Genomic DNA, 138009 nt, shown 5'->3' with positions numbered 1-138009 from the left:
TGGCATTAGCTCATGTCAGGGTCATACAGTTAAGTGTTTGTCGTGATTTCCTAGCGGCACGTGTACTGAACCGAGTTTTCGCTGCCAACTCGCTGTCTCTTGCGGGACTGAAGTGAGTCAAAAAAGTTCCGTATGTCTTCTTCTTTCACCACCTGATAACAAACAACAACAACAAATGGTAAAATGGCGTTATATTTAGATTTTGGTTAGCCTTAAACTTGATTGTTATTTTATAGGTGAAATATTGAAGAGAAATTGATTTAACGTTCACTCGTTTCTCTACGGGTAGTTCTTTGGCCTCTTTTGAGGGGAGTAAAAAAAATGTAAATGTTGTTTAGAGCGGTCATGCCGACTAAGCGTCATATCCCTAACCTATAAATATCTGTAACCTATAAATAATATCTGTAATAAATATGTGTAACCTTCGCATCTGTAACCTATATATACAACTCCAAATTGTATCTGCTGTAACCTAAACAACTCCAGTAAGTCAAAAACAACAGTCCTTTAGGACTACCCACATCTAAACATTAAGCAAGGCGTTTGCCAGTGTCTTTTTAAAGTGACAGGGTTTTTTTTCAAATTAATTATACCAATTCTACATCCACAGTTTGGAACTTACCTTTCCTTGAGCGGCAAATTCTCTAAGATACTCTGTCAGTTCACTTTTCATGTCATTGTATTCTGTAAAAACAAAATAAAAACAAAATGCATAACTTTCTTTGAAGACTACGTTGGTGATAAAATGACCAAGAGAATTAAGTAAGAAAGTTCTTGCATTAGCTTACCATGCATGACTTCCACTTGTGGTATGCGGCCCATGTTCTGAAGTGCTTGCATGCCACTCTCATACGATGAAGCGCTGGGTCTCTTCTCTCTACCCCTCTGTTCATAAGCAACCATTGTGTCTGAGTCATCAGTTAAATACAACACATCCAGGGACTTGTACAAAGACTGCAGTAAAAAAAAAAAACAAGCATTCAGTTTAAACAAGTCAGGCAAGCTTACCTGTACTTTGTAGGTATGGAACAATTACCTGTATGTACAATTGAAAAATCATCCCCTTAATGTGTGGCAGTGGTAAGCTTTTCAATTTTTGTTTTTGATTCTCTTCCAGTTTTACTTTTCATTTTTCATAGAACTCTCAAATTCATTTTCAGGGGGTGCATTTATGTGATACCTTACCATACACTTCTCACACTTGCACAAGTTAGACCGCCACCCAGTATGCCAGTATGAAGCTTTATTGTCAATTGTTGTCACACTTGCTTGGAGTTGATCAAACTTGCATTCTGATGAACTGTTTTCAGGTTTTACTCCATTACTCGTTGTTCCAGTGGCATGTTCCTCTTTATTGGTAGATTTAACAGTCTCTGATTGGTCAGAAGAAGTGGGCTTTTGTGAATCAGAGTGTGTGATATTGTTGGAATCCTGTAATCAAGAAAACACAAGTTTATACGATAAGAAACACCTATCCATTTCACCTATTGTTCAGTATTACATGAGCACCAAGAAGTGATCTCTTTTATATTTGATATGCACCTAAGGTTTTTTACCTTAACTGAGGAAGAGCTATAGAGACAATGAGAACATGTGAGACAAATTCTGAGAGGAGTACTACAGTGTAACACTGAACAGGGCTGTGACAAATTTGTGAAGTAAGTAGAGAAAAGTACATGTAGCAAGTGGCAGGAAAAAACTGAAAGTTGAAAAATCTGCAACAGACCCTTAGAAAGTATTTGTAATAGTATTTTTCTGCAAAATGGGAGATACAAGGAGGTCAGGGAGAGAGTGAGAAAAGTAGAGGGGGCTGTAACCATATTTGGAAAAAAGTGAATTTCCCAACTTTATATTAATTGTGTCCTGTGATAATGATGCAGAACTTTTCATTCAAACTTAGTGCCATGATAAATCTTTTCTAGAACTCTCAGAAAACGGACTTGACGTTTTGATCACTTTGTTTCAAACAGTGAAATTCTTGTTGGTTTGTTTTACTCAAAACTTGTGTTCTAGCTTACAAGATAGCAGAGGTCCTCTTGTAAGCATCTAAGTGAGGAGACCGAAATCTGCCACAGGAAAAGCACAACAGGATCACAAATGTAGGCTTACCGCTTGAGTTTTATTTTGCTGTTCGCTTTCTTCGACACTGCAGTTCTTACGACCATCTTCACTGTTACTTGCTTGTGAGGTGTCTTCACCTGAATCAGTTGGCTTAACAACATCAACTTTGGTTTCCTCTGTCTCCTGTTTAGAAACAGTTTGTTGACTCTGGCCAATGGAGGACTGCTGCTGTGGTACTTTATACATGAAATTTGAAATACAATAAAAACAAAACTTCAGAACATGAAAAAACCTGTAATATGTGCTCCGCAAAAAAGTGAACAAATATCAAACACTTTGAAATCACGAATGTCTTGAATAACAGGCAGGCAAAAATATATTTTAACCCCCTCTCCTCCTGCTCGGTTGTTTCACAGGGTTTTGTTTGTTTAGTTGTTTAGAAACTGAACTGTGGTACTTAAAATAGTGGAAATTTGGCCAAGTGTCTCAACAGTTTTGTCCAGGATTGTGGCCAGCAAGATAATGGGAAAACATGTTTGTTATACCGGAGTTCTGTTTCTATGTCAGTAAGGATAATTCAACTTTAAAACTTTTTTGTTAGTTTTGCTTCATTTCTATTTTTTTGGACTGGCACACTCTTGTTATCAAGTTTTTTCTCTCCGAAATAGCCTATTGAGTAACTGTTAATTTCAGTGAAAGAACAACTTTTTAACATCAGATATTTCCTGACTGTGATGGAGACTTGAACAGATGAATATAAACACTTTTAATGACATCATTTTACCTGAAAGAGAGAGATAAGCCTGAAGGAAACTGCATTTTGTCATACAGCCATCACAAATCATCTCTTGAAAGTCACCACCAGGAGGGGGAAGATTACCCAAGTGCTGCAGAACAAGAGGATAAGAAATTATAATTATCGTACATACTGCCTTCTTATACTAAATACTAAACAAATTTGATTAAGTTATGGGAGACTCACTAATGTCCTCAGTAATGAGTTATCAGTCTCACAAGCTCTTTCAATACTCAGGGGTCTAAGACACTCTCCCTCACTCCAGAAAGTTATAAAATAAAAAAATATTAACCAGCATTGCATACATGTACCTATATGTTGTATGTCATAGTTTGGCAAAAATCTGGATGCTTAAATTAAACAGAAACTAACTCTTGCTAGTGGTACACTGTACATGTCCTAATTAGTCTCATTAAGGAGGCTCGATGTAGTTTTTCTAGCCGGAGGGTGGCTGTTTTAAAAATTAAAATTTTCTAGGAAGCCAATGTTTGATTTTTGCCAAAATACACCATAATGATCAAATATGACCAAATTTTATTTTTTTACCTCTCACTTAGTCACAAAGGTTACCATAGCAACGATTGACGTTTCCTTTTGTTCTCAAACAAGCTTGATTTTCTCGAAATCTAGATTGACAATTGGTATTCATTTTTTTATATGTTAAAGTTTAGTAGATTGACTAACTGTTGACGAAATTTTAGAAAAATCTGTAAGAGCGTTTTCAAGTAAATCAAGAATGAAATTTTCAGAAAAACACCGTTTTGGTATAAAATAGTCGCTTTAAAATTGTTTCGTATTATTTGAGTACAGTTACTTTCACTTAAATATAAATACTTACACCATCAAAGACCATTAACTAAAAGCGAAAGACTTTTTGCTTTAATTTGTTAAAATATATCGACTGCCGATTGAAGGAAATTATAAGAAAATACCAAAAACTTTATTCTTGATTTACTCTAAAACGCTCTTACAGATTTTCCTAAAATTGTGTGTACAGGTAGTCAATCTACTATACTTGAACATATCAAAAAATGAATACCAAGAGTCAATCTAGATTTCGAGAAAATCAGGCTTGTTTGAGAACAAAAGAAAACGTCAATGGTTGCTATGGTAACCTTTGTGGCAAAGTGACGGGTAAAAAATTAAAAATTGGTCATAAATTATTTGATCATTATGGTGTATTTTGGCAAAAATCGAACATTGGCTTCCTAGATAATTTTAATTTTCAAAACAACCACCCTTCGGCTAAAAAAACTACATCGAGCCTCCTTAAACTATTAATTAAGGGGAAGGTTTGATGATGAAACCCAAGCTTACCCTTGAGTGGTACCAGTCCTCGCAAATAATACACTGAATCATTTCATCTTCAATCTGCAAATAATATCAGACAAATTTAACATGCAAAATTCAGTACACCATAAAATTAAGGTTTCATTTTTCCTAAGAAGATTCTGTTTGATGATTTTGGTTTCATTATTTTTGAAGCTTGTTTTGTTTGTAGGGTGTTCAACTGCACAACATGCCATGACTGCAAAAGTACAATTTTGTATTCTGTGCCTGAAAGTTGTTAAAAGTGGAAGGTACCATCCTTTTATAGCAGAATTTCTTGTTTAACATGACCTATCATCTGCCAAAAACTATGGAACTATGGAAATTTTGAATACATTTATCATGTCAAATAGCATCTACTGTCTCTTTGCCATAATATAACCTCTCTGCAAAAGTTTGTCTTTTTCAGTAAGTTTTAAATAACTGCTCTCTAACTGGTACTTGCAATGTAGAGTGTTAAGAAAACTAACACCAAGATGTCTTACAAGATTTTATCAACTTAATAGATGTAGATGTAGAAGAAGACACACATAGAACCAAAAGGATTTTATTAAAAAAAATACTAAGAAAGCTGTACCTCATCTTCCAGATCAGGGTACGGTCTGTGGCAAGTACAGTAAACTCCTCGGAAATTCTGATTGTACTTGTTCCTTGTATTTTCTGCATCTTTTTGCTACAGTGAAAATAGTTTTTAAGCTTGGATAAACAAATTATTGTGCAATGTTAAAGTGGAGGTGTATACTTGTTATCATGCAAAGACAAACTTAACATGCATGCAGAAGTGTATAAACAAATTAATTCAATAAAAATTTGAGAAGGACAGCAATAATGCATGCCAAATAAATTGAAGAGAAAGAAATAGACATAGTCATTGTACCAGTGTGTGCTTACATTATTCCAACAAGTTCTATTTGACTGAATAGACACAAGGTGTAACACGAAATTATTTAGAAGGAATACACTAACCCTTACCAAACCATCAGAAAATGACAAAGAGCATCAAACACTTACAGAGTATAACTTGCACTTCAAACTTCCAAATTTCTTGTTTCCACAGTCACAACGGAAATTTCTGAAAAAAGAATAAATTAATTGAAAGCCTTTTGGATAACCATTGCTGCCATATATAGTAGTGGTCAATGGAAAGGCCTCAAAGTAGGAGCATCAACTATGGTGATGGTGCTTTTAAGTCTGCACATAGATTAAGAAGTATTACTAAGCTTGCAACACAGAGTGAAATTAATGGAAGTTGTCGTGCATAACACTGAGAGAGATCCTTAGAAGTGGATGGCCACAGGCTATATCCTGAAATAATAACTAAACCCTGTTATGAACCATTTAACTACAAGTAGAATGATACAGAAAATAGCTTGAATTTATTAATTTAGCTTTGTATTCTGTGAAATACATAACTCCTGACATGTTTGTATTGCAGATGTTGTGAGGGACTAAACCCTACATAAAATACAAATAACATGTGCCCTCCCCTTGATGTATCTTACCACCCTAAATTACTATGTTGTAAAAACATGCAATCTTGAATAATTCTTGACAGCCCTGAGTCAAGTAATCTTTTGGGAATGAATCCAACTGCTACTCTATTGTTTTTGTGCCAACAACCTGTATGGTTTGAGAGGAAAGCAAAAATTGACTTTTTAATCCTTTATACATAGATTACAGTTACCTTTTAGTGTAAAGTTCATAGAGCTCGTGTCCTTCATGGCAAGTCAGCGTACAAGCTAAACACACTCCAGCTGGTTCTACATCTGCTGGTGAACATGTGCCGCATGCATAAAGTGCTTGGCGCTTCACATAACCCTGCAATTTATACAGTTACATGAATATTCTCGTATTCTGCAGGGTAGAGGCCAAACATGATCTGTTGTTCCCATTTTTCAGACTGAGACATACAATGCTTTCCCAGTGTGATGAACTTGATCAGTTCTACAAATTTGGTTCTTTTTACAGGAGTAATTGGGGACACTGTAAACAAGCAAACAACTAAACAAACATTAACAAATATTGTTTGACACAAATTTATCTCTCTCTGCCCCAACTTCTGAAGATTGTGTCAAAAAATTCACAGAAAACAGTTCTATGCATCCATATTAAAAATAATCCAGGATTAAGAAATAGTAATTCAATAACTGTAAGCAAAAAAGCTCGTAGAAAATTGCATTACATACATGGTGGGCCATTATTACGATAAGCATTAAGTTTTTTGTTACATATACAGAACCCCTACTGATGATGGATCATGTTTACTATAGATAGTCCTGATAGTTGGTCAACACTCGGCCAATAATCGACCAACGCAGTCGATTCTCAGCAGAGTGTCCACCAACTATCAGCCAAATCTTGACTGACTAGAGTCTGCCAATAGTTGGCTCACAGTTCGTCGACACAAACACTAAGCTGGCTCATTAGCAAGCCCAGCTGGCTTTTCTGGTCTTGGCAGCTTTAAAAGTTTACCCAAGTCTATTTTCCTGTGAAATTTTAGCCAGATTTAAGTTTGTGTTCTGCTGGTGAAAATAGCCAGCAGCCAGCCCTTAGCGACATCCCTGATAGTCTGCCAACACTTGGCTGATAATCGACCAACCCTCTAAGTTTATTTTTTTCCTTAGTGGCCATTTGGCTGCTAAAGTTTGGTCGCCAGTCACCAATTAATCTCACACTTTCAATCCTTCTTCCCAATTTAAGTTGCCAGGCTGGCGACTTTGGTTTCAATTTAGTCGCCTTAGTCAACTAAGATGGTCTTAACTTGGAGGGTTGAGTCGACCAATGTATTGCAGTGTTCCAGTTAAGTTTTTGAAGCAAGGGGTCACAGAATTTATCAGACGGGTCAACCAGCCCGGTGTATGTAACACCTTGTTAGGGGAAAGGTCGGGTGAAAAGTTTCCCTTTTTGTAGTGAGGGGTATGCCGGCACTTCACGAGAAAAATTTAAAATTGTTATGCTTCAGGGTGCTATCTGGTAGCATTTGGGCTAAAAAATGAAAATAAAGCTAACTGAGTTATTAAAATTAATAAATTATAAAATAATTAACCGGGGCCTATCAGAGAGCTCTTAAGCTCATACATATGTTTCCCCAAAGAGATAGTATGGTAAACAACTCACTGCATCTTTCCTAGGGAGGTCTGGGGGTATGCTCTCCCAGTCAATTTTTTAAAAAAATTGAAGCATTTTTTTTAAGACTGGTTTTGAATCTCAAAATTAGGTTGTAATTAGTACATGTACTTCGGTCTCAATTTTCTTAGTCAATAGTCCACATAGAATGACAAAATTTCCACAAAATTTAAAAAATAAATTTAAAATTTTGAATAAAAATTGGTTTTTATAAATAGAAAACCGCTGTCTTTTTTCCCTCTATCTTTACAAAAATTTGCTTGGCAATCTCCTTTTATAATAGACTTTTCGTGTATAAATACATACGGTAGAAGAACTGAGAAGACTTTTCGTTAACACTATACGAAGTAAAAGAAAACTTCTGTCCGTAGTAATGCAGGCACAAGTTTTATCGTACGTGCAGGACATGCTCGACACGATTGAAAATTAGAGAACGTTGTGACTTCACAAATGGATTTAAACATTCTATTTCGAACAATTTTGCCTTGTGAAATACAAAGCTACACAAGATAGCGAGGAGGGAAAAGAAATTTATTGTGTGCCTGTTTTTAGAACGAAGTTTAAGCTGAATAAGGAGGTTACCAGGCCGGACGTTTCGGTAAACTATTGCTTTTCTTGTCGCTCGAAAGCAGATGACAACAAAATGTAACAAGAGCACAGCCTTGGACAAGTAAAGTTGCTTTCAGAACTATGGTGGAAGAATTTTTGTGATTTCTTTCTTTCCCTGAATTTTATTTTTTCTAATATCTTTGTCTTTGGAAACTTGCTTCCTTGCTTTTTATTGTTACTTATAAGTGAAATATTATTTTTTCCATTTCATTTGTCGGGTCAGGTAGCCGTCTCTATCGGGTTTTTGACCCGAGACCCGTCTCTTATCTGGAACACTGTATTGACTGTCAACTGAGTGTTCACTGACTATTGGTCAACTAAAAGCTCATGTATTTACTGAAAACATATCAGACGAGACTACCCATAGTTAACACGATCCCTGATGGCTTGTACAAGATACCTTTCAGCAAATGCTTCCTAGCCTGCGTGGCCGGCGTTCAAAGGGGAAGGAGAAGGGAAGTTCGAGCGCGAGGTGCGAGGAGAGAGCGCGAGGCGCGATCGGGGAAGGGGGGAAAGAGGAAAGCTTGCCCTGACGCTATTGTTTTTGTCGTTTTTTACGTCCAGATTCTGGATGCAAAAATCGTGATTGGTCAGAATTTATAGAGTGTGAAAATTGATTGTTCTGATCAGTCAGATGTATGTCATTCAATCGATTAATTTGTTGGCTGTGGTCTGTCACCTCAACTTTCATTCAATGCAGATGATTCCAATGGCGAATGTTATAAGCGATTTCTCTGCGAAGCGGTTGATTCTTTGAAAGAAATCGGCCGTTTTAGGATTTGGTAAGATTTGCGAAGAATAACAAGTTATAGCAGCCGGTAAGCGCTACACGCCGTGAGTTATAAAGTTGTTTGGGTCACGGCTGGTTGCAACCCGACGCCATAAACTCGAACACCGGAAATGCTGCTTGATTGAAATAAACGTTCTCTCAGTCTCAGAACGGCAACTTTCGTAACAGTTGAAGGGTGCAAGGAAGATACATCTGACCTGATCCACCATAAAAAGATTTCGTTTTGCCATATTTCTGACAAGAAGACGAGAAAAAAAGAAATTAGATAGGCAATTCGAGCGGTGAAGGGTTTTATTCCCCGCGAAAATCGACACCAATCAGACTGGATAATTTTGACAGCCAGACGTAAAACAGAGGGCAAGCAGATGACACGTACTTTAGGGGCGGTATGAAAAAAAACAATAGCGTCAGGGCAGGCGTTCCCCTTCCCCCTTCTCCGACGTGCTTCGCGCTCTCTCCTCGCACCTCGCGCTCGAACTCCCCTTCCCCTTCCGCTTTGAACGCCGGCCACGCAGGCTAGATGCTTCCTGAAACATGCAATGTTAGCAGGCTAACTGTATTTATCCATAATTATTAGGAAGACTTTTTTGCATCAACCGCGCTTTAAGAGCGTATGTATCGTTATAAAAATTTTGATACAAATTATTGTACGCCTTATGTATTAATATTTTTAATGTAAGTTGAGCTTGACAAGTTCATGTCGCGACCGCATGGCTGACTCGCACCATTATTTTGAATTTAAATTCAAAATTAAGTTTTAAATAACATAAACTCAATTTGGTAGTTAATGAACCGGCTTGAAAATAAACTTGAATTATATAAACAATATTTAGGAATCATGCCAGAAACGCAGGGCAATAATAAGCTTATCTGGTCAATTTTAAAAATTGACTTACGGCGAGGTAGGTGCAATGTTGGTCATCGCTGTCTCCCAAAACAGCTCTCGCCTCCTCTTCTAGTTCATTGTCCTCATCCAAAACGTCTACCATCGACACGACTTCATCTTCAAGCACTCCAGCCTCCATTAGTTTAGCTGTTATTAGACGATTCTTTCTCAAAAACACGAGAAAAGACCACAAATGTTCACAAAAACAAAGAACAAAATGGCGGGAAAGTCAGATTCGATTGTCAAGTCACATGTTACGTCTGTTACGTCACATGTTAAAAACATTGGCTACTTGTTCCCAGGCTCTCTTGACCGCGTGTGATTCATAACCAGACCCTTCGTCCGTGTTTGATTTTAAATTTCTGGTCATCTGATCTCGAATTTTTCCGCGTTTTTGAAAAATTAGCGGAAAAATATTCTCTCGTCGGTATGAACTATCAAGGGATTTGGTAGAGTATTAAAGGAGTAGTTGTATGCTAATTTCTTCATCTTGGTGTTCTTCTCTGGAGGCGACTGAATTTTATTCGCGTTGGTAGTTAGTTTTAGTCTTCGTTGATCGTATGGGAGAACAAGAAGGAGCTAGTGCCTCTATTTCGCCGGAACTAAGTGCCATTTTAGATGCACAGAGAAATGCGATATTAACGGCAGTCAACACTCAAATTCAAAGTCTTCAGACCAATTTGCTTAAAGCACTGTCAGATTTAGCGGCCCAGATTGCGTCGGATCTGCAACCGGACAACTACGTCTTTAAGAAGAAAGGGAAAGTTGTCAAGACAAGCAATTCAGCCTTGAAAGCCCTTGAAAGTGGAAATGTTCCTAATACCAAGGAAGAGCTGAATAGAGGTATTTCTTTGATTAATACATGTAATAGACAGAAGATAATTAAATTGGCGGACAAACCTGAATTCGGTTGGGCGACAGTCCAAGAACATGTCAACGACGGATGATTTGGCTGACGGCGAGGCCGACGCCTCAGAGATTAAAAAAGAAAAAAAAAAGACCTGGTGTTAGGATTAAATCATTGCAAGAAAAGAAGAGATAAATCAGCCCAAAAGTTTCCTCTACTGCGCCTTCAACTTTTAGCGCTCCCAGATTTGGCGGTTCGTCTGGCTCTTTTCCTTCAGCTTCTAGTTATTTTCGTCCCCAAGGTCGATACTCCTTTAACTCTAGCTTTTGTGTTATCGATGCGGTAAACGTTGGTATTGATGCAATATATGTGCAACACTAAAGATAAACCTTCGTCTTCAGGAGCAAAATCTTGATTTATTGGAGCAGTCAGAATTTGATCAGGGCGTCGAAGGACCCGGCGAAGGATCCAGCTTTTCACAGGGAAAGTTGCATGCTAACTTTTCATTTTGGCGTGATTCAGTCAAGGCTTCTGACTTTGTTCTAGATTATTTTTAAGGAATCTCCTTTGCCATATTCGATTGAAAACAGATCATCAGCCCTTCGTCGGGACACCTTTGTTCGAGAAGCAATTTCAGAACTTCTGGAACGTGGTTGTATAAGAGAAGTCAGATAATACCCGCAATTTTGTAATCCGCTTCATGTTGCTGTCCAATCATCTGGGAAAGTTCGTCTTATTTTAGATTTGTCTCATCCAAATAAGTTTATTGTTAAGAAGTCCAACAAACAGAACAAATATGAAGACTTAAGAACTGTTCTTCAAATGTTTTCGCCTGGAATGTTTGTCTCCTCTTTCGATTTTAAATCTGCTTATCATCACATTGACATTTGTGAAGAGCATATGAAGTTTTCTGTCGTTCAGATGGCCTTCGATAGACGGCGTGGTGAAATTCAACGAGTTTAAGGTGTTGCCTTTTGGCCTAACTTCAGTTTCTTATATTTTTTCCTAAGTGATGCACCAGTTCAAGTTAGTTTAGTTTTGGAGGGGTTGCGGCCATTTGGCCTTGATGTATCTCGATGATGGCATCGTGGGAAATCTGTCTTTTCAAAGTGCCAAAAACATCAGTGTTCAAGTCCGCAACGATCTTTCTTCGGCTGGTTTTACACCTAATGATGATAAATCGAATTGGGAGCCCGTTCAGAAGTTAGTTTTTCTGGGTTAGTCGGTGCTAAAATTTGAAACGGGTTTGATTCTTATTCCTGAAGAGCGAATACACAAACTGAAATCTTCCATGGATGTTTGCCTTCAAAGTTGTAATATTTCAGCCAGAGGTCTTGCTTCTATATCGATGTCGTGTGCTGTTGGTAAGATTACGAGATTGTTGACCAGAAATTGTTATGCCGCCATTGAGCAAGAACCTCCTGGGATCAACCTTTGTACGTGTCCCCTGAGATTCGCAATGAACTTTTATTTTGGCAAAACAATATTGACTTTATTTATGGAAAGCGTATGTCACCTAAGTCTAGCGCTGTTGGCGTTGTTTATTCTGATGCAGTGTCACTGGTTTTGGTGGCTATTTCGTTCAATGCGGTCAGGATTTAGTTTCGGACCAGTTGTCGGGCTTGACTGTAAAATGGTTCACGGACAATTAGAACGTTCCTAGGATCATTTCATCTGGCAGCAGCAAAGGTCATTTGCAGTCCGAAGCTTTGGGCCGAATCGCACTAGCGGACAAATTTTGTAACAAATGGTAGATTTCATCATTAATGAGTCGCTTGTTGCAGAACACAAGTGCGATTACGTTTTTCGAGACCTACAACTTGTCCAACATTTTAGGAAAACAAAGAAGCAGCTGTCTTATGATTGGTCCGTGTTGCACGCGCGATAGATTTTGTCAAACAATTGCAAAAACAAGTGCGTACGACTTGTTGGACAAGGGCAAATTTTGTCAAAACGGACAAATCATCAAAGGGGCCGAAGTCCTGCCTCGAGGCAGGCCATTTCATGACAAGTCGCATTCCCATGCCCTCGTAATGCCAGATAACAATACGTTGTTGATTGGCTATTGTGTTTGGCCCAAACTGGACCTAATAACAAAACGCACACCAAAATGTTTGCGTTAATATGCACCGTGATGTGGCTCTCACTATCATTCAGCCGCAAAATCTTTCCGCGATAGGCAAGGCATGTTTATAAGCGAAGTATTTGCCCAATGTAAGAATGAGAAAAGAAAAAGTTATCTTGAGACGACTCATTATTCCACTGCATGAGAACACGCGTGCTCTAAATGCAAATTTTTTTAGAATTTTTTTACCGCGTGGTACTGCATATTAAATGTTTGCCCAAGACGGCCGTGCTGAGAAATGTACAGGGATGCCAGAAGCACGTGCAAAGCTATTGTACTAATAATTTCACCTTTTGTTCTCTTCAAGATGTCTCTGACTTGTCGCGACAATTTTGTTTTTGTCAAAAATGTCATGACATTTAAAACTTGTCCGCTAGTGCGATTCGGCCTTTTGTCTATTTTTAACATGTGCTGTTCTCGCGGTATCTCCTGTATCTCGATCGAGATGGAATGGATCCCAAGATCTCAGAATGACAAAGCTGATTTTCTCAGCCGCATTTATGATTCCGATGACTGGGGTTTTTTCGTGGAATACATTTCAAAACATTGACTTAGTTTGGGGCCCGCATTCTATCGATCGTTTTGCTAATTATTTAAATGCTAACCTTTCTAGATTTAATTCTAGGTTTTGGAATACGGGTTCAGAAGGTATTGATCCATTTGTAATGATCTCGGTGGGGGAGAACAATTCTGCGTGTCCCCCTATTTGCCTTATTCCGCGAGTGTTGCTCTATATGCGTAACTGCCAAGCGTCTGGGACACTTATTGTTCCTTTGTGGCATTCCGGCTCCATTCTGGCCGATGATTAGTGCCGGTGGGGATAATTTTTCTGATTTTGTTGTTGACTGGATGGACCTTCCAACTGCTAAGAATCGATAAAGAAGCCTTGATTCCTGGTAGATGTATTGTATGTTTGGTTATGAGAATTTGAATTTCAGAATGCTTGCTTTGAGAATTCATTTTGCCTGCTAGGTTCTTTTCCATTTAGTATTTTGTTTTGTTTTTTTGGCAGGTTTTTTGCCATCCATTTCTTTCTTTGTACTCTTGGGCCGTGCGGCCTCCAGTGAGCACACAATAGCAAATAAGTTGTGTTTATGGTTTTTTGTTTTTGTACTATTGCGCACGGGTGGATTATATTGAGTGAATTTAGACGAGAGTCGAATTTTTCCGCGTTTTTGAAAAATTAGCGGAAAAATATTCTCTCGTCGGTATGAACTATCAAGGGATTTGGTAGAGTATTAAAGGAGTAGTTGTATGCTAATTTCTTCATCTTGGTGTTCTTCTCTGGAGGCGACTGAATTTTATTTTTGTCTTCTTATGATTAGAATTTTTCCTTTTCTTTTCAGATGCGATAATTTATGATATATGACGATGTACCTTTGTTTTTTTTTTGTTTTTTTAGGAGGTTATGTTCGTCTGTGACCAATTATTTATTTATTTTCGGGGCATTTTTGCGCCCGTAAAGAATGGGACCATCTGTGCCCAAATGTTTTAGGGGCCTTTTTGTGCGCCCGCGAAGTGTGGGACCATCTGTGCCCGAATATGTTAGGGGCTTTTTTGTGCCCGAGAAGAATGGGACCATCTGTGCCCAAATATTTTAGGGCCTTTTTTGCGCCCGAGATGAATGGGACCATCTGTGCCCAAATATTGCAGGGGCTTTTTTTGTGCGCCCGAGGATTATGGAACCATCTGTGCCAAAATCTTTCAAGGGCCTTTTTTGCGCCCGTGAAGAATGAGACCATCTTTGCCCAAATATTTTAGGTGTTTTTTGTGCGCCCGTGGATTTTGGGACTATCTTTGTTCAAATGTTTAGAAAAATGAGCGGCATTTTTTCTGCCCAGAGGAGAATGGGGCCTTCTGTGCCCGACAGGGTGGCCCTAAGAAGTTCAAGACCATGATCATGTTTCCTGAAGGTAAGAGGCCTCTAGCGCCCAAGAGGTCAGAGGTATAGGACCTTCTGTGCCCGCCCGGGACGTAAGTTATATTTGCGTCTGATGAGTTTTGGACCATCTGTGCATGATATTTTTTGCGCCCAGAAAGTTGGGTTATTTTGCCTGTTTATGTTTTTTGTTCTTTTGTAACGTAGTTTGTTGTTATTCTGGTTACTTTTTGCGTGGTGTTTGATCATTTTATTAGTTTCATTTTTTGGTTGGTTGTTAGTTCTTTTATCATTTTAGATGTGTTCAAGTCGAAGATGTGGCGTGAATTCTATTTCTCAATTCCTGATTACCTGCAGCCGTTGGCTAGCCGCGTCCAGGAATCCGTGCTGGCGTCTGAAGCAGATGGTACTTACTATCTGCCACGTTACTTGGCCGGTTTCAAACGATGGAAACATTGGGCTTCGTCCAATTGTTTTATCCACATGCCAGCCAACTCTTTCCATGTTGCAGTCTACCTTCAATGCCTTATCCTCGATGCGAATTCTCCTTCGCCAGTTCTCAATACAGTTTACAGTTGGCCAGTTTGCCGGACGTCTCAGTACATCCCCTAGTTGCTTCTTTGGTCAGCGCTTCCCAAAGGATCCTGGGGAAACCGAAAACGAAGAAGGAACCCATCGCTCCGGAAATGATAAAGGCGCTTGTTAATTCCAAGATTTCAGATAAGTGTCCTTCTTTGTGGGATCTGAGAACAGGAGCTCTAAGTCTTATTGGTTATGCTGAATTTTTTCGTTTCAGTGAGCTTTACGCCATAAGAGCTTGTGACATAAAGTTCGTTCCTACTTTTGTGTCCATATTTCTAGAATCGTCCAAAACAGACGAATTCCGTGAAGAGGCTAGGATTACAATCGCGAGATCAGACCGGAAAAAACTTGTCCTGTGAAGGCCTTAGAGAAATACATCGCTGCCGCAAAAATTGATCTTTGTGAAGATTTACCCTTGTTCAGAGCCTTCTCGTCTCCTCGGTCCACTTCGAAAGTTCGGCACCAAGGCTTAAGGTCCTTAAGCTACCTTAGAGCCAGGGAGATCATTAAGGACGCTTTTAAGGACATCACTGACGTTTCCTGCATAAGTCTTCACAGTCTTAGGACCGGAGGAGCCACTACTGCCGCCAATGCAGGGATTGTTGATAGACTCTTTAAGAGACACGGTCGTTAGCAATGTGAAAATGCTAAAGATGGATACGTTAAAGATAATTTTGAATCTTTGATCTCAGTTTCGAAATCATTAAGTATTTAATAAGACCGAGCCCAGCAGGTCGGAGAGTACTATCCATAGGGCTGGGGTTTTTCCTCTGCGTTACCGCTACGGGCGCGGTGAGGTTTTTTCATCCTATGGACGCTCGTTGGTACTTTCCTAGTTCGTTTTTGTAGGTTCTTAAGATATTTGACTCCTTGTACTTCTGCAGTCAATAATAAACTGTGCGGCCTCCAGTGAGCACACAATAGCAAATAAGTTGTGTTTATGGTTTTTTGTTTTTGTACTATTGCGCACGGGTGGATTATATTGAGTGAATTTAGACGAGAGATAGTGATTTTTGATCCATGATCGATTCAAGAGGCTGCCAAGCAAGTTTGGTTATACGTTGGGTAGGTAAAGTTCAGTTCGGAGAGCAATCTTCGTATCTATCTTTTAATATCTTCCACAGATGCAATGGTCAAAGACATCGATGACGATAAGGCAATAGAAGTCTCATGGGGTCTGCAACAATGTGTTAATGTTGCAAGTAAACAAACTGTGTTGTGTTGTCATCATAATCCAATTTGATTGATTATCTACTTGAAATTAATACAGGTACTTTAATCGCCGTAGCGAAAAAAAAAGAAAATTAAAAAAACCCGACGTTTATTCGCGCGTTTACCCCGTTGGAGCAAAACTTTCACGACGGAGGGCTGACCTCACGCCCAAAGCTTCAGCTTCAGTCAATGTGGCGGTTTATTTACCTTTATCGACTTTTAATAGAAACCAATCACTTTGTTCATGATCCTATTTGGCCAATCAGAACGCAAGATTTTTTGTGATGTCACAAGAATTCGTGGGAGTTTGCTTATAGGCCTGAAAGAAAGAATACGGCTATATAAACTTGGAAAAAACACGGTAGTCTATGAAGCCGTAGGATATAATTAAAGATTCCTTTAAAGATGTGAAATGGAGCGGAAATCCAACAAACATTCTGACATGTTTGTAGATCAGAGGAGAAATAGAAGCAGCAAGGAGTAAGAGAGCGTATACTAAATCTGTTCAAAAAGCCGAGCCTGTGTGCGGAGAGAACTTTCAATCAGTGAAGCTGGCGAGAGCTTTTAAAAAGTCATCAAGTCATCGGTGCATGACTGGACTTGAAAGGTTACGACTGGAACTATTTTAAGCATATCAGTTCAATCGGTAATTATCATCAACCTTCAGTTGGGCTTGCATCGGTTCAGTCGTTTTAAAACGAGTTCATTGTGTCTCAAAAGAGCAATCGCACAAAAGTGAGAAAAGATAAACGAAACCTGAAAAGCTCTCACTCTCCCAGGGACCCTCTCTTTTTCTCAATTAAGGAAACCGCAGAACTGACTACAGCTTTGCTTTAGTTCAGGTTATTTTTTGATAACGCAAGTCGCTTGACTTGTTCAGTGGAAATCGTGTGTCTTCATTCGTCACCAGCGGTCATGATACTGTTTATTATCAAAAGGTCTTGAGAACAGCAGACACGTAAGGCACAGAGAGTTATTCAACTCTCTGTGCTTTGTAAACCATTCAACTGAAGATGACAGATGCTCTGTCGAAACATGTCTTTCAAACTTAAAACAATTGTCGTTTTTCTTAAAATCTTTACTGTTTATTATGTTTTCCTGAAGTGAGTCTGCGAAAAACAGCCGTTCTTTTTCTTGTTTTCGCCTGAAAAAGAGGAAGAAACTTTCTTTTCTTAGAAAGTGTCTTCCGTGAGGATTTTTCTGGCTTAATAAAACTTCAGTTCGGCTTGTTGCTTATAGCCATAAGTCGCCGAGTTAACCCACGCATGAGGAGATTATTAACAATGTTTTACGACGAATCAAACTCAAATAACTGGTTCTTCGTGCTTCTCGTGGCGGTAAACTGATATCAGCTTGGTTTTGCCTTTTACGCCCACATGCATGGGTCATTCTGGTTAGCTGTTCTGCTGATTTGTTGAATTTTTAACCTAATTATGGTAAGTCTCATTAGTGGAGGAAGAGGCTTTTAATTCTTATTAATTGTTAAGGTGGTTGAAAATATTGGCTGGTTCTCTTTCCTATACCTTTTGCTGTATTAAGCCGATATTCACATACACCATAAACGTGTGAAGAATGCAAATGAGGGAATTTTCTACTAAGATTGAAGCTCAGGATGCATTGTTTGAATCCTACGTGTACCCCAAATTAAGATTGTCGATAGGTTATCAGTAAAAGCTTCACAAACGATAGAAATTACTAGAGTCTCAGCTGGTGAAATGTGTGAAGCACGTAGTAATCAACGAAATCAATAAAGGCAAAAAGGGAAAATCAAGCTGTTTTCAACAAATAATTTAGAGCGCATTTCCTTTTATGTAACTTTGAGCAAATAAGTTCATCCATTTCTTACATATTAAAAATATAGCTGCCCCTAAGGCGTTAGGAAATAAAACAAAAGAAATTACAAATTCATACCCAGCCACGATGTGATTTCTGTTGTTTTGTTCTCTTATCTTCGAGCGCAGTCCTGTCGAGCGAAGTTAAGATCTAACGCATCGGAAATTGCTCATTTTTTTTGTCTACTGTTTTCATTGCTATATTCAGCTTACCATCCGGCATGAGACTCACAGTTCTTTCCGTTACCACTCAAGCAAGGTTAAAGCAACTTCCAAGTTATTGCCAGACGTTATAATTGCCGCGTAATAAGTTAGACGAGTGTATCAGGTATGTGCATGAAGGATAAGTCTTTTCCTGTCTTTTTTAATAATACCACTATACCAGGCGAAACTGAAATGGAATTTAAACTTGTTAGAATGAAATGATCATTGAAGCTAACAACGACTTGAAAAATATTTCTTACGTAACGTGACCTGATCCGTAATTTGCCACCGGGAATTCTTTAGGTCAATATGGCTATTCCTTTCATTTTGTAGTTATGACAAAATGGAATTGACCATTCGTATTTGAAAGTGGGGTAACGTACGTACACGTGTGTAATGCTGGATTTCGACTGACGCGTATTTCTTTACGTGCGTGAAAAAATTTAGAGACAATGTATGAACGACTTACGTATAAACCTGTACGTACGTCGTTCATACATTCCTTCTTATTTTTTTCACGCACGTTAATGCACGTACAAAATTTCGCGTCAGTGGAAATCCACCTTAAGAGTGTATTTGAGCCTTTGCGCGCGACCAGTTTTAAACGTTAATTGTTGCTCAAAAAACCCTTCATCGCGTTTTAGACCGGCGGTGTTTCAGTAAAGGCGTTTGTGCTTTAATGTCAATTCTCTAAAGCCATCGTTTTGCTTGTACTTGTACTAGAAGTGAATGTGACATGCACAGTTGCTGCACTTAAAGTAAACTCGATATTTTCAATTTTGTAATTGAAAATCTCAGTTGTTTTTATCGTGATAATAATTGGGAACGCCTTTTTGCGGAAAGCAAGCAGGTGGCCCTATAAACATGATAAAGCTTAACATTGAATACCTCATCAACAATGTTCGCAAATACAAGCTAGGAAAACTGAAATGTAAATATATGCTAACCCACTTGAGTCTGTCTTATGCTCCTTATAGTTGTGATCTGTGACTTGAATCGTGGTTGTACAGCATTCTATAGCGGGAATATTACCTTCGTGGAGATTTCGTCTTTCACGGCAAAAGCTGTTCTTCTTTTCAGTCAAGCATCTCAGTTGGTTACCGTGTTACACCTTTGATCGATCGAGCTAACATCAATGATTTTCTCCGGGTTTTAATTCTCGATAGCACGAGACTTGCATGCCGTTAAAATAAGTTGTATGTTGTACAGAGAATTTTTGTCTCCAGAATCGTTTTTAGCGATGTTTGACTTTTCAATTTAATGGCTTGGATGATTTGCAGTCGAATGTCATCTACGCTCAAAGAATGAAGAGAGTATTACTAATAATGATCTTCATGATTTATCAACACAAAGCAAAAATTGATGTTTACAAGTTACAAATGTGAAGATGGTCAAACACGCTAGATGTTACTCTCATACTAACAATCAGCATATTCTTTTTGATCACCCTCAAGAGAGATCTCCAGCTGTTTTCAATAATTACAATAAGCAAACTTATTTGGGCTTCAGCTGATAATACTCCACCTCAGTCAACCTTGATAAATCTGTATATCACAAAAACAAAAAACCTCACACAACAACTGTTTTGATATACATTAAACCCAAGATAATATATTCATCAGAAGTTCACGTTTACGTACTTCTCTGACTTTACAATTCAAAGATGTTTCTATTAAGGTTGTCCTACAGAAGCATAGACGCGTACGCAACAATGTCAAAAGGTATTTTGGGATACAGGGGACGCTCACATCAAATTCATTGGAGGACGAATAAAAGATAAATGTTATCAGCGAACGCGCCTTTTCTGCCATTTTGAATTTTAAATACGTGGTCTACTGGTAGGAGGTGACTGGAACCAAGAAATCTTCGGAACTATAAGGCATATACAGTGTATTAATTCTGCAATTAAAATCCACCCAATAGGCTTTAACAGCGCGCTTTGAAGTTTAACATAAACAGATAGCTACAAAATTAAGGCGCAATTAAAAGTTGAAATGTTATAATGATTCATTTTAGCTGCCAACGAGAAATGAAAACGTTCAGAAACAAAACGATAATTCTAGCCGAGAAACTGAAAAAGCACTGATTCGAATCCACAAAAACTCATATAATGCACTAAACGAGCCGCGTGTGTAGCTAAACGAATGTCATAATTAGAAACTCTCAAATAGCACTTTTATACTAATGCATAATCTCGTCGATCGTAATTTATTATTAACCACGCTGTTTACTCTAAGACGACATCTCACGCGAACTGAAAATAGCAGAGTTTTCGTATATAGTGCTCTGTTCATACAATCGTCGTTCAGAAGAGATGTTAATTTCTTCGCTGGCGTGATGTGGTGTAATTTTTCCAATTCTTACATGTTTTTCTCATGTTATTAATTTCAACCCATAAGTGCCTTACACCTATCGTGACGCACAGTTAGCTACAGACGTCAGAATGTCTCAGTCTTGACAGTTTCTTGACACATGCAATCAATATTCTACTCGCGCCATAATTACTTTCGATCACTTGCAAACACGGAACTCAACTTGTTTTACATGTCCGCGGCCTACTGGCTGCTGTGGTTTGACCTTCAGGTACGTCTTCCCTGCTAACTATAAATAATTTTCCATCCAGAGATCACTTAAAACCTTAGCACAGTTTCTGTTTTAACTTGGAATAGAAAGATTACGGGGCTTACTTTTAGCATTCTGATTATCAGGTCGATGATTATTTGCAATTCTATTGTATATACAAACACAGCAAACGTTGCGATAAACGTCCATAAACGGGGTTTCCATTTTTTATTTTTAAGTCGGATTTAAGTAATTTTACTTACTTTTTACATATGGAGTTATTCTGGGTATTCAGTTGTTTTTGCCCCATAAAAACATACTGTCAATAAGGAAACGAGCAAAAGATCTTTAAACAGAAACGAGGATAAGTTTACATGTTGGACTCTCGGGTCGTATCCACCGAAATGAATTTGGAAATAATTCTGAAAGAAAGACGCTTAAATGCTTTGTTACTGTTTTCTCAAGCAATCCGCTTAAGCATGGCCGAAGCTTTGTAGTTTGTCGCGATGACATTTTAATTCCAACATACTGGTAGCTAATCGTCTATCACTTGGTTGACCACGAACCTTCGCAAGCTTTTTTCATCGAGTTATTATACCAAGTGTATTTCGAATGGACAGTAGCCTGAATTTCAGTCGACGTCTTCTCGGGCTAAATGGACAGTTTTTCTTTTTGAATATCTTGGCTTGCGAGATGCAGAAATTTTCAAACTGGCCCAGGCCGCCTCCCTACCGTGCATTTGTCTCAACGACAATCTATTTTTTCCTACTAGTATTGTGACAAACACAACTGTCAACAAACAGATGAACGAACCAATTTTTTCTTCTTAACTATGACAAGTGTCTCTACCTCATTGTCTATACTGTGTACTGTCAAATTACTCGCCCATGTTTGATTGATTGATTGATTGACAGCTGACAGCTAAGCTAATGTGCAACTGACAGCTCTCACTTATACTTGATGTTGATTGATCAGAGTCTTATTTTCCTCTTTCAGTCCAATTCGAATCTCAAGTAAGAAACTACGCGCATTGTTGTACCGCTGATAATAACAACAATAAAGGCTGATAACTTTTGCATATGAATTGGCTCCTACTGCTTGTTACACAAGTATCAGGATTTGCTCGCGACTTACACCTTTAATTAATCGACAATGGCGTGGAATTGAGCAATCAGGAAAAAAATGAAAAAGAGCATTTCTAGGATTAAGTTCTGCATGATAAATAGAATCATCAAGGTCAGGCTTGTGCTAGCAGAGTCCTTGAGAATTCTCTATCAGTCGAAAACTTTTTCCTAGCCGTTTGTTTGGAGCCACTCGAAACTTAGATGACTTGGGAGAGTAAGTCAGCAGGTTACCAACAAATAAACATTCACCTTGGTATTGATAGTTTGTATGACCTGTGCTTTCAACAGCCGTGACTTAACGCACATCGCGCTCTGTTTCTTGGCATCGAAAGTCCAAGTCACGTGGTATCCAAGACAGGTGTAGACGAAGCTCATTTATGCACTACCATTTCAATTGATTCCACCAGCATTTGAAAACGAAATAGATTTGAAGAAAATTGTCATCTCTGGACGCTGCGACGTTTCAATTGATTATGAAGAACATGCATCAATTACAAAAAATTTTCGGCTTAAAGCTTAAGCCAAAAGAAAATGAAAACTTTGCTCCTCAATGTTTTAAAATGTCATCCAGGGATCTAGTTTTGTGACATTGCTGTCAAGCAAGTTTATCCGAGTGCACTGAATGGCATTGTACATTGTTAAAATATATGCGGAGGGAACATGACATTTAAGTCCCAATATACCAGACGAATATGCTAGACGAAACCGAACCGTATAAATTGATGAGGTGGGCTCAGGGGCAAAACCTGGTGTCACATATCAGTTCGTTGGGCAAGCTTTGAGGGAAATCTGGTTAATCTGGCAGCGTGTATTGCTCCACGACTGGTAAACTCAAAGGTAATCACACATGATAACTACGAGAAGAGTAAGTTTTGTTGTCATAAAATTTAACGCGCGTCGCATTTGCCGAGAACAAGAAAGAAATGAAAAAGGAAACAAGCCATCGGTGAAAACTTCTAATGCAGAGAGAAAGTTAATGTTCTTATTCGACTGGCAATGCAATACAAAGTTCTGACTTCCACGATGTAAGAAATTAAACGCGCTCAAAATAGGATCGGTTTTCTGTGTTCACTCTCGCATAATTGTTTAGCCAATCAGAGTATACGACATCTAATTTTATTATAATTTATACTAGTTACAAAAAGCGATCGAAGGAGAGTCTTTTGATTAGAATTGTATTAACCTTACAAAGAAAGAAAATTGCAACGATATTCTTGATCAGTGGTGATTTTTATAATTTTTGCCAGGTATTGATTCGGAAACTGCAATATGTTTTTGTAAACATAACCTCTAATAAAGTAATCACATATTGAGCGAACATGTATTTTTAAAAGGTCTTAATTCTAAGGTCATGTTAAATGATCTCATTTCCTTAAAACATTTTGTTTCTTGTCAAGAAAGTATGCCCTGTTGCCATCTAAAGAGAAAGACTTCGCACAAACGGTAGAGTGGGGAGGGTGCAACACCTTAGGGACTTCCAAATCTCACTAAAGCCTGGTTTTCACTAGCGACGCAAGCATAAGCGCAAGCACAAGCGCAAGGATAGCAGCTCTTTTTTCTCCGTGAAAAAGGCCTGGACTCAAGTAAAAGCACAAGCGCATTGTATTTGGATGCTCGTGCTTGTGCTTGCGGAAAGCACAAGCACAAGGATCAAAATTTGTCCTTTTTGCGTGATGACGCCTGTGCTTCGGCTTGTGCTTGTGTCGCTAGTGAAAACCAGGCTTAATACGTCATGTTACAAACTTTACGCTGAGATCGCGGGCTCAGATGAGGAACTTGCTGAAGTTCAACACAAAGACAGCTGCATTTTATTCATACAAACATCACTCCACAGTCCCAGAAACGGCTGTACTGTAACAATACAAGCGATGCACTACTTGAAAGTGGAGAATTAATAAGCATGAACGCGCACACCTAGTAGTTAACTTCGAGTAAATCCGATTTAAATGCTGAGATGTATTTATTTCAGGTGCTTAAAACAAAATGTCAGCGAACAGTTTCTATTTATTTTAAAAGTATTGCTCACTGTATAAATTAGCATATGACGACATCCCCGTGTTCGATTCTGTTGCTTGTAAGCAATAGAATTGTGGTTAAATGTTACATGATGTCATAACTTGTAGTTTCCTGCGCCATACGAAGGAATCATGCGTCCCGACAGATGATGCCTTCTGGCCGTGTGTGGTTATTAGGCAATTACTTTCTGTGGTATGTAGAAATTGCTTCTTAAGTTCAAGTAAAATTCATCTGGAAGTCAGACAAGAACCAAAAGTAAAACGTATCAAAAACAAAAAAACAAAACAGATCGATTCCTAAATACGTCCTTTCTCGAAAGGCAGATTGGTCGAGTTTGTTTCATTTGTTTGCTTCTTCCACAAGTATTTCACACAAAGGGAGATCTTTAATTAGTCCATTCAGAGCAAATATTTGTCGGTTTCCTCAAAACAGGGCTGAATTTAAGAGCTCCAGTCCTCATTAGTGTCATAATGTATTCATTTTTTCCCTTGAAATAACCTCGTAATTATAATTTTAATTTTCTAAATTGAAGTCATCGTTAACTGGAAGACGATACGGGTGTTAGATCTCGCTGTGAGATGTATACGATTCATACTGTTGCAAGCCAGTAAACGAAATTATCAAGTAGAGAACGCTTTTGAAGGTAAGTAATTCTCAAAACGGACCTACTTCAGCCTCATTATACCTCCATTCACTGTATTGACTTTAGAAAAAATATTGATGGCTTTCCACCGCCAGAAATTCGCGAAAGTAAAACCTTCGGCTTGTTGGCAACAGTCAATGATGGGCTTCTTAAATCTAATTTTGATATAAACATTAAAAAAATAAAAATAAAAAAAATACAGAAAATCCAAAAACTTTAATGAATGAGTTTTTCAATGTTCTTGACCACGATAAGAGAATGGAAAGAAAGACAACAAGAGAGTTTGTAAATTATAATTTGCAAGTTACCAGTTTAATAAAATGGTATTGTAAACTGAGCGCTTATCGGAAATGTAAGTTGATTTGTTAATACAAACGGCAGAAAAAGCGATCAAAACAACATGTTTCCATATATTCAGATCTTTACTGAAGAAAATAGAGCGGAAAATCAAAATATATTTCTTGGAATCGAAGATAATCCACATTCGAATAAAATTTAGTTTACAGTGCTTTTTTTCTGTATAGAGAAAAAATAAGATATTAAAATTTCTTCATGGCATAATCATATTTCATTTCACCTGCTCAGTACTGTCTAGGCATAAGCAGTTTAATTTTTCAATTGTTATTTTAATTTTGTTCTTAGCACTCTCGGAATTGATTTTCTTTACCGCAAAAAAATAGTCATTCTAGAAATACGTTACAATAATCTATGCAATTAAAATCTGTTAGGTTTTGTGCACAGCAATATCCGGCCGAATCAAGGACATTTATTTGTGTAATATTAATTACTTAAATTGAAGAAAAAGAGAACAATTTTTTCACAATTTTGAGCCACTTGTGTTGGCTTGTTTTTGTTGCTGAGGCCTTGTCCAGCCAAACAATATCTAAGCCAGTATTTGTTGTAAGGGAACACAACCATTATGTAAGTAAATGGATTTTTTAACTATAAACAAAAATTATCCAGCATGATAAAAACATTGTTAGTCGGAGGGAAAACATTTTCTTTCCTTTTGTAAAGGATGTTGTTTTCCCAAACTCAATAAACATACACACTTCTGTGAAATTGATTTTCCAATTAGTTTGCCCAGACGCACTTGGTATTGTACTGTTATACTTGATCACGCTGGACGATGGTTTTGTACATAGTTTTTTTAACGATAACTACCTTACAATGTATGTTAAAGTAAGTTATGTCAGCTCAGACTTCAATACAAAAACCAGATATTTTATTAGCTTGTTCTGGTGTGTAATATTTCGTATAATTTTCTGGCTTTGTCACTCAGTGTAGGCAGAAACAAATGAATTTAAGCCAATTATATTAAATAAACACCCGTTAAAACTAGCCTATTTATCACTGAAAAATCTTAAAATTGTGCTTTGTTATTAAAAAAGGTTGTTTAAGTTTTATACATCGCGTGGGTCAATTAAACCACCATCTCGCTGAGTCGGGGACTGAATTCGCTACACTGATTCGTTCATGTAATGGTCGATCTTGTCTCAGCAGTTAACCACTTACTCTCTAAAGCCTCGATTTTCATTCGTTTCTTATAAACATTACTTTTACGTGTAGTTTTTTTGTGGCATGCATCATCATTTATCACTATGCGATCAAATTTCACTCAGCTGTATAAAATCAGTTTTGCCCTCGGCTTTTGAAGTTGTACGCATTATTTAGAAGCGGTTGTTAATATGAATCCAAAAAGTTCCATGCGGTAATTTTCAAAATCTGTTGTTCGGAAGAAAAACATAGAAAAGGTTATAATTACAAGGGGTTGTTATGGGCGCCGGCTGTGGGTTATTAGATCTGTTTAGGTATTATATTCATAATTTTTCTCCAGTATTTTATTTGTGTTACAGTAGAATCCTGATCTCTCGAACCCTCGGTTTCTGGAACTCCGCTCACAAATTTCTCGAACCAGTTTTCGTTTCCCTTAGTAGTACTTCCCCGTAATTTTACCCCTGATTTTCGAACCAGTTTTCGTTTCCCTTAGTAGTACTTCCCTGTAATTTTACCCCTGATTTTCGAACCAGTTTTCGTTTCCCTTAGTAGTACTTCCCTGTAATTTTACCCCTGATTTTCGAACCAGTTTTCGTTTCCCTTAGTAGTACTTCCCTGTAATTTTACCCCTGATTTTCGAACCAGTTTTCGTTTCCCTTAGTAGTACTTCCCTGTAATTTTACCCCTGATTTTCGAACCAGTTTTCGTTTCCCTTAGTAGTACTTCCCTGTAATTTTACCCCTGATTTTCGAACCAGTTTTCGTTTCCCTTAGTAGTACTTCCCTGTAATTTTACCCCTGATTTTCGAACCAGTTTTCGTTTCCTTGGATAGTACTTCCCTGTAGTTTTACCCCTGATTTTCGAACCAGTTTTCGTTTCCCTTAGTAGTACTTCCCTGTAATTTTACCCCTGATTTTCGAACCAGTTTTCGTTTCCCTTAGATAGTACTTCCCTGTAATTTTACCCCTGATTTTCGAACCAGTTTTCGTTTCCCTTAGTAGTACTTCCCTGTAATTTTACCCCTGATTTTCGAACCAGTTTTTGTTTCCTTGGATAGTACTTCCCTGTAGTTTTACCCCTGATTTTCGAACCAGTTTTCGTTTCCTTGGATAGGACTTCCCTGTAATTTTACCCCTGATTTTCGAACCAGTTTTCGTTTCCCTTAGTAGTACTTCCCTGTAATTTTACCCCTGATTTTCGAACCAGTTTTCGTTTCCCTTGGATAGGACTTCCCTGTAATTTTACCCCTGATTTTCGAACCAGTTTTCGTTTCCTTGGATAGGACTTCCCTGTAATTTTACCCCTGATTTTCGAACCAGTTTTCGTTTCCCTTAGTAGTACTTCCCTGTAATTTTACCCCTGATTTTCGAACCAGTTTTCGTTTCCCTTAGTAGTACTTCCCTGTAATTTTACCCCTGATTTTCGAACCAGTTTTCGTTTCCTTGGATAGTACTTCCCTGTAATTTTACCCCTGATTTTCGAACCAGTTTTCGTTTCCTTGGATAGGACTTTCCTGTAATTTTACCCCTGATTTTCGTTTCCCATTGAGATTCGAGAAATCGGGAGTTTACTGTGAGTGCGTTGATCATTGACACTACCACGTGATCACACCGGAAGAGATTTCATTTTTGGAAAACATGCATCATATGCATGTCTATATATTTTTCAGAAATCATAGAATACAGCAACAAATAAGGGTTGGATACATCGGTGAACTTTATAAAGATTTGTAAAAGAACAGAACAGGAGCACTAACTGAACTCATCGGCCAAATTATAAAGTTCCTAAAAATCATTTGGTGAACTTTATAGGACCTTCACGAGTGTTTGGAAAAGAAGAACTTTTCGTTCAGACCTAAATACGCAAACATTTCAGTGTTCTCATGTTGTGACACTCAAACTGCTATATATTCTAAGCTTACAAATTACTTTATTATTATTTATTTATTTATTTATTTAGTGTTTAAGAAATTATTTACAGGCCAAATTCTCCCCGTCACTCCGCCTCTAGAATACTAAACATCCAAGGTGATTTGATTTCGCAATGTATATACCGTAGAATTCCGGTTATAAGCCCTGGGCTTATACAACTTCGTAAGGGGTTTTGTGTGGGCTTATAAGCAGAGGGGCTTATATCCGGGATGGCTTATAAGCGGAATAAAAAAATCGTCTCGAAACGAGCCACGGGAGTGTTGATCGAAATACGTTTTTAGGTTAAAAACACATAATAAAGCAACATTTAGCCCTGTTCAGTACCGTCATTAAGCAGAGGGGGCTTTTATCCGGGGGGGGGGGGGCTTATAACCGGATGCATTTTTTTGTTTCAAGGTAGATGGGCCTATAACCGGGGGGGCTTATAACCGGAATTTTACGGTACGTCACTTGGACATCAGTAGATATCATCTTTGTACAGACGGTATAAAACCACTTCATGTCCGTTTTGTGAACAGGTCTAAGAATATAAACCATCTTATTATTCGCCAGAGAGAACGTGATGTGGCCATGACGTCATACACTTGTCTGAACTACAAGTATTGCGACCTATTTGCATTTTTGTCAACTCTGTTCAACAAGAGACAGTTGTGTTGTTTTAAAATGCTGTTCTTTTTAAAACAACAAGGTGGGAACTTTTGAAATGGTTCTGTTTGAAAATGGCTAATTTGTCTAACCAAAAACCGTTTTAATTCTTCAAATTTAATCCTGCCTTTAAATAATTTAACCGTTTTAATCAAAATTGAAAAGTACAAGATAGCATAGAACTAAATCAGATATATTTTGTTAAAGACGCACCAGAGTGATTTTTTTAACGTTTATTATCTTGGTATTTTTTTCTCTGACAAAAAACCATAGTAATACTAAATAAAGAAAGTCAAAAATTACCTTGATTTCTTTGTTTCCTATTGAGAGTGGTTTACGCTGTGAAAATCGTGTTTATTTTATGTAGTAACTTTTACGCTGCATGCGACAATTTTACAACCAAACGTATCAATATAAAGCTGCGCACAAGCTGGAATTCTGCTAGCCGTGAAAACGTTTTTTGCTAGAGGATGCAACATGGAAATTCGTGATAGGTTCAATAGAGTTCCTGCAGATTATTCCAGAAGAAAGTTCTGGTGCGTATCTTAAAACTTAAACCGTTCGAAAATTTTATTTACTTTTGGATGTCACAACAGCGCATGGTAATTTCAGGGAACCTTTTTTCGCCTGTTGTGTTAAAATTAGGTCTTTTTATAGAGAGCAAAAAAACTTCTGTCGCTTTGTTTTGAATTAAATGTGCGCTTTCATACGGAACAATGAAACGCTTGTCATTTAAAAAATGCATTAAGTTAAAACCATTTACCTTTAAACATCACGTTTTTGTTCATGGCTGAATAATAAAACGCATCGATCACTTTTTATTGAAAATTTTCCGAAGAAGCATTCTAATAAGTGATTGGGATGTCTCGTAGCACGTCCCACAGAAACATTAACTCCTATATGTCTCCTTAATTGCTTTCATAGAATCTGATTGGTGTTCAATTTAAATTTCACAGCAAATATATCGCACGCAGCTGCTACACTTGGTGTATTTTACAAAAAGAAAATAGAATAGCAGATTTGTCCGAGAATCGGGAATTGCGACCACTGTTGAACGGTTTAACTGGGTTAAACACAGGTCAGTAAAAAAAAGTTTTGAACTATAAAGTACTATAAAAATGAAACTAGATAGACAATTAATATTTAGAAACCTCTTAATACATTTTCAATGAAACTGACTTGCAGTAACACTTAAGATTTCATGGCTAAATGAAACGCTTTCATTTCAAACTGCTATGACTGACCGCCAAATATTTTATGTCAACTAATAAGATATTTCAGCTCTTGTGGATTTTTTTAACAGGATGTTAGCCACGCGTACGATTTCAGTCGATTAAGAACGCGCCATTACAAGCCATGCTATCGACTGACAGGAAACTCGTTTTTAACTCTTTCGAATTATTTTGCTTTGTGTTCATTATATGGCACTGTAGATATCAAAGCAAATGGCATATCCATCTTATCGTGATCTTAACTTGAGTAAACTGAGGCGCCAAGAGTTTGTATCGAGATTTTTTGAGTCTGGACTAACGGCTGGGGTGCCCCCTCTAATGGCAGCTTAAGTTTCAGTTGTGACAGCAGACGTGTCCTTGATCAAACAAGGGTTTCATATTGTATTTAAGGATTTATAATTTATTTTTATTTTTGAAATTTCAGTCATGGAATATAATATCGAGTTTTGCGTGTGGAACGATGGCAAATAATTTCGACTGCAGTTTAATTCTTATAACAACATTAAAATGAAATTAAAATTCACCAGTAAGAAAACCCGTTGACCACTCCTCATAAGTTTTTTCTAGAAGCCAACCGACTTTATGTCTGCTGTTTATATTTTATGTTAGAAAAATGTTAATTTTGTATTGCAAGACAAGAATAAACTTTTAGGAAATCGGAAATACTGTATTTTCATCACCATTTCATAAAATACGCATGCAGCGAAAAAAAAAATCAATTAGAAACGCAAGTTGAACATAATGTCATATGGTCGACAATGGGTTGTGTTGCCAAACCAAGCAACTAATAACAAAAGTATGCAAAGACTTATGAGTTTTACTAATGAACATTTCAATTCGGAATGATACCAGAAATTGAAATGATTTTTGATCACACATTTTTTTAATTTAAATATTGAATTAAGACAGTCGCCTACATGCAATACCATGAACACACACAAATTCAGTTTTTCGAATAATAAAAATCCATGAACGAGTACCGCGTTTCGGTCAATTTATATCAAAGGAACATTCCGACAATTAAAAATCGAGATATAATATGAAAGTTACTCCCTTTCCGTATTAAAATACGTTGAGTATTTTAATACATTATTTTGAGTTAAGAAATTGAACACCGGAACTAAAGCGTGGTTGCTTCAAACAAATCAGTAAGTCAGCCAATGACTGATCGTCGTTTCTGCTAGATGAGGTTTTGTTTTGAAAACTATACACGACAGAACCGAGATTAAAAGCAAATTCTGAAATCTTTCAATTATATTCTTATGTGACAATGATTGTACAGTAGAAAAAACAATTGTATATTCTTAAACTACAACACAAAATAGTACATGTCCTTTGCGAATTAGACGCCTTTTTAGTATATTTTTATGTTAAATTTATTTATATGTTAAAAGCATTTTAAGCACATGTACTTTAGGTAAAATGAATCATTATTGCATGATAATTATTTCACAAATAATATCCATTAAGAGCAGGGCTCTTGGAAGCAGACAATCGCGAATCCAGGCGGTCGTTGATATATCTCTTATTTATCACAAATTACTCATGCAGTAACTTACAGATCCCAAAATTGATAGCAGATTAACATGTTTATTCGATGGTTTTAAGGTTATATTTCTTGTTTTCCTTCGATTGAATTTGTTTAGCATGAAAATATAATGCGGTCTGTTTATTTTTAAACATGTTTAACGGAAACACAATGGGATATCACAGTGATGTAGTGCATCCCTATCAGCAACTCTGGAATCGTGCTGTGATATGTTAAAATCCATATATGTACCATACCACTTAAACCAAGGTGAATTTTCTAACAAGTAAATTTAGTTCACAAGATATGAGGCAGACATTTATGGTTTCCGATAACCCATAGATCCTGAGTGTCGACTGAGTGAATCAATTAAGTTGTCCTTTATTTATAACGGCTACCTTTTTATTTGACTCAGATTAGGGTCAAGGGAAACTTACATGCGCATGCTCTAAGTAAACCAATCGGAAGCGATCATCGGAAGCGATTAACTATTGCGTAATATCTTCCCTGTTTCATCGATGCCGGTTGACTTTTTTCTTTCGCTTATAAAAGTATTGCCGGATCGAGGAAAAGAAAGGACCAGTACATAGTAAGGGTACAATGCAGCGACTTTTTGTACCTTTGTAGGTTATTTAAGTTGATTTAGAAAACATTTAAGACAGAATCCGCCAGGTCTTCGAATATTAATTATGTACCAAAATTATTTACATATTGTTGCAAACACTCTGTGTTAACAACTTATCAAAAGAAATCATTTCTAACAACACCAAACACCACGGAACTAAATCGCTTAAAAGACGATTTTGCAAAATAGCTCCACGTGAGATTTAACCTATTGTTTACATGGTTTTTTGACCTTTGAAATTCATTTTCTCAGGCTCTGATGAGAAATTTTTGTTGGTTTTATCACGGAGAATAAATTACATCTTTAGCTTTTGAAAAAAATAGAAAATAATGCAATAGGATTTGACTTATTCTGGCACTCAATTTTCGTCCAACTAAAGTTAATATTCCGTCGTGAACGCATTTAATGAATCCCTCCATCTGGGCCTCTTTGACATTAATGGTAATGTGAGCTGATCGGTTTTAGTCGTTTAACTTGTATCTAAACACAAAGCTTAACCAGTCGCAGATCAATTTAAAAGTGTTTTCTCATGTTATATACAAGTTTGCGTATAAAATGGGATTCTACATCATACGCAGAGTATTTTGTACCCAGAGATAAATTATATTTTAAGCAAGACATTTATGTCCTCGCCTTATTTGAGAATGGTAAACAATGTGACAAGTTCTGTAAAGCATTATGATGAATCAAGAAACTGAAAGAAAATAGCTATAGAGATCTACAAAATCTGGGAAAAGGGGACATTTTAAAAATTAGTGAAACAGGTTGAAAAAAGAAGTAAAAGATCAAGTTTTGATTCCTTATCGTATCATCAATACACGAGAATTGAAAAATAAGGGAAACACAGGTGCCGAGGTATTGATAGGAAAATTCTATTTGAACATGATGGGGCTTAAAGGGCTTTCATGAGCCGTATTTCCCTAACATCATTAGTATAGTAACCAAGGCATTATAGTGTTTCCAAGGAAATCTAGAATTTGATGCATGTTCCTCCATTAATTTTGTGGCTATTTTTGAGGCACCAGAACTGAACATAACAGAAGAAATTAGAATAGATTTGAGTATACATGTACACTGGGCAACCCTGGTGTGCTGTTAAATTAAAAGAAATGTTTGAAAAATGCAACACAAACAGTCTTTTATGCTTAATTTTTAGCTTGATTGTAGCAATAAACCAATCAAAGGGACTTTGAGACTTTATGATCAATAAAAACCCCAACACTGCCTTATTTACGTCCTCCAGTAACTTATTTGTTTGTTTCTTTGTTTTTAAAAGAAAATGAACAATTCCACAGCAGCAGCAGCCAATCAAACCTTGCCATCGCCTGAGACGATCACTCCATTCTCTATAATGGCTTGGAGCGTTGCCTTTGGCACGTTAGCAGTCATGGCCATATTTGGAAACTCAACCGTGATTCTGGCGTTCAGTCGAAACATTAAATTGCACACGCGAACTAACTACATCATAGTAGGTTTAGCAACCGCTGACCTGCTAGTGGGCCTGATTGCGGTTCCACTGTACCTTAGCATGACACTTTTATACAAACGACATCTTCAAATACCTGTGGTTTTGAGTGTGATTTACCATGCAGTAGACGTGTTTGGAGGTTTCGCTTCCATTTTTCACTTGATGCTAATAAGCCTGGAACGTTTCTACGCTATTGCGTTTCCGGTGAGTCATCGAAATTCATCGAAAGTGGTTTATCTTGGCGTTTTAATGATCTGCTGGGTGACTGCAGGAACTTTGTCCTTTATCCACTCAATCAGATACAGTAACTACAACATTACAAAAGCTTTCTTCATTCTCTTTTGCGTTTGTTTCACGGTGGCGTTTTTCGTCATCTGTTCTATGTATCTTGGAATATGGCAAAAGGCAAAAGCTAAGAAGTTGATGAGAAAGGGTTCAAGGAGAACACTTCAGAGAAGGGATCATGAAGTCAAGATTGCCATGTCCCTTCTTATTGTAATCATAATTTTTGCTGTAACCTGGCTGCCGTTCTTTTGTATAAACGCTGTTTACTTTTTTCAATCGGCACTAAAACGAAAAGCAATTTCGTTTGAAGTCATTCAGTTTACCAAGCTTTTACACTACAGCAACTCGGCCATTAATCCGATTATTTACTCGCTAAAAATTCCCGGATTTAAAAAAACCTTTACGAGCCTTATAAGGAGGGAGTCGACAATATCAAAGAGAACATCATTTAGCATGTCACGACGAGACTCTTCAAAGAAACCCATGGCACAGCCTGATCAGCAAGACAAGCAAGACAATTGTTAATTTTAGATGCTGAGTGGGTACTTGTACAAAAGAAAGAAATCAAAAGATTGTACGTATCTTAAACATAATGCAAAATTGTCAATGAAGAAACTGAAAGTACGTTATGCAATATCCATTGCAAAAACAAAAATAAAGGATATTTGTTCGTTTAAGTCCGCGTTCGCTAATTCTATCTTTATCCAGCGGATAAAGCAGCTCTTTATACAGCGGATTTGGCTGTTAATTATTTTTTCGCATTTTAACATTGTTTTTTTGTACGTGTTATTGTTGGACGCGGTTAGAACATCATTTTTACCCGGTATATTTATGACAGGTACGCAACAACAGGTTGAACGATTTTCTGTTTGCTTCAAGATGCTAGGGTTGGGACTTAATCAAAGTTCCGTACAAACATTTCCCAGCATGCATGTGGAAATATAATACATTCGAAATGATCTACGCACGTGGATTGGCTTAAAACTATGAGTCATCGGATAGAAAGTGTGATCTATTACTTTATTGCTCGTTATGTCTACATGATAACGCAAATAAAGAAGCGAAAGCCGTGTATAAAGGCTGGCAAAATGAGGAAACATGTTTCCAAAAAAACATGCTGGAAACATGTTTCCATAATTGTTTCCCCGTTTTGCCATGCTTCCATGCCGCGCGGAAACACGAAATGTTTCTGCCTTGTAGCAGACGCAAATTTTGCTTCTTGGAAACAAAATTGACGCTGGAAACACTGAATGCAACCTACAGGTTAAGCACCTCTGAACACCACGGGGGGTATTTTAAAATTAGTGTTTTATTTTCACAAAAACTGCAAGAATTTACTAAGCAATTTACAATACCTTTGCACCGGTCGACAATTTTTATATAGCCACTCCTAATATATACGTTAGCATTAATGATGTATTTGACATCATTTTTTTTTGCATTCTAATACTCAATTTCCTTCCCTAAGTACTGGAATATTTTATTGAACGAAATATACCTATTCCGATATTGTGCAACAAGCACATCTCTCTTCTCCCAAACACTTCCCTTCCCCGCCTCCCCCTGTTTGATTAGTTTTCTCAGTGAGTGTAATCACATAGAAATGAAACAAGTACGCCACGACTTATAAAGGTTTTTTTTGGTATTTTATCAATACCATACAACCTTTATTGAAACTGAGGAGAATGTGCTGCCTTTGTAATTACATCTGCAAATGGTTAGACATTCTAGTCTTCTCGGAAAAGGACGATAAACCGTAGGTCCCGTCTCCTGTATCTTCAGTCTTATAACAGGGGAAGTTAAAGAACCCACACACTATTCGCAAAGAGTAGGGCACGAAGTTCCCGGTGTTGTGGTCTGGCCTTTGTGTAGTAAATTACAGTATGTGTACAGCGCATTTGAACATTACATATGAAAAATGCGCTATATAAATTGATTATCATTATCATTAATATTCAGACCCCACCGCGATTACCAGACCTATAAACAGGTGTCGTTACGCGGGTATTATGACGTCTCTTGGGCAGAATTACGTTACATGGGTTAAATGGCGTCAAGAGAGTTTGGACATTATTCGTTTGATAGGAGTGCTACATTCGACGTTCCTGAAAGCGCTAAACGGAGATTAAGCCAGCGAAAGCTTACGTGCCCCAGGTTTTCGTAAGCACTCTCACTTTCGACAGTGTTCTCGACGTATTGAAGATAAACGTCAATGATTTCAAAATGGCATGGGAAGAAATCTGTGGAACGAAAGCAAAAATAGCAAGTTACAGTGCTCGACACGCAACATTGTTCGATAAGACACGCGCCTTTGTTTTCATCGTGCGATACTAACAAAAGAAAATTTTTAATTATGCGTGCCTTGTGACACGCTGCTCGGAAGCCGGCGTGTCATTTTGCACACTGCCTATTGTTTAGCGTGCCATTTTGGCGTGTCCGTGCGTTCACCTTTTTCCCTGTTTTCCCGTGGAGGGTCATTTATTTTTTTATGGCGTTTAAACAAGCACTTTTTCCCTGATCCGTACACTGTTAATATAATTCTCGGACGATGTATTCTGTGTGATGGTGACTAGACCATATGTTTGCCTCTTAGTCTCTAAACATGAATAATGGGCATAAATTACAGTTGATCAAATTATTGCTCGACTAGAAATTAAATCTTGGGATTTGCTTCTGGTTATGACGTCATCGGCGGTTGTTATGGTTATCACAGGAAGGCTGGAGCGCCTGATGACGACATCTTTCGTCGGTCGTGTTACCTTGTGGCCGTTGCCATGGACATTAACAGAACCATTAGTTAAACCTCCAAAGCTTCCCGGTGAATTTTTCACAGCGAGGCTATCCAGCTCAATAGAATCACGCGAGTGAATCATATACTTAAGTCCGAGAAGTTTGAAGAAAGTTTCTCTGTATTCTGGAATTCTTAATCCGTACACGAGTGGATTCACTGCTGAGTTACTGAAATGAAGCAGCTTAGTGAAGTAAAAGATCCTCCAGGAGATACAATAGTGCTTGCAGAAATGAAGTACTGCACGAATCACGAAAAATGGTAACCAGGCGACAACAAATAAACCAATGACAATGAATAATGTGAACGACATCTTCCAACTTGTATCCGGGGCTTTCCTAAGTCGAGTTTTGGCTTTAAACCAGATTCCAGTGTAAGTCACAAAAATGATCAACAGCGGTATCAAAAACAAAAAGTTAATAAGATAGAAACGAAAATCTATTGTTAGTTTGTTAACTGGCAGGAAAAACGAGCTTGAAACAAGAGCAGAAGTTATCCAAATTCCCACTAACAACAAATGGTATATACGTTGTGTGGCTCTTCGATGTCTCCACGGGTAAACTGTTAGAAAGAAACGCTCAATACTTATCGCAGTCAAATGAAAAATAGAGTTTAACGCGGCAAAAACATCCAGGGCGTCATAAGCTATGGTCATCTGAGCATTTCCTGAAGCACTGTTATCTTTCCAAGCCAAAACCAATATGTATATCCACATTGGAATAGAGATCAGCCCCACCAATACATCGGCAACAGCTAAGCCAGCCACAAAGAAAATCACATGGTGACGGAGATTCGAAGACATAAAGAACGAAGCAAGCACCGATGCATTACCAAATATGGCAACAATGGCAACAAAGCCACAGGGTAGGCACCAGGCCACAAGTTCACCCACGGACAGCTCGGTCAGCCAGGGATCTGAGGAAGGGCTTTCAGTCTGATTCATCATGGTGGGATACATGGTTCCTCTGGCTTAAATTCTGTAATTTAGAAAAGGATAGTAATCTACTTAGATAACATTTATATATAGCTGTTCCTATCTGCTTCGTTACAAAGATGGATCAAGGGTTCACACTCTACAAAACCTTTCTCTGCCTCGGCGAGCATGAGAAAAGTCTTTAGTTTTTTACCATCCAGGGGTTGGTGTGGTGAAGACTGCCTTTCTTTATCAGTCCTCTTTTTTCAATAATCGCCCTACGGGCTCGCCAAAATACTACAAGACTCGTACAAATATATAGGTAAAAGGTAAGGTAAAGTCTGCGTTCGAGCCTAGTGCCCCATCAAGGCGGAGCTTATTTCGGTTTTCGCAGCATTAAGCGACTAGGAGTATTACTACTCTTCCCTGAAAAACTGGATTCTATTCCCAACCCCATCCCTGGATGACCCATCAGCGTTACCTTCACTTTGCGCGGCTATTTATTGCTTCTTGTTGGTAGTTCTTAATCCACAAGTTATGTTTTGAAAGAGTAGAAAACTAATACTAAAGATTTCCATTTTCTTCAGCTTGATATCAACGATACCTATACCAGACGTTATGATAACGCGGGGGAAGTGTTTTATATTGATATCCGAAAAAATTAATATGATGCCATTGTATGAATTATTTTGTTAGTATACCAAGCACGTTTTACTATAAGTAAAGCCATAAAGGAGCATGAAACGATTCAATTACCGAACCATTAGCAGTAAAGTCTTTTCAGCAAAGGCGTATAAATCATTCAGTCCGTACGCAACACTTTCCGGCCTTTGCAATTGTCAATCACGTTCTAGTCTAAGTTAAACCTATTATCCTTTCATTCAGGGAACATTCAGGAAATTCGATGATAAAGGTCGTAAAGAATGTACAATACACAATGTCTCATCTCTCACATTGTTTGAAATTGCTTGCTTCCACCTGTATCTATAACTCTCGAAAAAACCATAAAAGCTATATATTACGCCCCCGGGTAACCTCCTACGCAGAGGCTGCTTGGGCTCGCCAAAGAGCGTCTGCAGTGGATTAATAGAGAGGGGATCTTTATGAGACAAGGGGCCTCTTTCAAATCGTATATTATTTAGGGTAGGTATAAAAGAAATGAAGTGGACTTTTAATGTTTAAGTGCTGTTTGATGACATTTCACAAAATAGCAACAATAATAAATGAGTGTGATGGAAGAATACCCTTAAAAGCGTAAACTTGCCTTGTTTTCATGTTTCATAAATTGTCATGATTTACCATCTAGGTAAAAGGGGACTTTATAGAATAGAGAGGAGGGGGCATAAAAAAACTAAACTTCCAGACGACATGGGGGCTTAAAAGGAAGGGGGTGGTTTAACAGAGCATTAACGGTAAACACAAATTGACCGTCTTACTAACTGTAATCGTTTGTCCAAGCTCCTTTTCCTCAACTAGACCTACTTTGTTAAAGCGTGCTTTGGAGAATGCCACAATTTCTTCAGATTACACCATGACACATACTTCGGCACTTTAATTCTGCATCTTATTACCACAACAATACATCTGGAGATTTAACATGTTCACATGACGATTGTAGAGCTTTTTTGATTAAGACGCAAAATTATTTTCAGCGCAGACAATGAGCGCACCATAAAATCATTCAAAAATCAGCATTATACGGTATATTCACCTGTCCATTTATTGGGTGTCAAATATTGATCTAAAACAATGTTTTTGTCAAGAACAGGGATCGAACAACAAAGAGAAAAAGCCCTAGCTAAAACAGGGTTGCATTGCCCTGTATTTTTTTTAAATATCCACCCTACACATTTTAAATCAAACGTCAAAGGAAAGTTCGCACTGAACAAAGCTGAAGAACAAATGAAAATGTTTGCCGATCAGTTACTTGGATTCTTCAGATAAATGCCTGTGGCTATTTTCAAAAAGAGGAAAATAATGAAAATTCTGATTAAGATAAGAAATTGAATAATAAAAAAGGAAGGCCCTGAGGCTCTCTATCTTTCACTTTCGCATTCTAATTTTGGTTACAAGCAGAGAAATATAATATTCCTGTTTGTCACCGATGGGTTATTGATATTAACTTGGTCAGAAAATCGGCTACAGCTGTATGTCCATTGAATTTGTTCTGTGAAAAGCTAGAGAGGGGACAGAAAGTTTCGATTAACGGCAATTATAGCTTCGAATCTTTTTATTTAAATGCTCGCGGCTCTTTTAATATAGTTGCGATACATTGAATTTTCAACCACCAGGACTTTTTTTCCAAATATACTGTACATGCGATACATAAGATAGCGTTTGCAAACTGTGATTATTGTCAGTGTTAGTATCGTAAAATAGCTTACCTACCTGCAATTGTTAGTTCATTTCAATGATTTGTATTTGTTTTGCAGTAGTAATGCATTATACCTTTAGATTTTTTTCATCGTGTTACAACCAAAATCCAATTGCCATTTATCAATGGACGTTTTTCGTAAAGCACAAAGTTTACTGGGAAAATTGAAGACGTTTGTTTTGCGCTATCAACAAATGAATAAGCTATGAGTATTTCAAAATGTACATCAATTATTTTGTGGTTCAGTGATAAGAAAAGATCAAAGAATTATTATGTATAGTACAGACTCGTCGAAAAAAAGACATCAAATTTGTGTTTGATTTCTTACCTGCACAGCCCTAAAATCAGCTTAATGTTCGGCTTTGCTAAACACCCTTGAAAAATACTGACACGTCTCGCTCCAGCTCTCTATGTCACACCCTACAGTTCAATTCTTGAATTTAATTATGCATTTTACTGAACTTTTAATTTGCAGAAAAGGGCGTAAACTTGACCGCTAGCAGCAAATGGAAACAATAAAAAGCATTTGAATTGGAATTATTGACATGGCGCCGGTTTTATGCAGAAAAAATATTTTGCAACTGCAGCTGACAAGTAATATTCACAAAAAACTTTTTTAACGTTATCGTTTTTTGTTTTGGCTGATCGTAGCCTTAATATAATTTTTTGTCGCCTTCCTTTATTTTCGTTTTAATTAAATAGACGTGTAAAAGCGTCCTTTTTAACAGTTTCAAAGTCAAATTACTTTAAAGCATTCCATCAACTCTGTATTATGTCGGGCAAAGTGAAGGGAACGTTCAATTATGCACTAAATCTCGACAGTCCTACAATTACTGGGTTTAGCTATAGTAAAGTTCGGCAGGCCATACAAGAGAACTTGTCTCATATCCCTGGCTGTTCGTTTGAATTCAACATTAGCAAATAAGATTAAAATTTTTTTTTAAAAAAACACCGTCCTTAGAAATTACATTCATCCTTTTTAATAAGACAAAATACGGTAGCACAAACATGAGACTTCCTCGAATTCTGTAAATTATATAAAGGATTTAATTACTAAAAGCAAAGGTAAGATCAGGATTTAATTTCCGGCTGCATTCTGTGAGACCGATATTTTGACATTCACATCACTATCCAGTTTTGTTACTTTACGCGACTGGTGTGATTAGTTGAAGCCAGAAACTGTCACGTGATGTGGGTTCAAGGCCAAGAGTAAACAAACAAAGTAACTTTCGGTTTTGATATTTTAAAAAAATAAGTTGGAAACATACTGTTAAAAGAGGTGGTGAACTATCATTACTCGAAATAACAATTAAAAGCGTCAGTCTCAATCCCTTCGCATCTTTCATCAACGCTGATTGCTTATGTTTTTTTTTCTAGATTTTAAATTTGTTTTTTTTTAGAAGTCACCCTCTTGCCGCAGTTTCTTCATGCCACAAAAACATTCGCTCCCAGTACTTTCTTTGGTTACTTAAACTGATTCAGGAAAATGCTTGCTTTCGACAAAAGCCACTGTCAAACTACCCAGGATTGTAAATATTATGAAGGTTATTGATCAACATATTGTCCGAGGGCTTTCACCTTCTCAGTTTATCATTCCTATCTTTCTTGCAGTCAGAATTCGACGCCAGTTTGTCTTCAGTGACAGAAAGGACTTTTATTTTGTACAGGATGTTAGCACAGTATATTTTGTAAACATGTTTCTGATAACCCCAGAGGCTCAATTTCATTTATTCAAGCAGTTTGGCTATCGCAAAGAAGCATTTCACCCCAATCGAGTTCCATTTTGACAGAGAGCTAATCCAGATTCAGAATCCGCCTTGATTTTCTATGTAAAGGCAGCAATAAACAGTTACGATTTTTTTAAGAAATAACAATTAATATTAAGGAAGAAATTAGATTCTCCGCAATAAAAAGAATCGGTAAAATGATTCCCGGAAATTTATAATCCCATCGCTAATTTTACATTTGTGGCTTTATATTTCTCTTATGTGTTGTTCTTTTCCCAAAATGTTCTTATAGTACTTACGACTTAAATTACGCTCTACAACAGACGGCGTTTACATGGAAGTTGTGGGCAACTGATGGATAAAAAACAAACATTTATTTCATTTATCTAAAATGTTTTTAAGCAGCTTTGTGAAATTTATTTTAGGATTTATCATGCTGATCTTTGGAACTCGTTGGTAAGCTGGCGATCCGGGCTGTTTCTTTGCTTAGCTTTAAAATAACAACAAAAACACACAACATAAAACTAGATTTACCAAGAAAAGGATAAGCGTCGTTCCCACCGAATTCACGGAAAAATATTAGTGATATTCAAACTTATTTAGCTACGTTCTGTCTCCTGTATCAATACCAAGAGTTCCAAAACCAGATGCACTGGAAAGCGGATTGGTGATATTTTCTAACAAGCCCACAACCAACAGATTTGAATAATTTGGTAATCCCTGTATGTAACTATTTATAGGTATTATAAAATTGCAAAGTACGTTATTGGGGATGACATACCTCATAGAGGAAAGATTATAAGATAATCCACGGTGGAAACTGATTCTAGAGCTGACGAGACGAACAGCGAATGTGTGTGTCGGCTCACTCTGAAATTCAACACCACCCGTTTGCGAAAGCCTTTAGATGAAAGAAGTATTGAAATGAAATTCAATTTCACCTGTCGCACCGTGAGATTTAGATTCTACTCTATAACAAACAACATGGCAGGTTGCAAAACGTCTTAATGCTATAAATTGTAAACATTACTCCCTTCCCATGCTTAGGCTCACAATAGAAATCCGGTGCTAACACGGTTGGTGACGAAATCAATTTGCGAGAAAAAAAATCATTTCATTTCAAAAACGATCAGTGAGTTGCAATTTTAGATGTGGGGTTAAACAGTGTTATTTTAGAGAGTACTTCGATGTTGCATGGCTCACAAATTCTATAAAACTGGCTTATTGTTATTGTTGCAAAGGCGTCTTATTCGAGCAATGCACAAAGGCGTTTTGTTTTGGAACAGGAAATTTGGGTACATCAATGGAGGTCGTTAATTTACTTCTTGAATGCAAATTACTCTCCCTGCCTGAAATTTAATGAAACGGCGAGCTTCAAAGGAAAGTAAAAAAACAAAAAAAAATAATAAATGATCATAATTAAGCGTATAATGTTCATGTTAGAAAGCATAAATGAAGCTAAATTATTTATTTCAACTTAAATTTAAAAACATCTAACTTTCAAACGTTCGATTTTTATTAATGACTTCAACAGGCCTGATAACACTGGTACAACAGAATTCACTCTCATTGGCGTCCAGCCTCCTGTCAACACACAGATAAGCTATTAATAAAAAAAGTTAAAATTGAAATGACATTTACTGTGGATGATATATCTGAAACGACTGTTTTCAACGAGGAATTTTATTGGATGATTTTGACACGATTTTATGTCTACCGCGTTTTGCTCTTCATTATCTACCTCACATACCGAGCCATTTCAAACACAGTAAGGACAAGCTTTGATGATGATGCTAATGTTACATGACAAAAATATTAACAGGAATATGTACCCTACTAAACTAACAAGCTGTGGATCCTAGGTTCCCTTTCACACTTTTATCTACAAAAATCTAGCTTGAAATGATAACAGTTATTTTTTTTTTGTTTTCCATTCAATTTATGCAACTCTTCAATCTTTTTAAAACACCCTATTTACACGGCAACTTATATTTTTGGCACCGTTTCCAACCCATTTCGCAGAACGGTACTCCCCAGCCTGAGTCAAAAACAGAACGTTTTCCTCCTTCTTGGTACTGTTTGGATTTTTATATCGGCACTGGCCCTAATATCTATCCGTTTTTCCCGAAAAATGACAGAAAAACGTTTTGTTGTGATTGTTCATTGCTCTTTCAGTGCAATACGTGACTTTCATCGGCAAGGAATAAGCTGCCGACTATTCAACATGATTAAAGGACAAAACAAATCTAAAAGAAGTTGGTAAAATCAGAAGAGGACAGAAAAATAAATGGCTCTTTGCAGTAATAGCGGACGGGTAGATTTTTCTTCAACGATTCTCTTCCTCGATGGCATTCTCGCCCCCCCCCCCCCCCCCCCACAGCTTCTCGTTTTTTGTACTCTTTTCGCCGACCACATGACTAGAAAATGGGCTCTTGGGGCGAGAATGCCTCAGTGGCCGCCATTTTTGTGACAACTTCATTTGTACGCATGCGCCGCGGCTGGCAACGATATGACCTAGAACGACACCAGAGATGAGGTAGTCTTTCCAGTCGAAGTCTGTTGGTCGAACAGTCGAAAGCTTGTAATTTCAAAAACAAATTTGACCAGAGAATGATTTTTAAATTCTTATTATGGTTCATGCTGGCTACGGGCCCCTCTAAATTTTTACCACTGGGGCAGTTTTTTTTTTTTAAACACTATGCCGGTCATCTAAAAGTATCATCGCTTTTTACTGTTGTTGTTTTACTGTTTTCCAGTTACTTTGAATAAGACCCCGTAAGACTTCCAGGGTTTCGTCACCGAGTTGACCGAATGTGGCTTCTCGAGACCTTCTTTGGCAACAATCTCGTTCCCAGGATCTCTCTTGTCTGGGGCAGGAAGAAGAGGGTCGGCAATAGAGAGGTTGAGCATGACGTTAACGGCAGACGGCAAACGGCAAACGGCAAAGGCAACTTCTGATTTTGAGTTCTTTTCTTCTAATACGTAAATAAAGCACACAAAATGAAATAACGCATCCCACTATTCATGGTTTCAATATAGTGTACAAACAACTGAAAAGAGACGGCAAAAGTTTCATTTTTGCTGTTTGCCGTTTACCGAAAACGTCATGCTTAACCTCTCTAAAACGTCATGCTTAACCTCTCTAATAGCTTGTTTATATTTCGTCAGGCTGAGACTTTGTAATTGGCAAATGTCTTCACAAAAAACAATCCAACGCCTCGTTAGCGGGAGAAAAAACATACTTTATATTTTGTCAACGAAAATGATATGTGTGGAGAAGTTAAGCAACGCTCCTAACTGAGGCGATCACTAGTACTTGTAGCCTTTGTGGAGTTTCTATTTAAGCAGTGCTCAACAGTAAAAACACTGGCCTTTTTTTGCCACAAAGATCTTCAAGTTTGGCATCTGGAGGAAATGCTCGTATAATTTCACAAAATGAAAAGGAGAAATAACTATGACGCGGCAATTTTTAATCAGCATATCACTTGAAACTGTAGATTAAAAGAGGATACTAAAAAGGGACAAACACTAAAAGAACTGGAAATTTAAACTGAAAATATTTAAATGGAAAGTTAAAACGCAGTTAACTAGAAGTGTAACGTGTTTGGACATTTTCACCGTCAGCTGTGATCCGTTAAATTTTCTTGCGTGTTAAAAAACGGATCGTTATCTCGTAACATCACGAGAACTCACAAAAATGGCTTTTGTCCAGAAAAGCTGAAGCCTTGAAGAAAGATGTAATGACTTAGGTTTTTGCGCAATTTCTAGACGTGTGGAAAGATGGTATACACTTGCAAAGAACTGAAGGAAAATTAAAAGTAATCGTTAGAAACGGGGTCCCTCTCCTGATATTCCTGGTTTTAGCCAAATCTACACTGAATTATAAGAAGATCTTTTAAAAAATAACACAAATTAACTGTGGGCTCAGTTGAGTGATCAGACATTGCTTTTGAGGTCAGTTAAGTGCAAGCTAAATTAATTCTTCTCATTCCAGGTTGTGTCCCACTCACAAAAACGGCTGATGTCAAATGTGCTCTGTATTAAAAAGTTTATAGTCAGATCTTAGACCTTCTTAATTTGTTGTTATGATATCACACAGCTATGCTATGGAGGTAAAACTAATAGAGTCAACATGATTTAAGTCCACCCGCCCATCTGTATTATTTTCATTTTATATAAAATCTCATCAGTAATTGAGTCAGTCTGAGTTTCACAATTATGGATCCACTACTTTTAATGTATTCTTTGACAATGCTCTTCAGTTTGACCCTCGCCTTAAATGCTCTTTAAACGGTAAGCCAGACAAATAAAGTATTGTTTTTCTTAGTATGAAGTGCAAATTAATGATCTCTTATCGCGATTATATCTTACAAGCAAACACCTTTTTGATTGAACTGCACCGTGAATTCACTTCCATTATTAATGTATATACTGTATAGTACCTTTACATAGCCACATCGATTTTGAAACGACAAGGACATATATATATATATTGACATTCAGCCGATCATATGACGACTCTTTGATTGCACAGAAGGAAACATGATGACATGATGAAACTATCCATCGTTCTTGATACATTAATGAACTGCAGTATTACAGATTTCCTAGCTTGCGGGTTGCTATTTTCAAAAGCCTTTTAAAATTGAGACAAATTTTTCTCGAAACTTCGATGAATTCTCTTAGCAAGAAAATAATGTTTTAATCAGTGGGATAGATTATTTACCTTTATGTTCAAAAGGAAATATAATATTTGATACCACATGAAAAAATTAATAAATGTGACTACTGCATGTCTTGAAAAATAAATAATTGTTTGAAAGACGAAACCCTCGGCATCCCTTGAACAGTTGTATCTCGTATTGTTGTGAAAGGAAACGACATATCAGCTGAAAAATCACCTACTTGAAGACAAAATATGTTGACGTAACCTTCATGTCGTGCGCCGCCATGCAATAATCCAAGGAAACGTCATTAATAAGGGCAGTAAGCTGTTTATTTAATGCATTCATTGTTCCGTGAGGAGAGATCTTCAATATTCTGTATTGAGCTGGAGATAACTTTTTTTTTTTTTTTTTTTTTTTTTTTTTTTTAATTCATTCACAAAAACAATAACACTTATTACACGAAAAGAAACTACGTAAAAAATTACTTACATTAACAACATACAAAAAAAGAAAAATTAAATAAATAAATAAAAGGGCGACTCCTCTGCCTAAAAAGGTTTCCTTTTGCCTATTATTACATCAGTTCATTATTATTATTTTTTAACAAATATTATACGCGATAGCTACTTCATATAGTTCAGTTTGATTAACAGCAGTTACTAATAATTAATATTTAATCCTAAATGTTATTTATAGTTAATAGTTGATAATAATTGATGATAATTGGTGCAGAAAGATATCCTAGATAAGTAATATAAAACAAAAAAAGTATATTTATCTCTCAAATGCACTTTGGCCTTGGTTCGCTTAAAGAAGGTTAATATACGAGGGAGTTTTTTTTTTTTTTTTTTTTTTTTTTTTTTTTTTTTTTTGGCAAAAAAGACTACGTAATGTCGAGAAGTGGAAGTAAAAGATTCCATTTCTTAGAGGTAGTATCTAGGTTGTTGGACTCTATATGAAACTGCGATTTAAGGGACACAAGAAAAGTTGTTAAAACCGGGATCTTCTTGTTGACTCTGCAGCTCCATATATAATGTCTTGCCAGAAGAAAGCAGAAATTTAATTGAAGTGAAAACTTGGTGGTGTCTGGTCTCAGACCCAGATATATGGCGGCGTGTTTTGGATAGTCTATCGTTATTAGGTTGACCTGTTTAAGTTTTTCAGTCAAAGTTTCCCAAAAGGTTGCTACTATTGTACAGTTCCAGAACAGGTGGATCAGGTTTTCGGGATGGTTGGTACAAAAAGAGCAGTTTGGGTCCTGCTTTATATCAATTTTTGTTAGGAAAAGGTTCGTTGGTAGAATACGATGAAGAAATCTGAATTGGAAGTTTACGAGTTTTGTGCTTTTTGTGCAACTAGCTGCCAGACAATAGGCACTAGTCCAGTCAGCAGAACATCTTTCATCAGATTTAATACTGTCGTTCCATTTCTCTTGGCATCTTAAAGGTGCGGTTCTTTTGGAAGAGAGGAGCTTCTGGTATACAACTCTGTTCGCTTTATCGTTCTTAATAAAAGTCTCGGAAAAGGTATCGGGATTTTCTATGCTACAAGGTTCTTTGCCAAGACAGTTAGAGTTGAAATGGTGCCGAAGGGCAGAAATAAGGCCTAGATACTTTATAGGTTGTATTCGTATATTGTAAGTGCTGATAAGATCTGCAAGAGGGAGAAAACTGCGCGAGTCCGTCATTAACTGGCCTACCTTAGTAATTCCATGTAGGAAAAGATGTTTGTAGAAAACCGGTCTGTTTTCGATTCTAATTAGTGAATTATGCCATATGTGTTGTTCCAGAAATTGCTGCTCGGTTTTGATTTTGTCATCAAAGTTAGCCTCTGACCATATTTCTAAAATTTCTTGTAGAAAAGGGTCTTGGACCGATATCGACTTTGAAATGTCACGTTTATGTAAGTTGCATCTGAAGATTAGTTTGCCGCCATACTTCCCAAGTTCAAGTTCAAAAAATTCTTTCCATTTTCCGCGGTTAGAGTCGTCAAGATATTTTTTAATCCAAACAGTCTTGAGCGATTTGGTAAAAGAAACAATGTCAACCATTTTTAAACCTCCGTTTTTATAGTCGTTTATCATGACACTTCGCTTAATCTTATCACCCTTATTGTCCCAAAGGAAGCTGTAGAAGAGATCGTTTACTTCTTTGATGATTTTATGATTTGTCGCCAAAGGGGCTAGAATGTACGTAAGTTGAGATGCTGCTAGACTTTTGATTACTTGGATTTTGCCGAGTAACGTTAGCCGGCGATATTTCCAATTGCTTAAAATGTTTCTAATTTTGTCCGTTTTTTCCCTATAATTTATGTTTAATGTGATGCTAGGATCAGTAGAAAGCCAGACGCCGAGGGCCTTAACTTTCTTTTCTGGCCATTTAAAGTTCTTCTCAGGAAAAAGTTTTTCCTTATTTCCCACCATTGATCCAATCCATAGAGCTTCGGTCTTTTTGCTGTTAAGTCTGAGACCAGACATACTTCCAAAAGTTTCGATCGTCCTAAGTGTGGCGGATAATGACTCCCTAGTGCCGTTCAGAATGAAGGTTGTGTCGTCTGCGTACTGGCTTATTTTGATTTCTGAGTTGTTTACATGTATTCCTTTTATGCTCTTGTTCGATCTGATTGCTTTAGCTAAGATTTCAGCAGATAATATAAATAGATAAGGCGAAAGAGGGCAACCTTGCCTAACGCCCCTTTGTATTCGGAAAAAACAGCTCCCCCAGCCATTGTTTAAGACACAGCTTTCGATGTTATTGTAAAATGTTTGAAACCAGCTTATCAGAGAAGGGCCAAACCCAAAATACTGGAGCGTGCGCTCAATAAAAGACCATTCAAGCGAGTCGAAGGCCTTTTCAAAATCTATAAAAAGCAATAGCCCTGGGATATTTTTTTGGGAAGCATGGTTAATGATGTTATCTATCAATCTTATGTTTTCTCCAATAAATCGACCCTTTAGGAAACCCGTCTGGTCGTTGTTGATAAGTTTTTGGATAACCGATTTTATTCGATTTGCGATAGCTTTTGCGGCTATTTTGTAGTCGCAGTTAAGGAGAGACAGTGGTCGCCAATTCTTAATTAAATGTGGTTCTGCGTCTTTTTTTGGTATGAGTTTAATGATTCCGCGTCTTTGTGTGATCGAAAGACTTCCTTCATCATATGAATAGTTGAGAGCACTTATCAGAAGGGGAGACACGTCTTTCCAAAAAGTTTTGTAAAACTCAGCTGGGAGTCCGTCAGTTCCAGGGCTTTTGTCCCGATCCATGCTTTTTAGCGCTTTTAGACACTCTTGTTCTGTTAAATGACCTTCGCAGCTCATTGCCTCATTGTGGTCCAGAACCGTGTCATTTTCAGATTGGAAAAAAGCGCTTTCGCGTGGTATCACATTTTTCTGGGATGTGTAGAGCTCTTTATAAAAGGTTTCACATTCAGCAAGGATTTCTCTGTCGGATGTGACAAATTCTTGATCAGTGATTTTAAGCTGGCTTATTGTACTCAGTTTGAAGTGTCTTTTCTCAAGGTTGAGAAAATATTTAGTGTTTTTTTCACCTTCATTGTACCATTTAATTTTACATCTCAAGATTGCCCCTTGGGTACGCACTTTGATTATCTCTTCTAGTTCGCTTTTGAATAACTCAAGTTGTTGTGTTTTATTTGTTTTTTGCGTTTCGCTGACGGCAGCCGGCTGTTCCAGTTCTTTCTCTAGTAAGGCAATTTTTTCTTCTAGCTCATGCTGTTTATTCAAAGTTTTGCGCTTTTTGGCGGCAGCGAAGCTAAGGGATTTTTCCCGAGTTTTAAGTTTAATCATATCCCAAAGAAGCGCAGGGTTTATGGACTCATCGTTTTCGTATTCATTCTGTGTTTCACGGATAGTTAACCTTATCAAATCAATGTAGTCCTTATCGGCCAGAAGTGATGTGTTGAGTTTCCAAAAACCAGGCCCTCTTGGATTTGAGTGAAGAGATATATTTAATGTGATCATTGAGTGGTCTGTCTTAAAGCCCGGTAGAATGTTTGCAGAGATAATGCTGCACAGAAAACTTTGACTTGTTAAGAAGAAGTCTAATCTACAGTGAACAGAAGGCTGTGTTTGTCGCCAAGTATACCTTCTTTCTTCGGGGTTCAATATTCTCCAGGCATCAACAAGATCGAAGTTATCGCATATCTCATGAATGGTTTTTTGCGCGTTGTGATGTGTTTTGGGCAGGCCCCCTTTTTTATCTTTCTCTACATCAAGAACGAGATTGAAATCGCCTCCAATGATTATTTCTTCTCCTTCGAAATCTTGAAGGTGATCAAAGAGATTTTTAAAGAAAGCAGGATCATCATCGTTTGGGGCGTAAATGTTTGCTAGGGTTATGCTTTTTCCATTTGTTTTTAAGTCACACAAGATAAGGCGTCCTGAATCATCGGTATAGGTTTTTTTGATTTGAAGATCGAAGTTGTTATTAAAAAGAATGCTTACACCAGCTTTTTTGCTGGAGAAGGAGCTGAAAAGGCTTTTGTATCCCCATTCAGTAGCCCATAGGTGTGAATTTTCTTGCGAACAATGTACTTCTTGCAGCATGTAGATCGAATATTTTTTAGATCTGAGCCAATTAAAAGTTTCTCTTCTTTTAGCGTTATTCCCAAGGCCCCGTACATTGAGAGAAGCTACCGTGATTGTATTGTTATCTATATTGTGTTGAAATAAAAGGTGATATAATCGATATCTGCACTATTTGATTATTTGACAATAAAAGCGTTATGAACAGAACACATACGACATTGTTTTGCATACTGCTCAGAAATCGTATTTTTAAGCTTTGAAAGTAGAAATTGTACACTAAATATCTAGAAATATTTTGGCGAAGTACTTTGTATATCTGTGCATACTGGAGTCGACAAAAAAGTGTTGTAATAATACGAAAAGCACGTTGGTGGCACGAAAAAACACAAAAAATTACACATAAACATACTAAAGCGCGTGAGGTTAGGCAAATAATCAACAAATAAAGCATAAACAAAACTATAAAAAATCCTAATCAGTTTGGGTTAAGCGACTAGCGGGTCCGAATGGTGAAAATCGGATCGAGTAAGTATTGTCGGACAGCTAAGCCGCCCGCCACCTGTAGCATAGAGATTTATATATAAAGAAAGTAAGGTACGAGGTATAATTATTAAACACAGTTACTCATCTGCTTCGTCAGCTGCATCTAGACGTTTGCCGGGAGGCCAGAATTTGCCGTTTACAAACAGTTTGTCGGGCTGGCTCTTGCTGAAAGATGCTCTCATGCCCTGTCGTCGTGCTTCTTTGAAAACTGCCATTTGATCTTTCCGTCGCTTAATGATTTCCAGTGGAAGATCACGGAACATTTGGAAATCAGTATCTTCTAGTCGTCGCCCTAAAGAAAAAATTTCCTCGACATCTTTATATCGAAGAAATCTGGCAATGATTGGACGTGAAGCTGTGTCGCTATTCCGACGGGTTGTGAGGCGGTGTACACGTTGAATTTCAACGTTGCGGGCGTTGCGGTAGCCGAGATCTTGTTCCAAAAAATTTCTGAGCACTTCTTCGGTGTCTTCTTCACGTGCTTCTGGGATATTGAAATATTTGATGTTTTCTCTCCTGGAATAGGCTTCAAGGTAGAGGTTCTTGGAGACGATGTCGTTCATTTTGGCAGTGACCTTCCTTTCGCTCTCAATCAGAGAGGCTATTTTTTCATTCTGCTCCTCTATCTTCTTCTTAAGCTCGTCTTGACGTTCCTTGCACTTATCGCCGTTGAAAGTACAGGACTTCTTTAATTCTGCTATATCACTCTTGGTCGTTGCTTCAAATTCTTCGAGCTTGGCTGTTCTTGCCTTGAGATTTGCCAAATTGGTCTCTATATTTCTGACGGAACTTTCAATTGAATCAAGTTTGCTCAGTCTCGCGATTATGGAGTTCAGTTGTTCTCCAATGAGTTCAATTTTGTTGAGAGCATCCATGATTTCGTCGTTTGCCTCGTGTTCGCTGCTTGTGCTTTCGTCTATTGCTTCTGCAAGATCTCTGGGTTTTTTCGCTTCATGCAGAGGCGACGTCTCGTCTCCAGAACTTGTAGACGATCTGTTTCTGCGTTTTCTGATAAGATTTGACAATTTTTCGGCCATGAAAAGCTTTTGGAAGGCGGACGGCTTTTAGCGCGCTCCTACTCCGCCATCACTCGGCCCAATCTCTCAGCTGGAGATAACTTGGTAAAAAAACAGTACGGACAGGAATCTGAATACCTTAAAAAACAGAGCGTTGTGGATCTGCTGTGGATCTTAAACTTTCAGCACATTTCTGTTTTACAAAATATAATATTTCAGGTATGTCTTAACATTACATTTCTTTGCCTTCTTTGCCAGATGGCAATCGCTTTAGTGATAGGCTTGAGAAAGGAAGAAAGGAAGCTGGCATGCGGCGTCAAGCTTCATAAGCCAGCCTTGCAATATGTTGTTGATAATGAAACCGCAAATCATCTGGTTATTTCTGCAAATTTAGATGTATGTTTCTGATGAGGGTGGCATATTCTCAATCTCAGTGTTGGTCATTTCTCAAATCTGTTATTATTAGATGGGTGGTAGAAAGACTGCGAGAATGTCCGCGATTGTGTTGTTCTATTCGTGGTGAAATGTTCAATTGAGAATTGTTGCACGCTTAAAAGGTGCCATTCGTCTATTCAAATAAGTCACCTGATGTCGTTCAAATCAACGTGACAATTACTATTTCTTCAAACTTACTTGATGTTAGCTTTATCTTCGCTTTTTTTTTAAAGTCAGTGTATCCTTTCATATAACCGGTTTCAGTATTTCCAAACCCTTTATAGCAAATACTAATTGTCCATAACTTCTCATAAGCCTTAAATAACAAGCCTCTTCGTTAAATACTGATGGAAGGCTCCCGGGGATCGGGAAGGCTAGGCTTGGATCAGACGCCGATGAAATGCGACAATTTTCTGTAAAGAGGTGTTTAATTAGGGTATGGGAAGAATGGGCGTCATGTGTTGCCCCAATGCCCCCACGACCACAGAGACAAGTTATGAAGGACCAACCTGATGGCCCGGCGCTGTGCAGAATATTACAGAAAAAAACATGAGCACTGCTAATATACAAGCTAGTTTAATTTAAAATAGTTGTTTAGCCAAGCTTGATCGATATCAAAAAAGAGAAACAAGTAATCCGAGAGAAAAATGGTAGAGTTTTATCTCTTAATCTTCACGGCAATGGAAAAGCTGATATATTATGGATTGTGTTTTGATAAGTTAAATCTGCGAAGAAAGATGACAAAGGTCTTGCGCAGCTTATAGACTTTAAGAAAAAAAGTTGTTTAAGAATATAGGTATGACAAATGTTTGGCATCAATCTAATTCAAACTAGAGGAACTCTTGATAGTTAATGTAAGATTTCCAACGGGAATTACATCGAGATGTTGATTACGTTGCTTGCGGATTGTTGTCACAAACTGACTATGAGCTTGAGTGATCAGACAATTCTTTTTAAATGACTGACCTCAAGTGTGGTCAGTGTTTGACGAGTTCAGTCGGCTAAAATTTCTTGGGAGTCAGTTTTAATGTGTTGTTATTAATGCCACGCTGTGTTGGATATGCCCTGGAGGTAAGACTAATATCTACAAATTACCTAGCTCTTTGGTGGAGCAATTTGTCTTCGTCCATCTGTTTTACTTATCTTCTTTTCCTTTATAGTTTCGCTACTTTGAATGTATTCTTTTGCGACACCCTTCAGCTTGAGTGTGTTATTTAAGTGGTCTTTAAACGGTAAGCGAGACAAATAATGTATTGTTAAGTATAAGCACATGTACGTACAGATGGAGCACTGTGGCTTGAACGCAAACACGTTATAGAAACTACACTGAAACTAGACCGTGAGATACGCCCACATTATTTATTTTGATGTGTACCGTTGGATGGAAACATGGGTCGTTTCCTTTCAGCCAATTAAAACTACAAATTTCTTATTGCAGAAGGAAACTTGTTGAAAGTATCCATCATTTCTTGATGTAATAAAATGCATGACACAGGTGTTTTATAAAACACAAATAGCGGTTTCGTATTCCGAATGGCTTTGCTATTTGAGGCAAATTTACTCGAAGCTTCGGCGAGCTCTCAAGTTTATACAAACAATGTTCATACAATAAAGCTTTTTACCACCACCGGCATCGAACTGCAAGATGAAGCCTTTTTCCCGAGACCTTCGATATATTTGCATCTCTCGTCCTAGTTGCTTACAAGTCGAACACGTTTCACGCTTACATGGGATAAATAAATTCTAAAAATGAAATATCATGCTAAATTGTGTCTGAAACATAAAATACAAGTAAAAACCAAATAACTGTTTGAAAAGCTCAAATTTCAGCAGCCGTTCTTAAAACATATGTGTCCCATCCGTGCCGTTGGGAAGACAAACGACCCATCTGCCGGAAAATCACCCACCACAAGACAAAATATGTTGACGTAACCTTCATCGCCCGCCCAACCATGCAATAAGTCAATGAAACGCTAGTAACAAGGGCAACATGCAATTTGCTTATTTAATGTTGTCATTGTTCTCAGGAAAAGATGTTCAATATTCTGTATGGAGTTGGAGCTAACTTAGTGAAACTAGTACAGACAGGATTCTGAATACCCTGAGAAAACATATGCAGAGAATCTTAAACGTTCGGTTCATTCTTGTTTTGCAAACAAGTTACATTCAGGTACGTTATATATAGCATTTCTTCACCGTACGGTCCCACCTTGAGAAACAAAGCTGGGGCGTCAAGTTCCGATGAGCCTTGCATTGACTTGCAGCATGCTATAGCGATAATGAAACCACGAATCATCGGGTTTTAAATTTCCATGTATGTCATTGATGAGTGTAGAAGAATATTCCCAATCTTAGTCACATCCCAAGTCTGTTATTATCTGATGGATGACAAAAAGTTGACAAAAGTGCCGGCGAACTATACTTTGTTGACGATGTTCTAGTCACGGAGAAATGTTTAATTTAGTATTCATCCATTCTTTAGAGCTGGCAGATGGAATTTAATTTTATTTTAAAGAAACTACCGGTACTTTGCTGTTATTCAAATGTGTGGACACAAAATTGCGGTCAAATTAAAATTTCAAACTCTGTTTTTAAGAACAGTGTCAAAAATTGCGAGCACTCTGGAGCAGGTACAAAAGGCAATTCACCCAACTTTTTTTTTTAGAACCACGTTTCTGCCTATAGAATATTTTAAAATTTGAAGAATCGACCAGTGGTCCGGCACAACTATCATACCCAAGAAGAATATGAACAATCTTCGGATTTTCCATCATAATATTGATATTGACTTCAATGCTTGAATATCGCTTTGAAATATTTATCATATCTGAAGCTTTAAAAATAGCACAACTATATTATCTTATGTGTTACTTGAGAAACATGTCAACCTGGGCCGCCACAAATTTCAAAACGTTTTAACTCCACAATAAAGCACTCTGTCAACATGGTCATTTGCATGAAAATTAATGTGCGTGATTTGTTCAATATGTGAATTGAACAGCTTTGTTAGATCAATAGTCTACCTTTTAGAGTTTTGATGATGTCAGGCACAAAAAAAAGCAATCAATCAGCGATCATTTTCGTCCCCAGGGCCGCCTGTTTCGCTTAGCCGACAGGGCCTTTGCACGAGACACAGGTGGCTCTGGCGACACGAGATTTGATTGGCTAAATTTTAACAAGGGAGTTTGAAATCTAGCCAATGAAATCAACCGTTTTAAAATCCCTTTTTATAAAAGAGTTTAAAGCGGTTTATCTGATTGGTTAGATTAAAATTTTTATTATTAAACTCTTGAGAAAAGCACTTTCTTCAAGCGGGTGTTTTAGTTAATAATCTTGTTTAGGTGCTTAGTAAGTTTTAAAGAAGGCGTTAAATTTTACAACATTACAAATAAATAAATGTTGATTCAAGGAATCAACTTTCTTTGATAAGGTTGACGCTCAACATTGTCGCGGCTGACAAATCTGTGGCGCTCAAGCCCATTGTCAGAGAATGAAAATTGTTGTTGGCTTCATTTGGGAAGAATGTGGCAAATGAGAGAAGGTGCGTGAAACAACTGAACCAAATTTACTGTGAACAAAGCGGTTACAACAGAAACACGGCAAAAAAGGAAGAAATATATAAACACATCTTAAAAAAGCTTTATTATTTTGTAAATCGACAGATATTGTACATTCAAAATGTTAGATGATAAATTAAATCGACATTATTAATAAAATACCAAAAAATTATATTTAGCGTCTAAAACCCTTCTGGAAACCTTTTTACAAGAAACAATTCAAACAGGATTACACATGTGAAGATTGCAGCTAAAATGTCCAATACTGGTGATGTGCAAATGTCATAACTTAATAATACCATTATAATAAGAATGTTCTTATAGCACTTTTAAAATCTCAACTATGTGTTTTTGAATGGGAACGTTTCAAGACATCCGATCCTCAGTCAGAAATAAGTTACGTTTCGAAAGATTTTATAAACTGCGGTAAAGGGTTACAGACTGTGGCATCAAAAGAAAAAACACGTTCACCAAAAGTAGCATAGAAGAGCTGCATGGTTTTCTTAACGCAGGGGGGATGAGTAGCTTGGAGTGTGTCCGGTACGAATTTTATAAAGTGAAAGTAAAACGTCAAAGCAAAATCAACACTAGATTAAAGGGAAGCCTAAGGAGAACTTTGGCCGCTGGAGTGAAGTCAGACACGGGTAAATCACGTACACTCTGTCCGGATCATATCCACTTAAAACTTTAAACTTCAAAATGCACTTACGCGATTATGTTCACGTTATACCAAAAAAGTGGAAATCGTAATATTTGAAATTCAGCTGTTTTACCTTTTTAATCGAACATATCTGAGGGATATGTTAATATTTTTTTTCATATTGGGATAAGTCAGTAGGGTGAAGGATAAGTACGGCAAAAAAAAAACTGTGGGTATGGTGCACATGGTGTAGGGGAAAATGGATTGGACCTCAGACTGCACTTCTTGGTTTTCTTACGATTTAGCAACAATTCAATTCAGCAGTTAATGGAAATATGAGATAAAACTGCAAAGCTATACTTAAATTAGCTTTTTGTGAAATCACAATCGAGTCCAGTCCGGTAGACCTGAGTTCCATACCCGAGGACTGTGTTATAACACTTGGCCAGGAGAAACATTCACCGATGGCGGATAACATAAAATTATCCATTCTGCTCTGGTGTGCTAGCATTTGTTACTAAAAATAAATGTAAGCTAAATGATGTCCTAAAATGAACAGATTCTACTGCAGAGTGCCATCAAACAAGGTTGAAATACAATAATTCAGTTGCCCCTGAAGCGAATTCTCCCACTGAGTAAAAACAAACTAGTCACCGGTTGCGGCAAAAAACATTACCGATGCTTTTACTGATCATGTGCCAAAATATCATACGATAAATGTCTAATTATCTCAGAAAGTGGAAAGTTTTTAAAGCTGAGTTATTGTTTTTAATTTCACAATTTCTCGTGAAGTTCGAAGAGGGCCAGGTTGCAGCTGGTCGACCTTTTTTGTTCTTCTCTCGGCCAATCATAAAACGTTTTAATGACTATACTCGAGGACCAATCAGGGTCGTTCGTACAGGTCTTGTCCAGAGATGTAAAGTGTGGCCATTGCATTCAGATGGTTTATTGTCTGTTTTATAAATAACCGTGCAAAGGCACCTGGGTATAAAAATGAATTTGGTCGCTTGTTTGTAAATGAACTTTGCAACAAAAATTGTTCATATATCATATGATTTAGACTTAAAGTAAAAACAGTGAGGATTCACAGATGCTGATTCGCAATATCTTGTGTTCATTGTAATCTCTTGTGTTCCGGCTTTAAACGTAAATGTGTTGTAATAAGTCAGCTATTTTTCTTCGTGACCCTAAACTTCCTTCAGCTATAAAGACGTCGGCTCTTGACAAAAGACCATTACTGATCCTCATCTTAAATTCGAAGCCTTAAACTTCGACAATGTCCATGAAGTCTCCAGCTTTTTCTTCGACTTTCTTCTCTAGTGAAGACCGGTCTTGCCGTCGAGACCTATTTTTCATCTCAAGAAGACTTACTTTTCTCAAAGAGGAAAACCGCCACTGCGTTCTTTCTTTGAGGAGAATATAAAAAGCTTTCTTGAATTCAGGCAATCTGTAGCCGTAGACCAAAGGGTTAACTGCCGAGTTGCTGTAATGCAAAAGCTTGGAGAAGTAGACAACTTTGTTAGGTATGACGCATTTTACACAGAAAAACGTGATAATATTTATGGCCATGAATGGTGTCCAAGCAGCAATGAAGAGAATTATTATAAAGAAGACAGTCAGAGTCAGCTTCGTTTCTTTTTTATTGTTCCATGAGTTGGAGTCGTGCTTATGAAACTTGACGATAACCCACATCGCGATATAAGTGATGCAGATTAATGTCAAGGGTACAAGAAAGCAAAGCAGTAACACCAGGAAACGCGGCAAATGAGTGAGGTTCCTCTCTGGAACAAACAAAGTCGCGGTAATGAGCGTTATACACCATGCCATGGATGCTGCTAACAAGTAGGAACGCCTTGAAGACACTCGATGCCTGACAGGCCAGCCAATAGCGTACAACCTCTCTAAGCTTATCAGCAGCAAATGGAGAATAGACGCTATGCCAGAGAAGACATCCAGAGCGATGAAAGCTCTGTACAACAATGAATTGCTCATCCAAGACACACTTTGAAGCCAAACTGATACTAAAGTTGCGATCCAGAATGGTACTGACAGGAGTCCCACCAAGATGTCAGCAGCTGCAAGGCCAACAACAAAGTAGTTGGTGCGCGTTCTAAGTTTCTTAAAACAGGTGAAGGCTGCTATGACTAGCGAGTTGCCAAAGATGGCTAAAATGGCCACGAGGCCGTTGACGATGCACCACGACACGAGTTCAGCCAGGTGCATATTGTTAAACGACTGCTGACGGAAAGACATGGCCACGCCAGATGAGTTGTTCATCATCGACACTTGGGCTTTTGAATTCTGAATCTAAGTAAATAAAAATTATGTTAGTATCTTTTTCCTATTCATTTTAAATTTGGATCATCACGTTGTATAGAAAAAAATGCGATTATTACATACCGAAACAGAAAACTGCGAGGCTTTTTTGTGTAAAACAAGTGTTGACAATAACCACCTTTCTAAACCGTTAACAATTGCAATTTAATTTAATAAGTGTTTAAACAAATTACGTTGCTGACAACGTTAAATAATAAATGATTCGGAGCAGGTTGTACTATAGAAGACAGGCAATTGTTTGTTGTTTTCACTGTTTTTGACAACATCTTCTATTATTATTTCATTATTTTATACCATCTTATTTAACAGGAATAATTAGGCATATTTGAAATAATTAAAGTTGTCATTTAACAATGCTTTTTCGTCAAGCGCTGTGATTGCAGATGCTTTCTCCTTACAGCTGATCAGTCTGTGGTCAAATCAGGTCGGATATAAAATATTCTCAGTCGGCGGTTTCTAAAAATAAGAGAAAGGAGAGAGAAAAAACTGCTCCAAAACTGCAATTCAAACAGTCCCCTATTTCTCATCATCATCTTGACATGTCATCGTTAATTTAAGTATCGCTGGCTCGTATCACACGAGACTCAGTTTTAAGATAGCCACCTATTTCTAATTTAACTGTCGTTTTACACTTTTTACATGTTTCGTTCAGCCCCATATTTTTCACTTTCATTTTATTTACGTGTTCTATATATTTCCATGTTATCTGCAGAGCTTCACAAACTCCTCCTGGTATTTTTTAAAAATTATCTAATTGCAATAAATTGGCATGAACTTATAGACCCTATGCAAAATTGGTTGTCATTCATTTCTTTTGTCTGGTCAAGTTTTTGAAAATGCTGATGATAAAACTTGAAAATGAATGAAATAAAATGCTAAACTGAGAAGTTTCTGTGTTTTTGGTTAAAAGTCTGCAGATTTGTGACTCGTTCAATTTTAAGAGATTTGTATGGAAAAAGCCACCCTGGCCTGCCTAGCCTCGTTTTCATGTTTTTGGCCATATAAATGCCCCTGTAACTTCCCGTTAGACAAAACTATAGCCTTGAAACTTCATTCATTGATTTACTTTGACTTGATCTTTAAGCGGTTAAAGTGATTTAATGTTGTTGACAAATGATTCTTCTGGGACCCGAAAGTTAACGTCAGCCATATTTGCATTGGGTCTATTTGGGCATGTAAATCCAACTTTTTCTGTAACCATACATGTGACCGTTACTCGTAATTGTGTGAAATTTGATCTGGATAAAACGTGAATTATCCGTTTTATTTTCCGTGAAAGCTAATCTGACCTAATTACCACCTTTTCGTTAAATCAACTACAACGTTAAATCAACTTTTCGTTAAATCAACTATAATACCTCTGTTAGACTATGCGGATGTCACATGGGGAGACAAAGCCAATTTGACTCTTATGAAGAAAGTCAGTTCTGCAAAATTTAGCTGCCAAAATTGTGCTCGATATGCCAAGGCATTCATCTGCTACCGAGGCGCTCCAACAGCTTGGCTGGGATAATTTAATGGAAAGAAGAAGATTTCATAGATTAATTTTGTTTTTTAAGGCATTAAATGGCTTGATTGACTGGGATTTTAATTTTTATAGCTTTAAAGACATTCATAATTATAATACTCGTGGACGAAATGACATTTGTAGGCCCAAGTCATGTCGCTCCTGGGGCCAGAACCGTTTTATTAATCAAGCTGCTCACGAATGGAACATTTTATCCGACAAAGCAAAAAGCGCATTTGCCATTTTAACTTTTAAAAGACATATTAGAAGTATTTGATAAGTTTTTTAATTTCTTATATAGTCAGGTACCCAGGAGTCCAAAATGTGACACCCACGGGAATTTTTGTCTGATTTTTGGCAACATAGCTATTTTTATTAAATCGAGTACGCTGATTTCGAAAATCAATGTTGCCAAGCTTAATTCTTGCGTTAAGATGATGTTTTGATGCATTTAATTATGACGTCATGGTCCAAATAAGGAATTTTCTTTCCTTTAGCTATTTTAAGCATAATACATCCAGAATTTCATTTAAAGCTTTGTTAATGTACTGTTAAAATTATTTAAAGACTTTTCTGAGAGTTTTTACGCTGTTTCTGTGAAAATCAAGCCCTTTAGTGACAATTGACCACGCCCTCTTAAACAAAATTCACCCTATCACGGAAACCTTATCATGGGTGTAGTTTTGTTATTTTGTCAAAGAACAAATGCGATTTTTGTATTAACAAATCTCTATAGTTGCAATAAGAAAGAAAAATATTGTCGTCGTGCCACGCTGAAGCTACGAGCTAGCGAGCATCACGAATGACGCCATTACAATTTTCTTATGTCGAGTTTCCCTTGTTTCAGCATTTCGTTTAAGTTTTGTGGTAAAATAAATGGAAGTAACATCATAGTTAATGCCCTAAAGTTATTTACGTTGGATGCTCTGAAGTTCCTGCCCATATCCACACTGTTGATGAGAACTTAGCGCGATCGATGTGCCAGGAGAAGTAACAGCAAGTCTGTGCCTCGAGTGGAAACTATTATGTTGTCGACATGCCCGCTAAGACTGACTGCATAACGAACAAACTTCGTATCGGCTTCCTCTTGGTTGGATCTCAAAAAGGCTACATCTAGGCCAGGATCTGAGCAGAATCCACTTCGTATGAAAAAACAACAGATATACTTCGATTGCAGAGTCAGTGCCTGCGAGATAAGTTCATCTGAGAGAATCCGTGCAAAGTCCGCTTTGTTGTCTCCTAGTGCCAAAAATGCTCGCTACTTCATCGGCCGCAACTGAACCTCTCTTACGTACTTCAATGACTCTGCTCACAGGCCGCGCCGTGTTCTCGGAGCGTCGACTTCTTGTCGTAGCTTTTATGGAGTGCCTCCCATCGAGTAACACATCGATCCTCTGGTATCCAGGACCTTTCAGTAAAACAGTGTACATGTTCACGTAACATTCCGCAAACCCACCGAAAGCATTTGAAATTTTTAGTTTGCCAATAGCTGCCACCATAATTTGTATGCTTCCACAAGGGCGAAGCCATCGAAGAACAAACTGACTCTAGGCACTTGACCTTTTCTTCTGAGAACGTCTTCTAAAATTGACTTGTTTCACACTTGTGGCGTTCATTTCTGCGAGAAACAGTGGCACCGGCATTATACCTCATATGCTACAATATGGCTTGCATGTTTATCTCGCGCCTGCCTTCATACACCGTCACTAGACAACATAGAATACTCTGGTTTCCATGCAAATTTAAAGTCTTTCTCTTTTTGGGGCTAGTTGCAGCACTTTTAACTTCATAAAGGCTGGCAAATAGAGGTGGATTATTCTTGCGAACAGGGTCACGAAAGTTTGTCTTCCATCCCTTCTTCCCGTTCTTCCTTTCTGTCTGAAGATAGTAGCCTCCATTCCACGAAGCGTTAAAGCTGAGTCTGTCCAATTGAATGATCTTGTTTTATTTCTAGAGTTACGAAATCATTCTTGGAAATTTTTTGCAATGTCTCATTTGTCCGTGACAAGAACAACCCGGATTTTGTTGTGTGGAATGTAGAGAATTCTCAGCTTCATTATCTTACTTTTGTCTCTCCTTGCCACTCTCTTTGTGGATAAAAGCAGTCGTTGTGGTATATGTCAAACATCGCTGATGTTTGTGGAGCAATTCAATTGCAACTTTCTATTAATACAAGAATCACATTCATTTTAAAACAAAATGTTAACACTATACCCGTGATAAAGTAAATTTTTATGAAAGGGCGTGGTCAATTCTCACTGGACGGCTTGATATTCATAGAAACGGTATAAAAACTATCAGAAAATTCTTAAAATCATTTTTACAGTATACTAATAATGTTTTGAACGAATTTCTGGATGAATTATGCTTAAAATAGCAAAAGGAAAGAAAATTCCTTATTGGGACAATGACGTCATAATTAAATGCATCAAAACATCATCTTAACGCAAGAATTAAGCTTGGCAACATTGATTTTCGTAATCAGCGTACTCGATTTAATAAAAATAACTATGTTTCCAAAAATCAGACAAAAATGCCCGTGGGTGTCACATTTTGGACTCCTGATTACCTGACTAATATTCATTTTTTAAAATTTAACTTTTTCATCTTCTATTTTTAATATTCACTTTTTAACCATTTTTATCATAATTATTTGTTATTTATTTTATGCAGGGCCCCACTGAAAACCACCTTTTTGTGACGTGGGCTCCCTGCTAAAATATCTTTATTATTATTATTATTATTATTGTTATGTTCCTTACGTAATGTTTGCTTAAAGTCCTTAGCGCCGGGACCAAACCATGGTCCTGGGGCACTAAAGGGTAGTCAGTTTTTAGCTTGACAACACCCTCCTCAAAATATGCGCTGTACCCAGCAAGGTTATCTTCTGTAGTTCACTGATGCTTATTTGGCCGGGGATTCTTCCAATATAACTCTCTAGTCCCTTTTTGATAGCTCCAAGTATTATTATTATTATTATTATTATTATTATTATTATTATTATTATTATTATTATTATTATTATTATTATTACCACCATTCAAGTTTGAAAATGCGTTTTTCCATTCCTTAATTTATACAGTTTTAATAGTCCGTTTGAGGACTTTCATCTAAATTCAATTATGCACTCTGTCGACAATATCAATAATTCGACCACCTCTGATTTTCTTTAGCGTTCACTCTAAAGTATTTTTACTGCATATCTATTTGCGTTTATATTTTACAATTATCATTTCTTTTTATAATTTAAGCCAAGTGATCATAAAAAGGAATAAATTTCTGATAATGAACAGTCACGGAAGCGGTGAGCAAGATGCCATGACAACCAGTGTTGCTCAATTTCTACAGTATGAGTGGTTATCTTATCAGTAAAGAATAAAATAAAACATTCTAACATATATTTTACTATCTATTGCAAAGAAATATAGAGTATTCTATCATATCATAGTCTTTTTTAGATAAAAAATGGCCTAAATGCTGTTATAGACAGTTTCAGTGTGACTGGAAAATGATCTCAACTTTAGAAGACTCTTTTTAATTCTATTTCAATGTTCTATTAAAGTTGTTTTTCACCAACTGAGACAGCATCGACAGCATCCAAAAAGGAAAGGTCTCAGGTCAGCTGTTCTAGTCGAGTTGGATTTTATCCATTTTGCGTGATTCCTTGCAGTTTTAGTCGAAGGAGTATTATGTAGCTATGCAGTTTTAGACCATGAATAATAAAGAGAATAAAATACCCCTAACCTCTTCCATGGCTTGTTTTTAATTTCTCACGAATGCTGTCTTCAATTCTCAGCTTCGGTCCCAATCACACCAATATTGCTGTCAGAGGAGACGCGGTTATTGTTGTTTCTTTCTCTCTGTGTGTCTCTCACTGCATCTGTTTAGTGCTTCCAATGCGCTGGAATAGTTATTGATAAAACTTCTCAGGCTGAGACGTTTTAAAATTTCCATACGTCAAATTCAAATGAATGGTGTAATCGGCATGCACCTGTGCTTTAATTTTCTATTTGCGCTTTTCTTTTCAGTGACAGGTTCTTCCGATTCTTTTTATTTCAGTCACTGTAGGCAAATCATCGTAAAAAGCCTTTCAAGCAATTGATTCCGTCAATAACAAATAACACTCAAAGAAGCGCTATGCATACTTAGTTTTTATTTTTTACAATATGAATAATCTTTTTGACAACTGTTTATTCCTTTTGAGTCCAGTGCCTGGCTGCAGTAAGGCTTATAATTGTATGTCCTCGCTTTTTATCTAAAAGGCCTCAGAAATGTAAAAAAAAGGTGTAGAAAGCTGCAAAAAATTGCAAATCAGCAAGTAAACTACACAGTAAAATGAGCTCCTTTCAAACTTCTTTGGCTAACGTTTATTGAGTTGCCAATTTAGCAAACAGGCTTAACATCGCACCGTATGCGGTCTATCTTATAAGACAAACTGAATCGTTTTACATAAAGTAATTAACCAATATTTACATTTTTAAAATAATGTAAGGGACTTCCAACAACGAGTTTTGTTTTGGATACTCGTATCGCAGAATAAATATAGTCCTCAGTATGGTAAGTGATATTGATTATTAGATTATTTCCCAGTAAAGACGCCGTTTTTGAGTTACTTATGAACTGGTTTTTACGGATAAATTCTGCTGTTAACAGTTTAGTGTCTGTACTCCCACACGCAAACAACAAACGAGAATGATAAGAATTCATTAAGTGCTGATATCTTTGATAAGTCTCTAAAAAACAAAACGTCTTATTACACATTTAGTGTGTCACAGAGAAGAAAACTCTAATACAGGTCAGATATGAAAAGGAAGATATGTATATTTTTCTCGCATTTCATCGAGATCTGGAATTGGATGGTTTTTATACTAGAAAATTTTGTTGGAAAGCATTTGCAATTGCGATCAACATAATGCCTTAAAACCTTTCGGTCAGACTAGATTTATACAATAAGGCAAAAGTATAGCGCATCAACGTATACAAAATCTACTCTTCACCGATTAAGTCCTGTAGGTTATCAGTTCAAGAACTTACGCTTATCTACTTCATCGCATCGTCATTATTGGTTTCTTAAAAGTGCTTTTATGTTTATTTTATATAAAACTGTTCCCATTATTGACATGAATTCCATTTGCCTCTTTGAGTTTTGAACTCCCGATAGAGACATTTGAATCAATGTCGTCTGATGACGTCACTGATGTCGATTGCTCGTTTTTTTAATACATTTGCATAATAATTGTTGTGATAATTTTGAAATTCACCGGATCTCGAGCTTGTATAGAGTTTAAAATTGCGAAAGAGTAAATTATGAGTAAATGAGCTTTATATACGTTTTTACTTTGAAACAATGTCATTCAAATTTATCTACGGAACTTAATTTGCCAATACAAAATTTAGGTAGGTTTGTTGTTTGCGGCGTTCGACGTTTTGACAGAAAAAAATTAAATGTGTTATTTTTGTCACTAAGCTCGACACCAATATCGATTGAGCCACTAAATTTTAACACATGTTAGCGTGTCTACATCCACGCATAAAAATCGAATTATTACTTTCTTAAGCTCGCTGCCCTTGCTCAGTACCAAATGGATTTAATTTATTTAATTAAAGCGAAGCAGCAAATAAGTTCTATTTGGAATATTTACACACTCCATTATAAGCTTATACATTTTATGTCACTGCGATTAAAACAGTCATGTCGAAATCTCGTTTTTGCATGAATTTAAGCAAAGGCGACAAAACGGGTTTGGGAGGATTAGTGGCACAAAAGAACCCGAAAATAGTGTCTAGTGAAGAAATGAATTACTGCAAGTGACCTCCTTGAGAGTTTCAGGTACAACAAACAGCCAATGGTTTTCAAGTCTTCGACGACTTGTTATTTGCTATTTGTGTTTTAACTGAAGCATGTCATGCTAAACCTGCGACTTAAACTCAAAACGCACAGCGGATTTTTGTCAACATACAGCTTACACTATCTAATTTTTGTTTCGATTTACTTGCGTTGGTTCATAAAAACAGGTCATATTCGCACATGGTTACGTGACATAATCGTCATCCTCATCACTTACATCATCATAACCTTTATTGAGCAAAACGTAATGGTAGACACAGTAGTTTACATAATCATGATGTTAAAACCATAAATAAACACTGAATAAACTTTCTATCGAGAACGAATTTTAATTTGTGCACAAACATCAAGAAAAGCAATTTCCAATTTCTCACTACTGGCGATAATACTCGAAGTGAGTACCGCGCGCTGGGAATAATTCCACAAAATGTTTCACATAAGCTATTGAAGTCCCCTCCCCCCACATCACCATCACTACCAGCTGGTCACCACACTTTCCAGGCCGTCATTTAAGAATAAACAATTTTCTATCTAAAAGTTTAGTGGGTGGTATGTGTTCGTGGCTATAATTATTACTCATTATTGATCAGCTCCCAGTGGCTTCATTAAACATGCCTTGTTGTCTTTTGAAGGAGGTTGTGCAGAAAATTCCCTATAAAATAACGTTCATAGCAAGCAGAATAAACATAGCCTCACTTCACTTTGCCACTGATAGTCCTTAGCTGATGACGTCACACATTTAGAGGCCATTATTAGTTTGCTCTTATTGAGACTTCACAGTGTGGAATTTAACTTATGACTTATTTTAAAACCACATTTGGGTGGGATTAAAATACGTCTATTTACTTTATACCAAACTGACGAACATTCAATAATTTCAGTTTAGGGGAGGGAACATTAACAGTTTGAATGCGACCCAACTGTATCGACACTTAACCCTGCAGACTATTTAACCCAAAGGGGGAACTTTGATATGTTTTACTCCAAAAGAAATAAAAATATGGTACAAAAATGCAATTTTATCAGCACAGTACTACAAGAGAAGAAGAAAATAAAATAGGCTGTCTTTGCGCGTGGACAATGTGGCGACACTTCTTATCCTCACATTGTAATTTGTTGTTTTCAAAATAGATAATAAAAAACAATATTGTAAATTGATGTTGAATAACAAGGTTAAAACGTCAAAGCAAAGACAAAGGCCTTATTTATGAAAATTTGTCTATTAAAAAGTTTTCTTTATTCTTACACAGATTGTCTGAGCAAAACGCGACTGATCGGCGCCAGCAATTATGAGCTCTTATTTAATCACTTTCAGCTTGCACGATCACCGAACGACGACTATTGAATTTTGTTAAAAAAAAAATTAATATAGAGAGTCGGAAAGGAATAGTTATTAGTTTTAAAGAAAGCGGTACTTATCGCTGTTACTAAATTTCACAATGTCTCAATAACAAACAAGTTCTCAGCTTAGGCTCTTGAGTTAATACTTTTGGTATTGACACAAACAGTTTAACACTAAAGGTAGGAATTTCAATAAATCAGGATAAAGAAACAAAAGAAAAATAAAATGGCTTAATTCTCATAGTTAGCCATGAATAATTAACATTTGTTCATGCAAAAACATGACCTTTTACCGCCTATGTAAGCTTCAAGAAAAGCGAGTTATGTACTACTTTTGGTAATATTCGTACCACTGATAAACAGCGGGCGTATAATTTTCACGGCTGAGTCAAGAGAAAACGAACACATTAGGTCTTTATCTTCAAAAGTTAAAACTGAAACAGGTGTTTGGTTATTAGAAAGGCTGCCAAAGATGCCATGTAATTTCATACATTTAAATCCTTGGCGGTTTTTTTCTTCGTAGGGGGCAGGATCCAGTAACTTTGACAGCAATACACGTCGTACGAAACGCCTTGGGTATGCATTTGTATGAGACGAAGTATTGACGATAACATTTGGGTGATATTTGGTAAAGAAATAACGAGTGCTGTCAGTGGAGTATCAGACATTTGCCTCAGCTGGATAGCAGTTTGATACTGAGAAGAACGGTAAGCAAAAAAAAAAAAACCTCTTGAGTCTATTTTAAAAACTTTTATCTCCGGAAGTGGTAAAGTATAGTTTTATTATTTCTGTCTCGATGTTTTAATATTGTATTCAAAAATCACCCACAAACTTAGCGTCCAAATAACAATTAAATTCGCAGAATCCTGGCTCCATCCAAGGATATAATCACTATCGAAATAAAGCAAAGCATCGGGACGATAAAAGTATCATTTGGTGAATATTCTGTTCAATGTTTATAAAATTGACAGTAACATTAACAACTTTTACAATCATAATTCTTCTCAACGGGAGACAAAAGGTTATATTCTTTGCAGTGTGAAAGCCATTTCTCACATAATATTTCACCACATTTATTAACGACCAACAAACATGATTTGCTCAGACGTACCTTTACAAAAAAATCAGTGGTTACTCCGAGTAGTAGGATCTTTAAAAGACTGTGTGTCCAAATATAAGTGTAATTATCAAACCAACCAAAATATTTCATAGTATTTGTTGTTGTCTTTGTTGGTCAGGAAACTGATATACCTTAGAACATATTACTGCTGCGATAACCTGAGGTATAATCATAACATAGCTGAATACAGGTTGAATACAGCGTAATAGGGTTTTTTATCAAACCATTTATTGTGATATATATAGGCACTGTTTTCAAACCCTTTGATAACCCTAAGACAATCGCAGCAGCCAGCATTGTTTAGTGTTGGTAAAACACCGCATTATTGATTTTGCTATTGTGTTCCTTTCTCTTCGTAAAGCAGGAAAACTCTTTTCGACGAAGTCATGATTTAAGTAATGAAAATGTCAAACTAAATGCCATGCAATAAATATGATTTGATTCTTATGTATTTCCATATGAGCATCATAACACACACTGTGTCAGTAATGATGGTTAGTATTCAAATAGAGAACCCTTGTTTATTAAAATGTTTCTTCACCCGAGTGACCAAAGACAGGTATTACAAGCTTTGACTTCGTCACCAAACAGCCACTGATATGCAAAAAACAGATTTACCTGAGACCTGAATTACCTTAAAACTACAGCAAGGCCATAATCTTTAAATACGCTAAATACGATACACGCATCCAAAAAGGTGAATCCATCTCAATTTCCCAATGTTAATGATTTTTATACACATAAGCTGGGTCAAGTAACTCTGGCATATGTCATGCAGCACTGACAGTGGCGGTATAAAGAGAGAAATAGAGAGTCTCTCGTTAAAAAAAACGATGCGTTTGTTGGAGAACATCAATGGAAATTTTTGTTCCCGGGATTTAAACTTGTTTCGATTAAGAAACAATCTACCGGGGTATAGCTATTTTTGTCGTTATTGTGTACCATTCAATCATAATTTAGGTTATTAAGGGTAGTTTTGTATTCTTGTTTTTAAACACCAAAGGATATATGCGTCCTGTCTCAATTGTATTTAATATTTACCGACAGAAGAGAGAAAATGAATGAAAGCACGGGTTTTTTACTGTGAGACAATTGTGTCGGTGTACCTGCTTTGATAACCACACAATTTCTTACGTCAATAAAAATGTGCGGCTCTACCTCTATTTTTGACACTTGACTGTCCTATTGCAATAAATGGAGTATGGCGTTTTTAAATTAATTAAACTTGATAAAAGAAGACGACTTATGGTATGTCAAAATAATAAGAACAAATTTTTAAATGTCGCCTCCATAGGAACTTGAGTAAAAAATAGCACATTAAACTTTTTATGTGTAATAAAGTGTTTAGTCCTGAATATCAAGTTTTACTTTTTGAAACAAAGAGGAACCAGATTTAAAATTAAATCAACATACTTACCACGTACACTGGCTTGATGAAACCAACCGCCAGGCGACAATTATCACTAGTAACTTTTTGTTTTTCAAATAACACTGAAAGTTTGCAGCTTAATACTGATTATAACATTAGGCGGTAGTAAAATTTATTTAGTAAAAGTAAGGAAAGAAAGATAACAATGACGTCATGACTGTGTGTCCAATCAGAGCGCTAACTGTATTTTGGAAGAAATGAACAGAAACATGTAAGCTTTTGAGTATAACCATTTTGAATCGTATATTTATCTTAAAGAGTTTTATTTTTTGTAAGCACTATCTTTTAGAAACTTTGTATGCTTGTTAAAAAATATTGTTGTACTGAGATTTTGATGACATTTGTCACTTGCGTCATTGATCAGCAAATCAAATACGATGAATACTTGAATGATAGAGGTTGCATGTTGTGGTATGGGCGAGAGATTGAAAGTCATAGCGATGTTTTGGCAAAGTCTTTTCGCTTATTGTCCTAGTTCAGGAAAAGCAATAGCTTCTGTGTGTTCTCCCAACCTGTGATTCTATGACTTGTATTCCATATTTCACTCTTATAAAAATTATTAAATTGGCCGAAATATCTAACTCGTTATTCTTTGGTCAATCAATATCTTTAAATTGGTATACCAGATATATCATCACAACGCAACTAACTTTGAAATCGTGCCATTTTTGTCAAGAATCTCTCAGAATTAGCATACGGAAATTGCCTTATCGTCAGGCAGCGCTTAGACTGAACCAAACACTAAACCAAATTACTTTTCTTAATTGGTGTCTTTGCATTTATTTTTTTCGAAATAAATCGGTTAAAGAATAAATAATTAAGTTTACATGTAACAATTTAAAGTTTGATGTAATTCTTCGCCAATCATATGTTATAATCAGATCTAACCCATGCTAAATCTGTGATTTTTATCAGAAAAATAAATAGTTTTACCGGTAAATTATATCAGTAAGATTCAGTTTACACTATGTCTTTCTGTTCAAACTGCTACCAAAGTGTTCTATTTTAGGATCACGATTTCCCAAGTTCGCATAGATCTTTTTTTTTTTCACTATTTACGAGTTCTCCGTGGCAGATTTTCTTTGTTAAAATTGGGAAGGGTCGGACTTCAAACCATTTCAGCTTGCTAAGTAAAACACCTAACGACACTTTTATTATAGAGTCGTTTGTGTTACAGAGTTAAATTTCCATTTTACAACTTGGCAGTGCCATTGTTAATGATCTTAGACAAATACTATCTGTCGAAATTTATTCAGTAAGAGAACGTGTTTAGAGTTGGTGATGTAGAGGAGATCAATGAAGCTGGCTCTGTTAAGGTTGCAGAAATCGTTTAATTAAAGCCAGAAGTAATAAATGTTTTATGTGAAGACATTTCTACGAAAATCATAATAACTGTACGAATGGAATTCTCGGTGACGTTTAAAGGCGAGTTTGCTATACAGGTTTGCAGGCGAGGGGTATACGTAATGACTGTTTTATAAGGTTTATTATAAAGGCAGACAATGAGAAAAGTCATTGTCCCGTGTTTTTTATTTAAATTGATTACTAGGGTATGGTAGTAATTGAAATAATTATGCACGAAAACGTTTCTTCTTTCTTATATTACATTTAATACCAAGAAGTATGACATCATCCTGTTAAAAAGTCATCGAGATTTTAGTAAATCTGAAAAGCATTTTGTCTACGAATCCTGTTCTGGCTCAATGTAAATATCAAATCAACACAATACTGTATTTCTAAGTAGTCACTTGCAATTAAAAAACATCAGACAGCCTAAAGAAATTTTTGTTCCACTTAAGCGACATGGTCAATTAGTCGAAATATGGGTTATATTAATGCTGTTATGTCACGATTTCTCAAGAAAGCTGAAAAGAAAGTATAGTTCATACAAACATGGATATTTTAGACTTCAAACAATGGGGTTTTTTAATTAGAAAAGTTTCTGTTGAACTTTGAAATTTCGCAGGTTTTACACCAAGTAATATAAGTCTTGTTTTTATAGTATCATTCTGAAGAACCTCACAATTTACGTACACAAGAATGCATGGAGGACTTTTCTTCTATTAAGTTGAAATTTCATTCAAATAATGCAAATGATCGAAATCTTGGCTTCGATTTGAATCTCAGTCAAAATGGCCAGTATTTAGGAAGAGTGGTTAATTTTGTGGCATTTAAAGATTGAACATTAAAACATGTTTACAATTAAGGTTACAGTTGACCTTCAGGGCACAAATTTTAACACAACTTTATATCGTTGCAGTATTTCTTCATGTCCTTACAACCTAGATATCGAAAGAAATTTTGTAAACAACAAGGAGAAGGTATCACCATAAAATAACTTACAAGGCGTACACATTTTCTGGGTAGTTTTTAGTAGTTTAAGTAATTGTATGGTCCAAAGTTTGTTTTAATTACAAATAATTATATCTGCGAAAGGAAATGAAAAACTTATCATATATAAATTATTTGCTGTTTTTCACTTGGCCTTCATACGAAGAATCAAGGGTAACTACACTCACTTAATTTTGTAATATTAAATAACAAACACGACTTACTGCAGTAAAGGTGACACGTTCACTTTGGGTCTTGGCCTGTCTTGCACTAGGTTGCGTCCCTTGAAATGTCTGAATCAAATCACCGCTAATGTTGTCAGTGACGTCATCTGCCTTTAATTTGCATAGACGGGCGTTGTTTTAATAACTTTGCCTCTGACGCCCTGGACAAGTTCACTGTCGTCGCCACAGGGGGCGCCATTATGAAACCCAGGTAAATTGTAAAAAGATACTTTCTCAAGGCAAACGAGGAAGCGAATAAATAAGTCTTTTCCTTGCCGATCAACTCTGGTAATAGACTCACAAAAGTATAGAAATGACACACCCAAAAGCGGGCAATATTTTTTCTCCTATTTTTAGTTTGCAGATATAAGTAGTTAATTTAATTTAATTTAAACCATTTACCTGCACAATAAAGGTTAAAAGATATACAAACAATAGAAACAAAAAATACAGCTATATAATGAAAAACGACACAGTGAGGACAGACTAGAAGGGAACATTAGAAACATACGTGCTAGTCCACCTAAAGATACCTACATATAAAATTAAATTAAAAAAAGGAAAGGAAAGGAAAAATGCTATTTAAAATGTTAATAATCAAAGACAGTTCTAATGTCCAAGTAACATGCGGGCGATCAGGATAGTCATTCGAAAACTGTTTCGTAAGTCGTAAGTTTTAAGATTGTTACCAGACGCAGATTCTTCGGCATTGCACTGAGCCCGCACGGTTACTTCTCAGGCACCCTTGGAATACCTACCAATTATTCGTCGTGTTTGCCTCCATTTCAGCGCCATTTTGAACTGATTAATTTCTAGCCGCGCACGCACTGGTAATGAGTATTAGAGCATTCTCGTCCCCAGAGCCGCTTGTCTCTCTTACCCAGCGGAGCCTGTGCATGAGAAACAAGTGGATCTGGGGACACATGATTTGATTGGCCGAATTTTAACAAAAGGAACAGCCAATCAAATGGACTGTTTTAAAACCAGTTTGTTATACGAGAGTTTAAAACGATTGATTTGATTGGCAAGATTTGAAACTTCCTTTAATTGTTAAAATCTAGCCAATCAAATGATGTGTCCCAGAGCCACTTGTTTCTCGATGCACAGGCTCCGCCGGCTAAGAGGGACAAGCGGCTCTGGGGACGAGAATAGTATTAGAACAAAATGGCGGGGATTTCTTTCTGTTTCGAGAACTGATGAAACCTAAAGTATTGCCTGAGTGAAGCCGTCTCTTATTTCCCGCGCGGGAAAGGACGTCTTTTTCCTGTGTGCAACAATGAAAACAGGAGACGGCGATAAAGATTTGATAACATTATTTCTTTTTTGTTTATGTCTGTTTTGACTTTGAAGAACAGCCAAAATCAACTTAGCTATTGTGCTCGAGTCATTGACAGAGAGGTGCATTCCCCTCTTGACAGATCTACACCAGCAAAATTTAAATTGGCTGAAAGTAACTCTGTTTCTGATATAAATCTGGAGGGCGTTCAGAGCCCGGCACCCAAAATTGACAAAAATTGCAAAAAGTTGTATCTTAACATTAGTAACTCATTTTTTAGTTACCATGGAAAACTGTTATGTCATAAATGATGATAATTTGTTCACCTATGATTGGGAATTTGCTTATTGCCATTATTTTCCATTATTTAAGCGTCAACTGATATAGGGTGATTAAATCGCTCCATTAAAAAAGGTGATGTGAACCATTATCAGTCATCTTGAATGCACTTAAATTTTGAATATCTGTTTTGATATTTCCATGTGTTTGTCAACCAGTCTATCAGACAAAATGTCAGACAGCATAATCCCAATTCTAATTTTGTAGGTATTTTCTTATACAAGAATGAAAAATGAAAAATCACATCCAGTTCTCTTACGAATAAATCAAGCATGTTTTTACTAATAAATAGCCTTCTCCCGCTATTAAATACGTATTTTATGTTACAGCTTGGAGTAGAATTCACAAACTCCTGCACCGGTCAGATGCTCTAACCACTGAGTACGATGGACGGTGAAGAACGGTAATGAGTTGGACTCCCCTCGGTGATAACTGAATTTACACCTTTCTCGACTTAGAGATGTTCTAACGTAATAACCTGCATCCTTACAGAGATCTCATTTCACACAACAAAAAGTTTCACATTTTTTTAAAAAAATTCTCACCATATCTCCACTGATCTTTGGTTTATGTTAATATAATTTCTGAAACACGTCTGAATACATAAAATTATAATAGCGACTTGTGGGCAAAGTAGCTCTGTCAATACTAATGTTTTTCATTAAAGGGGAGCTTGTTTTCAAATATTGCGGTTTCCCAACATTTTCTGATCTTGTCAGTATTTTTATGTACTCTGGAAATTGCTAAAAGAGTGAACAAACCGCCATTAGGTTGAATACCCGATGGCCGCATGAATTAAGGTAAGCTGCTAAATCACGCTGGTAAAATACACACTGACTAAGCATTTAGCGTATTTTTTTTCGCGGACGAAGAACAAGGTTTATTTGTTTGTATCCTTGAAACTACAGAAAAGCCGACGTCGAATAAAGGCTAATTAATATTCAAAAGGCTGCTATTTTGAAATATACACAGTATGACGCATGTTGATTATACAGGAGTTTGTACTTGTATGCTATATATTCAAAGACCTAGCCTGTATGTTACTGCACTTTAATAAACGAACTGTATATGTTTGTGTTCCATTGAATGAAAGAAATTTGCCGACTTGTTTTGACTTCTTCGAGAAAGTTTCTGTTTAAAATGCAAATATCGACGAAAAATATGACAACTTATGATATTAACCTGTCACAAAATCGTCGTTAAGTTTGTCGGTAGCTTGTCATCGATAATGCTAAGATTAGTTTTCTTGAAAGAGTCGGGCTTTTTAATATCCCATTCTCAAATTAATTACATTTATTAAAACAACGTTTATATTGGCTAAAAGCTCATTTGTACTAGCCATTGCTTAGCGTGTTTTGTCGGCCAGGAATCAGCTAATTATCGGCGTTAGTAACCACAGTAATCTTGAAAATTTACCACGAGACTGCAGGAAAAAAAGGTTGTGGAGTTTACTGCTTGAAAATATCACTCTTGGTACACTTTACACGGTCATTAATCAACAGCAGGTAATAAGCTCTGATTTTTCTTTCTTGCACTAAATTTAATATCTATCATTGCTGGATTCTGTAGTCGATGTTTAGTGATCGCTGTATGTGTGAAGATAACTAAATACACGATGGGTTGCATGGAGACGACTGATGCTAAGCTTTAGGAGTTGAGTAACAAATACCTGGTTCACTGTTTCTGGGGGTATATATGTGATTTATTCTACCGGTTGCGAATGTTACTGCTTTCGTACGGAGCGTAAAAATTCACCTTCGCTTTCGGAGCCAATTATACAAATTTAGAGGCGGATGATTATCTTGTGGCCTAAGAACTAATGGCGCAGGACACCGATCGAGTGAAGAGGTTGTAGTGGTACCTCAACTGAATTCCTAAAAAAACGTGCAAGGAGTCAAAAGACAGAATATCTTTCGATCCTTACAAAAATTTCGTTGTAAAGACAGGGTCTTTTTAGCCATAGTCAACTGTTAATTTTTTTTTAAGACAGGTGTAGGCAGTTATTGAAGGGAACTTGAACTTTTGATACAAATTAACAATTTCGTCACCTATTACTAAGGCCCTCAGCTTCGAAAAATATACTACTTCATCTCATTGGCGAAAAATACTCCCTCGGGCAGCTTGCCTTAGAAATAAACACATTTGGCATATGGAAGGGAAAAAACTCAAGTTCTTGAAAAGTTTAAACAAGAGTGGTGAGGGATGAGATAAAAATCTTATCAGCTTAGCTTGAATTATTAAAACACCAGAAGAATTAGAGGTTACCAAAACATTGAAAATTTGCGTGGTTAAAGCCAGTGAATGAAAAAAGAAGTCTATGATGAATACATTTATCTGCATCAGCTACGATAAGTGAGGCATTGTACTGTTAATTATGTCAATTTTTGGTGTGATATGAATTATCTACGCAATTAGTACAATGTATTCAAGATAGATTTGGGAACATATTGCATTTATAAGATTTATTACAAAGATAAAATAGCGCCTTGATGACAAATGAGTACTTCCTTTCCCTTCGTTACACCCTTTACACGTTCCAATAATAAAACTCAATTCTACTTGAAACCTCGAAATTTAATTGTGAAAAATACCGACAAAGCATATTTGTACTTTATTGTCGTTCGTGGGAAAATGAGATGAACGCGATTTGAATTGTTGTGTTACGATAATTAACACCTCAACAATGTGCAGTGATAGATTTGATAAACATTTGAAAGAATCTAAAGGATGAAGTTCACATTAATTATTCATAGTCGTAAAAGGAAGGTTGTAATTATTACTCCACCGCCTTACTTCAAGTTATTTTTAAACTTGCTACTAACAGAAGTGAATAAATCCGAGAAATGCCGACAAATTGTCCTTATGGGATACTTCATTCTCATAGGGATTTGCAGAGATCGTAAGCAATCGGCTTGCTTTAGAGCAAATTTAACTTAATTTTGCTTTTAAATCAGGACCGTAACTAGCAAGAGGCAAGACGAGGCACTTGCCTCGTCTACATTTTTGTCGAAAATTAAAAACAAAATATGTTTTGTTTGGAAAATAATCCGCAGTTTAACAAGATTTAGTTTTCTCAAGAAATGCGTCATGAAAAATGTCTCTGAAAGAGTTTCAGAGCTTGTAGATGTCAAATTTTTTTGGAGGGCATGCCCCCAGAACCCCCTAGCAAGATCTTGTCTCGTCTATGGCAAGGGTCTGACTACGGCCCTGTAAAGATTTCCTGTTCATAAATGTCGATGATGTAGTGAGAATATTCGGTACTATAACGGTCTAAGAACATGCCACGCCGAGCCATGGCAAATTTCGAACGCCGCGGCTGTATCTCAAAAGAAAAGTACTGACTAGAGACATAAAAATTTGCATGAACTTTGTCATTGTTGATATTAAGAAATGAATGATATTAAAGCAACAGCTTTGTAGCGTAAGCGGTTCACATTCGGAAAATTGTAATCACATCAGGAGCAATGACTTACACAATTTAAACACAAAGCGACTAAAAAAAATGGTGTTTCGAAAGAAATAAGCTGCTGTTTCCGAGTTGACTGTTGGCTGCGTTTCAAATGATTAGGTCTCTTCAAAAAACCTTTTATTATTAAACTAGGAAAATATATGAACGTATGAAAAATAACTGCGTTCCATGTGAACCAATTTGCACCAGGCCACATTTTGAAACAAATAGGCCCCACCTGTTTGATACTTAACTCTGTTGTTAATACTTTTGCCCTTTGAATCAAGTTCGAATCTGGTCTTCTTGAGACATTTTTGTGATACATAAAGTTACTTTCAAACAGAAGGAAACCATTAAATAAAAAAATACTAAAGTGAAAACTTAAAGGAACGAGGATATTTGTAAGTGGGACGGATTACAAATGGCCTGAAACTGGAAAAAGTTAAGGTGAAGTGTCTCAAGATGCGCCATATTCATCAGAGAGTCAGTGCACAAATTGTGACGACTGAAGCCGAGAAAAGAAAATATTTACGAGAACAACTGATTTGTAGTAATTGATTAAAAAAGTATTTGTTTCGGTGTGTTAGTAATTACACGTTATTTGTCTCGGTTTTGCAACCCGTGCGCTGGATTGTAGCGAATTATCACAACTTGATTCACAACTTTGAATACACTCTTTTTTCTATAAGAATTTATTTTATAAGAATATCGAGGCTAAAATTTGCGATATTTTAAGAATATTAAAAAATAAACTCAAGGCTGAGATTTTAAAAAGAATATAATTTTGTGTGTTGGAAATTTTTTAAACATAATACAATTATACGTTTTTACTAAGCCGTATAAAATTCTCGCTTTCTAATTTTCTAAACGGCAAAACTAGCCAATAAAACAATTAAAACCTGCAATTGCCAAATGGTGTATGTAACACATATGTATGGTATACAGCACAAACGGAAATGTCAAAGACTATAATCTAAGAATATTCAGAAGAATATTTTCAGCCTTACATCGGCATAAAAATAAGAATATTCAGCTTGGACAGGAAAAAAAAACGATTTTTAAAACAAAAAAAGAGTGTTGCGCAGGCCCACCCGGGGCACACGTTGTTGTCGACTCGGATGTTCAAAATAAAACCAGCAACTTTATGTCCAAGTCGTTGTTGCTGACGTAGAACTTCAGGAATTGATTTACGTGGGAGGTAAACTTAATGCTCTCTATTGTACTTTGTGCCATGATTGAAGGAAATTTAAAAAAGAAAATTGATCGTTTCACAGTTTCACTCTTTTAAATCTTAAAATCGCGAATTTTCTTCCGTCATGATCAAGAGCTTGACTTATCACTTTAGTTATAAGTGCCCGCCTGGACACATGCATGTCTGCAGTTTAACTTAAAGAGGTTATTAAATTAAAAAAACTGATGAAAAAAGTGGGTAAGTTTTCCTATACTTTGCCTCAAATTGTAGCTCCGCTTAGTACTAACTTTCAGCTCAAGCATGAGAAACGTTTTGTTTGGTTCAACATGGTTCAGATTTTTTGCGTACATTGTTGTTTGCTAAGTAACTTTTTATCCTGCGTATTAAAATTCTTTTCCATTGATTTTCAATTGTTTAACTTGGTTAACAAGACATGGTCTGCTTAATTGGTAACTGTGGACTATTTTTAACGGTGAAATTTGAAATGGGACCTGGGTAAATTGTTTCTATTTATTAACATTTAATCACTTAATTGTTTGCAGTTTAACACTTAAAGGAACTAAGACGGCACACCTTGGTAACATTCGCCAATCTTTTCAAATTGGTCATTCGTATATCCGTCTTAAACTCTTTCAGCAGTAATCATCTTTGTTAATGTTCGGTTTTCTGTTCTGAAGTGTTGGTAATTTTAAACTATGATGGGGAAATAGGTATGATTACCAGCAAACGTTTTCAATGGCGCAAAGCGTGCCTGTGCGATTACAGCTCCAAGCTAAAAAGACCCCCTCCGCCTTCGCTCATTAAGAGGCCCGCTGCATATATATGTTAACCGGCGTTTCAACACACGCTGCTGCTGGTAAAACAACAAAGTTATCATTTTTATTAAAATTTATCATACCACATAGAAGCTCCTGCTTCTAAGAATAATTTTATTTCCTTCGTTATTCTTTGATGGCTTTATCTCAATGTAAAGTTTACCTTACAAACTAAGGCGAAAATTAAGAGATAAGATTAAATTCATTGGCAATCAAACTTGACAAGAATCTTGTAACTACTACCCAAGAAGTCAATGTGGTGGTCACTTTTTAACAAATATCTACGTTTTAATGAAAATTTGCAAAATGAATAGTGTAGTTAATTGCTTCAGACAGCGGGTGATCTTCTATTGACACAAGAAGAAGTAGAAAAGAGCTTGCCGCTTTAAATTTCCTTTCATTAAAGGGATGGAATCGGGATATATCAAAGGGAAATCCACATAAATCAAGTCTGAGAGATTTTTTGTTTAAAATCTAACAGCAGCTGTTTGAATTTTTATATTTTCTAAGACTTATAAATGCAGCGGGAAAGATTTTAGTGCCATCTTTATTTATCTACGGTGAAGACTGATCACCTTACGTTCCCAAAGCCGCCAGAACTTATCAAGAAAATAAATGATGAGTTTCAATCAATATCTTGAAATGAAGATGTAGTTTTCACCATTTCTATTTCATCTTTGAGGTTGTTTTTTTGGTGTAAAACTTCAGGAGTTAAGGCTTTGTTCACAGTGAATAGTACCCCACTGTGAGAGAAGTAAAATTCATCAGTTTTGGGTTTTTCGATCTTTTGAAAAACTAAAATAACATATGCTATTATTCCCAAATATCACACAGTTTAGAGGGTTCTTATAATATTTCCAAGCGGGAGTATTTTTGGGATATCTGGGCAACAGAGAATAAACGCTTATATTGTTATTCAATCGGACATTAAGGTAGTAGATGGCGTGTTTTACACATTGAACATTTAAATACTTAAGATTTTAAGAGAGTTTTGCTCTCTTATTATGGTAATAAGCAATATTAGTAATACTGTAGTCATTTGTGCTGCCTCAAAATGCCCGCTGGGCATCAAAACTTACAAAGGCTTGTTTGCTTAAATAAAAGCGACAAAAGCGCGCTGACGAGCAGACCTGTGTTTCATAAGGTGCGCCTGGACTCATTAGCTTCACTTAGCCTGTCTCTCCACGAACTCAGCTAGAAAGAATTCTTACGGTAAGACACGAATGCTGCAATAATACACATATTTTTAAATATCTTTCACTACGAACGCATACTGTTTTCGTAGCAGAATTATACCAAACGGTTTCCAGCTTAACTTGTTTGGCCTGTGTTTTTGGCCTGGCTTTATTTGTAAGTTATTTTCAGCTGTAACATATTAAGGCAGTCACGATAAAAGCGACCTAAAAGTGTTTGCAATCACGGCAATTCTCCCACCCACTAACAGTAGATAAGAATATTATTTGGTTAAAGCGAAGATTGCAGCCCTGTATGTTGCCCTACTCTCGCTACTTAGTAGCATTTGATTGAATTTCCATAGACGCTAATATTTTGTTTGAAAATGTTGGCCACAAAATTCAATTTATCTTGCAGTAAAATGAAAGGAATATTTCAAATTACGTTTTGTCCGTGGTGACAACCATAGATATAATTTTAAAATGCTTTCAACGGGATATTGTTAATTTGAGTTTTGTAGGTAGACACTCTGATAATTTATGAATAACTACCATTACGACATCTAATAAAGCATTCCCTGATATATGGCTAATTAATGGACCTTGCATAATATAAAACATTTTAGACGGTGCAAGGAAGACTAAAGGCCCTCCTTCCCAATTAGGGAAAGAAAACGCGAATAATGATGTAGGAAGATCAAAGATTTGATCCACTCGCGTTTAAAAGTAACTGGCTTTCACAAGATCCTTCCAAGTCGAGACGTTTCCTAAACTCTATCGATACAAACGAAATCCAATTTGACTTATTGCCTATCTTATTACAGAATGTTTCAAACTAGAACGACGCTTTTAGAATTAGTTAGTGTCTAGGAAAAGACCTTGCGAGAATTACAATTTGCAATTTGAAAATTCGAGTCAAAAATGGTCTACGCCAATTTTTTGGAGCCACGTAACATGTTTAGAGTTTTGGCTTCAATTTTCAAGCTCCTTTCCTTTTCAGCCTTGAAATACATACATTCTACCCATACTAGGAAAGGCTTGTTTTTTCTGGTACATTTCATTTGCACTCAAGCTTATTATCTCAAAACCATTCCGTACAAGCGTTGTTGGTTAGCCTCGTATTTCAAGTCATGTACACGGTGGATTTATTTTGCAAAATACTGCTTTGAAGTTGCATAGCAACCCTATATGTTTATAATGGCGCGATAATTGTTATGGCGAAATAGCAAGATGCAACTAGGCTGCCAGTCGAATTCAAAACATTCTATATACAAGCCGGTTGCTACAGCATCTAAAACGTAAGAGACAGGATTGGTTTTTGGAATCCAAATGTTTGATTTTTCATGTTACATTTTCCCGTTTCCCCACTGATTTGCACATGCCCTTACGAAGAGATAAAAACACCTGATAAAATATACTTAGTTTAATTAATTCATTGTTTTCTGTTACAAGAAAAATTATTAATTCTTTGTTTCAGTTCACGTGATATTTGTTACTTTGCGAAGATGAATGCCAGTGCTTATGAGGAAAACATCACCAAAAAATTATTTCAAATAATCATGCAAAAAGTCACGGAGTAGGCTAACTGCAGTGCGCGGTACGATCATTACATATATGATTTTCCTTCAAACTAATGTCTGCTCAACAGAATTTAATGAAAGGAAAAGGATACTGCAATGGTTAGGCGCGTTTGTTGTTTATATTGTTTTAAATTATTTTATTTATTATAATTTTTTATAGCTAATTTACAGCCGTGTACGTTTCGATTATACGTTTGGACAGTGATCAAAACATTACTTTTAAAAGATTTTTATAGGTAAGAAAATATCACCGACAACTTTCGCTGATCTTTATAAACAAGGCTTTAGAGAAACATGCATGGATACATTGCATGTTATCTATTATCTCTAAAATTGAGCTTTGATTGCATAAATATAAAAACTAATCATCAAACAACTGTGTGTTTATCTGAACATTATCCACAGCCAAATTTAAAAATAATCGAATCTATGTTTTTATCTTTTATTATGGTCGTTCTGGAACGTGCGGTTTGTAAACAAGAACAATCATTTTACGCCATTAGCAAAATATCCATATTCGATTCGTTCATTCAATGATACAAAGTTGTTAATGGAATATTGGCGGCGAACCTGGCCTTGACCGATCCAACCCTCGCCATAATCGGAATAATTAGAATCGCGTGCAAACGAGATAATTGTTTCTCGTGTTTTGAAATTAATTTATAATCTGCGGAAAAGCTGGTGGTTTGTTTCAGGAAGACATGTCACACCATAAGAAGGCGGAGTAATTAGAATCATACGTGAAGACAAGAAAATCGCTTCTTGTGTTTTGATATTAATTCATAAACTGCGGGAAACCCGGTGATTTGTTTCAGGAATTTGAAGACATGTGGTTTTCCTAGTCTGCACAAGCTATCTTTTCTTGAGGTACTGCTTAAATCAGAATTCAACGATGGGGGTGTAGTGGCTAACTCATACAACAACAGTGAGCAAGGTTAAATTTGTTTTTTGTAGCACTGAAGGGGATAAGTTTTAGGAGCCCGGTTAACCACGGGTGCATCTATATGCTTCAACTGTAACATTTGTACAGTAGATCAACAGTCCAACAGGGAATGTTTTTATCAATAACCAGATTCTTCACATGAGAACAAATAACAAAGTCTGAATCATTCAAACGCTTTTGAGAAACAATTTAAAGTGCATTGAAAATCTGCGAATTCCAGTTGTTGATTAAATTTGAAATTTGGCTGTCGTTATATTTTATTGCTACATTAAGGAAACCAGAAAATCTTACGTAACAGCTTAGGACAGACTTATTATAAATACTTCATGATGGCATGTCAAAACTGTCTGAACCGCGACAAAGGCACATTAAAACCTAACAACACATTCATTTGTATTTAAAACCGACTGGCCTTTGATGGTGAAGTTGTCTGCCTATGCTGTGTATACAAATCATATAGGTAAGCATAAGCCAGATTAAAAGTAAATTAGGACTAAACGCAAAAGGGAAAGGAAAACCTAATTGTTACGAAAAATATGCAGTGAAAACTGCACTGGTTTACAAAATAGAGAATTTCACAAATAATTTTAACGAAAGCAAACTGGATGATTTTTTTTAGTAAAACATCTTCGATTTTGCTAGAGTCGCAGGCTGGGCAAACACGACGCAGACATTTTCTCAAACTACTCGATGAGAAGCACGTTTTATCTCGACATTTAACATGTAAGTTCTGTCGGCTCAGCGCATTCAATTGACGGTAGTGACCGTATTTTGCCGTAAAATTCGAAGGATTATGAATTTTTTCTTTCTTTCGCGCAGTTTAGGCCAGAGTTCCTTTCATCACAGGATATAACCTGATATGATACTGAATAATTTAAAGTAGTTGATCTAGATTGCTTGCCATAAATGTAAATCAAATAAAACGAATTTCTACAATTTTGCCTATATCTGAGGATTTCGCCTTCTGAAGTAATTATCAACTTAAATAACAAAAAACAGTCTCATCACTCTTTTTACTTAAAGAGGATTAACAACACAAAATTGAGACAAAGATGTCTGCCTTGTATACTCCTTTGGAAAAAATTTCTTTAATTTTTTGTCAATTGACTATAAATGTTGCTACTGGGAACAAGGCGTTCGTTTTTTTGGTTTATTTTTCAACGTGAATTCGTTATTGGGTTTAGTTCGATAAAACTCCGGTCATTTCCAATTTTTGATTTTTGATTGATGATTGTTTTCTTTCTCGGGATTGTACTGTAGCTTATGTTGATTATGTATGTGTGCACGTTGCAGACTTAGCAGTCATAGCAGGCTACCAATTGATAACTAGCATTATTCCACTAGCGTGCGTTGGATACGAGTTGGTTATAATCATTTCGTACCCAACAACCTCAAATAGAAAAATTGTCTATTTAATCTTTCACTGAATAACTTCAACTACTTCATTTTTTTGGCAATTATAAATAGTCTGAATAACGTGAGCATTCTAGTTTGATTAAAACAAAGCAGTTGTGTAAAAAGGTAAAACAAAATTAGTGCCTAGGTGTTTACTGTGCAATTTGAATGAATCACGTACGAAAAGCCAGAGGGACATGATTTTCTTCTGAAACCTTGACTAACAGCTTACGTTAACTGTTGGCAATATTTGATTGTTAAGTCGCAAAAGTTTGTCTCTTCGCCTCCAAAATGATCCACTTCTAGCATTATTAAATGCTGCATTGAGATGATGATGATGATGATGATATTGATAATGGTTTATTTGAAATCCGTAATAAGGTGGCTCTTCTCTGCTTACAAATACAATTTCAATTTAATTATTAAAATAGACTGGATGATATAAATAAAATGATTTTAAAAGAGTTACGAAATTGCTCATCAAAAGTATAATTATACAAAATAGGATTAACAAATGTTAAAAAAAAATTATTAAAATGTTCAGTCACTCAAACTCTTACTGAGTTTATCGGAGGCCATAGACACTGAAACAACCTCGCATAGCTTTGAGATGTGAATAAAATATTGAATAATTACATGAACTTGTCTTGCAGCTATTGTTATTGTGATGGTTGTGTGAGTTCATTCATTCAGGGGGGCTTGCAGACCTTTTCTCTCGCTTATGGCCAGGGGGTAGTTTAGCAACGAAGAAACAGATTTGGGTGAAAATGGACTGCAAAGAACCTAACTGCCCTCGCTTCATAATGTCAATACGGGACAAAACGGCTGCGAGAAAGTAAGAACAATGATCCTTGACTAACCTATTGATTAATTCTTACACTATAGGTCTCCGTTGTGGAATGATGTCCAACCATTCAAACAGCACCAACTCTAGTGGTCCTACCGTGGTCTATCCAGGTTCTCCGCCCCCTTTCATCGACATAAAATATCTGGTAATATGGTGCGTAATATACTTAATTATTGCCACATTCGCTATATGTGGGAACGTACTCATCATTTTGGTGTTTTCAAAGAAACGAAATTTAAGGACAAGGACCAATTATTTTGTGATTGGCCTGGCACTCGGTGATATTTTGGTGGGCACCGCTACGATTCCGCTGTATGTAACTTTGCTAATTTTACTGTTTAATCAAGACTACAATGCAGCAGCCCTTGTGCAGACAATATTCAGCCCGATGGATATTCTCTCAGGAATGCTATCCATACTGCATTTGATGACGATCAGTGTTGAGCGTGTGTATGCCATCGCCTTTCCATTGCGTCACCGCACCACATCAGCCCGTATAAACTTCGTAATATTGGCGATTGTCTGGTTAACGGCCGCTGGCATTGCCTCTCTCAACTTCTTCATACCTAAAGGCCCCGAATGGAAGGGAACGTTCCTCATATATTCAACACTTGGCTTTTTTGTACCTTTCTCTGTAATTTTCTTCGCCTACACGTCAATTTGGATCATCATAAAACATAGAACAAAGATTCCGCGCAATAGAGCTCGAGTTGTTAAAAGAGAAAGTCGTACAGCGCTCACTATCTTTGCCCTAATCCTTCTCTTCCTCGTTACATGGTTGCCATTTTTTAGCCTTAACCTAGTGCTCTTCTCGTGCTCAAGATGTGCGGCCGCGGTACCGCTTCAGGTTGTTTTGTTCTTCAAAGCGCTACATTACAGTGGATCAGCATTAAACCCTGTTGTGTATTCAGCACGCATGCCCGAGTTTCGGCGACCAATCACCATTCTTCTTAAAGAAAGACGATTTACGGGTTCTTTCTACCGCCACTCGACAGACAGGTATACCTTTAGGAGAACAAGTTCTCGGCGCCAAGATGTTGAACTATCTGACATTAATGATCAGCAGTACAGTTTAAGTGGTAATGAACCACATGGTGCCACCACTAATGGAAATGATCCAGAAAAGACTGCAATCGTGGGATGAATTTTATATTGGCTGAACGGATTCAATAGATGTTGTTTTAGAAGGGAGAAATGTAGAAATTACATGTATCATTTGGCGCTATAATATGTACCGGTATTCGTACTTCGAACAACTTTCCAAGAGCGAAGCTCAAGGAAAACTGTGAGCCTCGAAAAACATATATTAATTACCAGAGGTTAAATACTCGTGCATATTTACAACCCAAATGGTGGTTATTTTATTTAGCCTCTCTGTTCGGTGATCTTGGTCAAGCGTCAAAGAACTGCTCAAAAGATATAAAGGTCTGCTTAAACATTTAGTCCTTTTCAACTTAACAATAATTTGTTGGGACGAAAACTGAACAATTAAGCGAACGTAAAAAGTAAATTTTGAAAACTAAAGTTATCGCTTACGAGTGCGAAATTGAGTACGATTTCGAATTTTCAAATCCGACTTTTCGATTATTTGCATTTCATAACAATCTCGCGGGGAGGAGTGAGGGCTCTGGGACCTTATCTGGATTGAAGTTCGAAAGTTGTACTCGCACTCCGATCTGAAGGTCCCTTATATTAGTGTGTCCCTTATTCATTATAGATTGGGTGTAATCTTGAGCAGCCCTGTCGCCAGAAATAACATATCGTGTTCTGATCAATCTCGTTACTGTTTTATTTAGGTTCAAACATTTCATCCACCATGTGTACCACATGTGTTGGATTGAGTATTACGCAATGCTAATGAGTTCAATCAAACTCTCCTTTGCTTTAATACACAAGTGAGAGTATCACCGCCATCAGTGATTTGTACAAATACAAATTAAGGCTAATTAATATTCGCTCTTAACTAATTCTCGTAATAAATATTCGTCATTTGTGGGAGGGAGAGGGTAGTTCTGGAAAATTCTAAAAAACATGCTTAAAGTATTTCCTTTTATTATTTGTGTCCAGATCAAAATAGTGGGATCACAAATGAGGTTGTCATAGATACATGTAATTTATTTTCACGCATTAGTGCGCCAACGTTCATGTATTTAAAATCTAAAAAAATCTATAAAAATAAAAAATGCAGTTTTAGAAGCTATTTTAGTAATAACAGCTGATACAGTTTCGACTAAATTTTCTCAAATAAATGCCCCCAAAAAAAAAAAAAAAAAAATTAAAAAAAAAAATCCCCCCCCCCCCCCAAAAAAAAACCCTAAAAACACAAACAACACCAACATATCCAATAATTCTTAGTGATGTAACAATTTCCAAAATAAATAAAAGTTGGAAGTTGCTTTTTATCGTTAAATAGCTTTATTATTAAATATCATGACATACATATAAATATAATTCTTCAAGTTCAGGACTTTGCTTGTTGTCTTTCTAGTAACGATGTATTTTACAAGTCTTTAATTTTCCCAATTAAACTTTAAAGTACACCATTCATACAATGATAGCATAATTTTTCTTTTCTTTTATTTTTACCAACAACGTTCAATTGTCAATTGTTTATAAGTCTGTATGTCACGTTCAATACCGGGACCGTGCTGTGAATATGGACAGTAGAATCCTATAACAAAAAGAGCTTTATCAGATTTGGAACAAATACTAATTCCTTGCTCAGACTTCCCTTGCGAGGATATTAAACAAAATGGTGGAAATTGCAGAAAGTGCGAATTATGCACGAGTAATGAATACGTTCTACCATAACACGTCCAATTCGCTAACAACTGACAACAATTTCTAATCCTCTTAACTTGCCAGGCACCGTGAAAACTCATAATATCAATGATTTACATTAAAGAAACACAACGTAAAACCACACTACTTTCAGGTCATTATTGGAAATGGTAATTTTTAGTACCATTGCCGAAAAAAAAACACAACTGCAGCAGCCGCTGCGCGCAGGACGTGCTTGTGTTTTAATAATTTCGATGACTGAGTTTGGCACCTGAATCTTGTTCCAACCGCAAAGTGAAAAATACAACTCAGTTCAGCCAAGCTCTGCATTATTAAGATAACTGTCGCACTTGATGCAACTTAACTTGTAATAATATTTGTTATCTCCACGGCATGAAAGCCACCACTTGAATTGTAAATGACAAGTTTATATCACGTTATTTCACAGAAGTAGAATATGTGTTAACTGCATTTGTAAACACGCTATTATGACCATAATTATCCACCAATGCTAAAGAGAAGTGTAGACTGATTAATTAGTTCTTTTATCTCATTCGTTTTAGCGTGAAGTATTAGTAAGAAGCTGTGTGTATTGTTATTAAATAAGTTGCGGTTAATTTGAGGTATTTTATTTTTTTTTTGGACGCATATCAGCCACAATGAGGCTTGGTTTGCACCATAATTGCTGCGAAACATCCAGTATAAACAAAACTACTTCAGCACATCTTGGAGGAACAAGACAACATCATTTATTTAAAGTTCTATTAGAGGATAAATTATTTGTTTTTATGCCTGAATACTAATTCTAACCCAATCAACAAAATATATTCACGAATACTGAACAGAGGCAGTGTTAGCCCGTCCAATAGGAGAAAAAATATCAGAAAATGGAAACAAACATGCTGTTCAGCTGTAAACAGTGACTTGAGCCTATCTTCTTGGTAAGGACGGTACTTTTCTTTTATGTTAGAGTGTTTTTTACAATACCATCATTAAATTCGATATTTTAGGGTTTAAGTCTGTCCTCTGAATCAATGGATATTTAATATCAGATGCAGTTGCTTTTGTGATAAGGCCTTCGTTTGTGTTTAATTTGTAAGAAAGCACAGGTTTCGCATGACAGAGGTAGAGTTGAAAAAATAACAATATAGAGTTATGATATTGAGACACAGGCGCTGTGTTTCGTACTTTTTCCGCGACTCTCATCCCTCAATTTAAAAATATAGTTCAATTTCAATCGTTTATCTGTTCAATCACTGGCTAAAAAAATGCCTGATTTAAACTTTTATTTGTAGTTAACAGATGTCTCAAGTCTATATTTTCCCTTACTTCTGTTCATTGTACGTTACTAATCCCAGTTAGTCCAAAGTTTGCATTATAATGCTAGTTAGTTAGTGCGTGTTGTGCTTTAATATCGATCGTGTTTAAATAAAGGATTGTGTTTTATTATTAGATAGTAACCGAAGAAAAACATCTTGACTACGCGCGCGGAAATTGTATAATGCCTTTAAAATTTAATAAATCGTTCATCTGGCTGAAAGATGAATTCTGAATTTAATTACTCGATAAACGTCTCAATATAAGTCTCGTTTCATTTGGTCAGCCTTACTTGTTAGTTCCTTAATATGGCCGGTGTAGACTTGCTCCAAGTCTCACGATTTCTCATTTTGTCGATAGGGTTTTTGAATAGATCGCTTACAAAAAGTAAAAAAAAAATCGCGAAATCCATTTGTCCGTGCGTGTTAGCATGCGAAGCGCACAAAATCCACGAATCAGACGAATGACTCGGAAGTACGAGCCGCCATTTTGATTTTTAAGCCCACGTGCGCCCTCCGTGTCCAGCGGTCTTCCGCATATCAAACATTAGTTGGAGCAAGTCAGGAGCAAGTCTATGGCCGGTCAAGCATATCATGTTCTTAAAGCTTAATCAGACCTTGATTTTCATACAAAAAATCACCATGTGCTAAAACTCTTAGGTTAATTTGCGATTATAATGCACAATTTTAGCAAACGTTTTCCATTGTTTTTTTGGTTCATTCAGTATTGCAGGTAGTAAGAGACAGCAGTGACAGACAGCGACCATGGTAACTCTGGATCCTGTTTTATCCTGGGCATATTTTGCTATTCTTTGTATTATAAGTGTCATTGCATTACCAGCCAACATCACTGTTTTAACCTGGAAGCCATCCAGTCCTGATGACCGATTAAGCTTTGCGCGACTTGGTCACTTACTAGCCAGTCAAGCCCTCGCAAACATGACTACAGCTATCGCTCTTATTCCTTTGTGGTTGTTTATCCTGGTCATGCAACACAAAAACCACACATCAGTAAACCTTGATGAACTAAATGACATTTGTTTTTACAGTTTTGATGTCTTTCATGGATTACTAACTACCTTTCATCTGGTTGTTATAGCAACAGAAAGGGCGTGTGCCATTGGCTGGCCAATAATTCATCGCACGGCACCGGATCGTGTCAACTACATAGCAAGCGTCTCACCCTGGCTAGCTACATCTGCAGCATCGTCCATTGTAATAGTCATATATTATTTTACTAAAGCGCCAATTCTTGCAGCCATCACTTCCATTACCTTTTTTGGATTCCCCGTTCTTGTTATTTGTGCTGTGTTCTTAACTATAGCCTTAAAACTACTCCAGCGTGTTCTGACTCCATCCCAGGAAAAAGATGTTGCAATTAGCAAATCAATGGTTATCGTGTTTTTTTCGTACTTTGTCATAAGCTCGCCATACCATGTTATCAGTGTAATGAATTTCTTCTGCGCTTCCTGTGATCTCGACAAGCTCTCTATATCTCTTGGGTTACGATGTCTTTTCTATAGTAGTTCTGCTGTAATTCCTATGGCAGTAATATTGTTAGTGCCTGATTTAAGAGCTAAAGTGCACTGGTGTTGTTTCAAATTTCACGCCATTAATGAACAATCCCGGAATGATTTACACGTTATGGAAATTCCAGGTATTCAATCCACAAACAGTTCATGTACACTGGTTAATACAGGACCAAGGAAGGATGAGCCTGCACCGGCACACGATGAAATTCTTGTTTAAAGAGGCTAAGACATGCACTGCCACGTCTAAATTGGACTTAAAGTCAAATGACACCGCGATAATTACTTTTATTATATGTCTACAATAGTACGCGCGCTCTGGCATAATGCTGAGCGGGCATTATTTTCTTGTAATGACCGGGCATTATGAAACTTTTTCTCGGCTCGACGGTTTTTTGAGTTGTGAATAAAAGCTACTAGCGAGGGGGCAAAAACAACAAAAAATGCCGACAAAATATAACTATCTTTTCAATAACTAAAAAAGATACCATACTTTTTAGTGGCGACGAAGAGAGCCACAGAGAGCGAGTTTTACCTCCAGTGTTTTTCCCTTGATTATACTCTTTTTTTGAATAGTGCTTAAAGGCCATATAATAAATAACTTATTAACCTCGTCCGTTGGGCCTCAGGGAAATCTCGACCTCGACCTTGATGCATGACCTCGCTGTCGCTCGGTCAATACATCACGGCCTCGGTCGAGATTCCCCTGTAATGACCTCACTCTCGGTTAATAAGTAGTATGTAATTATAAAGGCAGCAGTGACACCTAGTGACAGGAATCCAGCTTAGAACTAATAACTTCTTACTTATAAGTTATATCTAATTTGTAGGTGTCCACAGATAGTAGCAGTTTGCCAAAATTCCCTTCTGAGCTTTAGCCCTAGAAAGGATATCGGGGATTACAGGAGGCAAATAACAATTCTTTGGCCTCGGTGGACTCGCCGGGTAGGATTCAAACCCACAACCTCCAGATTAGCTCACCGTTGAAGGTGATGATCCCCCTTAAAGTGGTAATTCGTAGCAAGGTAGATTGCGAAATGCAATGTTGCGCCACGCACCGCAGATAATAGGAGCTGGAAAGTAGAGGATTAACTCTAATTAATTTGGGGCACCTGTGGCCCGGGGGGGGGACCTGTGGTCCCCGATTTCCTTACTAGGCCTAACACTCAAAAGGAAATCCTGGTTTATTTTCCAGCATTTAAAATTATATAAAAGTTCATTCTCTACTTTCCAGTCTTGTAGAATGGTTGATTACGAAGTACGCCTGCTCAAATTAAAGCAGAAGCTAAAGATCTAGCTCAAGACTCGTCCATGTTTTACCAATGTAGCTTGATCGAGTATTTTTGTTTTTTGAAGGGCAATTTCATTGTCATTCAAGTGAGAAATGTGACGAAACGATGTCTTTGGTTTTTATGTCCTATATATACCATGGGACCTGTTCATTTAAGCATACTCTAGTTTTTCCAAATTGTCTTTCTCGTGGGGCAACAGTCTCGCTAGATCCCAATTTTTTTAAACGTGTAACTGTCCAAAGAAACTGGAAACTAGTGTAGAAGGTTCCCTTGTTCCTAGAGGAGTGGACTGAGTGGATAAATCAAAAAGACGAGGGAACGAGTTTTTGGCCATAAGCATGTGAATATTCAAATTATGGTATACACAAGAAAACGTCTTCTTGATTTCATTTTGTTTAGGTTTTTCTAAAAAATCGTATTGTATTGGTAAGGATATGTCTAATAACCAAGAGCAAGCAAAAAAAATGAAATGTTTTTCCATAGCATCTGTTTACTAGATTTATTGAGTAAATAAAGCACACAAACATTAGCTAACATTCGGGAAATTAATCAACGACATCGAACCCAAAAATCATCAAGATTTGAATTGTGAACAAATCACCACACAGCCCTTTATTCTTTGGTTAAATGAATGTAAACCGATTTGTGTATTTACCAAGCTTGCCACTAAATTAACAGCTTCAGTAATCGATGATAATTTTTAAATTGGTGACGGTGGCGGAGAGTTTGCACTGTTCGCATATGACAGTTGCGGCTGAACAAACACAATCATTTGGAAACGTTAATTGAAAAGGAATCGTAACACAAAGCACGACTAGATGACAGGGCTTGTTTACAGTGTTCGGTATATATTATAAATGTATATGTAAAAATGACGGATTTTTTTCCTTGGCTAATTAATTGCGTTTTGGCTGAAAATGGTCTAGACTTGATCTGAATTCCTCTGAGAATATGCCCAAGTTTATGAAACCCATGATGATTTAGTTTACAACTGTTTTGTTCCGAAATTAGAAATCGTTTTTTACGAAAGGTAAAACAGGGCTTTTTCCAGGGTAGAAGCCTTCAAAATCTTATTATATACAGTAGTCATCTCAAATTAGTTACACCTCGTTAAAGAAAACTAAGTTTTGACAACTCCGAGATTTCCTTGATCTGTCACTTTGTTTGTCTTAGTTGTTTGTTCTCTGAAAGGAAGAAACAATTGTTATTTTATAGCATAAAAATACCGAGCTGCGAGGTTGACAATAAGCTGCAGTTTTTTATTTGTGATGCGGGCGACAAGCCATGAAGATATGTTCCAAGGTAAGAGCTTTCTCAGTTATTTTAGTACGTTTTAGACTTTTACGAGGTAATTTGGTAAATCAAAGCTAATCTTTCTTCAGGTGCACATCACCCAGTGGAGATGTGAGAGAACTTTGTTGTGTTTTTTTTGCTACACCTCCAAGGGATTAAAATCCAATGCAACGCTTCAGGTCTTCTCTTAGAAACACTGATTTACACGAGTTGACGCCTTTTTACTGAAATAGATGATTATGGCCCTCTTCTCCAGCCTGGAAAGGAATTAAGTCAATCAATACCCACTAGGACTTCTATGTTTTGACTCTTAAAACTCACCGTGAAAATGAACAGAATATTTCTTGTACGAAAAGACGCAATAATTTATGAAGAATATTTCTCTCTTTTTTTTTTGTTACTGAGAACTCTAAAGACACTAACATTCATTGCGTCTTTAGATCTTACCACTACATTTTATTAGTAAACGCCAAACCAGCGAACAATACCGTCGTGGATCCACTCGTGTACTTCGGTGTTGCTCCTTGATAGTTAAAACGTGACATGTTTGTGTTCTTCTTCCTGATCAGAAAAAAAGTGGAAAACGTTGGATGAATTGAAGCTTGAAAACACTCATCACACCATAGGCAACAAGAGGCTTGTATAGCTTGTATAGCCGTGAAGGATTCGACCTTCAAAAGGCCAGCGATGAAAAATACTTCCAATGTAACATCCTTAAATTCGTCACAGGAACAGTTGATCGTCCACAACAGAACCAATACAACAGAAGGGTTCCAAGAACTGGTCCGCACAAGCCCCGCCATAAGAATTACATTTTGTATTATCTACTCGATTATTTCTGTGAGTATCGTCCTGGGAAACATTATTATTGTTTCAGTTTTTCTAAGAAAGCGTAAACTTCGCACTCGTACCGCTTACTTTCTTGTGAATCTTGCGTTTTCGGACATCATTGTCGGAAGTGTTGGAGTACCTTCGTTTATCTACATTCTCGCCAATTCGGTGGAATTTCCAAGCTTCGTGTATATTCTGTGGAACACCATCGACGTATTCGGTGCGACAGCATCCATTTGGCATTTAATGATGATAAGTATAGAAAGATTTTATGCAGTAGGATGGCCGTTCCTTCATCGCATATCTTCTAAGAAGCCATATTTCTGTCTTATTGCTCTGGTTTGGAGCGTATCAGTAGCACTGTGCTGTATAACAGTGACAGAAGCGTCCAAGTGGCCTTACTACACACTTTTTGTCTCGGTGGTCTCTTTCCTTTGGCCATTATCAGTTATTATTGTTGTCTACGTAGCCATGTTTATCATTGCGTCAAAAAGCGTTCATCACAATCATCACCAAGCCCAAGGCGCGGAAAAAGAGACGCGCATCGCCAAAGCAATCTTGCTAGTGATTGGTTGTTTTCTAGTCGCTTGGGGTCCATTTTTTGGGTTGAACTTTGCATACTGGGCGTGTCGTTCATGTGTTGATATCAAATACGAGGTTATTCTTGCGTTCAAGGTTCTTCAATACAGCAGCTCGCTTGCAAATCCTGTCATATACACATTGCGACTTCCTGGTTGTTATCAAGCATTCATGGAAATGTATGGCCATTGGTTAACTAAGTGTAAAAAGTCCAGTTATCTTGACAACTTGGAATATCCTCTCGCTCCTTATGAAGACGTATCACTGATTAGAATTCGCGGCATCGACAACGTTTCGTTTCATTCGCCATCTTGGCGTGTTAACTCGGCTGATCCTACAATGCGGTCAATGAACACACGGTCCAACAGGAATGCATCGAGATTATTTCGAAAATCTAAAAACATGACGTTCTCGTCTGTAATGTAGTCCAACATATAAAAGCCCATGAAAAGACATCTACCTAAAGCTATAATATATGGGCTAACTGTTTTCAAGCTCTACGACTTGACTTTTTATTAAATGGCCAAACAGCGGATTTCCACCTCAGCGACGTTTTAGTGGTCAAATAAAGGAATTCTAGTTCAACGAAGTATGCTTCAGAAAACTTGGCCAAAAATAAAATCCGAGTTGGGATAGTAACAACGCAATACAATAAATTATGTCCTTATAAGGGGAACAAAATTCCTTATGGGGATGTAAAACAACCAAGTAATGTCAAGCATTTATAATGGATCATGACTAATACACCACACGAGTACTACGAGCAACATACGGGTAACATACGAGTAACACACGAAACATACGGGCACATACGGGTACATACAGGTAACATACAAGTAACATACGGATACTTACGAGTAACATACGGATACATACGAGTAACATACGGATACATACGAGTAACATACGGATACATACGAGTAACATACCAATTCATACGTGTGCATACCAGTTCCTTTTTCAATTCCCTTTATTTTGTTCTATTTTTCATTTTTATCAGTATGCTCCCCCCACCCCCCTTCCCGTCAACAAGGTTGCGTGACGAGCCCAAAGGACAAAACGTATTGAAGACGTATCAAGAATTTGAAATGTTATAAGGTCAAAACCTCAACTTCTTGAATAGACCATTTTACAGTTGTCTGCTAAGTGACCTGGCCTTTGAATGGAAATGAGGCTGGAGGTGACCTTGTTATGATACAGACCTCACTGCTTTTGTTGTGTAAATTATGTTGTTTTGATGCTAACTAAATAACATTTACATGATAAAGCAGAGAGGTTTGTATCAATGCAAGGTCACCTCCAGCCTCACTACCATTCAAAGGCCAGGTCACTTGGCAGGCAACTGTAAAATGGACTATTCACTTACATACGATCTTACCCGTAACATACGAGTAACAAAAGGACACATACAGGTGCATACCAGTTCCTATTTCATTTCACTTTATTTTATTTTGTTTTTTTATTTTTCATTTTTTTGTTCCTTGTCCTTTGGGCTCGTCACGCAATCTTTTTGGAGGGGAGAGCGATGGAGAAACACGTTACATCTAATGACCAATAATTGATTTTTCGATTATTATTCGATTATTATACTCGTATGTTACCTGTATGTACCCGTAATTGCCCGTATGTTTTGTTTTGTTTACTTGTGTTGCATGAAATAAAAATGAAAAATAAAATGAAATGAAATAGGAACTGGCATGCACCCGTATGTATCCGTATGTTACTCGTATGTATCCGTATGTTACTCGTATGTTACCTGTATGTAACCGTATGTACCCGTATGTTCCGTGTTACTCGTATGTTACCCGTATGTTACTCGTGGTACTCGTGTGGTGTATTAGTCATGATCTTTATAATGACTTATAGGTCTAAATTAAAATTGAATTAAAGTGCAAGAAGATTATAAATCAAGCCGTGGGCCAGAATTAACAATTCCCGATTCATTCACTCATTCATTTGACTAGGGTATGATTAAGTGTATGTAGTTTTTATCTTCAATGGCTATTTCGTTTGAGAGTCGAAGTGGAGCCTGTATATCGGTCTATTGCTTTTTAGTATAAATCTACTAGCGTTCTATCACGAATGCTGTTCTCTGATTGGCTACGCTACTCACTATCTATTCTGTTGTAGAAGGTGAGTAGCGAAACAGCGTGCGGTTGTCAACAGAATGGTCGCCGCTTTTTCGCTTTAAAATTGACCGTAGAGAAGGACTTGGATTATTTACTATTCCAGGCGATGTTGGAGAAGATAAAGACTGTACCGAAATATGTAATGAAGAATTTACACGGTAAGAAAAGCAATTAATCATTTACGCTTTTAAAAGCGGGCGAATCTATAATTTTATAACATTCAGAGATGCGTTTCACCGAGACATTTTGTGGAAATAAAGTTTAAGATGTCTTTGCAAACTAACACAGTTTCATCGTCCCATCGAGGAGCAGTAAAAGAAAGGCTTAACAGATTCGACCTGCAAGTTTTTTTGTACATCAATAAGACTTAAATAAAACAACAAAATTGAAAGCGAATCGAATTCAAGGTTGCGGGCGACTCGTTCAACTTTTCATAAATTTCTTATCGTTCACGTTTCCTACATTTATAACAACTTGACTTCCAAAGGGCCTTTGTAAGTCAGTCTATCTTTAAATTGTCATTTTACAATGAAAATCCGGCTTTTAGTTCAATTTTGAGCAAACGACGGTTTAAATTAATCGTGAATGAAATGCAAAGGCGCACAGAAGCTTAACAGTGCAATGTGGTTTCTTCCTTGCGAACAACTCGCTTAACTTTTTTTTTTAATCTTTTACGTTTTCAAATTTTAAAAAAAACTTGACTTCCAAGGGCCCTTGTACGTCAGTACATCTTTCAATCGTCATTTTACAAAAAAAAACTTGGCTTTTCTTTCAGTTTCGGGCATATAATGGTTTCAATAAATCGTGGAATGAAATGCAAACGCGCACACAGAAGCCAATGCAATGTGGTGCAGTTGTCAATTATCCGCATGTTGTGTGACTTATTTACATCATTATTCAATAAAAACGAGAGCCTGTCTTGTTGATAAGTTTTGAACGTCTAGTAGATTTATACTAAAACAATTAGATTATTCGCTCTCGATTTCTATGTGTGATAGTTGATTCGGGCTTCGCCCTCATCAACTATCACACGATAGAAATCTCGAGCTCATAATCTAATTGTTTAATAGTAAGTGAAGAACTAACTTTGATCCTTTGATCCATATTTAATGTGAAAATCAAGATATAAATGGTTGTTCCATTACTATATTCCTCGATTATCTTAGATATATGTTTTGTCTTCCGCCCAAAAATTATATTAATCCATAACCAAAACTAGTAAATAGAATGCGCGGCCGCTACACCCATTTCCAGGATCTCAAAAAGAGAAATGGGTAAATCAACTATATATATTCATAAATAAACTCGCAACCAATAGGAGGCATAAACCTCTTTAGCTTTGTTTGTTTGCTGTCCCTTTTCAGACCATGTGATTTTCTCTAAGAGAATTATTTCCAATTAAACATATCCACGTAGACTGAATGAGTGAATAATTTTCAGATAGATGAACGATCAGTTCCCACATGATTTGAAATGGGCAATTCACATACGAAGCTAAAGAGGTATAGTTAAGGTGGCTCACAATACTTTAAGGCTTCCTGTCTATTGCATATCACAGCTACCCCAATATTGTTTAGGAATACCTTTCAGTACGAATTTATATGGGTTTTACCAATGGAAAAATTGAGTTCGCTTTGATACCGAAAATTGTTGCCATGGAACCATGGCAACGTGAAACTTGAAGAGGTCGAAGATAACCTATTTTTGATGTTTGAAGGCTAATAATTTGAAAACTGCACGGTGAAATTTTTTTCAAATACGTTTTTAACTAAGCAGCATAAGAACCATTTTAAAAATTTTCAAAAACAAATACTGTCGGCAGGGTTCAGCGCCATGTTATTTTCACATACATTTAAGCTGGTTCTGAACCCCCCCAACAGATATTTTTAAAATCTATAAAAATGTTTCCACTGCCGATTAGAGAACAATTTATCAAACAAAAACTTTTACTGACTAATGTTTAAGACACGAGCTTCAAACGGTCAAAAAAAGGGTAGTGTCACCTCTTTTCACGTTGACGTGGCAACGAAATGAACATCATCATCAACTAACAACAAAAACCTTAATATATTTTTTATTTTATAATGTTGATTACATTTTAACGTGAATGAGCTATATCAACATAAATATTTAGATACTAGCATATGCTTATAAAGAAGGAATTTTCAGCGATCGGGCTTTTACGGTAAATGTCGCTGCGGCAAATACATGAGTGAGTTTGGCAAAAGTCTCGAGTTCTTCCAGACTCACTTCCATATATGTCTCAGTCGGGTTATGTTGGCAAATGCACGTGTTTTCTCTTTAACTACATCTTTATTTAGGGACTAAAGCAACTAATCCTTTGTTCAATTTAACAATTACGCTACAAGTCCAAGTTTTTATGAGCAAATAGTTAAGGAGACGTACCCGAGTGGACTAACGCTGGTAGAACTGATGGGAGCCCGAGTAGTTCAAATGTTTCTTAAAACAACCAAGAGACCTCTTTGTTCTAGCTATTTACGGCACAAAAATCTTTTTAAAAAAAAAAAAAAAAGCTGCCAAATAAAAAACAAATCTTTTGTAGGACATAAAGAAAACCATCTTTTAATAGTTTGTGAATATGGAATCAGCTTGAGAAGCCGCTAAAAATCTTGTGCAAGATCTCGCACTACTCCCAAACAAGGTATTTAAAATATTTTAACATATCATGCGTAAATAATCGATAAATAAGGACTTCTCGAGTAATTTAACATTTCAATTTCGAGTTTACTACATAGTCTTTTACAAAGATTTAAGCTATTAATTGATAGGTCGATTGCTCGCATCATTGATCAATTAATTCATTCATTGATTATTGAGTGATCGATTGAAAAATTTAGTCAGGACTTCGTGATTGATTTTTTAACGTAAGCTCGTTTTCTCCGGCGTGACATTTGTTTCCTACAGTAATTTCAGTTTCGGTCGGTTTTGTTTGTGAACCGTGAAAGAAATGGTCAGTTTCCAACATGGCTACATGAAAACCAATGGCTTATCTTAGGAAACGCTGTACTGTTAAAAGGACTATTAGTAACTACCATTAAGACTAGAACTTCCTAACTTCCAGAATAGCAATAAAATTCTGTATTTTTTGGTTCTCTTCAAGAGGACACATTAGAGCCGCTCCCTTGAAGTTCGATTTCATCAGCAGAAGGTCGATCAGTCGCACCAGTTTCGCGTGCTAAAGTTTGTAAAGACGAATCATTTGAACAGTCACCGTTGGCAGCTGACTGTACATTTGTCCAGTAGCTTTGAACAGTTTTCTTTCGAACCGAGCCAGGAGCCAAAGAAGATAATGTTGTTCTGAAACTCTCTCCAACGTTACGTGCTGTTTTGCTGACTTCGCGACAAGGACACAGCATGGCTGCAAACGCTCTGCGAAAGTGCGGGAACTTGTGGGCGTACAACACTGGATTAACGGCCGAATTTCCATACTGAAGAAATTTCACAGCGCAGATCGCTTGCCATGAAGGACTAATCTCTGGCCTGATGTAACTTACCAAGGAGAGTGTGAAGAAAGGAAGCCACCCAATCATGAATAACGCAATCATAATGATCACCGTCTTGGCAACACGGACCTCTTTGCGAAGACTTCTTTTAAACCTGTAAGAGTTCTGCACCCTGTTCTTGTGGATAGAAATAACTACAGCGGCTTGTGTCACGCAGACAATTAACAGTGGTACGAAAAAGCAAAGAACTATGATGGTCACGTTGTATGCCTTAGGTGCTGATGCCATTCCCGGTTTGGAACACACCGCCACTGGAATCGCCACCGACCAAATCAAGGCCAAAATCAACAAGTAGCGTTTGGCAGTGTAGATACGATGGCTCAGAGGCCATACAATGGCACAGAATCTATCCCAGCTTAGCGCAACAAGATGCAGTATTGAGCCAACACCGCCAAGTATGTCAAATATTACCCAGATGTCATGCAAATAGGCAAACCAAGTCTCTTGTTCGTGGCTAACAAACATGACAACAATCCACCAGGGAATGGAGATAACACCAACAAACCAGTCAGTAGCTGCTAATGAAACGATGAAGTAGTTGGTATGAGTACGAAGGAACTTCTTCTTTGCAAAAGATATGATCACAAGGCCATTGCCAAACAGGATAGCGGCAGCAACAACGGAGTACGCAACAGCCCATGGAACAAGAATCTCATAATTCATCTTCAAGTAGCCTTTCAGAGTTTCACTCTCAACAGTTGACGAGTTTCTTGTGTTGTTAAACGAGGCTCCTGAAAAGAAAAATCATTGCATGAGAAAAGATAAACACAGTTCTTCACCATATCGAACATGCATCTAATCCTTGCCTTCAAAACTGATTTCGCGGTGAGTCATCATGTTCCCTAACGGACCGAGCTTGCAAGGCCGTAAAATATCTGTTTATGGACTTCTGAAATAAAGACTGAGGAGATGATAGCGATGTGCTCACCAAAACATTCTGACATGTTTTGAAGAGCTATTAACTAAACGTTGAACTTAACCCCGGGCTCGCAAGCACGTACGTGCAGAAAGTGTTTATTTGCAACTGATCTTTTTATCTCTTCCTCAAAAAGATCGGCCAAATTAGCACGGAGATAGCAGTATCTTTTACACGCATTACACTGATCTGGGTACTGCATTATATAACTGTCCTAGAAGCCCTCTATTACTTTATCATTGTAGGTGGGGAGTTAACATCACAATTTATATTCTTTATAATATTCCTTTTCTCTACTATGTGTGCAGTGAGTGTCGTTGTTGTGCACGCTGCAGGATAATGTTTGAATTTATTTTGTTCTAACGTTTCTACAAATATCACGTTCTCTATCAAAGGAATTAAGAAAAGACAGTTCGCGCACGCCAAAGTAACAGCATCTGAGTATTACACATTCGTGCGTGTCGTATGTATAAGATATGCTGATACGATTGCATGATACCTCTGTGACTCGACGTTGACACTTCACATTTAAAGTTAAATAGAGAGTTTCTACAACTTCTGCTCCCTATTTTTTGGTACGAACCGAGAAAAATGGAAATTTGACTTTTAAATAAAGTCATACATTTTCGCCTTAATCCATCATGATCGGAAAACGTTCAGACTTTACTGACAAGTTTGAACAAATTTCCTTTGAGGAGTTTATTACTCAGGAACTGGAATATTTTAATTGGATTGTTTTCGTCAACTGACGTCTTTCAGATTTCTAAACGATAGGTAGCAGAACAGAACACTCATAAAATACGTGAGTTACTGCTGCAGTTAAGGAAAAACTCGTGAATAAAATAGACCAAAGAAAAACATTTCTTCCAGAGAAATGACATATATTGTTTAGTGTTATCAATGTTACGATCTTTTTCTAATATTCAAATACGGAGTCATATTTTCCCGGAGAAGTTTTTTCTTATCAGAATTTCCATCAAAGATTGTTTAATAATTGAGGTCTTTGGAAAGATTGGATGAAATTGAGAGGCCAAAAAGGTTGCAAGATTATCCATGAAATCCTAATTTTTGCACGCAATATTTAAACCTCCAAATATTCCAAAAATTTCAAGCAAAACTAAAAAGATTCCCTTCGTATTTTATATGCTTCCTTTATACACTTTCATAAACACAGCATTCAAGAACTGAAAAGCTTCCAACTTTGAACTTGGAAACACGCTGATCATGAATCACATAAGTCGACACGCGGTCTGCATAGCATAACTCTGAGACTTTCATTTTCTGGCGTTGTCTGTTGAGGCTACCTGTTAAATAATACCGCTAATAAAACTCTTCAATTTTCTCTAGGGGCTTTTCACATAGCTCATTTTATTTTGCATAAAATTTAGTTTACATGCAGCCCTGTAAACATGATCGATGAAATTTAGCTGAGATATCGTTCAATGACGCAGTAGTAATTTGACTATAAACAAAATATAAAGTAAAGGAAACCAATATTTCAAAGGCGAAAAAAGAACTACAGAGAAAGATTAATTTGCCATTTTATATATAATCGAAGATAAGGCGTTTAATAATTTCCAGTAGAGTGCAAATCATCTCGTAACGTGTTAAAAGTCATTTTAATTTTAACACCGACTCGAAGAAAGAGGAACTAAAACTTCTCAAGTCCGTACCTTTAAAAACAAGGTCCTTTCTCGTTCAATTGTTATTTTAATTGTTACAAAGGAGACTATTGCAAGACGGGTGACTGTGATTCCTAGTTAAAACAGAAATATTGTAAATAGCTAGTTTTTAAATCACTTATATTCCTACAATTTATTTATTTTATTCGTGAGGCGCATTTGGTCAAATTTATATGTTAATCTGCGCAATAAAAATCTTAAATCTTAATCTTAACATAACGCGACGATTCTTTTGAAATATACAACTGGCTTTGTTTGCATAAGTAAAATTAAGGATGGAAATTGTTATCGTCACAAAAGTAGTGAAAAGTATCAAAAATATTAAAACTGGTTTTTGTCAGCTAAAACAAAAAATAAAATATAGTTATAGGCTGGTAGCAAAATATTTGATACGAAGGGAAAAGCCCATGAAGACCAAGGCAATAACTGAGTTACTGTTAAACATAAAGGTTGAAATACCAAAAAAAAACAGGGCGGTAAATCGAATAAATACGTAGCAAATTATTTTTATAATGAAGATGATCACAATGACGACTGAGTTATTGTTGATTGAATTTTGTTTACAAAATTACAAGCCACTAAGGCCCAGGCTCCAAGCACTCGACCACGCCGGTTACCATATCATTCTAAGCATCCGGCTGAATGCGCATGTGTAACTTAATTGTCAAAAACAACATTTCTCGTATTCGAGAATTCGTTAAAACAACCTGGTTTTATAACGCTAAAAAATAGATTCCGAGAACGAAACCGTGATTCAGTTTTGACAAAATGTAATTTGCATTGATTTTTGTTACGACGGACCAAAAACCAAACTTGGAGTTTATAATGTATTTGACCGCAATGTTAACAATCCTTGCCCTTTTCATAGCATTATTTTGGCATTTTTTATACGAAGTATTTTTTTAACTTTCCTTCGATCTGAAGGCAATTTCGATAACGTGAAATAAGTTTTGCGTTTCTGTAACATTACTGCTGCAAGTCGGGTAGAATATAATTCTACGTACCTATAGGGTGACGCGCTGTTGTTGTTGGTTTTGTTCATGATAAGCCAGCAGTGTAGAATATTTTAAAATGTGGTTACCCAAAAAAAATGCAAGGTAACAGGATATTCACCCAAGGCCAACAACTGAGGCAATGATCGATTGGAGTTTTGATTTCATCGAGTTGTGAGAAAAAAATTGGGAATAATATCAAATGCTCCCCGCTTTGACGATTGGTTTTTCCTACTCACACATAAAAGGCAACAATTTGCATATTTATTACTGAACAAATTACTTTGTTCTTTAACAGCACGTAAAAACAGCACGTCCTTTATCAGGTTTATCTAAATGAATAAAAACATCAAAAGCACGATTGTGTCTACACTCAGCGCAGACGCATTTGTATATATACACGTCGATGAACTGATGCGATTAGTTAAGAGGTTAAGACGCCGTGGCGACTAAAATGAATGAGTTCCACGCCTTAGATTTCAAACAGCTGAGGACGTATGACAAATTCATGTTTACCTCCTGTAGTTCATTTCCTTTTAGCACTGTTCAGTAAGCTCAAGAACAAACGAGAATTACTTACCATTTTCTCATCTGTTATTACGTTCGTTTCAATTTGGAGGTGAAAGAACCGCATCGTAGGCGAGACAAAGCAATTATATTCTGCCTTTTTTTAAAGCGTAATTTCTTTTCTTCCTCTTGATCAGTTTTGTACATGAATCTGAGTGGATTAATCGATACTTGACGAATTAACAAACCCCCGCCCGGAACATCCTTTACTCCTGCTTACGTCGTTCATCAAGAGGGTTTGGAAAAACGTAATTTGCTTTTTTTTTACACTACTTCACAATGTTTTTTTGTTAGTAAAAAAGGAACGTTTGTGTAATATGATTTCAGTAAGTTGTATTTAAGTTTTGAATTTGAGGCTGAAACCTTAACAATGGCTCATCAAACAACAGCTTATTTTCTCAAGTCAGCTTTACAAATGTTACTAAGAGAGACGATATTTCGCACTTACAGTTAAGACTTATTGTTTCACAATTAATTCCTAAAAATTATTTTATGAGCCAGTAGCCGCAGGATTAACAAGCCTATTTTCGCTTTTAAAAAGAATAATTGTTAGGCTTTTTATCATCTAATCTGATGTAGAAATACCTGGTACAAAGATTTCACACGGTATTTACCTGAAAATGTTCCAACAGATTCCATAACGAAGACTCGTCGACTTGCCTTTCGTCTTGTAAATCTCCGTCGTCATGGACAAGTATTTATTTCATGTAAACAGAATTCGTGCTTTTGGCGTCCGGTTTATTAAGGATGTAGGTGTCAATTTAGCGCTTATTCAACATCACAAATGGAAGTGGTTTGCATACTAACATGCAATCAAGCGAGTGGTGTAATCTTATTGTATTGGTCCACGCTTCTAGAAGCTTATGTTTTGCGGTGGTTTATTTACACAGGTGACAAGTGAAATGAACATGCTAGTCACTACCACCTTGTGCTACAACAAACGGGTAAGGTTTATGAACAATGGCTCTCTCAGTCGTATTAAACTGCATTCTAAAGAGCTTATTGTTAACGCGTGTCAAATTTTCAAAGAAAAGTTTGTCAACAGCCGGATAAAACAAAACGGTGGTGGGAGTGGCGGGCAACTTGCTTATCTGAGAATTGAGAATATGCGAGAAAATGTTTTTTGTAAGTGTGCAAGGGAGAGGCAAATAAACTTGTCATACAAAATGTGCGAAAACAAAAGTGTTTACCAGAGAATAGCAAATTCTTTATATTATACAATAATTTCAGCATTCTAGAGTAATCTTTTTTTTAGTTCTGACCGACATTTTTTTAATTGCTGTCAGAACTCAAGTAAATTAATCTACACATTGGCTCCGGCAGTGGGCAGACAGTCTGTCAAGCAGTGCGCAATATAACTGAACTTATGACTGAATTCAATCAATAAAACGTCTTAAAGGTGAAGATATTACTAAAACTCGGAGGCAAGAGAAGACTGCATATATTTAGTAATGTGTAGTCAGTTTGGGGATTGCAGGTGCAGGCACATCAATTTCGCTCCGAAGACTTAAATTACACTGCTCCACGGAAAAAGTGAGTTTATCATTGAAAGCCCACTAAATGGGAGTAAATAGATGTTTTTCTCTTTTAGGATAAAAGGCGAAAAAGAAGCTTTTTATTGTAAAGAACTTATGTAAAAATCACTAACACTCGAGCGTTTAAAGCAAAGAAAAAAAAAAAGAAAAAGACAATAGTAGTATGACTAGTGTATGATAGTAGAAGTATGATAGTATAATGTGACTGCATAATATGAAACAAATTTACCCTCTCTAAACTGTGTTTACACCTCCCTCCCTCCCTCCCTCTCCGCCCCACGCAGAGTTGATACATTTTGTTTGTGTGGTACTATTATGCTGTTATATACAACAACAAGGAACAATTGACCTCTGCTATCAAGCTGTTTATCAACTGTACAAACATTTAAATATAAACGACTTTTTAAGTGTCAAAAAGCACTTTTGCCGTAAACACCTCTGTTTGCTAATGAGCTGTTATTCCTTAAATGTCAATATTTTAAAACATTAACGGTCAAGCTTCCTTGCTAAAACGCCACCCCGCATCTTATAAAGTATTTTTGCGTTTTGTTGGTTGTTTGTTTTTAATATACTGCGAGGAAAAAAATCATCGGCAAATGTGTAAAGGAAGGCTTAGCGAAAAAGACACGAAACCAGGGTATGAATGGGCCACTGGTTACAAACGAAACGCACTTTTAACCAATAAATTCGATTTCACTCTTCCACATCTTAACTCGACCAGGATATTTGTTGAAAAATTGGAGACTACACGTTCAAAGAACAGCCGCTCAAAAATATTAAGGTAGTCGATAAAATTGATTTCATGAATCGAAAACCAGAATGTAAAGTATCCGCCTCAAATTGGAATATTTCAAGAGTTGCAAGTACCTTTCTTGTTAGGCAAGTGCCGATTGTCCAAAATTAAATTCCTAATTTCTGCATTGAACAGTAAAATATCTATAATTATCAGGAACAAAACAGTGTTTTATGTTTGTTTTCCAGTTTTGTTGTTGTTGGTTGTTGTCAATTGTTCTTGCTTATTTCCATCATTCCTATATGAAATTCCACTGCCACATGATCGTTACTTTTTTTAAATTCATTCGCATTATTATTTCCAATTATTTGACCCAATTTTATTGCTAAAGTCAAGTATGTCGTTTTTCATTTTTCACAGTTTTTAGTGCAACTTAGAAAAAGGCATGATAAAGTGAAATACCCAAAAATAGAAATCGCACGATGAAAATAGTATTTGTCACAATAAAGTATTTGTAACTGAAGAACTGATTTGTCTGCTAATGGACAATGTTTTATTTGGTGTAGGTTTCTTATGCTCTTACCCACGAAAAAAGGAAATATACGACTATTTATTTCTCTAGAACATGTAACTTGATGCGTTTTTCCTTTCCCCTCCTCCTCCTCTTCCCGCATTATACTAACAACATTTGTATGGGTAAATATATATATATATATTTTGCTTTTTGTTTTTGTTTTGTTTTTATTAAACACACGCTTATTTGAATACACGTAGTACGCCATGAACTATTTACATTTACATCACTTCATTGGTTACAAAGAATACAATACTGCTTGCGCTTTTACGACACTAAAAACCATGTTACTTAATATTGTCCTGTGTTTCTAAAGTTATATATCCCTTATACCAAGATGAAAAAAAAAAAAATTTTTTTAAAAAAAATTTTAAAAAAAAAAAAAAAAAAAAAAAAAAAAAAAAAAAAAAAAAAAAAAAAAAAAAATAATATAAATAAAAAAAAAAAAAAAAAAAAAAAAAAAAAAATTTTTTTTTTTCCCCCCCCCCAAAAAAAAAAAAAAAAAAAGAAAAAAAAAAAAGAGCATTTTATAATACTATAAAAGTCCAAGTCTTTCAGCAAAATACATCATTTTTACTGCAAAGCCTTAGTATCAGTGCTAATAAGACTTGTTTGAATTAATGTTGCAAAAGCCAGAGTATCTTTAACAGTTCCATATTTATGCGTTAGAAAGGAATTACAAAAACACTGAAAATGGTTTTGCCAATCAGTCATAATACAAAAACCTTCCTCAAGGCAACTCATCTTTAGGAAGGAGTAGAGACAGTTTACCAAAGAAAAAGTGTTTTCCCATTTACTAGCTAACGCTGTTTTCAAAAGAATATCTTTGTTGTACCTCATCTACGAAGTCATGAAGGGCAATAGGCTTGTTATTAATTGTGCTGCTATAATACAGTAGCGCATTGAGGGTTTAAATCAATTAGTTATACATCCATTATTTATCATTGCGCTCTCCACGTTGGTATAAAACATATTGATCCATCGTTTTATTATGCTTGTGCCGAAATAAAAAGAGTAGAAACTCTTCATTATAACGGGCCATTCAAGAGAGTCAAAAGCTTACGAAAATCAAGGGCTACTAAGTTGTCAGGAACAAACAAGTCCAGTACATCGCTAATAATTCTGATGTTTTCCTCAATATATCGTCTTTTTACGACGCCTGTTTGGTCTTTGTGCATTCAATTTGGCAAAACTATTTAAAATCTATTTATAATCCATCCTTTTTGATAGTAGAAAAATACTGCCCCTTCGTTGCTAGATGGTGAGTCGTATTTTGTGCCTACGCTTCGTTTATGAATAGCAAAAGGTCTTTTTGCCCACCAAATCAAAAAAAAAAAAAATTACAGAACTAAAATTCAACGGTAAATCCGACTTTTCCTGGCGACTTTTCGTCTTGGAACCATTTACCACTCTCCAATCATCGACATTTTGCCCTAAACATGACTTGCTTCCCTTCACATAGAGACCGAGGTTCGGATTTATTTAAGATTATCGTAGCATATAATCAAATATAGTAGGACTCAGTTGGTTAATATCCGGCAAGGAAATGGTACCGCAGATAGGATCATTCAACTGTTTGAGCTGGGGTCTAATATTCTCTTAATACTTTTCCTTTGTATGTCGTATACGAGATAGTTGCATTTCTAATCCCCATTTTAATTATCTCCAATAGGAAGCGCTTATCTGTTTCTTGTTGGTAATATTCTACAGTGTTTGCATACGTTTAACGAACCATGTCAACGTATTTTTTCACCTTTAATTTTTTTTTAATTGAATTGGGGTGTAGATTGCGTTGTGATCGTTGTGATTGTTTGGCATTTACCCCATATATGTAGAAAGAAACCAATCTCAGATTTCATTTCTAGTGCTTTTGATTCCTACGTAACCTACTAGCTTTGGGTGGCGCATTTTCTAAATGTCTATCAGATCGAACATATTCATTGAAGCAAGGACGAAATTCCTGAAATTTGTCGGTTCCCAAGCCGTTCTTTTTTTTTTTAACAACGTACAGATCCAGTCTTATTAAATGATTAATGCAGTCTGTTCTGTTTTATCGATCAGTTTTATGGGAAAATATCCACATTTTACGCACGAAAATTCAGTAATCAGATTACCTGAAAAAGCCTTTTTGAACGAAAAATGACCTTAAGGATCAGCAATATAATGATATTGCGTCAAACTAACTTGCTTTTCTGTCTGGTATGATATCTATACAGTTAACGGTTTACTTTTATAAATGGCTGGTTTAACTATGATGTGTTGGGATGTACTCACGGCTATATACTCTCGTACAAAATCTGACTGATCTACCTCTTTCTTTGTGAACTGCTCTAATAAAGAATAAGAATAATTCATAGATGCAATTTAGCCAAAATTTTTAGTACGTTTAACTACTTCAGTACGTTTAACTCGTGTCTGCGCCACTCGTGGAAATTACTTCTCCGATACTTAAAGGTCCGATCTGTTCACTCGTACAATTAATCCCTAATTGTTTCTCGAACACAATTCGAACAGACCGTTTTTCTATACAAATTACAAAGATAATTATTTTTGTCATTTACTGGCTTTTCTTATTGCTAGTAGTTGTTGTGTAAAACATAACAAGGTTATCTTAGTCCCAGTAGTTTGCATTTTAGGAAAAAAAATCATAACCCTGAAATGGGTTTAAACTCTCTTCTTGGGCAGGACTGGCAGGACGTGATTTACCACGGCAACGTTAACTTTTCTTGCAAAACCGCCATATTAACCCATCTACAAAGCCTTGTTTGTCGGTCTATAGAAAAAATTAATTTCATTTTACCCAAAACAAACGAGAGACTTGGTAAGTAATGAGACTATATGAAAGTAATATTGCTGACAGTAAATTAAAATACTTTAATAAAACGTTGAACAAGAGGCTGATTATTAATGTAAACATATGCTCTTTGATGAAAGTTGTTAAAGCCGAAACTTGTCTAACTGAGGTGATTTTAAACGAAAAGTATAATAAACACGTAGGTATCAATAAGTCGATATTTGGCTATATCAAAAAAACACGTCAGAAATTTAATTTAAAAGAGTCATCTGTAATGCGTGAGGTTATTTTCTGCGTGATAATCTTGTACATTCCATGCAGATAGACACCGAAATTGATCAGCAACTGGCTACGGGTTGCTTTTTCAAGTTACAAAATAAAGTAGTTTGCTTCAATCCAGCTTATAATGAAACACTTTAAACGTCAAATCCGATTTCAAACAAAGCAATTTACCAAGGGAAGTGTTAGAAAAAAATGACAACAGTTTGTTATGTTTTCCAGGACTGAAGGATATTCTAATTAGAAATACGCCTCACCGACTGGTACTAAAATGAATTTCGGTTTGACCTAGAAAAGTTTACATGCGTACCTAACAAAGTTTCAGATTAAAGTATGTAAGTTTGAAATGGTCTTTCTAAGTGCTCCTTGACTATATGCTAAGCTCACTGCTCGAATTATAAACGCACTTCAGTTGAGAACTTCACCAAGTCGCTGACATCAAAATTTTCTGACTTGTGTTTGTCTTTTTTACAAATATATCAGCTGCTCGTTCTTAAAAAATATCCTAATAAATAAAAGGTACGGTCTTGTGTAGCTGATCCAGACCTAGTAATGTACATTGCGCGATAAATTCGGAGCAATAAAACAAAAAAAATTTTAAAAAAAAAAAAAATCAAACCCCCCCCCCCCCCCCAACACATTCTTTCGTTTCGGCCGCGCTCTTCAGTCAATTGCAAACTTTCAAACACATATCAGCTGGCAGCAAACAAGAAATCGTATTTTGTTGGCCTTAAATTTCAAAATCATCTATTTCGGCTTATTTAATGGCAAGGAACAACTGTAATAAAGCTGATAATTTCTATAAAAACGAAAACAGTAAATAATATATTTTTGCCAATAAGCATTTCCTGAAAAGTTACCTTAAGTCGTGTTCACGCGTATCAAAACGAGAACTTATTTTTTTAAATAAACAAACTACCGAAAACGAAAAGCAACAAATTATTCTGTACAAGACGTATTTGTGCAAAAGTAATGCAAACCCATTTCGATGAAATTCGACGAATTTGGGCAAAAATAACAATATACAGAAGTAATAAAATCCTTCTCGTTACAGTATACCTCAGTTCAAAGGCGAAAACTGGTCAAACCATCTTTTCGCTTATTAAGCACATGCATGGAAATAATTGAAGAGTTGTTCTTGAAGGTCGCTCTCGGAAAAATCTGGATAAGTGTTTAATTCTCGGTGCGACCTTATTCTGGAAGTATTAAAGTGGTTTTAACTTTAGGTAAGTTGGAATTGTTATCTTTACATAAGATTTTGTTTCAACAAACCTGTAATACAGATTTCACTCAAGACCATGCAATCATTACACAGCACAAGATATGAGGAAATAGGCCTATGCATAGCCGCCCGCTCTCCTCAAGAAAAATCGGAGGGTGGGTGTCACGTCCTACTCATACTGCTACGTAAGGAGAGTGGGTGGGTTAGTCTATGAGGAATAGAGGAGGATGAAGATATGCATGTACGTCAATTATTCCACAAGCGCTTGTCAGTGTTGGATATGAAATGATAGATAGCTAACAAATTAAAGAGGCGCTTCGTTGAGTTGGACAAGAAAGGTAATCTGCTGAAAGCTCGTGTATTTAGAAGCTAAGTTTGGCTTTAATTCAGAATAGTTATGGTGACCTAATACCGTGAAATACAACCAAAGGGATTAACAAATACCTTGCTTAGTGATTCCAAACATCGACTCGAGTGAATTTAGAAGGATGAAAAATCCACCAAACGACTGGGAAATAGGCTGACAAACTCAAATAAATACACAGCCAAGAGAGTGCCAGTGGAGAAAAATAGAATAGACTCCTGTAGACTGGAAACGTAAAAACTAGACCCTAAACACATTGACAAGATGTTTAAGCCGCTCTTATATGAACACTGAACAAACTAGTGCGGAACTGAAGAAAAGAGAAACTATATTTACAGCATATAAATAGGTATGAATAAGGAAAAACTAACGTTTAAGATGGCAAAATACGAACCAAACTCCAAAAAGCAACAATAATACTGAAAAGCTGACATTTCGCGGAAAAGTGTAACTCGACAAAAAAATATTATCGCAAACAAGAAGATCGAGCAGTAATGAGAGAAAAAAACGAAATGGAGCAAGCAACCAAAAGGGAGCTAAGAGAAAGTAGCAAATACACACAGAGTGAGACAGCTTGAAATGACAAAAACTTTACCTTATGTTGAAAAGACTTCTCATGTCTTGTAACGATTAGAGGAACTGTATACAGCTGAAGGAACAGCTAACAAATGTACTGCACGAGGTTAAACAAGGAAAATAGCTTGCTGTTGATGAGGAAGGAAGTTTCAGCGGCAGCGACTCGGCGTAACGCAAACAAAAAAGGTACAGTGAAATACATCAGTTGACTTGTCTCCGGCAGCAGCGTGTTTGAGAACGCAAACAGACCGAGATGATCAATATAAATGCTAAAGCGTTCCCTATACAGGAAAAATACCCCGAGCAACGGTAATCTCATCCGTTGCGTGGAGCCAATAACGTATAATTACCAAAAACATTTTTGTCGTAATTCATACACACAACTTGGAACGATTTCTCTGCAAAATTAAACAAAAAAATTCCCATCCATGTATGTTCTTTTACCGTATCAGCGAGTATAAGCATTTTAGGACGAGGAGCACCTGCATCTTTTCATTACTTTAAAAACACCCCCGCCTAATATTTTAGTGTCAGCCGTAAATGACTTGAAAGATTTATTTTTATACTCGATCTTAAAAACGCCCTTGGCAATATTCAATCGAATGACAAAGATTACTGTGTACATGGACGAGAAAAGCTTAATCAAGCTACAAGACACGACACGTAGGCAAGGATAGGACGAGGATAGTGACTCACCCTTATTTTTTAATTTCGTTCGTTACGTTTTCTCGTTTGAAGTTTGGCTATATAATAAATATCTTGAACTGAGCTTTAGTTATTACCCGAGCTTATTCGGTCTGTATGGGAGAATATTGACCTTGGACGCGACTATAGGCCGAACCCAGTGGGGTCTGTACTCACGACCGAGGACAAGATTCTGCTTGTTATAAGAACTCAATGTTGACTTTTTCTACAACTTCATTTAATTCCTTGAAATAATTAAGCGCAAGACCTGCTTTAAATCAATAATATATTATTTTGAGACACGGGATTGTGCTATAAAACAAAATGCTATAAAACGACGGCGACCCCCATGCCAAAATTTTAATTTTGCTCCTATTGGCATACCGTCTTGTTTCTCTTGCTGTGCAGTTTACCGTTAGAAGACAAAAAGGCCCTCATTTCTATTCCGTATTGTATTAAATAATATTTTTGTCCAAAAATGAATGTAACCAGCCACTGTTTCCTATATCTAAGAAACAAGAGGAAAAATGACTGAGAAATAACCACTAACCATCTTTACGCAGGATGCTCCCCATGAAACTGACTGCGTTGTACGAAATAGTCCCACTCTTTCTGGAGAATAGCAGTACACTGAAGCTAATATTCCCAATCGGCCCATGCAGAACTAATCTACATACCGGTGACTTGTAGTTAACACCTTGACTTAACACTTGGTTTGATTGGTTGTGGAAAATAACGAGGAGTATATTTGAGTGTCTGTAAATTTTCAATTAATTTCCACTCAATTACCAGCCTGACAAAACACACTTCAGATTACGAAATACGATTGAAGTATTAGTCCCTTGTGAAATGATTTATTAGTCAAACTGTAAATTCTTCAGCTTTGGATTCTGTGGTTCATAATAGATAAATGAAACCGTTGTTAAAAAACCATAGAATACTTTTTCTTTCTTCTATTTTGCCACAAAAAAGTAATATAGTTGTAAGAGTACAGATAACGTGTTGTAACTTTTAAAGGCGGCAAGGAAACCTAAAAGAAGCTAAAAATCTTTTATTTATTAAGCCTTTTTGAATCTCGACTGACTAATTTAACCAAGCTCTCTCTATTATCCGTGACGCAGACGCACGGGTGGCACGGACCTCTTGGTCTGATTGTACCACATGTACTACCATGTCCCGGCAAAAGTTACAGTAAAATGTATGGGACAGGACCCCGATATAACGATCTTCGATATAACGATATTCCCGATATAACGATGAGAATTTAGCGGACCGAACGTAAAATCTTCCCGGAGATAACGATACTAGAGAGGTTAAGCATGACGCTAACAGCAGACGTCAAATCCGTAAATAAAGCTCACAAAAATGGAATAACGTCTCCTACTATTCATTGCTTATACAAATAATTACACTCCACTGTACATACAACTAAAGCGACACGGTAAAAGTTTCATTTTTGCCGTTTGCCGTAAACGTCATGCTTAACCTCTCTATTATCAGTGCACAGTCACGATTTAAGCAAACCATTGAATTTAATACAATAACATAACAGTAATCGAGTAAACTTTTCTGACAACAGCTTTTTACGATGATGATACACGAAAATGATACTGCCGGTATTCTAGTCTCTTTTCCAGTTAAAAAGTATATAGGAAGGGTTTATTATATTTTCGATTGTTTTACGGTCATATCGTAATTTCGATAAAACGATTCCTCGATATAACGATATAATTTTACTGTTCCTTGGCATATCGTTATATCGAGGTTTCAATAAAAAAAAATTGGAACTTTACCTGGTGTCCTTATTTTGTCTTTCTAGTGATTCGGAAAGCCATACGCGCGATTTTCGTTTTAGCGATGTCAGTCACACACATAATACTTGCTAAGTATATTGGTAGTACTTTATTTCACTATTCGCTACAAAGAAATTCTTCTTTTTACAATCGACACTCATTTTCAAGAGTCTTTTTATTTTGCTATTTTCTAAAAAAATATTAAGGTAAAAACGATAACAAGATATATGAATATTTTAAAAAATATTTAAACGTGAAACGATACCAACGTATATGACTTATGTTTTACATTAATAAAGCTACACTTTTACACATTTAAAACATCACGCAGCATGTGCGGCCACTGGATTCCGTTTTTCTCCTTTACCAAAATGGAAGACCAGCAGTCACTCCACTTTCAATACCACACTCATTAGAACCACGGCGAATCCAAAAAAATCCTGTAAAATCAAACAAATAGCCAGTCCTGTAAGAGTAGTGAATATGTTTATTTGTACGTAACTCAGTAAACACCATTCTCGTCTCCAGAGCCCCCTGTACCTCCAAGCCGGCGGGGCCTTGTGACGAGGAACAGGTCTGTATTTAAACAAAGGGAAATTAAATCTAGCCAATTAGATTAGCCGTTTTAAATTCCCTTTCAACAACGGGTTCCGACAGAGCGTGTACATATAATCTGCCAGTGTAATGAAACGCGCCTCGTGAAGTGCACGAAAGTAATTTCATGAAGCAAATACCAGTAACTTACCATTTATTCCCCAGGAAGGTCCCCACGAATTAGCACAAATCTATGAAAACAATTAATAGAAAATAAATCTTCAGGAACAGCAACTGGCTCTAAACTGGAACTGCCATGTCTGTAACCAAGAGTCGACTTTAACAGCGAAGAAGACTGGCTAACTTAGGCAGCATACTGAGCATACTTTTTTCAGAGCTGAATATAGCTCACTGCTTTAACCCATTGACTCTTGAACCGGCCTTAACCGGCCGCAAAGGATCCGGGAATTTGTCCCGCTTATGACGTCATCACCTTTCACCCAGAAAGGCGACATCTATGCTCACATTGTGAAGCAGAAAAAGACCTTTCCAACGATACCTAAACCAGCGCGATTAGATTGAAGGAGCTTGAAATATGCACCAAAACGCTTCAAAATTTTAGCGAAAAACTCAGAGGAAAATTGCCTCTTTCCACCCTTTGCTTGTCCACGGTAAGTAGTTCTTGCCTCGTTTGTGCTTTCGCGGAAATTCTTCTACTAAAAAGAAGCCTGCTAGAAGGCCAAACACTGCAGCAAAAAGAAAGGAAGAAGAGAAAAAGCAGCACTAACTAAGTTTAGACAAGAACACAGAAAATCATACCCAGTAATCAATGCCTTGATCAGACCGGCCCCATCTACAAAAGATAAAATACTGTTATCATACTGTTATCAGTACTAACTGTAAGACAGATACTTGACACTACTGAGACTGCTGTCAGACACTGTAAGCTACTGAAAAGACGGATCAAGATTTAATGTTCTCTTGGGACTGCCTGTTTGATTAATCACAAAATATTTTTATATGTTTGATGGTTTTTTAATCCTGCAACACAGAGTCGAATGAACGGAAATGAAACCAGACAGAACCAAAACAAGCGAAAAAAGAAACAAACCCCAGCATCTTGATGGCATGACCCCCAACCATAACATCACTGGTGCGTATATACACACCACTGCGATAGGAATAAAAGTCTTGATACACTGTGAAATCCGCTGCAATAAAGATAAACATTATTCAGATTAAACTCTAATAGCCAGAACAACACCAACAAATGCGAGAAACGAAAAATCTAACAGGTTGATGAGTGTTAAAGAGAATTTCGTTTGAATGTCCATTCGCCAAATCCAAAGTAATCACTCTGGCCAATCATGAAGGAAGCACACAATACAGTAAACCAATCGAAACGTGAAGCAGATACGTGTAGCTGCCATGAAGTGTAGGAAAACATATGTGAGAGTCGTGATTGGTTTTTGTTATACTTCTGATTGGTCAAGAAAGAAGTATGACATCATAAAACCAATCACACCGAGCGTGGTGCAGCAAACCAAAGCAATTCCACTGAGATTGGTTAATTTGACACTCAATTTCAAAAATTGCTCTTTAATTCAGGGATAGATCATCAGTACATGGGTGTTTTACTCCTTCAGTTTCTTTAGCGCATGGAATATGGGATGGGATGCTACTAATTCATTACACATAACCCTCTAGCATTTTTCTCAGGTATCCTTAAACAATTTTCCAGTACTCAGTAAACAACAATTTTAACTGCAAGTCCCTAATTTTGCATCGATCAACAACATGAAAACTTGACTGGCTACCAACAAATTTCCAACAACTTTTAAGGAAAAGTGCTGAATTATGCTTTACAGTTGAACCAAATATACTGATTACTTGTATTACACTATCCTACCTTCAACAGGACCATTTGTCATGATTTCAGTCTGAATAGCTTCCACCTCAAAACAAAAAAAATGAGTTGTCCTTGTGATTTAACTGCCTGCAAATCAAGCTTGTATGTTTTATGTTAGCACTGTTTGATTGGATTTTTCAAGGTCTTCAAGGCATATGGAGCTGAAAATGTTTAATACCTATAATAACTTTTCTATTCCAAAAATAATACATACTAGTTATGCAACGCTTTCGAGTGGTATACTATGGAATATCCCACTTGTCACTTGTATTTTCTCGGCGGTATACACACGAGCCTTTAGGCGAGTGTGTATGCCAAGAAAATACCATGCCATAGAAAATACGCTTACTAATTTCGTCGAGAATACAGTCGCAGCGCACGATGGGAAGGTTGGGTTGAATACCGTCGAATATACGATGGCTTTCCTGTATTCTGATTGGCTGTATTTTCTATGGCATAGTATAAATCTTTTTATTATACAACCCAAATAACAATGAAACAAATAGTGACGATACCTTTCAATTTTGAGCCACTTGTACGCCACCGTAAACAATCCGACTGAAAATCGATCAGTACAGCTGTACTAAAGAAAGTTGAAAGTTTCGAATGAGATAAGTTTCATCGAAATCGGAGTAACCATAGCAACATAATGACGTCACCACCCATTTTACACGAGACCGATTATCTTGTAATAGACGGATAATTTTGAAAAAAAGCTTCTAGATCTTGGACTTGACATAGTTTTCTCACGGTCTGCAAAATTTGAAGATTTTCTATGAGAGCGTTTTCGAGAAAATTTTGGATGAAATTTTCAGGTGCTAAAATACAACAAAAACAAAGCAGTCTTAAAACATTATTGAGAAAACGTTCACAAGGCCCGATCAAGTAACATTTTGGCCTTAAGTGAATCTTGAACTATCTAATTACCTTGGGAGAAAATCTCAGAGAAATCGTTTCATTTGATTTCTTGAAACATCGGCTTGAATATGAACATAGTTAGTCTCCTCTACTAACTATGATATGAACTGGCATGAAATGTTATTTCGCTCTTTAATCGAAAAAGGGCTTTAAATTAACTGCCTTAGAATGTTTCAATTATTTTGAAAATCGGACATTTCATTACATACTTATTCTTCTTTTTGACTGCCAAGTTTAAAAAAATTCTATTGAGTGCTTTTTATTTTGCGATCATTTTAGTAAGTGAAGGCCCTTTTTCGATTAAAGAGCGAAATAACATTTCAAACCAGTTCATATTCATGCTGATGTTTCAAGAAATCAAATGAAACGATTTCTCTGAGATTTTCTCCCAAGGTAATTAGATAGTACAAGATTCACTTAAGGCCAAAATGTTACTTGATCGGGCCTTGTGAACGTTTTCTTAATAATGTTTTAAGACTACTTTGTTTTTGTTGTATTTTAGCACCTGGAAACTTCATCCAAAATTTTCTCGACCAAGATCTAGAAGCCTTTTTTCAAAATTATCCGTCTATTACAAGAAAATCGGTCTCGTGTAAAATGGGTGGTGACGTCATTATGTTGCTATGGTTACTCCGATTTCGATGAAACCTATCTCATTCGAAACTTTCAACTTTCTTTAGTACAGCTGTACTGATCGATTTTCAGTCGGATTGTTTGCGGTGGCGTACAAGTTGCTCAAAGTTGCAAGGTATCGTCACTCAAAAATCCGATCGAGCCACCTTAACAGGTTATGTGTAGTCCTTTCATTTTTCTTGACTTGGAAACTCGGTGGAAATTCAGTAATTAGAGAATGAAACAAACTGGTAAAAAAAATCGCTTATCAAGCATTTTAGGGACGGACCATTATTTTCTTGGAGGGGGGTATGAAAAATTTTCTTCTGCAAACTTTTTTTTAGTTCATGCACCTCTGCAAACATTTTTTTTTCTAAATTCCACCTATGTTTTGTTATACATACAGTGTATTGTGTTTGCAAACAATTTATTTTGTCTTCCTATAGGCCCTGCAAACAATTTTTTAAATTTTTTTCATACTCCCCCTCCAAAAAATAATGGTCGGTCCCTGGGTGTGTAGTATCGCTGTACATTTTTACTCATCAAGTGTATTTTGACTTGCCCTACGGGCTGGCCAAAATAAGTTACACTGCAAGACTTGCTATTACACGCTAAAATATTTATTTAGATATGTTGGTTTTATCACACCAAACTTGACATTTTGTCATTACTGATCCTAGTAGTATGTAATGATGTATGAGACATTTAAACCAGCACATGACCTAGCTCACCAAGCGTCTCCTGTGGTTCAGAGGTAAGCGCATCTGACTGAAGTGCAGAAGGTCATGGGTTTCTTTGTTCCATGTTCATGGTAAATACTAAGTATCTTTGTTTTTCCAATTGAAAGTCTTGAAGCTTATTGTTCTTACTATTATATATTTACTTATTAACATATTATTTTTTAAGCTACTATTAAACAACAAATACATGTAGTTAAATTGCTGTTGACACCAGTGAAAGAAATTCAATTCCAAAGAAGTCAGTACTTACAGATTGTGCAACAGCATATGCACTTTTTGCTCGGTAAACCTTGGGCACTCCGTAACCACTGGGGCATTGTGATGTCATTGTACCATTAAACTTGCATACTCCATCCCTTGCTGTATATGCCCCATAACATTGTACAGTCAAAAGACTAGTAAAATCAAAAACATTAAAAAATGAAGACACAGGTGAAGGAATGACCCTTACAGTTATGCTTAGAATTTAAGCAATTTCAAAGTCAAGAACTTGATGGGTATTTTGGGTTTGATCAGGATTTGAATCCATAACCTCTAGGTATTTTTCTACTCACCACCCCTTCCCTGTTTATGCCTGCTATGCAAGCTAATGCCCTCACCGGCACTGATACCATGCTTTATCAACTGAGCTGCTATGAAGCCATATATATTGCGAGCGGACAAATAAGCACCTCAAAAACTTAAAAATGAAAATGTTTCCAACCATGCATCTATCTGAATTGTCTTATGCATTCCAAAATCTTTGGATATGCACTGTACTTTAATATAAATTTTTAGGTCACTGAAAATGACTTTTAGCTAGTTTGATTTGTATTTTCCTTCGTTCCAGTTTTATTACCATAAATCTCAAATAACGAAAAATACAAGTCAAACTCATTTTGACCTGAAATTCATTTTAAACCACAACAGATATAATATGTCAACTTTTTTGATGGTTTACGTAACACTGATTTGATTAAAAAGTTAGACCTGAAAATGTGACTTTGTACATTTGTTTTGTACTTCTCTATAAAATCAGGCGATGGATATCAAATTGGATGGGGGTATATGGTCTGATTAACCCTTGGCTGATTTTCATGTGATGTGCCCAATGTGCAAAAATTAATCAGTGGGTTATAAAGACTAATAGTCCCTTACAAAGAATGATAATAACCACGTTAGAGCATTAGAAATAGTATAATTTAGAAACCACTTGGTGCTACACTATATTTGTAATTGTACATCTCGGGTGCATAATACAATTGTAATAAGTAAAACTCACCCAACATCCCTCATGTACTGCCATGCTTTTAAGGGCCAGCCACCTTTACAACCTGAATTTACTGTATCACAGTCAACAAGCTGCTGTGCAGACAACACCACATTAACTCCATTGTTACTGACAATAGCAAACCTGTCAGACAACGTTTCTGTAAACCAAAATAATAACATACTAAAGTAATATTATTAACCTTCAACAATATAATTATATGAATATAAATTTATTTATTTTTTAACTTGGAAAATTCAGAGTTCTGGTGATGAGGGAGAATTTCACTCCCTCAATTCCTGATAGACTTTTAAATCAATTAATTAATTAACTTTAATTTATTGATCTTGTGAATGGGGTAGGGGGCCCACGGGTGTACCTGACCAACATTTATGTAATGTTTAATAAATGAGCAGCAGTGTTTTATCAAGTTTAAAACACGAGGCGCAGCCGAGTGTTTTAGACTTGATAAAACACGAACTGTGAATTTATTGAACGGCTTAAAAATCTTCTGATGTAGATCAACTCATTCTTGCACTAATATTTAGATTTGGGGTTATTTTGGCCTGGAAAATTGGACGTAAAGTTTAGCTGTGTCTTTATCAGATATAAAGACACTCATTAAACATTAATTTCTTTTGTACTTTCTTTATGAATTATTAATGCGTTTTTTAAGAACTGTACCACAGCAGGCTCCAGTAAGTTCTGAGTACCACAGTTCGCTGAAGTGTTGAAATGTTTCTTTTCTTTATTTTCTTTTCATTCTTTCTTTTACCATTTTTCCCTTTGTTGATGTATTAAACTGAGTGAAGTAAACTAGAGTGTGAAAAGTAAAACATGATTTCTTTGGTAAATCTGTATTTTTGGTTTTCGATTTCTTGTTTCATAATAATAATTTTCCGTGTTCAGTGGCTGATTATTTGCATGTGATTGGTTATTACTTCCACCAATTTATTTATTTATTTTGCCACACAAACAAAAAATATAATTATGAAGAAATAGATAATACAAATCAATATACAAGATAATAATTAATATACAAGACTATAATATAAGATTATTTGATAGAAACAAAATGGCGAGGGAACCTAATAAAAAACCACGGGGCTTGTAAGCTTAGGTTCCCCTTACAAGAAAAAACAGATGACTGGTTCAGGTACTGAAATAATGACAAGACTTAATAGAAGACTTGTAATGACTGGCTAGAAGCTTCTATTGTGTGACATTATCTATTCTTTTTTCTATTTTCTAGCAACATAATTATGAGGCCCTGCCAGGATATTTCCGACAAGCGACATGGCCCAAAAAGTAGCGACAGCACATAAAATGAAATCGCGACAAACGACAACGCTTATGGAAAAACTTAAATTCCGACAAGGACAAGCAATTTTCCTTCAATTTAGTTACCGACAGCGACATGAAGAGCGATGAAACAGCGACACGGAACATTTTTAAATTCAGACAAGCGACACGAGAACCCCCTGGCAGGGCCTCAATTATTGTTGAATGAAACATTACTCTTTACAAAACAACTACTTAATTATTACTTTTCTATATGTTATGACACATATTTCACTCACCTGAAGCTCCAAAGGCCCAGCAACTTCCACAAGCACCCTACATGTACAAAATTATGTATAAATAAACAGAAGTTTAAGATTTGTAGAAATTTTCTTGCAAGGTACGTAGTCGATCTGGTCATTACATTACGGTCTTTAATACAAAATAATTTTCTTCAATTTATACCTGATTTCTTATGGCGTGTATGGAGCCAGGCCACTTTTCACGAGCATCAAAGAATTCTGGAATGTCATTAGCTATGTCTTGTTTAAAAACCTTTGGAGGTGATTCTTTGGGCCAAGCACCATAGCTGCCGAGCATTTGCTTGGCCTGCACCCAGTCCATCCCTGCAAACTGTTTATAAACAGTGGCCTCCCACCTACACATAAAACATTCACTTAATAAAAACTGAAGTATGTAAACAGTAAAGGTATACATTATTCTGTCTTAACTTGGATTGCAATAATTTGTTGTGGTTTAAATTTATCTTTGGTTTAAAATTTTTCAAACCAGTTTGATTTTTAACGGTATTTTTTATTGTCTCAAATTCATTTTAATCTAAAACAACGGAAAATATTAAATAGATTAAGCCAAGCCTAAAAGCAGAGCTCCCTGGGTATCTACCTTGCCCTTTATTTAAATCTGAATTCACTGACCGTAGACAGGAAAAAACTGGGACAGGAGCCTGCAATCCAATGGAAAGCCAATATCTGGTCAGCAGTTAACTTCAAAAAAAAAATGCGACCTCGATGAGTTCTACACTTGAGCTTGCGATGTGGTCATGTGATACTGGTCAGAAGATACCTTGTTTTGACAGCTGTCAATTGACCATAACATGGACATCCAATGTTTTCCAGCATACCTTGCAAAATCCCTATAAATGGAGTATGGCCGCCATGTTTGCGTGACATACGTTGGCACTCGTGAGCCATGCAGCTGACACGATGACATGAAAAATCAAATCAAAGGATCTCCTATTTCTGTTGATTTTCTATGGTTATGGGGCTCTGCTTTGAAGCCCTTCTGGCTGCTGGGGAGCTTTACTATAAATTCTGATGTTAGCTGTTTGTATTATATAAAGTTGTAAACTGTATAAATAATGATTATCGTAATTTTGTAATTGTACAAAAAGAAACTTTATATGACTATGTCATGAGACAAACAAAAAGTACTTCAGTTAATTATTATTAAATCCAACTGGTTTGAAAAATTTTAAACCAAAGATAAAGTTAAACCAAAACATTATAATAAAAAAAAGAGAAAAAAATAATAATAAAAAGTGAAAATATTTCTGCATTTTTAGTGCAGAATGCACTATTGTGATGGTTTGTTGGGGCTGTCGTCCGCTAACCCGCTAGTGCGCTAACGTGTAAACTTTAATAGTCAATTAATTAATTAATATCAATTAATTAATTATTCCTGTGGAGGGGGTTGGGGTGGGAGCACCTGACCATACCCCCCAAGTAAAACGTGGAGCACATCTACGTTACTTTTATATGAGGATCTCCAAGGTATATATTTGTTTCAGTAAAACCTGTGCTCTCCTTGTGGTACTACTCAACGTAATTTACACCAAACGCATGCGCAGATTAGTCTACGTTGTTTTCTGGAACTATCATGAACATCGCTTGTACTGCGTGTTTGCGGTAGGCTGCAGACTTCTTGGCGCCAAGTGAAAACCGCAAATTAATTAAATTAGATTTTGAGACTTTCACAGTGCTTTCGTTATTAGGTATGCAAAAACTTGCACCGGGATTTTCGGCGTGAACACCTGATAACCAGGAAACAAATATCCTAGCTGTACTGCGTTTTAAAAAACCTGTCGAAAAATATGTTTTTTGATTAGATTTGTTTCTTTAGTTTTTGAGAATCGTCTTTCGTGCAGTCTAAACCGTAACTTAATTAAATTAAACAAATGTCATCGATGCCGCCGTAAAACAAACAAAAAACAAAAGTTTCATGTTATCGCATTTTCAAGGAAGACAAAAGTATTTTGTTACAAACGAACAAAAGTGTCGTGTTACGGTTGCAAAGATTAGCGTAAGGAACACCTGGGAAAGTAGCCTGTGAACAGTTTTTCCGAAAGTAAAATAAAGCAAATAAACACGAACATATATAAAACATCATACTTTCAATTGTTCCATATTGCATTCTGCACTTACCAAATCATCGAGATTTTTTAAGTTAAATTTGCTTTTCTTTTTGTTTTTGTTTTTGGTGATTTACAGCATGCAAAAGCAGTTTTATGAAAGTTTTATTGACTCTGTTCTTGCATATCATGATTTCAGTGGAACCCTGATCTCTTGAACCATTGATTTCTGGAACCTCCTGATAACTCAAAACAAAACTCACTTAATTCCCTTAGATTTTGGTTGACATCTGCAATTTTACCGCTGATTTCTTGAACTCCAAAATTCCCTAATTTATTTTCTTTAGAGGTTTGAAAGACCAGGTTGTATTTTCACCAGGCATACAGCTACAAGACTGAAAAATCTGGTGTTACCTCTATAATCTTGCCAAAAGTACATTTAAGTTGGCTAATCAAAGCATTATATCTTCTATTTCTTCAGGTGAAGTAGCTGCAAGTTTCGCCGGTCGCTGGCATTTATTAAAACCCCTGACTTTCCTGGAGTATGGATTTGCATAGGTGTATGAGGCTGGGGGGCGAGGGGGGCTGTAGCCCCTCCAGTTCAAAAATTTTTCGGGCAAAATGCTTAGAATTTGGACAGCATGCAAGCCTAAAGAAAAAAATAACCCGAAAAGTCTAGTCAACATTACATTCAAAACGAATTACATCAACAGGAAAAGTATTGGAAACATACAGAACTCTGTGGTTCAAAAGATCAAATTTCTCATAATTTCATCTGCGTTCGTTTCTTCTCGCAAATTGCTGTAATGATATCATGTTCGATTTTTCTTGCAGATTTTGCGTGACTCCTTAGTTTAAATCAGTTGCAATCAGCTTTTCCATAGCTTGAGCACTGGCGCACGGTGGATTTAGTGCAAGACCTTGAAGCTGTTATAAATGTGATGAAGCTAATGCTTTTGACTAAAATGTTTAGTAAAATGTTTTGACTAAAATGTTTATGTTCTCAGGGCTAGCTTGAAACTTTCAACGAAATGTTTTAAAACCCATTCATCGATCCCTGCATGTTTTACATGCTTTTGTATTACTTTCAAATGGGCCGGGGAAAGAACAATTTATATTGGCTCCCAAAAATTAATACAACATTTTCTGAAGTAGAGTGAATAAATAAAAGATATCTAAAAAAGGATTCAGTGCATTGACACCTTCGGATATCGGCACGAAATTAATTAAAGAACTTAAGCAAGGTGAGTGCGGCGTGCAAGGTTTGTACACAACTATTTCAAAGCATGTTTTCTTTTTCATTTTACATGCCTCTTTTTTCGGCTTTCAACCCATGCCATTTTTTTTCGGACAAAAAGGTCTCCGCCTCCCTAGGACCGAAGGTGCCCGTATGCCTTATATGTGGATTTGAAAACCAGCAGTCTTATTGAGCTTTTCTCAGCAATCAGAATGGAAAAGCTGAAAACAATGTGAAAATGAAGTAACACTTCCAATTTTAACATAGCTATGTGGCATGGTGTGCTTAAGCTAATTTTTCTTTTCAATCTCAGGAGAGTGTTTGTTATGAAACATGTTTTACTCTAGGGAGGATATAGACAATAATTTTGACATAATATATGTTGAAATGTACATGAAAGGTCATAAAAGGGTTTGGCTGCTTGTTGAATATTTCTTGCTACTTAAGTACTCCCTGATAAAGAATAGATTATTGCTATTAGCAGGATCTTCACCTAATTTTTGCTTTCTATTTGACATGCAACAATTAATTTAATTACCGGCACTTCATCATTCAAAACTTAGATTTGGTGATCAGTAAAAAAAAAATTAAACAAGTGCCATGTGACAAGATGCATGCATGATTGTCACTCTATAAAGTGTATGTATCACCTGACGAAATAGGAAAAGTTTATTGCAAACAGGCTTGAATTCCTTAAACCCAATTGCTCGTTCAACCAACGATTTCTCAAGCTTCCTGTTAGCTCGAACCGCTTGAACTATAGCGGTTTCCCTTTCCTCGGCTTCCTTACCCCAATTTTTTGAACTTCCTGATTTTCTCGAACCATTTGTTTCAAGAAATTATGATTCCACTGTGTATCGCAATTTACAACTATCCTCTTTGAGCAAATTATGTGGGAAAATTTATTTTTTTATGTCCTTTATTATTGCTAGCTAATTTTTTTGCCACTAGACCAATCCTCAGTTAGTGTACAAATAATTTATAAAAAATTGCAATATTTAGAAAGGAATTAGCCACATCAGCTCTAGCTGGTTTTCATGCAGGTCCTCTATCCGGGTCGAACTGGAATTTGGAAATGTTAGCTTTTCAGGAGGGGGGAAAACCAGAGTACCCAGAGAAATACCCTTGACCGGAGAAAGGCGAGAAACAACAGCAAACTCAACCCATGAATTAAGCACTGGGCTGCACTGGGCTGGAATCGAACCAGGGCTACATTGATGTGAGGCGAGGGCTCTCACCAAAGCGCCATGTTTAAATCCCTGCTTACCTCAGTTATGGAAGTACGCTGTACAAGAAGTATATGCAGGTACATTTGCTACATGGTGGACTTATTAGCAGCTTCTTACTGTGATTGATTTATTTGATCTATCTATAAATCCAAGATATTTTCTTTTATTTTCTTGAAAGTCTTGTGTTAAATTAAGTTAGTATCGTAAGTGTTGTAAGTATCTAATTTAATTCATTGTTTAATTAAGCACAGAGGATTGGATATAATATTAAACTCGCTTCATTTCTGGGCCTTTTTGCTGACTTCTGCCGAACTTTTGGCTTAAATCGAAATATAAAGCCTCAATTAAAAGCTTAAGTTATACATGTAGCTAGTTTAAGTGTAACACACCTACCCGACATTTAATATGTTGATTCTGTCTGCCATCTCTGGAGATGAAACTATTAACTCTTCATGCTTTCCCAAAGCGTTGCAAACAAACCCCAGCAACAGACAAACAACTACACGATCCATTCTGCTTCACAGGCTCGAGTGAAATGCAGCAAGCTTGAGGAAATACCAGAGATAAGCTTACAAGCTGACACAGTTGAAAGCTCCTGAATGTCACGAGGTATGTCATATGCATATCGGCTGACGGAAGTTGTAAACAGAAAGTCAAAACAAACCCAAGGTACGTGAACCAACATGGCGAACTGATTTGTTCCACGAAACAAAATTATACATCAACTACAACAAGCCTTACTGCCAAAGTACACACCGATCACGAGTTCAGCTGGGGAGGGGAGAGGTACACGCATGTTTAACAGGGGATGGTGATGGACAATCTGAAAGCCTTAATAAAATTGCAAATTGCGGTGAAAGTGGTTTTTAATATAAGAACTTTATTCATTATTTTAAATTTGTCTTTTTTTTTTAATTAAAAGCTGAGCCTTCCGTACCGGCACGCAGAAGAGAAATTAGACACCCATTTGTGTGAGGTCATGTTATTGCCTTACCCCTACCCCCACCTTCTCCTAAACGACCTCTGATACTACCACTGGTGGCTAGAACAGTAAGATAGAGACCTTCCCGTTTTCAAGATGGTCGAGTGGGCTCCGATAAAAATTCCCATTAAAAGACGAATCCAGACCTTTGCGGTGATGCTTCAGGTCTACATATTTCTATTTGGGCATATATTTGGTACATGTTTGCTCTTGGTGCTTCTGTTGAATCCATACACCACCATTTTTGCCGTTCTCTACATCGGCTGGGCCTTCGTCTTGAATCCACGAACTCCAAGCCGCGGAGGTCGCACCATAGATGCTGCAAGAAAATGGAAAGTATGGAAATACTACTGTGATTACTTCCCTATACACCTGGTGAAGACGGCAGACTTAGATCCCAAAGACAACTACATTTTTGGTTATCATCCACATGGGATCATAGGTCTTGGCGCTCTGGGTAACTTCTGTGGCGAGGCAACCGGCTTCTCGGAAAATTTCCCTGGAATATATCCTCATCTATTGACTCTATCAATCAATTTTAGGTTCCCGTTTAGTAGGGACTACTGCATGGCGTTCGGTTGCTGTTCAGTGGATAAAGACAGTATAGAGTATATTCTGCAGAAGATGGGACCTGGTCATTCCGCAGCCATTGTGATTGGTGGGGCTGCCGAGTCCTTGGAAGCAAGGCCGGATAATTTTAAACTAACACTCAAGGACAGGAAAGGTTTCGTTAAACTGGCTTTACGTAATGGGTAAGTGTTGCTGATTTATAGTAGAAAATAGAAAGAAAAATGTTTCTTAGAAAGTTTTGCAATCAATCTGTTACTTTGACCTTTGGCCACATCCAATTTTCGTTGAAATGTCCCAATAGCACACTGTCCCGAAAGGGGGGAGGGGGGGGTAAGGGTTTGCGGTGATGTGGATTTGCGTTATTCATTATTTTTGGTGAGGTTTTGCGGTATTTTTTATTTTAACCTGCAGTAATGCGGTTTTACAAGACTAAGTGGTGTTTGGTTGTTACAAATTATTTGTCAGTGGTGATACCATTTTCTAACTTTTTTCACTGGTCAGGACTAACTTTTCCACTGGATCCTTTCACATCCGGTTGTTTTGCTTCAGTTCTAAAACAAGAAACAAGCTCGAGCCAAGTGTTTTGTCTTACAGCGTCTCAGCTTACACAACCAGGGGTTTATATTATCACAGGCAGACCACCCTATGTGTCCGTGGTTAATTATTGTTGTTGACATGAGACGAACAAAAGAAATTTTGAAATCTATAAGGGCTACTGAAATAAAGCTCTGGAAATTACATATCTAAACTACATTCCTGCACGGGCCGTTTTAAGCGCCTTTTTAACTGATTTAGCCGGCCGAAGGCCGGTAAGAGAAAGAGGAGACAAGGCTTGCAAGTCGGCGGCCGCCAGCAGCGACCTCCTCCACTTCAAACCGGAATTAACGCCAAACTACTGAAAATCTCACCTATCTGACGACGGCTATCGATCGGTGAGTTGTTGCTCTATCTCTTCGCCGAATTTGAACTTCGAAATTCATCCCTCCAACAGTTTCCTAGAAAATTCACGCTGAAATCATGCATACGGCTTTCTGACTATGATCGGTGCTCAACTCAGCGACCAGCGAAATTCCGAACATGCTGGCCGTTTCAAATTCACCAATCAGCACTTGGCATCCCGCAGTTCAACCCCTGTTCAACGTATCATTGTTTTATCCAATGATACGTTGACTTGATGACATTCCAGGCCGGATCTTTGGCTCAGATCCAGACTTATCTACCGTCACTGGTCATTTGAAACTGCCATTTTATTTTGGTATTTTGACAAAGTTTGATGTGGTTTGCAGTTCTGAAGCATATTTCTGTGTGGTTTTACGGTTTTTTGGACCCCCTTACACCCCCCCCCCCCCATCCCAACCATTTGCAATAAACTCTTGGTTTTGAAATGAAATGAGTTAGCCTATCATGATTATACCACCCTGAGAGATGTGGTGGAAGGGATCCCCATATGAAACAGACTGGGATTCTCATTTAAAATTTTGGGCAGAGCTATTCTTTTTTTTGACCCCTAAAAGATTCCAAAATACTTAAGTTAGAAGTCATATTTCTATATTTTTTCATGTGCAACCCAAAAAGACTGAAAGAGACCTTGACATCTAAAAATATATGGGTTTTGCCTGAGACACCTTAAGGCAGCGTTTTACCTGAAGGCCATTGCTTAATATGAGTTTAATGGAAATATCTCATTTGGGTTTCACGGAATATGAAAATCCTTCACTCATCCCATAAATTTATTTTTTGCGGTGTTTTGTGAATTTTTGGGAGGAGATAGTTTTTCTCAAAGGATTAGTAAAATTTAGAGAAATATTATATACTGTAAACAACTTTATTATATAGCCGCGAGTGTTTTACTGGAAATTAGAATATAGCCGCCATATACGCGGGATGGAATTCTAGCGGGCATTATTTTTTTATAGAACATAGCTGAAAACTATAGAAGCCCGGAACCCCGGATGTGCGAATTGTTTGTCGAACAACTTTGCCTCTATTCTCTTGTTTCATTGTTTAAATGATGCTTTAAAGCAGAAAGTTTTTATCAGAAACATTTCACTTGCTTAAATGGAAGTAAGTGAGTGTCAAAGGAAGCGACAGATGAAGAAAGAATCGTTGAAATTTGTTGTTTTTCTTTGGAGTTGTGTACGCCACTATTTTTCCGTGAAAAGCCCGAAATTGATTGGAAATTATTTAGCAAAACAAGCCGGACTCTAGAAACGCTTTGAGGTAAGAAACCTTTTTTTAGCCACAATCTAAAGACAGAACACTCCACTTTTGTTCTTTTTAAATCGAAATTAGAGGCGAATTTGAAAAACTTGCTGTGAAACGAACGCATGAAAACTTTCCATTTGAATGAAATTGAACAAGTAGCCTTAACCAACATGACTTGAATGCGTAAATATTTCAACTAGGTTTGTCGGCTCTGTGAGAATCTTTTGGAAGTCGGAGAAAGGACTATAAATAGGAAATATGAATGAAATAGTATCTCGGTTTATTTATAAAGAAGCTGCCACAGAAAAGAATAAACTAAACTTTCACTTTACCGATGTTGCGTGCGTTTGTAAATGCCGTAAGCGGCCGCGAGTCTTGTAAGTTCTGTGCTCTTTTTAATGCTATATTCTAAACCCACTAGAAGATGGTTTTCCATGTTCTATAAGAAAATAATGCACGCTTGAGGTCTATAAAAGCTGCTAGTGGATGCCCGAGCCGTAGGCCAAAATAAATAGACCACTCGTAAAATTCACACAAAACTGCATCCGGTACTGTAGTGGCGTATTTTTCATATCCTCACTAGTGAGGATATCGATTAACGTCATTTTCCGCCTTTGCATGGTTGTTTGTGCAAGGCTGCCAAACGCCGGTTGGAAATGGCGAGCTGTCGATTCATGAAGTTCACTCACAGGTAGCCCAAGCTCCTAAAGGAGCCGTCAACATATAGACCACATATGACATTGCGTAATAACGTTATTATAAGGGTTTGTATGGGAATTTACCGATCGTGAAAAATAATTCAAAATAGAGGAAAAATATCCAATAAAATCGACTTACCTATCCTCCTCTATGCATATGTTGTGTTTCTATGCCGTTTGGGGGCGATTTGAAGCCATTTCAGTGGGTTTTAGGTTCGCTGGTTTCCTCTCTATATATAATTCCTATATAGTATAAAAAAAAAAAAATAAAAACCCCCCCAAAAAAAAAAAAAAAAAAAAAAAACCCCCCGGAAAACCACCCTCTACCAAAGACAGTACTGAACAGGGCTAAATGTTGCTTTATTATTCATTCTGGGTTAACTGTCTGGTGGTGCTTCAAAAACTTTTTTCTTTCTTCAATCTTATCTTTAAACCTCTAACATTTCATTCAAATTCAGTTAAAACCCCACCTTAGTGAGACCAAAAATATGAGAATTCCCTCCCTAAACGAGACAACAAGCATCCCCTACCTTTCGTATGGGAGCCCCCCCCCCCCCCAAGATGTCACCATGATATTTTCCACTGTTTTTTATTATCTTCAAATCCTTGCATTCCTGACTTGACGTCACAGCCGGTCTGGAACCCAGACTCTTTCTTGTCTTGACTCCCGGTCAACTTCTTTGGGCGTGGCTGAAGCGGGAACTTTAAAGCTTGATTTTGCACCGAAAAAGTGGCGGAATCCAAAAAAATCTTTTTGAATACCTGTTAATGCATTATAGAGATACGAAAACCACAAAAAACCTGTAGGCTATATAGACACTTTAAAGTGTTACAAGGCACTCATGACCTACAGTGGGTTTAAAGGTTAAACTGGAAATACATGTAACTCACATGTATCTTGGACAAAGCTGAAAGGCTTGAATTATGAAGAGAAATGTCATTAAATAGGCTAAACTTCGTATGCATTTGAAACAACCCTCTAGTCTAGCCTGCATGACAAGCTAGTTCCAGTTCAGCCTGGATGGGGTACCTGGAGTGATGTTGTTTAAACTGATTTATATCTTGTCACTATAGGGCTTCCCTAGTGCCTGTTTTTTCCTTTGGAGAGAATGACCTTTATGATCAAGTGAGTAACCCTCCCGGTTCTGCACTGCGTCAATGGCAAACAAAGATGAAAGATCTAATGGGCTTTGCACCTCCACTCTTTCGTGGTCGTGGGGTATTTCAGTACACATTTGGCTTACTTCCTCATAGACGACCCATTCACACTGTCTGTAAGTAAATTAACTTTAGTTAATTGAGATTGAGAAATGACCATGCAAACCTTCGCCTGTTAGTTTAAACATGTTCACTTTTACCTTAAATGCTCAGACAATTTCTATTTCATGCCTCCAGTAAGACAGAGCATGTGCAGGGTGTAGCTAGGTTTGGTAAAGCTGTAGACCAATGCAATCACCTGTAACGGCCATTCCTAGGTTGTTGTGAAAATTGAAAGATTGGGTTTGGAAAAATCAATACTTTAAAGTCCCCCATGACATCATAATGATAACAATACACAACAATATTTTGTACAAGACAACTCCTTTTCTGTTTGGAGGTACAGTTTCCAAACAACACTTTAAGCAATATATATTGATGACATAATGCTGTGAGAAAAATTGGACACACTGACAATCATTTTGTGTAGGATTTGGTTCGAAAATTCTGAGTTACTTATTGTACATCACACTTTATGTTATAGCTTACAGGTAGCAGAGTGTTTTCACCTACAGAAAAATAGCTAGCTTCACCCTGACATGTAACTTTTCCTCCTTCTGCAATTTTTCATGACCTCTGCAGTGTTGGTTGTGAGAGGCCCTGCCAGGGGGGGGGGGGGTTCCCAGCCGTGTCGCTTGTCTAAATTTAAAAATGCACCATGTCACTGCTGTAACAAACTTTGCGTGGCTGTTGGTAGTAAAATTGAAGGAAAATCACTTGTCCTTGTCGGAACTTAAGTTTTTCCAAAAGGGTTGTCATTTGTTGTGATTTAGTTTTATGTGCTGTCGCTACTTTTTGGGCCATGTTGCTTGTCGGAATTTGCCCTGGCAGGGCCTCTTGTGATCACCATACCTTCATTAAGATTTGATCTTCTCATTAGTTCATTGTTACTGGGACATGTTATCTCTGATATTGTCATTTTTCAGTTTAATTTTATTAATATCTTGGTATCTGCAAAACAATTTTGAAGCTGCCTGGAACCAAGTCTAAGAAGCCATCTGCCAGCAAACTGATAATAATACCAAGTACAGTGCAGAGTGGGAAATGTATGGTGACATATGCCACAAGTCAATTGTTTGTCTAACATCATGCCCACTGTATTTTACTTTAGTTGGTGCACCGATCAAAGTAAACAAAGTCCAGAATCCTTCACCAGAGGAAGTAGATAAGTTCCATTCCCAGTATATTAAAGCATTGGAAGAGCTGTTTGAAAAACACAAGAAAAACTATGGAATCTCTGAAGACAAACATTTGGAGATTTGCTGATCAAGTAATCACAGACACAAGCAATTATTTTTATTATCAAGGAACTTAATCTCTTTTATATTTCTAATCATAAAATCAGTAGCATGTCTGAGCATTTAACTTGAAAAGTGATTAATGCTTTTTTCAGGCCACCGTCAGAGACCCAGAGGAAATTAAGGCACGCAAAACGCCAGGCATCACTTGTTTCCAGTGTTGCTTATCTCAATTTTTATGCCACTGGGTCTTTAAGTGTTCTACTTGTAATTTATAAACATAACGACTTTTTTTACAAAACAAACTACAGTTTCTTACTAAATATGCTGACTTGTTAGCCTCAGCTAGCTAGAGAGCAGGGTGATCAAAATTTGATTGGTAAATTCCTGGCCACAAGAGCAACGAAGCTGATTTTATTTAAAAAAAACTGCAAGGGAAGTTTTTCAAGACGTTTCAAATGGTGTCTTTATTGCTCCAAGAATATTTCCTTGGCCAAGCTCTTACAGTGAAATGCATCATACTGTTGCTGAGTAATGTCTTTTCCCCAGCCAACTCAGAGCACGAGTCTCAGACTTTGTCACTAGTCAGCAGTATACCTTAAATAGTTTCAAACTCCAGACCACAGGTTTTTTTGTTCGCGGTAGTTCCTAAGATCGTGACTGCTATTAAAGTGCAGAAGTTGCCTATTTACCAAGTTATGATTTTGAGTTGGATTTTAGAGCTCGATTTAAGAGTTGGATTTTTGGCCTGCATTTCACTTTCCCAAGTCACTTGCGGTTAGTTTCCCTCCGGTTTGCTTGTCATTAGCTATCATTTGTTGGTTATGGTGACACGCTTGACAGTATATAAACATTAAAACTTTGATTTATTTTCCATTTAATAGCACCAAATCCAACTTTGGGAATCCTACATAAAATGTAACCTTTGCATAATTTTTGTATAGTACTTGTGACACCACTCGTGACATTTTTGCAATGAACAAACCGCTGACTCAGAATCGACTCAGACTCGCAGTTGGTTGGTCAACCGGTGAACTCTACTGTTGCTACACCATAATTTGTCAACTAACCCATACTTGGGTTTAACGTGCCATGCAACTAAGGAAATTCAAAACATACCACCACCTCTCACTAACCACAAATCAAGAAGACTCCTAAGAAAGTTTTTATTTTATTTTCTTGAATCATTGATTTCTTTGTTATATCAAAACACACTTTATTGAGAACAAAAACACAGATAATTTATTAATAGAATTATTTCTCCAGCTTTTGTACTAATTATAAATTACATTCATTTAAACAAGCAACATTAAAAACATTAAGTAATCGATTTAGTTTGTTTTAGCATTTTTGATATTTAATTAAAAAGTTATCATAATAATTACAGTGGGTGAACATATTCTCTTGGAATTAGTTTAAAATAATATTTTTAATAGGTAAAAAGAGTACTGGAAATAATATCAATATATCTCATAATATAAGAATGTAAATTATTTATGAAAATCTGTAATTTTTTTAGACTAATATGTAGCAGAACTACTGGCCAACAAAGATTGTAAACTATTTCAAGGTGTTGATAAATATTAGTTACTAATAAACAGTTAATATGAAAATATCCCACAAATAGTTTATACTAATGTTTGTAGGTTTACAGTCTGGTCTGGAATTAGTTGATATATTAAGAGCACAGGTTTCCTACGGTCAAACATATGTCGGTAAGAGTCCTTAAATGGAATTCGCTCATACTCTTGCCATGGGTAGGTCTCAATTGAAAAATCACAGTAATTTGTTTGGCTAATATCGATTTGTTTTCGAGTCGTTAAAATCACATACGCTTCGAGCTAAATTATGCCGATTGGTTAGCTCCGTCAAACTCTGGTGCGTTTTTCTCTCGGAACGCGTTTAGCGCGCTGCTCTTTTTTAGTCGGGTGGTTTCGTTTTTTTTTCTTTTGTGTGATTTATTATTATTAAAATTATTTGCCGGTCCCGATACCCGTTCAAGGTGGCTAATTAATGGCGTCGTGTCTCCCTGATGTAAAAATTTTTTCTTAAACTTCTTCTTTCTCCTGTGGAGGATTGGGCGAAATAAAAGCGGGAAGGCCGGAAAGGTGGGGAAGGGGTGGGGGAAAAAGGGACATATATCATGTATATGCGTTGTATACAGTCACGGTAAACAATTTATAATAAAACACTGAAATTTATGACTGTTTACACCAAGTGTATATTGGTGTAAAAATAAAGGAAAGGGTGCTTTTCACTTCATTAGATTAAAGCTAGGTGAAGAAAAGTACACGAATCAAGTTTGTTATGGACTTCTGACGTGATGCCATATTTTGTATTTATTACTGCAAAGTACAAAAAGATTTATACCAAAGTAGCATTATTTAAAAAAAAAATGAGCATAACAGTTGAGCATTATATCGGAAAAAAAAAATTGTTAGGAAATCTTTTACCACATGGGCCTCTAAGATGTACGGTTCTAAAAATACTCTTGTTTTTTTTTTTATTGACGACCTTTCATTTTTTTCGTTTCGGACTTTTTTTTTTAATTTGTCCCCACGCGGGCTCCCTCTGGCGGGGGCACCTCCTTACGCCACCCATCTTTTAATTCACGGAATCAACAATTTTTTTACTTTTTTCTTCTTAAAATTAGAAAAAAAAAAAAAAAAACGGAGTTAAAACGCTGACTTTTCGCTACCTGAAGGAACTATTGTCGCCTCTTCGCCGTCCGGGGATGTAGGTTTTTACCGTGGTGGCCTTCTTTACCGGGCCGTTCTCCGGTGCGGGACGGAACCAAAACTGACCTGCTATTT

At 36.7% G+C, this 138009-nt stretch overlaps 11 protein-coding genes across 21 annotated transcripts in view; 5 read left to right on the top strand and 6 right to left on the bottom strand.

The window, feature by feature from the left end:
* LOC144634364 (putative E3 ubiquitin-protein ligase UBR7) overlaps positions 1–9869 on the bottom strand; it is a 10338-nt gene extending 469 nt beyond the window's left edge. The window contains exons 1-11 of the mRNA XM_078493297.1: positions 9608–9869; positions 5871–6004; positions 5198–5258; positions 4764–4859; positions 4175–4228; positions 2846–2948; positions 2110–2297; positions 1186–1431; positions 789–954; positions 623–684; positions 1–152 (exon numbers count right to left, since the gene is read on the bottom strand). The exon at positions 1–152 is cut by the window's left edge and continues 469 nt beyond it. Of these exons, the coding sequence (XP_078349423.1) occupies positions 51–152; positions 623–684; positions 789–954; positions 1186–1431; positions 2110–2297; positions 2846–2948; positions 4175–4228; positions 4764–4859; positions 5198–5258; positions 5871–6004; positions 9608–9736 (1341 nt within the window). The 5' untranslated portion in view covers positions 9737–9869 and the 3' untranslated portion in view covers positions 1–50. The remainder of the gene's footprint in view (positions 153–622; positions 685–788; positions 955–1185; positions 1432–2109; positions 2298–2845; positions 2949–4174; positions 4229–4763; positions 4860–5197; positions 5259–5870; positions 6005–9607) is intronic.
* A 22602-nt stretch (positions 9870–32471) lies between these two features.
* Positions 32472–34733, top strand: LOC144635282 (adenosine receptor A3-like). Its single transcript, XM_078494385.1, has one exon. It carries the CDS (start codon positions 33361–33363, stop codon positions 34357–34359), a length of 999 nt encoding a protein of 332 aa, XP_078350511.1. The 5' UTR covers positions 32472–33360; the 3' UTR covers positions 34360–34733.
* Positions 34734–34907: 174 nt separating this feature from the next.
* LOC144634841 (adrenocorticotropic hormone receptor-like) lies at positions 34908–42731 on the bottom strand. 3 transcript variants are annotated; one of them, XM_078493882.1, is made up of 2 exons: positions 42418–42731; positions 34908–37599 (listed from the first exon to the last, which is right to left on the bottom strand). In XM_078493882.1, the coding sequence occupies exon 2, from the start codon at positions 37578–37580 to the stop codon at positions 36465–36467; it is 1116 nt and encodes a 371-aa protein (XP_078350008.1). In that variant the 5' UTR covers positions 37581–37599; positions 42418–42731; the 3' UTR covers positions 34908–36464. The 3 variants fall into 3 exon arrangements, with proteins under 3 accessions (XP_078350008.1, XP_078350007.1, XP_078350009.1); XM_078493881.1 differs by lacking the exon at positions 42418–42731 and adding an exon at positions 40238–40309; XM_078493883.1 differs by lacking the exon at positions 42418–42731 and adding an exon at positions 38017–38603.
* An 8420-nt stretch (positions 42732–51151) lies between these two features.
* On the bottom strand, positions 51152–52481 carry LOC144635439 (uncharacterized). The gene has a single exon (XM_078494549.1). The coding sequence runs from the start codon at positions 52427–52429 to the stop codon at positions 51470–51472; it is 960 nt and encodes a 319-aa protein (XP_078350675.1). The 5' UTR covers positions 52430–52481; the 3' UTR covers positions 51152–51469.
* Positions 52482–58303: 5822 nt separating this feature from the next.
* Positions 58304–59307, bottom strand: LOC144636955 (adenosine receptor A3-like). The gene has a single exon (XM_078496149.1). The coding sequence runs from the start codon at positions 59291–59293 to the stop codon at positions 58304–58306; it is 990 nt and encodes a 329-aa protein (XP_078352275.1). The 5' UTR covers positions 59294–59307.
* Positions 59308–68718: 9411 nt separating this feature from the next.
* On the top strand, positions 68719–88138 carry LOC144634757 (octopamine receptor beta-2R-like). Of its 5 annotated transcripts, none has more exons than XM_078493778.1 (2): positions 68719–68780; positions 86223–88138. In XM_078493778.1, the coding sequence occupies exon 2, from the start codon at positions 86237–86239 to the stop codon at positions 87326–87328; it is 1092 nt and encodes a 363-aa protein (XP_078349904.1). In that variant the 5' UTR covers positions 68719–68780; positions 86223–86236; the 3' UTR covers positions 87329–88138. The 5 variants fall into 5 exon arrangements, with proteins under 5 accessions (XP_078349904.1, XP_078349905.1, XP_078349902.1 ...); XM_078493779.1 differs by lacking the exon at positions 68719–68780 and adding an exon at positions 76231–76297; XM_078493776.1 differs by lacking the exon at positions 68719–68780 and adding an exon at positions 81353–81459.
* A 1522-nt stretch (positions 88139–89660) lies between these two features.
* Positions 89661–92095, top strand: LOC144635156 (uncharacterized). The gene is made up of 2 exons (XM_078494214.1): positions 89661–89906; positions 91007–92095. Exon 2 carries the CDS (start codon positions 91047–91049, stop codon positions 92028–92030), a length of 984 nt encoding a protein of 327 aa, XP_078350340.1. The 5' UTR covers positions 89661–89906; positions 91007–91046; the 3' UTR covers positions 92031–92095.
* Positions 92096–94948: 2853 nt separating this feature from the next.
* Positions 94949–97856, top strand: LOC144635651 (histamine H2 receptor-like). Its single transcript, XM_078494733.1, has 2 exons — positions 94949–96518; positions 97647–97856. Exon 1 carries the CDS (start codon positions 95083–95085, stop codon positions 96229–96231), a length of 1149 nt encoding a protein of 382 aa, XP_078350859.1. The 5' UTR covers positions 94949–95082; the 3' UTR covers positions 96232–96518; positions 97647–97856.
* Positions 97857–100508: 2652 nt separating this feature from the next.
* On the bottom strand, positions 100509–114018 carry LOC144635437 (D(1)-like dopamine receptor). Of its 5 annotated transcripts, none has more exons than XM_078494546.1 (2): positions 113712–114018; positions 100509–102189 (listed from the first exon to the last, which is right to left on the bottom strand). In XM_078494546.1, exon 2 carries the CDS (start codon positions 102119–102121, stop codon positions 101051–101053), a length of 1071 nt encoding a protein of 356 aa, XP_078350672.1. In that variant the 5' UTR covers positions 102122–102189; positions 113712–114018; the 3' UTR covers positions 100509–101050. The 5 variants fall into 5 exon arrangements, with proteins under 5 accessions (XP_078350672.1, XP_078350670.1, XP_078350673.1 ...); XM_078494544.1 differs by lacking the exon at positions 113712–114018 and adding an exon at positions 106230–106360; XM_078494547.1 differs by lacking the exon at positions 113712–114018 and adding an exon at positions 105629–105700.
* A 2236-nt stretch (positions 114019–116254) lies between these two features.
* On the bottom strand, positions 116255–128793 carry LOC144635441 (cathepsin B-like cysteine proteinase 4). The gene is made up of 10 exons (XM_078494550.1): positions 128640–128793; positions 123878–124070; positions 123712–123748; positions 122144–122291; positions 121133–121277; positions 118613–118658; positions 117815–117914; positions 117523–117556; positions 116915–116954; positions 116255–116609 (listed from the first exon to the last, which is right to left on the bottom strand). Exons 1-10 carry the CDS (start codon positions 128756–128758, stop codon positions 116533–116535), a joined length of 939 nt encoding a protein of 312 aa, XP_078350676.1. The 5' UTR covers positions 128759–128793; the 3' UTR covers positions 116255–116532.
* A 29-nt stretch (positions 128794–128822) lies between these two features.
* On the top strand, positions 128823–136811 carry LOC144635438 (2-acylglycerol O-acyltransferase 2-like). Its single transcript, XM_078494548.1, has 4 exons — positions 128823–128915; positions 129169–129980; positions 133776–133975; positions 135070–136811. The coding sequence occupies exons 2-4, from the start codon at positions 129325–129327 to the stop codon at positions 135222–135224; spliced, it is 1011 nt and encodes a 336-aa protein (XP_078350674.1). The 5' UTR covers positions 128823–128915; positions 129169–129324; the 3' UTR covers positions 135225–136811.
* Positions 136812–138009: the final 1198 nt, after the last annotated feature.

The sequence above is a fragment of the Oculina patagonica genome, chromosome 13 (genome assembly GCF_052425735.1).
Source record: "Oculina patagonica isolate OP01 chromosome 13, crgOcupat, whole genome shotgun sequence".
NCBI lineage: Eukaryota > Metazoa > Cnidaria > Anthozoa > Scleractinia > Oculinidae > Oculina > Oculina patagonica.
This window is presented reverse-complemented; position numbering and strand designations above follow the sequence as displayed.

Bases quoted from the DNA above. Each gene is read 5' to 3' on its own strand.
- LOC144635438 (XM_078494548.1), top strand. From the start codon at position 129,325: ATGGTCGAGTGGGCTCCGATAAAAATTCCCATTAAAAGACGAATCCAG. The intron at 129,981-133,775 runs GTAAGTGTTGCT...TTGTCACTATAG, and splicing joins AAACTGGCTTTACGTAATGG to GGCTTCCCTAGTGCCTGTTT. The intron at 133,976-135,069 runs GTAAGTAAATTA...ATTTTACTTTAG, and splicing joins ACGACCCATTCACACTGTCT to TTGGTGCACCGATCAAAGTA.
- LOC144635437 (XM_078494543.1), bottom strand. From the start codon at position 102,295: ATGATGACTCACCGCGAAATCAGTTTTGAAG. The intron at 102,190-102,264 runs GCAAGGATTAGA...TTTTCTTTTCAG, and splicing joins CCGCGAAATCAGTTTTGAAG to GAGCCTCGTTTAACAACACA.
- LOC144635441 (XM_078494550.1), bottom strand. From the start codon at position 128,758: ATGGATCGTGTAGTTGTTTGTCTGTTGCTGGGGTTTGTTTGCAACGCT. The intron at 122,292-123,711 runs GTGAGTGAAATA...TTTGGTTTACAG, and splicing joins CTGGGCCTTTGGAGCTTCAG to AAACGTTGTCTGACAGGTTT. The intron at 121,278-122,143 runs GTGAGTTTTACT...TGATTTTACTAG, and splicing joins CAGTACATGAGGGATGTTGG to TCTTTTGACTGTACAATGTT.
- LOC144634757 (XM_078493778.1), top strand. From the start codon at position 86,237: ATGATGTCCAACCATTCAAACAGCACCAACTCTAGTGGTCCTACCGTG.
- LOC144635282 (XM_078494385.1), top strand. From the start codon at position 33,361: ATGAACAATTCCACAGCAGCAGCAGCCAATCAAACCTTGCCATCGCCT.
- LOC144634841 (XM_078493882.1), bottom strand. From the start codon at position 37,580: ATGTATCCCACCATGATGAATCAGACTGAAAGCCCTTCCTCAGATCCC.
- LOC144635651 (XM_078494733.1), top strand. From the start codon at position 95,083: ATGAAAAATACTTCCAATGTAACATCCTTAAATTCGTCACAGGAACAG.
- LOC144636955 (XM_078496149.1), bottom strand. From the start codon at position 59,293: ATGTCTTTCCGTCAGCAGTCGTTTAACAATATGCACCTGGCTGAACTC.
- LOC144635156 (XM_078494214.1), top strand. From the start codon at position 91,047: ATGGTAACTCTGGATCCTGTTTTATCCTGGGCATATTTTGCTATTCTT.
- LOC144635439 (XM_078494549.1), bottom strand. From the start codon at position 52,429: ATGGCCGAAAAATTGTCAAATCTTATCAGAAAACGCAGAAACAGATCG.